Consider the following 144,179-nt stretch of genomic DNA (forward strand, 5'->3'; position numbering starts at 1 on the left):
GGCTCGGCATGATGCAGCTCTGTGGCTGCTCCTCCCACGTGGAGAGGAGCGATGTGTTTATCTAGCAAGTGTTAGGTGTTCCCCTGACACACTGCTACGTGTGCGCATACTGATGAAGAGCCCTGTTTTGGAAAAAACCACATACACAATCTTAAATATGATTTTTAGATACCATCTTGGTATCTATCAACCCACTATTCTATCAAGCAGTTAATAGAGCAAAGTTTAATATACCTTGAACTGTGTTGCATCTGAGAGTCCAAGGTTTTACTTCTCAGTTACCTCACAGACAAATTTTTTCCCTATCACCAGGTTGTACTTTACCACTGTGAGCCATAACGTAAGCATAACACATATCTACACAGTAATTGGGCCTGGAAATATGTGTGAGCACATGGTCCCTTCTCACCTCCTTGAAGCCTTGAGCCCCAGCAGCTGGTGACTGTGCTTTGCAAGGAGGCTTCCATGGAGAGCTCACAGCAGCTTTCTGCAGCTAAACGAGCCTTTCCTTGGCCGCTTCTTTTAGGAAACAGGAAAGAGAGATGAATTTTACTTCATGTCTGGACTCAGGGGAGAAGAACCACTTTCCCGCCTAGTGCAGGGGTGAGATACATTGAATAAAGGGGGGGTAGCAGCTGTGAAAAACCCAGTACTGTTGGACGGATACTGCAGCCCCTCCTGTCACAGGCTCTATAAAAACACAGAGCATGTGTGGCATATCACAACGCAGCAATACACACATGGCTCTGTTTCTTGCCTCTGTGCATGCCCTGTTCCCTGTGTACCAGCACCACAGTTGTATGCGTGCCTCACAAAAGGGGCAGCCTGAGAAGCAGAGACAGGCGGTTCATAGGTTCTCCCCCTAGTTTCACAGTAATTGCTGAATATGATGTTCTAGGAGCTCACACTGTCACTCTGAAGGCTTGGGGAGGCAGAAGGGAGCCCCACACGAACCTTATCTCTGTTCACATAGCCTGTAACACAACCATTAACGAACGCAAAGGCCAGGCACACTGATGCTCTGCCTTGTTGCAGTGCTGGGTATTTCCAAATTTTATTTCCAATAAAATTCTTAATGCCCACCTGGAGCTACAGCAAAGGAAGAGGAGAGCTTCAGACTGGAGGAAAAATGAGACAGTAATCAGCAGAGAGAAAGTTAAAGCTGTCCCTGGGGAAAGACTCATTGTAAACAGTATCAAACAGCGTCATCTCAGTGCTGACTTGAAACTGAGCAGTATACCAGACTTGCAGCAGCTTTTGAGGTTTTAATCCAGGTTTTAAACTATTCATTTGAGACCCTTCATAAGTCATAAGCACTTGGAACAGAATATGCAGTCGGGTCTATGTCATGTTAATACACGCTCACGGTTAATGGCCATGCTGGCAAGAGGGAAATCAGCGCTCAGTCCCGGGATGTGCTGGACACCTACATCTTGCACTGGAGTCGAAACTTGTACATCTCCAGCTTTACTCATTTACTCACCAGTTAAAAGGGGAAGTGTAGGAATACAGAAAAGAAAAAGAAGCAAAAGACCAGGAGCCCCTGTTAGATCTCAGTGATTGTACCTTATAGCCCAGAAAAACATTATCAGCCAAGTTTCCAAAATATCGATATTTTCACAGTATGCTGCTCAGTCTGGCAAGTCCAAGTACATCCCTGCTGGGGGCAGCAGGGAAGAAGGAGAAGTGGTCCTGTGCCAGCAGGATCAAGCCACTTTTGTCAGGGCTGTGCAAGCAGCAGGAGCGCAGGGGATTAAAATCCTTTCTGAAATTCTGACGACAAGAGGAAACACAGCTCTCCCATTATCCTCCTGCAGATAAATATTTGAAAGCAACTATAAAGAAAACTCAGCCATGCGTTCCCTGCTACCTACCCGACAGCCACGTCAGTACAATGGGAGCCACGTTCAGACAAACAGCAACACAAGGAGGTTTATTGTACCAAGTTCACAGGCATTGATCTCTATCAATTTCTACTCAGCACTAACATCTTAGAGAGATATCTGTTTATTCTGAACTCATCAGAGGATGTATTTTCAGTACACAGTAGGAATATCAGTATCACAGACCATGAGATTCGTTTTCAAAAGGGAGATGAGGGAACAGCAGAACCACCTCACACACTCAAAGGGGAACCCCAGGGTTACACCAGCAGAAACACAGTTGATGGTTAAAAACCTACAGATCAGGTTGCAGGTTTGAGTTATTCATCGGCCTTTTCCTTCCATTCAAGGAAGGAGAGGGCAGTGTAACCGCTTCTCACAGACACTCATTAAATCAGGCATAGCAGATCTGTTCACAGTGAAGGTAACCCGAGAGCAAAGGCCAGCCCTTAACCTGGCACAAGTCAAGAGCTGTCTTCAGCTGACAATAGCTGAAGTGTTGGTGGCAAGGCACAAGCACGTAAGCTACTGACTTCTCCACAGTGAGGCAAGCAGGGTGGTGGGAGGGCTTCAGAACTGGGATCTTAGGATCTTTCCTAGAAAACTAAGTCAAGCCCAAGGACAGTTAGCAGGAAGCACAGCAGCTCCCCGGGCCATTGGATGTCCCACCAAGCAGAAGCAGGGCTCTTGCTGGCGCTATAGTGGTAACACTCTGCTGACCACAGTAAAGCCACACCTAATTAACACTGCTGCAAACAGGGAAAGGATCAGGTTGGTTACAGCATCCTGACTTAATTTCTTTCCTGGACTAGCAATTCTAAATGATTCTTGAAAGCTCTTTCAGGTCCTTCATGTACAAGAAGAGCAAGAGATCCTCTGGGCAGATGTGTCCTAACAGCAGCTCGGTTGGCAGGTCTGGCATGGTGCAATAAAGCAAGTCAAGAAACCTCTGACTTCCTGACAATAAGGAGTGACATACAGTTTGTCTGCCCAGAAAGCCATGTAGGCATAATCAGACTCTTCTACATACACTTTGTCCCAGTTATTTACATGGAGCACAAAGTAATCTATTACTTACAAGGACTGACAAAAAGTGTGGTCGTGGGCAAACCTCCCTGTTAGGAGTGCTCACAACAGAGGATATGGCTGCCTAAGCTCTCCCTTTCCTCTGAGAGCAAGTTTCTCCCAACCTCCACAGGAGTAGTGACCTTTAGAATTATTCAAATTTCAAGAAAGTCCAAAGTCTGATTAAGGATTGGATTCACCCTGAGCTAGGTGCTGTAAAGCCGCAGGGGCCTCTCTCTCAGTGTATACAGCCTAAGCAAATAATGCCTGGGCTTGCTAAAAGGGAATGGGAATGCAATTTGTTCGTAAGATAAACACCAGGGCATGGAGGGCAGGCTGAAATACAAGTTCTGTTTCATTAATACCAACACGGAACTGCAGGCAAGCTGGGAAGCATGCAGAGCCAAGCAACAAGTCCTTTCCCTTGCCCCTTTAGGAACACCATGCTGCAGAAATGGCAGGCAGGGCACAGACAAAAATGGTTGATAAGTGCTAGACCACGCTATTGCCAGTATCTAAAATGTCTCCCATGTCCTTAAGTGGGGTAAGCCACTCTATGCTACCAGAAGGCTTTAGCTAGTTACTGATTACCAGAGCCAATAACACCACTACAAATACTTCACAGACTGTGAAGGCATCCTTCATCCCAGGCACAAGAACATTTACCAGGCCCATCTGATGCTGGGAGCAAGTCTGCTTAGGGTTGCTCCACTCTTCTGAAGGCTTCCTGTAGCAAGAAATACCGGAAGATATTAAAGCTTTCTGCTTTGATGTGTCACAATGAAAGCGATTTATGATACTTGATGAGGGTGGCTTTCCCACTCTCATGTTTCTCCATTTGTCCTTGCTCTCTTTCGAGGTAGTTACACCCATCTGCCCCACCCTCTTTCTGCCCTGTCTTTCCATATGAAAAAGAAATGACACACAACAGTATGTGTTTTCCCTCGGGTGTATCAGGTGAACCCACCTCCACTCCTGGCTAGGTGGAAAGCATCACACCAGCCAAGAGAAACTTCACGGGGAGGAAGATTTAGGAAAACTGTGAGAGACAAATGAAATGGGGAAAAGGCATTTCTGTGATGCTGTGGCTTTTTCACAGAGCTTCCCTGGACAGGGTGGCAACCCCTGGCCATGCTCACCTTTCTGCTCCTAAGGAAGCATGGTGGCCTGAGGACACCACAGCATCCAAATTTCTTTTCTTTCTATTTCACACAGAGTACCAGGGTGATACAGGCTGTTCTCACCACTGCGAAGAAAACTGTGCCACCAGAGAAGGATGTAAAGGATCAGCTGAGAGAAGAAGGAATTTTCCCTCTCTCAGCAGCCAGGCACCTTCCTGGCATAGTACATCAGGACGGCACAGGCGCTGCTAACGCCAGTCAGCAGATGAGGCAGTCACACACAGGACAGCAAAGCTACCTTACAGATTCCACCATCAAATTAAGAGCAGAATATTTTACTGTCTTTTAAAAGCAATTCAGTGTTTTCTGAGTGAGCCTCAGCCACAGCACTGTATGGAAAGCTTTTCCTGCCTAAGGATCACCAGTAGCCACATAAATAAAACACCTTCAGGAAGGCTCTTGATTGCTTTTGCCTGTCATTGGCAAAGACATACCCTGTCTCCCCAATCCCTCTCTGTTAATACAAAGTTTTCCAAGACTTTGCTCAGGCTCCCATAGAAAAGAATTACACTGATGTAACATTTTTTAATTTCAGCAAGAGCAATGGTGATGAATTTAATCCACTATGACTTTATATATTCCACTTCAAGAAGGTTATTCTACAGTTTCCCTTGGCCGTGTCCCACTTGGCTTGTGGTATTAAGGCCCAGTTGGTTATTTCACTCACCTAAGCAGAAATCTAAAACCGCACCCACACTGGGAACATGGCACACTGTATCATCTTATGAACAATGCATGATGAATTTTTAGGACTACTTCAAGAAAACTATTAAAAAAAAAAAAAGGTAAATCAAAAAAGGTAAATTTACATCCCTATGAAATGCTCAGTTTTATAAATCTTAGGAGAGAGGGTCCTTACACCTTGCAAGGCTAACCTCTAATTCGAAACTATATGGATTGGAAAGCATTTCTGAAATATTTAAAGCCAGTGCATGGAAATAAAGGCCATTCCTGCTTTTAAATGGCTGAACTGGTTTTCCTCTTGCCCACATGCATGAAACCAGTTTCAAAAGGAAACCATCTGGCAGAGTTCAACTCAGTACATAAAGTTTCAGAAAATTATAAGCAATTGTAAGAACTGGAGAAGAAGTAAAAATAGAATTAAAAACATTTTAGCAGCCTTAACCAGCACAGAGAGCACCACTCCCGCCAAAGCCCCTGGCTCCAACAGATACAGAAAACACATACAGGGCTCTCAGAACACAAGTATTCCCACTGAAGTCAATACTTTAAATTATACATAGACCTAAGTACATCAGGCCAGAAAACAAAACTTGCAGAGTTTGCACCTTCTTCTATTACCATCAATAACAATATTCCCTTAAGTTTAGAGCCTTCTTTTCTTATTAATATCTACCTAATCGCAGTTTCTTGTCATTTCCTGTCAGGCTTATTTCTACTTGTCCTGCCAGAGGGCTGTTCAAGTTTTTTAGAAAATTTTTTCGATTGCCTTTCCTCCCACACCCCTGAATATTTTTCCTTCCCCTGAGCCTCATGGCCTACGGCTCCCTCTTGATTTACAGTTCCTCTGAACCACCTCCTAGGTTCTCCCAGGTGAGAAGTTCTGTCTGCCGAGAGGCAGCATTGCCTTCCCCCTTGTATTCCTGATGCTGTTTTGCAAGCTGATGAAGATGATGTGCTCCTGACCCAAGCCTGCAATAGTTCATGGCTGCTTGGGAAACCACCCTGTGGGTGTATAGCTTCTGGGCCCTGGTGTTGCCCACACAAATGGCAAACAAATATCAGATTAAGGAGGGAAGAGCGAGCGGTGAACTCCCAGGGCTGTTAGAAAAGGGCTTCCTTTAGGAATACCATGTTGCAAATGGGTCTGAAAGACTGAAATAGCAGCCCAGCCTCTCTTGTGCCATGTCTTGCTCCACAACATCTAATGCCCTGGAATAGCCATTTTTGCATGGAGAGCTCCAAAGTAAAGGTGCCATTATCTCCACAGATGGGTAGGGAGGGCAAAATACCAAAGATTAAATGACTTGTCCATGGTCTTCACAGACCTTCAGTCTCTGCTGTGTGCACACTGAGCCACGCTGCCTCCAGTAAACAGAAAGCCCAGAAAACATGTCCAGGAAGTACAAACAAATTCTTATTTCATGTACTTATATTTTTAAACTTATTTTCTTTTATTCATTCCTCACTTCTGGCACACAGTGGGTCTGGGATTTAATTCTTTGGCATCACAGGGATTTCCAAACCAGATCCAGCATTTGCCAAGGCATCCATCACAGTACCAGGGCCGACATGTTAATGAGTCTGTGATAAAGACCAGGATTGATCAGCAGGCAGCAGTGATTTAAACAAATTCCAAAAGAAATTATATCTTCCAACAAAGAAATAAATTTTCTCCCCACAGGATTTGCAACCAGCGAACCACTGAAGAGCTGTGCTGGTGCAGAGGGAGCCTGCAGTGAAATTCAATGTGAAATAATCATAAACCATCTAATTGGTATTACCCAAGCTGAAAAGTAACGCAAGTAAGCAAGCACAAATAAATGACAATGGATTTCTTTTTAAACTGTTTGGCTTTAAATGTACAAAGTCTTACATATAACACTTCTATATCCATATGGGTATATAAGCATTTTTTATGTTATTTTGAATTTTACAGGATTGCAAAATGAATGTAATTGGAATAGGACACCGAAATAAGATAATGATCTCCTGCAGCTTCAGAAATTAAGAAGAAAACAGAGCTGTGTATATATTTCCTTCTCCGAGGAAGAAATAAATGTACTGTGATGACTTTTGTCTCCAGAGAAAGAATCATTGTGTTGAGTTTTGCAGTTTTCTAAGTAACATTCATCAGAGGAACGGCTATTCAGGAGTGCAGAGTACAGCACACGCTAATTGGCCCCAAGGCTACCTCAAGTATCCAGACACTGGTGAGAATTCAAGTCATAGCTGATAAGGAAGTCTTGGTTATGCTTATCCTTGGCTAAACTGAAAACAGTCTTGTCCTTGTTCATATTTCCTTCTCATGGTTGGCTAAGTAGACCTAAGCCCGTTGTCATAGAGGTTTATAATCTCTGGATGTATATTCTTATGGTTGTCACATTAATCAAGTTGCTTGTTCAGATACTTATCACAGAGGTTACATCAGACAAGTGATGAGGAGTAGAAAGTAGAGTAAATAGAGATCTTTTTTCTCCAAGTCTAGGCACATGTGAGTGACAGATTATAGGACTCACAAGTGCCAACCAGGTGACATACTACTCTGGAACTGAAATTCCACCATCCTACTGAAGGATTCTTCATCCACTAAACACACAATATTTTCCTAGCAGACAGAATTTTCAAGGTACCATGTCAAGATGTTGTGATATTTATAAATGTAAGTCAGTGACGATCTGCATACAAGGAACAGAGGTTGATGCCCTCTTGGACTTTCCAGCTTATGATCGGTGTCATTTGCCTTTTTGTCTCTCATATGTTTGAATTTTATCACTTCTCCAGCTCTCTAGTTGTGTGTCTTTCCCAATGTAGTGCTAGACCTGAGAGATGAGTGATTGTTTCTTCTGACTAATATGGTATCAGAATAAAAGCAAACCAGTGTTTTCAGATACATTTTAGAGAGCAATTATCCCCATTTTGGAGGAGACAGAACTGAAGCATGTAGATGTTAAGTAATATGTTCACCTTTATGCATTTTGCCAGGAGGAAGAACACAGCCCATTACTCACACTGATGAGCATATTTCCTGCCTTCTGTATTCTTGTGTCAACTGACCTTGGCAATATGCAACAACATTTTCTCACATGGGATTTTGCTTTTTTTTTTTCCCCTTTTTTTTTTTAATCTCTTACTACCATAATCATTTACTTGAAGTGTTAGGTCTTAATTACAGTAAATATTTCTCCATTTCTGTACAGATTGGAAATGCACTGGAATAGAACTGGATGGTTTAAATTCATCATCTGTTCATCTCTTGATAGAGATCAATATAGATTAGAGGTAAGTCTCTTTATCCATATTCATTTTCAAAACGCAAAATGATATGCAACAGATTTATAATTAAGCAGAAGTGGTGATGTTTTTGTACAGCTTACTTAAATGGATTTGCCATGATGCATTAGAGTAGAAGCTATAAAATCAGACCAGATGTTATATTTCTCTCCCTGCTCTGTGCTACAATTTGCATAAGAGTCCTACAGCCTAAATAAAACTTGAGGTCAAACTTTTCTAACCTGGGGCTCTATTATTAGTCTTTAAAAACCATGCTGACTACCCAAATAAGGTGGCTTTATTTACAGAGGGGGTGAACAACCCCTGCTAGGAGTAAAATCTGAATTAAATTTACTCAGAAATTTATGGGCCCAAACACAGTGGCAGCTTTGGGTTCCTAAGCCTGCTGAATGCAAAGCTTCTCGTGTAGCTCTTGCCTTGCAGCCCAGACATTTACATTTCTGCCACAAATAAAACCAGCTGAGTCACAACACTGTGAGGCCTATCTTACAAGTGAGCTGCATCAGGGATCCTGCTCCAGTTGTTGCTCTGCCACATCAATGTCAGCCCCCCTCACTGTACAGGGGACAGTCAGCCAGGCAAAATTTGGCACCACTTCTGCAAGTCTCAGTGCAGTGATTGCAAGATTTGCCTCCATAACCCCATCCTGACAGATTTGAAGCAGAGATTAGAGCTTGCAAAGACTTTTGGAAATACTTGGCTGAAGGCAGGATTCAGCCTGAAGTACCAAAAAGACAGATTGTATAAGTCAATAGAAAGTACCTGAGACTCAAAGAGGTAAAGAAGTCTCTGAGGTTGAGACTGATACCAGCACAGTTGGGAAGCATTTCACCCTGTTCACTTAGTGAGGACATGAGAGGACACTGGCCCTGTGATTCTCATCTCAGTTGCCAGAGCTGGGTGGGGTGAGACATTGCAGGTGAGATCTTGTCCTCACCGCAAGCAATGCAGGTTTTACCACTGTCTTTGGTGGAGTCAGGCTTTCACAACATTCTGTGTTTCATTTACAGTGAAGTCACCGGGGTTATTCATGAGGCAGAGACACTAGGAGATAGCCCTCACATCATAGAAAAGGGTAAGCTTGGGCAAGGGCCTATTAAAATCAACATTACACAACAGCTTCCATGGGGAGCTCCTTTTCTCTAATTATTAGCCACAGTGATTAAGCGCACCAGGTGACTCACAGACCTTATGTTACCCACCAACAGCAAAAGACATTTGGAGTTAGATAAATGCCCTCCAAATGTATTCTTTAACATATGTAGCTCACAATATCTTCAGCACCAGTAGCTGTGATGTGAATCATCTCAATGCACTTAAAAGTTTGTTTGTTGCTGCTTCATTTTTTTAAACAAACAGCACGCCTAATAGCTCTTGGAAACTACAAGATCACCCCAATCATGCAATAAAGAATGAGCGCTGATGCTGATGAAGAACTTTTGCTTCATGCATTTGCTTCCTAGCAGCCTGGCTTTACGCATCCTGCACGTCCTTAGTGCAGCTCAGAGAATGAGCATGTAACCGAGGAAAAACATTCTGCAGTGTATATGCTAAATTATCATGTCCAGGAGTAAAAGGAGATCGTTATTTCTCAGTTCAGGGGGCTCTCTAATTTCCAAATAGCTCTTTAAAAGACTGCCCTAATTTTTGAGTCTTCCATACTATTTATAGTAGTTTTATTTATGCAAGCACTTTCATGGAAACCAATGCATAAGGAAGAAACTTTTTATGAGTACTGGTTTCAGAATAAGTGAGTATTTTGAAGAAATGCCAGGATTTAAAAGAAATTACTAAGAACATCATTAGCATCTCTAGGCAGCTTTTTTTTTTTTTTAAACCTTGCCTTTAGTCTCTTGGATTGATTAATGGAACATTTCTTGTTGTGAATAACTCAATGCCATGGAACAATATTCCAATCACAGTTGATTATAAATTAACACTCATTTTAACTGATGCAGATAATCATGTCAATGTCACAGCAAATACATTATCGAACATTACATATGGATGGTGCAATGTAAACAAGAAGCTGAGAAGTCCATTATCTGCCAGTGCATCACTACCAACTAATTTCTAAATATTTCATCACTGTTCAGACCGCATGCAGGTTGCACAGAATACCTTGCTACTTATAAACAGTAGATGCAACTGTTTTCTTAGGTATAGCAACAAAAAGGAGGAAGATTTCCTTTGTTATGAAATGCTTGCTCTGGGTATTGGAAAAGAAAATATCTTACCTGGACTCTCCATGATAGGCCATACTTCCCTCCTAACAAGTAAAGAAGGGAGGGGAAAGGAGTAACAAAAGAGTGATAAATAAGCTCCTGGTTTTATATAGAATGAAAGGAAAATGTGGCTGCTCACAGCACCACAGGCAATAACCCTTTGCCTCAGTTTCCCCTCCTTGGTGGTGTGAATGCCTGGCAGGGATATAAACACTTTTCATATTACTTCCTTGCTTCTCTCTCCCCAAGGAGTCAAACTCACATTTTGTGAGTTAACGCAGTCTCAGAGTAAGGCAGCACATGCTGGTACATTCTTTTCCAGTCCTCAGAGCAAAACACTGCCTGTCATCTTTTTTTACCATAGTCCTCTTGCCTTTGTTTGCTGGACAGCCAGAGCTGCTGCTGCGCGGCTCCATGAGGCTCTGCTTGTTTCACTAGAGCTTTTTCACCGGTGGGCTTTAGATGTGCAAATGAGAGCTACACTTTGCAGGGCAGAGCTACAAACAGATATTTCATTCTTGAGATACTCTGATCCCTGCTTTTCATTCACAGAATAAATGCAAGGTTTAAAATAAATGTAGACTCATCCCATTAAGCTGCAGTTCTTTTGAATATATAACAGATTCTGGCCTCACATTTTTATTGCCAGTGACACGTTAAAGGCTTATTTCTCATTAGACTTCATAGACACTGGAATAAAACATTATTTCAGCATCTCCTGTTATTTTGGGGTTAGAGGAGAACTAACAGGGAACAGTATTTAGGGAAGTTCCTCCTAATACGAAACTGAAATCCTATCCATATCACTTGTTTCTAGACATTGACAGCAAACTACACCATTACTCAAGCTTTCCTCTACATGTTCTTGCCTCATTTTAAGCCCAAACTTGAGATTTCTGTAATCGAAGCAATTGAAAGCAATTCAGAAAAGGCATTCCTAGTTATATTTGGATCTCAGCTTTTAAGAAAATATATAGCAACTCTGTGAAGAGAAAAAACACGTGTTAAAATAGCCTTAGCATATTATGTAATGCATTTTTTTTGCATTTATATGTTTCTTTCTAATGGCTATGTTATTGTTTTACTGTGAAATGAGTTGAACTATGTTTTTGAATAGACAATTCTATCCTCAATCCTGTTTCAAACCAAACCCAAATAATAGTTTTATAGCCGTATCAGATGTAGGTAATGCTGATCAGTTATTACAGCCATGCCAGCTTCTCCAGAAGTTTCAGGTCCATCTTAAATGAAAACATACATTTTGTTGTATCTGAGGTGATTTTGAAATAGTCATCTGAAAAAAACCCCAACAACTTCCACCAGCCAATTTTGAGTTATAATCTTCCATAAAAGGCTTTCATATTCATGTCCAGAAAAAAATCTCACAACTTGGTCTTTAACAGCTGTGGTCCAGCCTGAGCCTGTTAATAACCATTAGGTAGGGGGATGTACATTTATTAATTCTCCCTGCTCCCCTCCCTTATTTTTTGATTGTCAGATTTAGTCAGGCATAAAAATGAAGCTTTTGTGCAGTCAGAGCATCTCATGATTTTTCATGTAGCACTTCATTTTGTTTGTCTACAGAAAATTATTTTGAAGTTAGGGTTTGTTCAGATAACGGGACGTTTCACTCAGCCATCACATTTTGACATTTGATAAGTAATTAAGTAAAGGAAAGAACAGCTGTTAAGAAAATGCTTAGTGACAGCATGTAGATGATTTAAGGGCAATTCATGAACCACATAAGTCCCATTTGAATCTAAAATGTTATGAGATGCATGGTAAAAAAATTGCATGATGTCTTTCCTTTGCAGTCTAACAAAGAATTAGCCTTTATCAGCTTGAATAAATGAATGTGCCATCAAATACTCCTGTCATCTTAGTTGGAAAGCTTAGACTCCGGTATCCTAAAGACCAACGTTATGATAAATACTAAACAGAAAATACATTAAATAATTACAAAAGAAAGGAGCTTACTGGATTTCTCTCTTAAACTTAGGCAGCATTTTCCCTAGATTTTGTGTCATAATTTTTCTCACGTTGATCATTTAGAATAAAAGATCAGATAGATTAAAGTTGGTATGTTTGAAATAAAAATTAGTAGGAAGCTAAGTATAATCCTATGGACAAGAGAGAGAAGAGGAAAAAAGAATAAGCAATATGGGAAAAGTGTGACAGGCAGGTTTATGAATGGAAAGCATTCCATCCAAAGCAGACCACAGTTTTGGCAGATTTCACATACACAGTTACTGATACTTGCACGGCAGATAAACCACGCTGATACTAATTCAGTGACCATTTAATGACTACCAATCAAAGTGGATTATTAGTTGTCATAATATAGATAGGAAATACAGAATTTTGCTTCTCTAAAGATACCTTCCTGAGGCTCTCCTTACCTGGACTTTAGCCACAGCACTTAGAACGATATTAATAGATTTCTCTTGGCTCTTGAAGCATTTTGACCTCAGATGTCTGTGGTAGTAGGTAGAGTATGTGCCAACCTACAAGCTAGCCAGCATTCGCTGCACCCTGCCATTACAAATACTGCTGTTCTCATTCCACAACTGTTTCATTGATGGGTTATTATTCTAGGACAAGGATTCAATTGCTGCTGGTTAATAATAGCTATTATATATGCTTCAAAAGAGAAATAACAAAGAAGGTACAAGCACCTTAATACCACACCCAATAGCCACCAATTGAAACAGGCATGCAGCAGTCTCCCAGTGAAGTGGTGAGGCTTGCCGTGTTTCTCCTATGCTTGCAGAGACATTTCTATATACATTTGTCAGATTCAGATATCATGGTCAGAGGGAGAAAGGAAGAAATTGTTTTGGCTGGATGTTGTTAAGCCACATGGGAATGGTTCATAAATTATGTACGTTTTCTCATTCATCAAAGAAAAGATAAATTGGTCAGGCAAGGCCAAGGGGGACAGAAGTTACCTTCTGCTTTTGGAATATGGAAGAGTAAGAAGGTTTCCTGCTAAGCAGAAGTTTCTGGTGTGCTGGGGAAAGCAAGCAGCAGAGAACTGAGGAAAGACAGCCATAGAAACAGTCCACAAGACAGGATGCCACTCAAGTGGTAAAACAAACACTGCAGTGACCAATCACCAGAAAAACAAGCTTCAAAACCTTGCAGAAAAGGACTAGAGAGCTTGAGGCACAAGCCTTACAAGTATGACAGTTGTAACTGAACTACAGAGAAGGGAAGAGCGTGCTGAATGGGGGAGATGAGCCTGTAGCCTGCTGGGTGGCAGCAGCCAGCACTGTGGGGGCAGTGCTGACCTGACCCTCAGCAGCAGCTGCAGGGCTGTCCTGAAACTACACAGCAGCTTCAGAGTCTTTTAGGCTTTCCATGATGGGCAGGAGGGAAGAGGAAAAGCATAACCAAACTGGGTTTTGGAGGCCCATGATCCTTCTCACTGAGCTAAACCAGAAAGTGCTGCAACTTCCTTGGACAACAGCTAACAAAAGATTGGGCCCTTAATGTATAAGCTTAGCAAATTTCACTTGGGGATGATTAATTAAGCAAAGGTGACTAGTGGAAAGGCAATTCCTGGCACAGACAGGCCCCCAGGAAAGAAAACCAGGAGCCATTAATCCTGACAGTTACAGATCCTTGGGATCATGACTGTTAAAAGACTGGGGTTTTTTTTAATTAAAAGAATGCCAGCAATGTTGAAGTGACAAAAAAAAATATGTGGAAAAGCTGACATTTAGCAATAGACCTGAGACTGTTAATATCATAGAGCTTTCTCCTGACAGTTAATACCAGGATAAAAAAAAATCTGGAAAGTTGGACTTGTGTATATTCTGCTATGTTTATAAATCAGAATTAATATAGAACATGGAGCTATTGCTTCCCAAAATCCTTTTCCTGATCGTGACTGTATTTTAAGCCACTCCCAGGATGTTGCTATGCATTTATGAAATTGAAAAGCTAGCCTCCACAGATAGTGGCACAGCACTAATGCATCAGTTTGTGTCATTATGATGAGGATGAAACTGAGAAGGGGAGCAGTTGCTTAGGAGATTACTTAGGGTATATGATCAAAAACAACATCAGGGATGCCATTTATAAGTAGTTGTTAGCTTGAGGTCACATGAGAAGTTTCTGGCACAAAACAATTACACAGCAAAATAAACAGAAAGTGTAAAGGTGTTCTCCAAACCAGCAGCCAAGCAGCTCTAGTCTATCCATAAAACACACCAGATTCAGGCTGAAATTCCAAGGCTGAAAGGTGTTACAGATAATTTGTTGCAAACTATTTTATAATAGCAGCATCTGTAACTCATTTAAGAAGTTGCTGTTTACTCAGAATGGCTCTCCTACCACAATAGGTTACCCGGCATGGAGTAGATAATGAGATCCTAAAGGATTTTCATATAAAAAGTTAGCATTTACTTAAATGAGAAAGTCTGTCCCATGATAACTGGTATTAATACAATTCTTTGCTGTACTTTCAAATAAACACTGAGGAACTGCAGTGATATTTATTTCCTTTCTTAAGGATACTATTCTTTCTAAAACTATAAATATGACAAGGCATAGAATTTGTTTTGCAGGATAAACAAACGAACCAACTCTTTTTCTCATTTCCATCAGATATCTAGAAACTAATGGTAACCTAAGATTGTTTTTCAGCAAATAAATTCAGTCACAAAAGGTAAAAGGGCCTCCCTGTGTACTGTGAGAAATACAGTCAAGACCATGGCTAAGTTAGGTATGACAGACACAGGGCAGAACATACACAAGCAATATTCTAATTTTAAAAAATGAATTAGTAGCTCTAATAAATTGCCCTTGCTTCTGTAGTTACAGCTGCGTATGTAAATTTTCGCCGAGTACACGTCAAAGGCTCTCAGGAGGCACGTGTTAATAAATATTCTGCTCATAAATTGTAAGAGGGGTGCTTGGCTACAGCTGGAGTTCCCTCTGTCTCATTCCTGTAAACTTTTCCTAGTCAGAGATTACAGATCCTCAGATCTTATAAAAAGCCTTGGAAGAAGCGTGTTGTCCTCGAGATGTACCTGGTTATGCCAAGCTCGAGGAGGTCCCAAAGATGCAGACTTGTTGAAGGAAGCAGCACCCACATTTTCATATTTCAGCTGACATCCAGCTGAGTGATCTAAGCAGTGTTGGTTTTGATTTTGGTTATGCTGGGAGAAGAGCAATCTGCCAGGGCTCAGCCTACTCACTGCCTTCTCTCTGCCAAGTCTGTTCCACAGGGAGTATGTAGGCAGCAGCCCCTCAGCTGCCCAGGGGAGCAGGGCTGCAGTTCAGCCTTCCCTTACATGCCCCTAACCTCAACAAATGGCTGCATACAGAGCTCTTATGCCACAGACAAACCATTAATAACTATCAGGGAGTGGTTCTCACTACACTGTATTGATTTTTGAAGCACAGTAGGTCTTTTCAGCTTCAGAGCAAAGACAGCCAGTTTGGATTGCCTAATCATGAAGTAATTAGGAGAAGATGCCCAGTAAGTTTTGACATTTCACCCGCTCTATGAATTATCACCTTCCTTTATTTCCAGCAGCCAGCCAGAATCACTTGCTGTTAGACTGATGGTTTTCCTTTTATGGTTTACAGATTTTGTGGCTAATTGTGAAGAAAGCCATTTTTGGAAAACCTGGGCAGTACAAGCGTGAATCACAGCAGCAAGCCATTGCTTCTGTCTCCCAATATGTATCATGGAACTATTTTCTTCCATCCCTTTTGTAGTACAGTACATTCTACATTATGAATCATTTTCAGGCAAAAATAGAAACAAGTGATGAGTTCATGTTCACTTCACAACAGAGAAGCAAGAACAGGCATCCCATAATTAAAGTGCCAGGTTTAGTGGCGTTGTAACAAATTGCTGCACAGACGGCCTTGAGTGTCAGCTGTAGAGAGATTAATAGACCCCTGAACACGTTTCCTAACAAAATATGAATTTTTAAAAAGTCAAATTCTGGTCCTCAGGGAAGCTCCAGAATAACACATTGATATTTAGTGCCATCTTGGATGTTGTAACACTAATAATGCCATACCTAAACGCAAAATGAAATGCTGCCATTCACAACATGGAGGTAAGTGCCTGTCATCCCTCTGAAGTGAATGAGGGGAATTAAGCACCTGGGAATTGGATTTACAGTCTACAGTGTGCTGGGGCATGGGAGGCAAGATGCTTCGGTCAGGCAATATTTCGGCTGTCTCTTGCACCGATCCCACCTATGTCACACACTGGTTCTGCGGAACCGTGTCTCCTGGACATGAGCCACTTAGAGCCAGGAGCGTAGTTCCCATTAGTGGAGTGCCAAACGTGATCTAGTAATCCTGTTGGGAAGCTGGGAGTATTTAACTCATGCTTATGACCCCTTATCATAGTTGCTCAGCTTTTCTTCAGTCTGAAACATGCACCTGCTTGGGGTGTGAGCAGAGAAAGCCCAAGTCTTCCTGCAGAAGATCATGTAGAGGTTCCCTTAGGTGCCTAATTCTGGCCATGACAGATGTCCATTTTGTGATATGTAGTAACGACTGGAGACTGCCATTTTCCATCTGCTCAGCATGGCCCATCCTCTAGTTCTGCTGGAAGAAGAGACTGCAGTAATACTTGCATTTTCCATTTAGCCAGTTGAGCCAGGTAAACTGAAAATGCCGGCTTTTAATCTGAGTCCTTCCATCTGAAGTGATTGCCCCTTCTGTAATACTCCAGTAGTAGGGTAACTTGAGCATTCTTCAGAGGGAATAGATCAAACTGGGGGGGGGGGGGGGGTCCCCTTTTTTTTATTTACTGGGAGTAGTGTGGCTAGAAGGCTATTCAGTGGGGTGCCGGACCCACAGATGGGTAGTTACACATGTTGGTCCTGCCTGTGCAGTGACAGCTGACAATTTAATGAACAACATACACAATATATTCAATGAAGTAGTAAAATGGAGTTGCAGTGGCCTTGAGTTTGATCTCTTGAAGCAAATTATGAATTGTATTACAGAGGCCAGAGAAGTCATGCTACTACTGAAGCAATTAGAATCGGCCTCAATACTAAAAGGGCTGAAGGCATTTTAAATTTTATGGAATTGTAATTTAAGCAAGAAACCATTTTTACAGATAATTTTTTTCTACCACAGAAACATAATATGCATCCAATGCGCTCACTCCTGTTTTCAACTGCAGAAATATTCACGCTTTGGCTCATCTACAGTCTGAATTTGTCTTAGCCACACCGCCAAAATACACCTCCTTGTAAGTCTGGCAGATACTCTTAGTTCTTTTAAACCCTTACATGGGAAGAAATAAAACACTGTTTATCCTGTCTTTTTTTTTTAGAGGATGGTTGGCATATATTGCTTTTCACTATGCCCCCCATAAAGAACCTTCACTATTGAATTATCACAAAAAGAAAGTTGAAGTATTTTATTAGCCACCTTAAGACATTTTGGCCAAAATCCTGTAAACATGAGTTGATGTGTTGCCTTTTTTCCAGTAGCCATCTCATTGCCATTAAAAAGACATTTTATTTTCCTGCAATACAGTTCTTTGCAAGCTTAAAAGACTGATGCCCTGGTGTGCCACAGAGTAGGAAAGGCCCAGGCCTAGGCTGTCAGGGTAACAGGACATCCCCCACCAGCTGAGATGAAATTGCTGTTGATTATTAGGGTATTAACAGATGAGCTTATTACACCTTTATGCAAAAATGTAAGGGGTTAATACTATAACATATTTGTGGTTGTCATGCTCACGGTGAAGTCAAGAGAACACAGTCAATGCCTTAACAGCTTCAATGTGAAGTCTGTTAGTTTAGCTAAAGTTTCACTTCTCCTGCAGTTTAAAGAAAGGAGGAGACTGCAATAAAGCAACTGAGGTGGGGCAGTTCTGCTAATTTTACTGTGGAAAGGGGCAACCTCTAAGACAGTACTACTGTCATAACTGGGGGAGGCAACTTCTTAGGCCACCACAGAGAGATTCACTGGATCTCATGCAGCAGTATCTCTAGTCTCTGGCAAGTGCAAGTTTATTTAAATGAGGCACTCATTGCCCTCTAGATTGCCAGCTCAGCTAGTGCTAAGCTGATTTGAATTGCTTCTCGTGTGCTCAGGTCACACATAGAGCTCTTATGCCTCAGCCAACATATGGCAATTTATGTACATGTTTTGCATTTCAGATGTTCGTGCATATTTTATTAGGAGAAAGATTTATTTGCATAGTACGTACTGGAATAAAGTAAATTTTTGAGGGCTTCTGGACTGCAGAACAAAACAAACCACCCAGACTTTGTAAAAGAAGCAATTATGGTGAGCTGAGGCACTGTTGTCACTGTTCCTATTTCTTTAATCGCTTCTACCAGTTTTTACTTCAAAATAACTGATTTTCATTATTAATGCCCTCATGTAGCTGTATTTACTGTAAAAGGAAGGGCCTGTGTACATGACAGGGCACAAACAAGCCAGAGTGTTTTTCTTGGAAATGGTTGGATTTTAGATAGCTCTGTTTTGAAAAGATCTGTATCCACAGCGATATCTGCCAGGGCTGTGTGTCTGCAGAAGCCCTATTTACCAGATGCTGGATGGGGATAGCCTCTAGTGTAAATTACTGTTTAAGTCTCAGTTCAGCAGAGATCATACTTGACTTTCAGCAGAGGCTTCAACCTCTTACTCAAGTTAATCACACACTTAATTGCTTTATTAAATGGGGATGGAATTAAACATGTCCTTAAGAATATGCTGAACCAGGACCTACCACACAGATTGTCAAGACTGAGGGCTTGATCCAGAGACCACTGAAATTACCAGGAAACTCCAGTGGCCTTCAGTTGAAGCATATAAATGGGAGTCACAGGTGTGCTTCAGTGTTGAAATACATAAATCAGGTTCCCTATACATAATTTTCATCTGATTTACTTACTTGCATGCGAACCCGAGAGCTGGAAGAGAGCTGAGGACTTAATGTTCTGGTGTACTGTTAATATCCTGGAATAAAATGTCAGCACAGACAGGAGGATGACAGAACCTTCAAGCTACCGATTCTTCCCAGACTTCCACACAACAGAGAAGAACAATATGGTGGAACTGAAGGTAGAAACTGGTTCACAAGTAGGTCCCATCATTTGCAGAGGTATCTTTCAAGGTTGTGATCTTGCTTAAGCACAGCTCCCCATAGAGCTGAAGTTCCAATGCTTTTCTAAAGCACTATTCATAATTAAACAATTGTACAAAACTGCTCTGTATAGTTGAGGATGCTTGGGGGGAAAATAAACACCTTAGGATAAAAATTAAATATGTAAGTCTTCAAGCAAAAATGAAAGAACTATAAAAGGCAAATATCCAAACCTCTTTGGTAAGTTAATTTCAATTGAGCTGAGACTGTCAGACTCATTGCTGCAGGGTAGCTTGATGGAATGGCTCAAAATTCATATGCCACTTTTGTTTTCATCCCCACATTACTGAGATTGCTATGCTGTGCCAAAGAGCAAGTAAGCTGGGAAAAGAATTTCCTGGCTAGGATCTGCTTGGAGGCTGCAAGTCAGCAGAGGAGATGGGCCCTCCCCCGATGAGTGAGTTAGAATATACATGTATCATGAGCAACATTAAGGATCTGAACTGGGGCCATTTTCTGCCTGGTAACAGGTTTACACAGGATGTAATCAATGGTCTTCTGTAGGTGCCCTGAACAGCCTTCTAAGCTTCACTGAAGAGGTAAAAATCTTTGTTCAAGAGGTAAAGAGCTTCATTGCTGCATACCTTTCACACCAGTCTCCTGCTCCCTATGCTATCTCAGGCACAGAGATTCACAGCAAAAAAAACCCCACTGCTCACAAGGATAGACAACTTTTGAGCAGTGGAGTTAACTTCATCTTGCCAACAGAGATACTTTTATCCCACAAGAATGGCTGTGAACCAGAAAAGGTCAGAATTGCTGGAGTTCCTCAAACAATTAAACACACCTGCTCAATATTTTGAACAGAAAATAAGACTAAGAGGATGATTGGCAAGATAGAGTCTGCCTCTCCCCTTTGAGGAAACAAGGTGCAACTCAAGCGGAGGATACCATTTATATGACTCCTTTCATCCTACCAACCCAACAGTGAATGGGTATAACTATCAGCATTTTTGGTGAAAACATCCTACTCTGGCTGGGTGCAGAAGAGGTGGCTGGATGGGGGTGAAGAAATAAACACACACATTTGAATACTGGATGCATTTTCCCCAGGCTTCTGATATAAAATGTAATTGCATCAGATGTTCTCTGAGAACTGCCAGTTTGCTTAAGACTGTTCAGCAAATTCCCTCAATAGCTGCTTGCCTACACTTCACAGACAGATTGCAAGGAGGTACTTTTCTCTCAGATGCAGATGAGCAATAAGGTCTCAGGATTGATGTAGATACTTCCAATCTGCTTCATGAGCAAATGAGTGCTTTTTACATTAACTGCTAGCATAGCCCACAGACTTATCTTTAGACAGAGGCAGCCAAGAAAGCAAGGGCCATGAATATGAAACCTCCCCCCTATTCCCTAATGTTCCCTAATTTCATTGCTTTTGTAGTGAAGATTACTTTCTAACAAGAGCAAAACAGCAAAAACATTTTATAAATCTCTTCAGTAGCCAAAGGGAATTTATCAGAACCTTGCCAATAAAACCCATGCTCAAGTGTAATTTATGCCAGGTAAATGGTGAATCTACACCACGGCAATTTGGACCATCCTGTGAGGGACCTCCGGCTTTTCTTTTTCAGGTCATATGAAGATTTTTTCAGGGTTTGTGGAAATGGGTCTCCTTAGCTAATGCTGCTTTAGGGAAGGGCAGAACGTGGGCAAATTCAAGGGAAAGAAAAAGCTGCCAGAAGGAAATTATTTGGTAGCATTCCTCCCAAAGCCCAATAAAGAACCTCAAAAGGATTTTAAAGGCTTTTAGGGAAGCCACTGCCAGCAGAAACCCCACAGCATCAATCCAGTTATGCTGCTATAGCATGAGGGTGGGAGAGAATGGAAAAGCTAGCAGACAGGCATAACTTCCCTGCATGATTAGCCTGGGCATCACAGCCCATTTCAAAAATGAAGAAAACTTGTCCTACTGGTAGAATAATGAATCATTAAAACAACAAAAATTGCTGAAAGTGTTCTTTCACTCTTGCTTTCAGATGATCCTGCAAAGTGGCTTGTTAACCTGTGTGGTGGGGATGGCTTCCACAGAGAGAGTCAACAGAAGACAATCCTCTAATAATTTTTATCTTGGCAGCCTTTTAAAGTGCAACATATGTATTATAAATAAATGCCAATATTAATTCCATGGAAAAATGCCTAGCGTTCTCAGGGTTGAAATTGCAAACCAATTGTGCAGTTCTGTCTTAATTCTACAATCTTTTAAAAAAGGAAAAATTCTAATCACATATTACACTGCTCTGTGAATCAATTCCAAATTATTGGAAACTGTCACATCCTGATCCATCAGCTGGCTTTATTTTTAAGCATATTCAAGACCTTTTGAATCACTGTAGACTGCACTGACCACAGAGCTTCAGAGTAGACCTTGACTTACAATTTTCCAGTCTGTGTGACTGATTTGGCTGCAACAAGACTCTGCATTTCCATTTCACACACAGGGAGCTTCAAATGTATTTTGAAGGCCTCAGGTTTAGTAAATAGTAGAAAAAGAGTGTATTTAATAGAAAAAAGAATTATAGTAGTCAGAGGCCAAAAGACCTTAGCAACAGAGGAAACTGTGAAACACCCTAGGTCTTCCTGGGGTCGCAAATCTGATTTTCACAGTTTGTGACAGACTGGGAGGAGGGGAGAGCACTGAATCTCTTTTCTTCCCTCTTTGTCTTTTAGTAGTGTGGAAAAAACCTCTTAGTTAAAAAAAAAAATTAGCTCTCATCCCAGAAACAGAACACTTTGCTATAATCCCGGAGACATAAAAAGGTAGCAGAAATTCTTTCTCTTAAGGGCATTTTTCTGGCTGCCAAAAAGCATGTGCCTTTTAAGAAGGTACAACAGGACCAGGGATGTGCTGCTTTGACAATACAATCAGTGACTAATCCAAATTTAGAGCTTGTCAGACCTGGAAGGAAGGGGAATACCTGTCTGACCTCTGTGAGCTGCCTTGTCACAGAAGGAACCAGCCAGCACCACAAGCTGGTGATACCTAAATGACTAAGGGAGAGGTCTGAATGGAGAACTGATACTGTTTGCTGATCAAGGTGTCAATTCCTACTGATAAAAGTACTGTTTTACTAATAGGGAAGTTTAACTCCTGAGCAAGCACATGCCTACCCAAAGGTCTGATCTGCAAGATGACAATTATGCAATTGGAACAACCTAAATACTCTGTTCCAGCTATGGGGGCTACTAGAAGTGTAACAACAAACCCAGCTACCACCCTTGCCGTTTGAGAACACCCTGCAGGGGTAAGGCAGGGGTTCTAGCCCTAGGGTGTTGCTATTGTTAAGAAAATAGCAGTGGACTTTGTCTTGCACCAAACCTATTTTCTCTTCCTCCCATGCTATCCTCCTAATTTTACTCGTTCTTTCACTCTTGTCCCCTTCTTTCACTCTTATTTCCAGTTCAGCTCCTCCTAAAAAAAGCCAATTATCAGTGTGCAGTCACTATATAACACTGCATGACATCCCATTTGTATGGAAGGATCTAAGAGCAGGAACTATCTGCTACTTTACATACACACAGCACGCAGAGAAAAGCAGACCCATTCTTCAATAGCCTGCTGAAACTTATTGATAATGTTATCAAGAGTTGTGTCACATCATCCAATCAGAATTTTGCAAGGAATACGCCTGATCTTTAGGCTACTGCCATTAAAGTCATCTTTACCCAATCTTCTACATCTGAAGGTATCCCAGTTGATCTTTGCACAATTTCTTGAACAGTATCTCGGGAATCTCAAGTTTAGGACAGCAAAATAAATGTCCTCTTCTCCACAGTTCATATTGAAAAAACCACAGGAATTATTTTTAATATGGAGTAGCTAAAGGGCGTCATCGACTTCAAATACAAACTGCCATCTACATCATCTGAAGATGACACTATGACATCAGACTCACCCTTATGGGATACAGGAAAATTAAGGCCCTCAGAGTAAACAGATAACCTGACAGGCTGTGACTATTCTTGTAGGAACATTTTTCAAAACCAGAAACTGGTGCAGATGGTTATTCTCATTCCAATCACAAATCTGTACTGATGATATAGGTGTAAGTAGAAAAGAGATAGCTAGGGAGATGCTATGATATGATATACACTTACTTTAACAAACCTAAAGGTGATTCAATCTCTTTAAGGTTCTGTTAAAGCTCAGGTTTAATATGCAGTACCCAAGTTTTTTTGGAACTGCCCCTTTTAGCTGAACATTTTTTCTTTGTACTCAGACTGCACACCCCAGCATATTCATCTTCACTGTCATCTCAAATACCTACTGTTCCCACTTGGTAAAAAAAAAAATTACTTTTCAAGAGTCATTTTTACAGTAGTTTTGCTGAGCTGACCATTTTTAACTAAGTCTGTCATTTGACAGACTGACAAACTTCCTTAACTGTCCATTAGAGCATAAAGACTTCAACAAATGCCATTTTTAAACACAGTATTTCAAGGAGAAATTTTAAAGTGTCTACTATTTCCCACCTACCCTCACTGGAAATGGTGAGCAATGAGGTTAATCCTGAATTATGGAACTCCCTTCACTTACTTAGTAAACCAGTTTAACACAGCTTTTCTTTTAGGTGGACTGAGTCACTGTCCAATAAACATGGTATAGTCATGGAGGTGATGAACATAAATACAAGCAAGCAGTAATTTTGCTTCTCATTGCGTCCAGGTTGTTAGCAAACAATTTCTGAGTGGGCCAGTGTGATACAACAAACACAGCTGCCTCACTCCTGAGAGCCAAGTCTTAGGACACCAATGGCCAAAAGACTAAATAAATACCCCCTGTGCACTGCCTGTAGCAGGTCCACCAGCTGCACTCCTGCATTACATGCTCATCTGCCTTCTGAGCTATAGTATCACTCAAATAATAAGACTGATCTTATTAGCAGGCCCTTAATCCTCACTTACCTTCTCCTTTAGCCATTAGCTATCATTAAGTTACTGGCAGTTATCTTAACAGGATGCAAACTTGTCAGCTACTATTCCTCATCCAGACACACATTTACCACTTCAAAACTCCACAGTCACAAGAGACTAGGGAAGTATTTTTTTTCAGGACAGTTTGCAACCTTGAGGTATCGTGCCTTAGTTCTGTCTGTGACTCCTAGCACTACTAGGATGAGTTAAGTGACATACTCTGAAGCTTATCAGGCTGTAGCAAGCAATTGTGCATCTTCCCCTGCTGGGGAAGACCACCATATGGAAGTAGGGTTAGATCATGGTAAGCCTAGGAAGCTAGCAGGGGCACTTTCACTTCTCAAAAGCTGTGTGTGCCAAGATAAATGATTCTCAGATTACCCAGTACAACCCTCTGCTCAATGCAGAATCTGCTGGAGCCATTTGCCCAGCACCTCATCAGCTAAGTTTTAAATCTACACAGACTCCACAACCTAAGTTTTATCACTCTCACTGTAAAAGTCTTTTCTCCTGTTCAGACAAAATTTGGTATTCAAATTTGTGCCCATTGCCCCTTGTCCTGCCAGTGGATGCTACCGAGATTATTCTGTCTTCATTCCCTCCCATCAGGGATCAACAGGATATCCCCCTAAGCTTACACATTAAGGGAACATTAGTCTTTAGGCCTAAGAACTCCCACCTCACTGCCCCGTTTAGAATAAAACACCAACAGCCATTTTACTGCAGTGTCATGCCGAAGATGGGGTTTTTTGCTAGTATACAGAACATAAGAACCTCCCACCATATTTATCAGACAGGATGAAGGATTGTCTTGTATAACTAATGGAAGCTGAACTTGGAACTTCAGTATTCCTACACATATATCCAGAAATCTGCCTAGAGTGAGCTAAGGATTACTGTTCCACAATCCCAAAAGGACACAGAAGTGCACCTCAGCCAAAAGGTTCATGGCCAATGCCACTGGCTTCCATCACACTTGGCCCACTGTACCTGAGAAGACATCCTTCCATTAGCAGCCAGTACTGAAATCTACCACTCCCATTCTGCAGCTTAAAAATTATGTCAACAGGGCTACAAGGCTTCAATACAGACCTAGAAATCAGGCATTTCATTTACATAACAGCAACACAGACAACAAACTGAACAGAACCAGCAGCTTTGATTCCTGTGACTAAAACACTCCAAGCAGGGAGCAGCTAAAGTGGCCATAAATAAAGGTGGCCTTTTCACTTACTCTTCACCCACTCCTTTTAGGAAAGGCAAATAACTTGGCCACGATAGTCTTTCATAATGGAGAGGGCCCTCTCCTTTTTACTGTAGATGCTTCCACAGGCATGTGGAGCTGTAGAAGCCTTGCACAGGTTGAACTGTGATCCTCAGTCTACTCTCAGAGTCAAGACACCAGACTGGCAATATCAAATTCTTGTCAGATCCCTGTTTGCATTACTCACCTTTAAAAATGAGACTTCCAATACTCCGGCAACTCAGAATCTCAAGTGGTTGTTCTGATGGTTCTGTCAAATTCTCCTTGACCTGTGCCAGCTTAAACACCTGTGTCTTGTCCCCAGACTCCTAGACCATAAGCTGAAGACTGGGTGGGGAGTGTTGGTTCAGTCACTTATTCTGTAGAAGGCAAACCCTAACTGCTAGAAAATTTAGACTGCATAAGCTTCCTGAATCAGATTGCCAGAGCACGAACAACAGTTCTAAGGAATTCTGATGCTGGCAACCTAAATACTTTTGACAAACCTCTTTGAAAAGCCAGTTCATAGCCCTTAGAGAGCAGAGCTTTAAGATCAGTGACCATAAACATTTGATTAAGTGTTCCTGAATTCAGATTGAACAGCTGTCCTAACTTTACATGTTCACTGCAATCATAAATACATCAAAGATGACTGAAACAGTTTTAAAACATTAGGTAACTGCTCTGCTGGGACCAGTGAGGGTAACCAGATGCAAGGGCCAAATGCTTTGTTTAAAGGTCACCAGAATCCCCAAACAAGATAACCATATAGCATATGTAAGGTCAAGTCAGTTCTTGCCAGGAGAGTAGAGAGGCAGTAGGCACGAGCAGCCTCTGGCATTGAGTTCTTGGATCTGTCCTTGGTCAAAACCAGGTTTGTTTTCTGCTTTAAAAAAAATTTAAACCTTTACAAGAAACTAGTGCAAGAAGCACAATTATGCTCATTAACAAATGAGTAAGAGAATGTTTTTCTTCTGTACTTTGAGCTGGCTGCATCCTGAATGGGAACTCAGATATGGCAGTTTCAGAAATGCCCAAGTGTGAGACTAAGTTACCCCGATGTAGCAGCTGACAGGGAATAAACTCCAAAATAATTAAAAGAAAGCAAACAGGTTTAGTTGTCTGAACAAGGAATTTTAATTTTAGGTCAACTATTGAACTAGGTCAACATCCAGTTCACAATGTCTACAGATAGTGGGCATAGCCAGTCACTACGGTAAGTTTATTGAAGCACCAAGCTCCACACAAGACTGTAAAATACATTTTAAACTACTAGTAAGAAAGCTTCTTCAAGTCAACAATACTATTAAGGGCCAGAGTTTAAGGACTAGATTTTCACCTTCCAAGCTATTTTAAGACAGCCAATCCATTGCATAAGCAAACCGAACTGCTACATACTGAAACACAGAGCAGCAACTGCATTGAACAATTCCTGTAAATAATTCAAGGATACATTGAAACAGTATGGGTAAATTGTAATTTTTTATTGGAAAACAAATATACAACTTGGAATGGATTTGAGGCAAATCGTGCCATAAGCAGATTTTTTTTAAAATAAGTGGCTAAACAAAGTTTAAAAAGCATAGTAACAAGAGGAGAAAATGTTTTCTGGTACAGGACCAGCAGTACAAAAAAAACTTGTGTACGAGTACCTGGATAAATCACCCGTTTTGCATTAGTGCAACTTAAGTTTCATATTGTTGACTGTCAATCGTCCACAACGTTAAGACTCCACATTTCAACAACATGTTACAGGTATGGCCACAAACAAGTTACTGTGAAGTAAGCTAGGAGAATGACTTTTACAGTGCATTAGCCACACGACAGACACTATTAACCTCATTTTACTGCAAGAGTCCTCCTCCATCACAGAAAGGGGAATAAACTCTTGTGTACTAGAGAAGGAGAGCCAACGTGTTGCTTTAACTAAGGAATTGCTAATGCATGGTAAAGCCTAGCTTACTTAATGTAACTTGTCACACTAGTCATACCTAAGTCTCCTAAAGAAAGCTACTTTAATAGACAATCCAGATGTTCCCTCAATTAACTCCATCTAACTTTAGATGTGCAGAAGGGCTTAAATATCCAGAGTAAGCCACATGCAACATTTGTTACTTAGATCAATTTTCCAAAAATCAGAACAATGACAGTAAGATAAAGGAGAAAAACATGGAGGAATGGCCTTCTAATTACTATACATGCATATTCTTTTGACAGTAAGGGAAAAACCTTTTACAGATAAGTTACAAACAGAGAAAAGGCAAATAAACAATTTTGTACAAGAAATTTAACACATTCTGTACAACGTCTTCACTTCGCTGTCATCATTTGTACAAACTCTGTAAAAGGAAAGAGTTGTATGAGTTATTCAGAGAAAAAAACTGAATTGCAAGATCTGAAAAGTGACCATACTGGTGCTGAACATTGTTTGAAAACTATGTTCTCACTTATAGTCAAATAAAAGCATCTTCAAGACAGTCCCCTTTTTCACCAATCACACCTAAACCCCTTCTATTTTTAATAGGCAAAAGGTCTCTAATTTTTTAGTAAAGCTGGTCCCTCAGTTAACTAGGGAACAACCTTACTTCCAAAACAAAGCATTACTCATGTCCACTGACTTACAGATAGGGACAAGATACCCAAGAATGACTAAGAGTAGAAATCACACTGAAGTGACAATCAGTTAAGTAGGTATATGCAGTGCTGAATTTCTTGTTTTCCAAAGCAGAACAGCCCAAGTCATGCTATTTTGCCTGTCTTTAAGCAACTGCTTTAATGCTTATTCATGGCACATAGTAAATCAGAACCCACAAAATAGGATTCATTTACTGTGCTGGAACACAGTTTCAGACACAATAATGAAAAGAGACTTGGAACCTAAAAGGAGTTAATTGGCTGCTCAAGTTTCAGAAGAGCAACTGGAAACAAGAGAGATGATGATCCTCTCTAGTGCCAGTCTCTGAACAGTCTACCCATAAGCACAGTGATGAAACAGCAGCCTTGTACATAAAAATAACTCTTCACTCACACGAGTGCTCGTCCTTAGGCCACAACCATAGAGGCCTTAAAGGAAAAGCACACCTACACCTCAGAAACAGTACAGGTATTATCTGAAAATACCCTCACTACTTCCTACAGCACATTTGGAAAGTTAAAATGAAAACAAGCTTAGCATGTCTGAGCTGCAAACACCTGTCTGAAAATGAACTCCTGCTTGCATTACTTCATTTAAGTTTCGATGCCAGAAAGAAAGGAGGAAAAAGAAATAAGTTACAGCTGATTTGCATGAAATATATTGAAGAGGTCTTCTAAAGGTCTTGAAATTTCTGCATATTTGAGAGGCTTTCCCCCTTTGATTAATAAGCAATTTTAAAAGCATTTATGACAAATGAGCGAATTCCTACAGTCAGATCAACATTCGTTAGTGAACAGAACAGTATGTGAACATCTACAACTTGCTTATTCTAATGGTCATTAGACATCATTAGATTTAGGAAGTTAATTCTTATACTGCACAGCTGAATAGTCTTTTTCTGCCTTTGGCACAAAGGCAGCAATAACACTCAAACTTGAACCCACTGAGAGGTACACAATGTACATATTAATTGAACATTAGTTAAAGGAACACTACGTGTTCAGATGAACTTGTCTGAACACTACCCTACTTAAACTTGGTGTGGCTGTAAGCAACCACACAAGCACCAGCATGAGAAGTGCTACACAAAAAGAATCAGTTAACGACTCCTTACCTTCATAGTTTACTTGACCATCACCATCAATGTCTGCTTCCCTAATCATTTCATCAACTTCTTCATCTGTTAGCTTCTCCCCAAGATTTGTCATCACGTGACGGAGTTCTGCAGCACTAATGTAACCATTGCCATCCTGGGAGGGATAAAAGGAACACTGGAATAGACTTGCCTAAGGCCTAGTGACTTAACTATAACTTAAGAACATTGCAAAGCAAACTGAACTTCAAGAACTTAACACAGCTTTAACCACTAGCATTTGCACAAGGCAAATGAGAGCTGCAAATGTATCTTCAACATTGTCCAATCTCTTAGTCTTAAAAAGTCATTTTAAGATCAACTTATCCAATATAGTCTACTTTGGCTGTCCTATTCAGAGACATTTTTATACCACTGACAATGCAATCAGCACCTTTTACAACCATCTTAGGTGATGGATGTCTATTAAATTATGTGACTGTGGTTCAAGTGGTTCTTAAAACAAGCTACTTATCTGATTTGCCTATTTAACAGGATTCCAGCACAAAGCCACAAGGCCTTCAGAGACTACTTTTACATATCCCATGCTAGCTGGGACACCAAATACTGAAGTACTAGTGCATACTAACTCAACTGACTTTCCTCTCCAACACCCAAGGTACTTCACATCGTATGTTTTCGGCTCAAAGGTGCATCTTAAGTAAATCAAGTAACTTTAGACTCTTTTAGCAATTCACTTAGCAAAGACTACATGAGAGATTTAAAACATTATTTCAGGTACTAACAACAATTTCCCTGCCAGTTATGTACAAGTATTTTAGTATCATAACAAGCAGTACCTTAAACGGTGTCACCTGCTACTATCCTGACACCTCATTTGACTTTCACCTACGGTACCACAGTAGGCTGAACTTTAGGGTGACTGGCCAATCTAGAGGTCCCAGATAACAGGACTGCAAATACCCCTCAGCTTCATGAGGAAGGACATTAGAAGTCAGACAGTTTTCTCAAAAGGAATATTTAAGGTAAACATTATAGTACCTTGTCAAAGACACGGAACGCTTCTCTAATTTCTTCTTCACTATCTGTATCTTTCATTTTTCTTGCCATCATTGTCAGAAACTCTGGAAAGTCAATTGTGCCATTGCCTGAAAGACAATCACTTTGTTAGAAAAATGTATTTCATGCACTTTATTAAATTACTTATTAGTAAAGTCTTACCATCAGCGTCTACTTCATTGATCATATCCTGTAGCTCTGCTTCTGTGGGGTTTTGACCAAGCGATCTCATCACTGTCCCCAACTCCTTTGTAGTTATAGTACCATCCCCATCCTTGTCAAATAGTGAAAAAGCTTCTTTGAATTCTGTACAACAACAAAAAAGTTAATCCCTTCAGCTTTGAAAGGTTAACTTAAATCAGTGCTGTCTATTGTTCTAAGTTACTTGATTTCATTCTTGTAAGAAAATTCTGGTATACTGCTCAGCCAGTATAACTGTAATGCCAATATCAAAGCACCAACATCTGAAAAACTACCCACCAGTCTACCTATCTATCAACCACATTTTACCTAAACTAAGATGGAAGGTCATCCATTTCAGAAGTACTCAGATGTTTGTTACTATCTATCTTGAAAAGGATTCCTAACACAGAATTGAAATAGCTATCTGGAACTAGAATGGTCCACATTCTTGGTAGGAACTGTATCTCAACAGAAAACAGCATGGAATTAAATGAGAAAACTGGAAATTGGTACTTAAAATGTAAATGCTATAGCTTAACACCACCTTTATTACTAATTGAGGAGCCAATGGAAAAAGATATGGTCAGACCAAACTAAAACCAAGTTTCTCATTATAACCCACTTCTGCTAGACACAGATGTCTGAACGATGCAATGCTACCACAGTTGTTCAAGGAGGAAAGTCACTGGAGTCTTCACTTCTGAAAAGCTGCTTAGAAAATTGCTTTGGCCCTGCTGCATCCTGAAACAGCACTCACAGAAGTGTTTCTGACTAGTTCTAAGACTGCTTTAGCTGTGCTTCAACATTACCTCTTAACCCCCTACAATGGCTGTATTGTAGCCAGGAATATTAATACAAGCATAACATGTTTAATTGTCCAGTCCAAAAATGGAGCTGGTTTTAATCCATGCCATCTGTTTGTCTTTGGCCACAGACCTTAAACGAGCTCACTGGGCTGTAGAAGCTCATACACACGACAGTTAAACATGAAAATCTTAACTTCTAGAGTTCAGATCCTTTTACAGCTTCCAAAGCACCTAAGATCACACCTTTGGACAACTCATCAGCTCAAGGGTACTCCATCAGAAATACTTCCAAGTATTATTTTTTTTTTCAACATTTCCAAGCAGCCAGCATTCCAGATGGTGGGTTTCCCAGACCAGAATTAGTCACAGTAAAAACTGTGTTTTCACATGACCTGCATGAAGTCTTACTTCATCCACTTCATACTCTGAAACCCCTGAGGTAAGTACAAGCTGCCAAGTGTTAAAAATGAAACTACAAAAATAGGGGTTTTATAGTTCATGAATGCAGCTACAATACCAGAGTCACAATCGAATCTCAGGAAAAAAGCCCTACTCTTCTACATCTAGCAGTTTGAAGTGTTCCAAAAGCCAACTCCCACTGTTTAGCCCATAAGAATTGGAGCAAGGCTACTACAGGACCAAACAAAACTGTCTGAAGTCAGTATTGTATAATCACCAAGCACCTGTACCTATAGTCAGCCCCAAACAGTCTTTGGGACTAGTTTCAGTTATCTCAGAGGCAACAAACAGGTTTATGTTTTACACCAGGGAAGGAAAGGCTTTCAGGTCGAGGCTAGTACAGAAGTTCATAGTCAAACATGGAAGGACTTCAAAAGGGGAAAGTTGAAGAGTCAAGTGCTCAAGTGTTATTCAAAATGTTTAGCTGTTAACCACTTTGTCCTTCACATGAAGGTCAACCATCACTAACCTAACATTCTGCTAATGTAGCAGAATTCTCAGCATTGCAGTAACCTAGCTTAGAAGAAGTAATACTTAATTTTTTTTTTTTTTTTTTTTTTTACACAAAATTTAAAAGTTTTCTTTCTACAAAAATAGGCTTTTCAGTGGTATGGTTCTGAACACTTGAAAGGAACCACTCAAAGGACAATTCTACCCTTCTTTTACTCAAAGATGCTGTAGGTTAAGAAGCAACCAGCTACAAATCGTAAGCATAACCATAAAGAAAATAAAGCAAGTCAAAGATTAGCAGCATATTCCCATTTGAAATGCTGAATCAAGTTAGGAATACAATTAAAATAACTCTTTAACCACTTCTGGGAACCACCTCCAGTAATAAGAACAAAGGATTAACAACCTACACAGATACAGTTCAGATGAGAACAAGAAGAATGTAGCACAGCTTTTTAAGATTTGCAGCCCTGGCTAGTGAAGGCAGTTATGACTAAAGTTTAGTGAGTAATTCAATTCTGCTTTCCTGCAACATAAGTTTACAAAACAGACCTCATACACTTTATGACTCCAAGTAGCATGTGAAGCAAATCCTCTCTATTCCACTTCTCCATACCAAATTGCAAATGAAAACTCTCTCGTAAGGCTACAAGGTCTCCTCCCTCTGAAAAGTGTCCTGCATCAAAAGAGATACTACTTCCAGGTCCCATGAAAGAAAGGCTAATCCAACAGAATGTTAACACCACCACCACCCTAGCTCAAAATGTTCTTTTTCACCATAGCTTTGGAGGCATCTCTGCACCACATCACCTTTCCAGATGAAGTAGCAGCCTTCAGTGACCTAATATGTTCAGTGAACCAGGACTACCATTCCCACTCTTGCACAGTTTAGCAAGCTATGTCTGGAACTTTTACAGGAGCATGTCAATTGTTCTCCTCACAGCTACCAGGAGCTCAACACTTAAACATGTCTATTTCTACCATGGCATCAATTTAAAATCACTGTTGTGGTCAGATCCCCAACAGAGAAGCACAGCACAGTAAAAGAACAAGATATAACAAACATCATACATAGGTCTCCTTGTTCAGAGCCCAGTTAGAACCCTGAGGTCTAATGGGAGGAGGGACAGCTCAGCACACCAGTTGGCTTTGGGACAAAGGTATCTTCAGGTTGCTCCCCCACCCAACCACCCACATGAAGTGGTCCTGACCTACGTACCTGTTTAGTACAACGCTTAACCAAAGGGATGGCCACTGGACTTAGCAACTTCAATTCTTACTGAATGTTAACTGCAGCCAGTATTCACCTTCTGTACCTACTCAGCTTTCAAAATTCAGTCTTTTGTATGAACAAACTCTGGGAAGCTTCACCTCTTCTTACACTGATGAGGAGTTTCAGTCCTACATGATTAATGAGTTCCCTGGAAAATAACATCTTGAATCTTTAACAACTCTATTCTGGTGCTTTGCAGCACAGGTGGAAGATTTTTAAGCCCAGGAGAAGTGGTTGCATTAAGTATTCTGGCCTTTTATTTAGGAAAGGTAAAGTTGTCACTACCTTGCAGTGTACCATTTACTAAGTTCACCTTTAAATTAAAAGCTAGGTATTTTCAGAGAAGCTCAGTTACAGTGGCAGTGGCTCATGTTTTCCAAGCCACAGTATGCAGAACACACAGATTTAACCTGGAAGTCTTCATGGGAAGACGCTGGCCTTCAGCAGCAAAACTAAGTGGACTGCTCAGTCAGCTGCAGCCCTTCCTAAGCAGTACTGGGGACGGTTCCCTAACAGACCACCAGTGGGCTCATGTCTTCACCTCTGAGGTTCATTGTTTATGGTTTACTTGCAAACACATTTGCTTAATGAAATACCAGTAACTGAACTGAAAGTGGTAGGACATTTCACCCTGAACACTAACACTAAAGATGTACTTTTATTCCTTCCATGCAGATGAAAACCTCTGTTCCAGCATGACAGGCTTATCAATACTCGCTTTTTGTTCCCAGAATTATATCATCATAAATGAATAGCTAAAATTTGCACTAATCCCAAGGTAACAAGCTTCCTGTTTATATTCCATAATTAGTTACATCAACTAATAAAGCTTCTACAGTTAAGAACTGGAACAATGATGCATTACTGAAAAGACAGCAGTGACAATTGATAAATCCTGCTCCAACTAAACTGATCACAAAACTTTTAAGATATGTAGGCCAGTTCCAGAAAAAAAAAAAAAAATCTTAAGTTGAACTAAATTTGGCTTGTGCTTACTCACAAGACAGTACCATGGCAACAAGTAAATACAAGGATTTTCCACAAAACCATAATTAGTCTCCTTTGAGTAAAAGCAAGCTTCTAAAGTGTAAAAGCTACAGAAGAATGTTCTTACACTTCAGATTTGGCAATTATGGCAAAAACAAACCAGCTCATAATGACACTTCTGTTTAATACAGTGTCTTTAAGAGATACACCACCATTAAACAGCAGTATCTCTTAGAGGATGTTATTTGTATGCTTGACCTGGCACTATTAGATTAGCAGAACCCTAACATCCTCAAGAATAAATTCACATGACAGTTATGCACACTAAGACTTTCTAGTATTAACACTATACACTTGTCAGATCAAAACCCTTCTTTAATGTCTTTGGCAAAGCTGAATTCTGCATGACCAGCTTTAAGTCACATCAATTACTGAAGTTCAAATAAGTCTACAGAGAACAATAAGAAACACCCAAGTTTGTGCAGCCTGCACGAGTAGCAGACACGATAACGCAAAGTTTTTGCCATTAATAAGCAGTTTTAAGTGCACATAACCCACAGTTAGGGGGCCAATACTAAGAGATGCATATTTAAGCATTTCAGAGCAAGTGCCAGACCATCAGAACAGCACACACACAACACTTGTGTCCAAGCACAAAATGCAGTTCCAAATATGGAATATTAAGAGTTGTCATCTTGAAGCCAATCTCTGCTGTCATCAACAAGAGCCACTCTGAAACATCTCTGCTGACAGGAGACAGCACAGTACATTATTTTTGCCTTCTGTTACAAAAGTACTGCAGATTCCAAGCCTTCACCAGAGACCTGTCATTCTCCCCCTGCCCACCCCCTTTCAGTTTGCACTTGGGACAATTCTGTAGTCATGAGACAAACATGAGAGTCACAGGTCTATCACCCAGTAAAGATGTGAGGATTGTTTTAACTACACTTCACATTCATTGTGTCCATGGTGCTTTCACAGTAGATGAACCTTTAAAACTTAGGTAACATATCAAAACATTCCACCATATTACTTTAGTATCTAAGAAAGCAAAGTATCTCGTGTAACACAAGACTGTCACTGGATTAAGAGATGTGCCAGGTCAAGTAGGAGTAGCAGCACAGCACAAAAGCCTCACCTGCAATCTGCTCTTCTGTCAGTTGATCAGCCTGTAATAAAAGAGAATATGATTATAGTTGTAGCAAAAGTTCAAGGCAAAATAAGACTTGTAGAAGCCTCTAAATATGGTAGCTGCTCTTCATGACTTATCTATAGCATTCTGAAATAGTTCTAACTAATACAGCTCAAAAGTCATCAGGATTGCTTGCTAAGTAAAACTGGTAGCCTATCCTCATTTCCTGACCCCGAAATATCTGATAGACCCAAGTAATATATTACCACTTTTATCAATCAATTGCCCAAGCAACATTACCAAGCTCAGGGCACACAGGCCCCTCTCTATAGACTGGTTTTAAAAACCTCATTCACACAGCACACTGCCATGCTCAGCTTCAAATGAAACACTTTAGGTCTAAGTAATGCAGCAGTAACTCCCAAATGCCAAATTTAAGGCAGACTAGTATCTTCTGCTAAGTCACAATGGTAAAATTAGAGAAATAGACTCTTTGCTAGAATTAAATCATCCCTTGATTAACATGTCCAAGCTTCATGTCCAAGACCTGGCTGTAAAACACAAGACACCAGCTTCAGCCCAAACCAGTCATTTCAGTGCCATGTGGCTGTCTAGACCTTTTCAGACCATTGTCTACACTGACTCAGTTACCAGGTAGTTAACAGGGCCAGCAGAGAGAGGTTTTGTGGTCTAGGGTGTAATTTCTGTATCAGTTGGGTAAACCCCAGTTCATACCTCTTCTGCATCCATCACCAGTTTTGAATCAACTGTATTTGACAGCAATAAAACCCCTCAGTCTTTTGAGGTCAAACCCAAAATGGACTTCACTCCTGAAGGAGCACAAAGGTGTCTGAGGACTGTAGAAACACCTTCCCAGGGTCTCAAGTCAGCTTATTCTTCAAACAAATTCTGGATAGCTTCAATTCAATTGCACTAACAAGGCCACACATCTCCTTCAGGGAAGATTCTTGAACTCTTTACTTCATAGTACCCCACTGAAGAGTAAAACCCACACTAAAATACAGAAAAGACACATTCACTGCCTAAGCTCAACAGTGCATTTTCAGTTTTGTTCCTGTTGTGACCATTTCAGCAACAACCCTTTTTGTAGTTAATGCAATACTGAGAGAAAAATTTTCAGTCACTAGGCGTGCCTACCACACTCTTCCTACACATTAACCATCTGTCAAGGGAAGACTTAGAAAAAGGTATATGCACCACCTGTCAATTTTTACTTAAGTAATTACAATTTGAATTACATTCCCATATTGCATATAAACTTAGAAATTACCAGCTGCTGGTTATTCCTCCTATAACAGAAGGAAAGACAGCTACTCAAGCAGCCATACAAGAGCTAAACTGCTTACCAAAAAAAAAAAATCTGCATACAATACAGCAACAGGCAAGACAAAGGCCTCGATCAGTTCCTTTCTCAGACTGCCTGGGGCTCATCTACTTTAAGAACCAAGACCTCCCTGCTGAGCAACTTTTAAACTAGCAGCCAATGGGTATTGGAAGCTACAGATTCCACTTGTCCAAATTTCAGCTGCTGTAGGAAGTATCCCCATGTAGGCTCTACTTTTTGTTAAAAACAAAACAAAACAAAACCAACAAACAACGAACAAAAATCAGACTAGGGTGGCAGCAACACTGCTGAGAACATCACCGATTCGACTCTAGGCTTTGGGATGGAAGTATTCTGCCGGTCACCTGGCAGAAGCCTAACAGATTTTCGCTTGTCTGGAGAGTATCATTAACACAGGCTCCTACCTTTGCATGCTATTTACATTTTTACCGTTCGAGTGAGGAGAACGATGTGCTACATTTCCATAAGACATTTATATCCACAGAAAGCTGTAGATCAGATTTAAGCAACAAGAACCTAGTTTATTTAGGTCAGTACTTATGGGTTACCAAGTTGAGTCACGTACTGTTTTATACAAACAATTTTATATGAAGACGTGACATAGCAATGTGTGAGCTGTTAAGCGTTCTCAAGCTCTTCCTCCTGTCTAACTCTTCCAGAAACTTAAAACACCCTAACTATGAATTTGGGTAAGCTCTGACAGTACCTGTAAGAGGTACATTGTTTGAGGAGAGCACAAACTTTATTAGAAGGCACAGGTATGGAGCAGTTGAAAGATAAGAGGGGAGGTGGGGCAAGGTTGAACAAACACCATCTGCACTCTGCAGTGCTGGGCTCTGCAGGGACTGCTGCGCAACAGCAGTAAAGGGCGGAGCCAGCAGCCTGCCAGATCCCTGCCTCCCGTGCCACCCAGGTGGAGGACTATCAGCCTGGAACCGGGCGCGCGGGTTACAGGCCACTGTGCCCTTCCGAGAGGGGCCTCCTGGAGTTCTATGCCCGGAATTTAAGCTAGATTATCGTGCACCATACCTGTGACAGGGTGCGCACTTTGAGCGAGGCAACGCAACTTCAGATCCAAACGTTTAAGTGGTGACTGTAACGTGCCTGTGCTGAAGGTCTGACATGCCCTTTATCATGGCCAAGACCTCCCTGAAAAACTCCTGATGCCATCACAGATTTGAGGCGGCATTCTGTGATTCACGTTGCAGTACTTTCATTTTCACTGCAGTAGCTCCCATCCCCCCACCCCCGGGTTGTGCGGAGGCCCTGACAAAGAATCCAAACCTCCTAGGAAAGCAGGGGAGCTGCTGTGTGTGCGGCGGTTTCTGTGGCACATACAGCCTCTAGAGGTAGTGTTTCATTACAGCCGTAGCTGCTCTGCAGTAACCAGTTTGGGAGATCCTCCACAGGGCTGACTAACACTGCCTGATAAAGAGCCACCAGCAAATCGCAAACACTGCTCCTCTCTGAAACTCGGCATTTGGGTGTATTTCACAGGCATCGGATCTGAAGGGACAGTTCTGTTCTGGCAGGACTAACCGCGGAACAAGAACCACACAGACTACATATACGGACTAAAACTAGGCTTATGGTAGGTTAGCTTATTCTAGGAGCAGATCATTGTGCCTTATCTAGCATGGGGAGCACTGGACAACATTCAGTCACAGGTTGAGCCAGTTTGGTCTGTCGGGATGAACTATAACCACATTCAGTGTCACTGTGCCTCCTGGACACACCCATTTTAACACAGACCTTGCTTGAAGATACTCCATTTTTGGTTCTCTACAGATGATGATTAAATGCAGCAAGTCTTTTGCTGCTAGATCCATTGCTTTTCCCCCCCTCCTTAATAGATGGTTTGCTGTATAGGTTCACAATTCAAGCAAAAGAACCAATTCAGGCTTCAATTCACCTAATTTCTTTGCTCAGAAACACCACTTCAAAAAACCTAAATTTTAAGTACCCATCGTTCACATTAGACGTGACGAGCTGACAGTGATCTGATTCCTCAGAAGCACGTAATGAATGAAAAGACAATTCCACAATACTTATCTTCATGCAGAGATAATATCTTAATGCAGAGATAGCCCTAAGTGATCACTGGTGCTGCTTTTGCAACGAAATTGGGTTTTGCACGTTTCTCATTATCCACTTGTTTAAAAAAAAAAAACCAAACAAAACCTAAATTCACATCGTCTAGACCGAATTTGAAACAATTCTCCGATCCCACAAAATGCGCTTTATTTCGACAGCGGATTAAAATCCTAAAGGCATCACTGAAAAAATTATAAAGCAGGACTGTCCTCTGCAGTGACCAAAACGGGAAGCCAAAATTGATTTAAAAAAAAAAAAAAAGAGAACACAAATAATCCCTTGTCCAACAGAGCCGCCAACAGCAAGGCGCTACCACGGAATCGGCAGGGGCTCCAACGCGAGCTGACAACAGGTCTAGCGAGGAGGGCGATGGTGCAGTGAGGCACAGCCTGCCCCTCATCATCATGCTGCTCAGAAGCTGCAGGGCTCCGCAGTGCATTATTATGGCCAGGCGCAGCACACCTCGCTAGCGAGCCGGACATCTTAGGCTGCCTCCCCAGGCACTCTCAGCCGCACACGCCAGGGACAGGGAGGGGGAAAGCGATAAGAACGCGGAGCTGATGCCATCGTGGCAAGCTCCTTCCCCTGGCTCCCAGCGCCCCAGGTCCCCTCCCAGGCGGGACCGCTATCCACCGCTCCCCCCCCCCGCCCCCCCCCCGCCCCCCCCCCCGGCCCCCCCCCCCACCCCCGGGCCCCCCCCCCCCCCCCATCCGTACCCAATCCAGCCGCCCCCATCCCCCGCCTCACACGCCGAGCACCACAGCGGCGCCCGCCGAACCCTGCGGCTGCTCCGTGCCCAGGGACTCACCATGGTGGCCCGGCCTGGCTGCGGGGTGCGGTGGGAGCTGAAAGCTGCACGGGGCGCACGCTGCGCGACCTGCCCGCTGCACGGCTCGCCTCACACTGAGCCCTGCCCGCCCGCCGCCGGCGCCTCATAAACCGCCTCACCGCCCGCCCGGATCGCTCCGCGCCGCTCCCTCCCCCCTCCCCTTCCCCCGGCAGCGAGCGGAGATGCGAAACGAGTCCCGGCCCTTCGCGCCCTTCTCGGCAGGGCCCCCCCGCGCCCGGAGCGCGGCCCCTCTGCCCCTAAGCCCCCGAGCCGGGGCGCACGAAAGGGTGAGGCGCAGGAAAAACTGGGGTCTGCGCTTGTGAAACGGTGTGGAGAGGAGCAGGGGTGCGGAGGGGGGCAGGGCGAGGGACTATTTCCCTGGGCGGAAGGGGATCTTAGGAAAAAATGCCGAGGAGTGCAGGGACTCCGTAAGGAGGGCGCTGATTGGTGGGTTCGTACCTGCAATGCGTCACTCGGACATGCACAGTCTGGGCCGGGAACGCGGTTCCCCCTCCCCCCGCCCGCAGTGCGTGAGGGCCCGGCAGGGCCGCGGCCGGCCAGCCGCCCGTTGGCACCCACGGTGGCCGGGACACGGGCGCTGTCCCGCTCCCTGGGCACCCAGCGGGAACGGTATCCCTGGGACCGCGTTTGCTACAATGTTTGGAGCCTTTATCTCGCTGTGCCCCGGAAAGCCTCACCCACACAGAGTTACTAAATGAGACTCGCTCCGCATCCAACACAGTGCAGATAAAAAATTCCCATCTCGCGCTGCAAGCCAGAGATGCTTCGTCGTTTGGTAGCGTTGTTTAAAAGGACAGATTTACCAGAATCGATTAGGTTGGAAATGACCCCTGAGATCATCGAGTCCAACCTTAGACCGAATACCATCAAGTGCCATCGTCCAGACTTTGCTGAAAGCAAACACCTCCAGGGACGGTGACTCCACCGCCTCCCTGGGCAGCCCATTCAAATGTCTGATCACCCTTTCTATGAAGAAATTCCCCTAAAGTCCAACCTAAACCTCCTCACTTAGACATTTTTTGCTGTTTCTCCCTGTTAGGAACGGTGTACGCCCAAATCCTGTGCCTGAGAACAGGTGGCCAGAAATTCTGAGCTGAAATCTGGAGTCTTAGCACCATTTTCTGTAAGATGCATTTGGGCAAATGGCTCCAGACACAACTTTCAAACTTGCATGTATATTTTAAAAGACAATTCAGCAATGTCGGCTGAATTCAGTGAAAGCAGACCAACCTGCCATCTCTGAAAACCACAACACTCATTTCTGGGACGATAAATCCATTATTAAACTTTGGGGGGCCTGAGTTAAAGTTTTCTGACCTAAGTTTGAATACAAATTACCAATCACATTTCAATACAAATTACCTACTTCCATATCTACTGAAGGAATTATTTAGTTGGTATTTTATATCATCTAATCACTATTATTACAAAAACTAGAGCAATGGCTCTCACTTCACACACTAAAGTGGTTTCAGTCCTCTCTGCTCTTTGCAGTCTCTTTGGTTTATAGGCAATAGAAATAGGATGTGCCTGGGAGGGGACTGGCATGAACCAACTCTTTAACAGAAACTTTGTGAGGTTTTTCCCCCGAATATTAATGGAAATCCTCAGGCCTGATTTCTTTTCAGGATAATCTTGTGTTCACCAAATTCAGTAAAAAAGGGGGGAATAAAAAAACCCCCAAACCCAGAACACGACCTGATTTCTTAAAATAATTAGGGACCCCTTGACTGAGTCCAGTGGCTCTCATCTCTCTTCCTCGCTTTGTGATCGTAGGGAACACAGAAAACAACACTTAAATTTGGCCTTCAGCCTTGAAATCAATCTGCAGTTACTCTTTTGTGATGCACTAGTTTGTTAGGCCTCCTTTCCTCTTACTGTATAGTCCACAAATCATGCACATTGAACTATTGTCTTTGTATACTCTGATAACATTTTTTATCTGATAACTCTGATAACCTAGGTAGTGCATACCTAGGTGAACAAAATACTCTCCTGAGAAAGGAATGACTGACAAGGTTATTGTTGCACATGCCCTCTCCAGCCTCTGCCATAGGAAGCAGGAGCAAATCTGCACCTGTGGTCAGGCTATGCTCCACACAGACAGATGAGCTTCAAGCGAGTTTTCCTCCTCCCCAATGCCCCCTTTGGTTCAGTTTTAAGGATTCCTTTGACATTCCCAACTTCTTTACATTTCTAGAGGTGTGAATCACTGCAGACAAGTTCTTGACCAAAAAAATTCATCAACCGCTCTAGATTTGGGATAAAAGTGGCATAGCAGCACTCAGGGTGAGTGCGTGTCACACCCTGAAATCTGGAGCAGAGCAGAGCAGAGCAGAGTGCTGGCGTGTCTGCGTGGAGCAAAACCATCTCCTGTGGAGATGTTAGCTTGGGTCCTGGCAACAAAACGCCCACGGGTGCATGGTGCTGGGCCTGATATGCCAGGCCCTTTCCTCAGCATCTGTCCTTTATCCTCACAGTACCACGGAGAGGCAAAACATTGTGACACCTGGGTTACTCAGGTGCCAAGTCTCAAGGGATCTATTAAGATGAGGTATATAAACATTTCTGAATGAAGCTGGTCCTGAGAGATTTGATGAAAAGTATGTGGCAGGGCTGTATTGAGACAGCAAGTTCTGCCTGAGTCCTGTTCCTGGAGTTCTCAGGAGCATGGAGGCTGTAGAAAACATGAGGCCCACAGCAAAAATAAAATGCAGGCTCTTTAATTATGGCCTAAGGGTTTGCTGAGGAGCAGGTACTTGAATGCAAGAATGTCTGGTCGCAGAGAATCTGACCACCATAGCATTTGGGTTTTTATAATGTCCATTAAAGTATTTAGTATCTGTAATTTATATTTAATTCTTCATATTCTTTTTGGTTGTGTTCAGTTTTCTCTAAAGTGGTCATTCAGAGCATCCTCCCTCTGCCATATGTTTCTTATGCCCCCTGGTTCCTTGATCTCTCTCTCTCCCCTTTCTCTGTTCTTATGTGTCTCCTTTTTTCCATCTGCGTTTTCCTCCAGCAGCACCCATTTCCTGTGGGTTTCATCACCACCCCCACCCTGCTTCCATCTGTTGAAGAGATCAGCCACGAAGTTAACTTGCAATTACACTACCCGTGAAATTACACCAACACTTCCAGCGGCATTACTAAGCATTAAAGTGAACAACCCAGTGAAATTAATGGGATGGGGGGTAGTTCTCCCGTCTCACAAACGGGTTGTTGGCACTCTGAGGTAGGTAAACCAGCAGATTCTCAGGTATATTGAGGTCCTCTCCCCATAGCCTAGAGAAGCAGAATCGCTTTCCAGCAGCCCAGCTGACGCTCTTCGCAGTCTGCACGTGCCACGAGAGGCAGGGAAATACATCAAATGACCGGCCGCGGGCGCGGGCTGCGACTGACACCTCTGACAGAGCAATAACGGGAATTGACGGTAATTTCTCTGTTGCAATGGTCAGGTATAGCTCTACCGACTTGGGCTTTTTAATGTGATAATTTCTCTGTCTGGTATGTAATTTAATAGATTTGTCAATGCTTGTCCGCTGTGCTTCTCCCCCTGTCCCCTCTCCCAACACAGAAATATAGTTTTACAGAAGTCTACTTTCAGGATCATGGCAGCAAATTAGAAAAGCAATTTGAGCTCCAAGGTTACATGAGCTGCGTATGCCAGCAATTTTCACAGTTACTCTTTGTGGTATATTTAATATTGTGAAAATGCAATTTATTCTATCGTTTTAGTAATACTTTAATGGATCATTCGGACTGATGTATACAGACCACAGTGCAATGGCATAAAATGCTATAGCTGCTTTCTCAAGATTATATTTTGAACAACCTAATTAGAAATTAACTGTAAATTTTATGAGTGATTTTCTGAGATAAGAAGCAAAAGTTCTCTACCTAGAGTGAGTACTAACACAGCATTTAATTAACTGCTACATACAGAAGGAAAATAGCTCATGGCTGATTTTTTGCATAATGGGTCTGATTTTTTCCTGCTTTGTCTGTAATAGAGAACTTGCGTCCCTGAGAAAGGCCTTTATCCTCAGTTCCAACTTCATGGGGATAAAACTAGGGTGTAAATCAATACTTAGCCGCTTAGCCAATGGTAGGCCCATTCAGCCCTTAGCAAGGAAAAACTTAGTTGTGTGCAAATTTTAAGGTGCTAAATGAGACATCCCTGTTTCTGGTATCCTGAGATCATCTGTTGATCAAACAACCTGGGGTGACTGCTCATCCAGGTACCCTCACCTCACGTGGATGACAGCAGCAGATATTAACAAACAGAGGTTTATGGATGGTGTTGGATGGAAGACACCTCCTCTAATATAAACATGCTTGTGGGAATAGCTGCATTTTTCCCTTGCATGTTGAAAACCCTACCCTGTCCTTTATGCCTGGTCCCTGAAGGACTCACACCTGGACTACACAGTACCCATCAATTACAGGGATGGCACTTCTTTCCCTACAAAATAGTACAGGAGATTCCTCCCACACTTCAGTTTCTGTAGGAAGTGCATAGATAAGAGCACTACATGGTCTGAGTCGCAGGCAAGAGGGACTGCATTACACGCTTTCAGAACATACCCATAGCTGTGTCAATGCTGAAGGCAACGCAGGCATATCCCAATCAGCATTTGGTAACTCAGATATGGATAGCAAGGTAGCTCTAGAAGTGTAGTGCTTACCACAGACTGCCAGACCCTCTCAAGAAGCCATTCAGGTTTGAAGCCAGCAGATACAGAGCTCTATTGTGAGGATTACATGGCTCCCCTACTTGAGGCTAGATGTTGTAAAGCTGATTCAGGTGAGCTAAAGCTGACTCTTTAACTATCTTGTGACCATTCACTGACATGAAACAAGACAAGAGAGTCCAAAAAAGTAGATGGGTGCACTCACATAAAACTGAGAGAGGCTGGAGGAAGATGCAAGATCTAATCACAGGCTCTGGACTAGGTTTAAGAGTAAAAAGCCAGTGGGACTCAGAATCTTTATTATTATTATTATTGTAAAGAGATAAACAACTGCTTGCATTTTATGAGGATTTCTGATGGAACACTGTCTATAAACCTGCAGTATTTTCTGTGCTCCTATGAGGAAAACCTAGCTGTAGGTCTTAGTTTCACAAGCATATCTTCTGGAAGATGAGAAGGCTGCCTGGGCAGAGGCAGTAGGAGATCCCCTTTCTAAACCATGTTCTTGAAGTACAAGAATAGATGGCCCTCAACACTATGAGAAGATCTTGCATTTTCTGTGTTTCATTTTCTAAAATGCCTTAATAGGAAGGAAAGCATAAAACCTATATTTGCTCCAAGATAACAGGAAATCCCACAGTAATCATCTATAGTACAGTTCTGTTTTCCAGGGACTGGAAATAATATCATAACACTTACAAGAGGTAGCATAAAGTCCAGGAAATTGCATAATGTATTCCAATGCCTTCAGATTCTTCAAAGACTTCTTTTTCTTTCATTTGATAAGCTGTAAGAGAAGGAGAAAGTTCTCAAGAGTTATCTGCTCTTCCACACATGGGGCAGAAGCCTTTGTCGATGAGAACCACCACCCAATGATTGTCATCAGTGCTTACACAGGAATGAACCTCAGTCTAGAATGGAGACTCTCTTGAGTTTGATGAATATGATGGAGAAAGCACTAGCAAATGCTCAGTGGCCAGGATTTTGCCATTTTCAGTGGGAAAACACAGACAAAATATGTTTATTTCCCAACCAGACTATGCCATTGTTATGGGTTGGTTTCAGTTCATCCGAAACCAAGCCCACAATATATGGAGTGAAGTAGTAGTATAATGGAATTCATAAACTTGACAAAATGTATCCAAGCAACTGTTTAAACTTCCCCTCATGTGGAGATCTAGGAAGACAGTGGTCGAGGAAGAATGTGGTAATTCTCCATTTTGACAGGAAAAGATGGCTGGAAGAAAAATACGCTTTTCTATATCTGAAGACTCTTAGTTTTAGTGGCTTTCTACATGGAAGGTTCTCATCCTAACATATTTTTTCTTTATTAACAAGCAAAAATGACAGAATAATAGGCAACTGCAGTTAAAAAATTACCGGGGGAGGCAAAACAGTGCTTATAATAGAGTTATTGCTGCAACTTAATTAAGGCATAGTGCCAAATACCTCTGTGATGAAAAGCAAATCGATGTAATGATGCTTTCCCATTACCTTTTTTTGGGGTAGCGAAATGTCACAAAATATTTTGCACACTTCCTACTGGAGATCAGAGCATATGGAACTGATATACAGCAGAAAGCAAAAGGATTTTGGTTAAAATCAGTGCAGCAGACAGCTGCTGGAACTGAATGTTAAAATATATTTTAATTTTCTAATGACAGTAAAAGATTAAGCATTTATTGACTATAAAACTTCAAATATAGTGTAGAATCTGACTAGATTAAACATAGTATATCTACTTCCCTTTTTCTCTCAAATAGACATTGTTTCACCTAAACGGAAACTGTTCTGTAAATTCAAGCCATGCCATTTAGTCTTGTGCTCTAAGGTCCTACATGTTTAAAGTGATTAAATCCACACACACTGGCAGCTGAAGAACCTATCTCTGTTGAATTCAGTAGGCTTTTCACTGGCTGTCTTTCAGCAGGTCACATCCTGAGCATCTTATTCATTTTTTCCTCTCTCTGTAACTCAGGCACACTTTCAGAGGGGTTTATGGACACAAGGGCTGATTAAATACTGAGCAAACAGTTCAGAATTTGGCTGCTTTTATAAATAATGATTCAAAGGTTTGATTTAGCTACAGATGAGCCTGAGCCACAAAAAATTGCATCTGGATCCTAACTGTGTCAACTCCCATGGCAGAGATTTTTTTTTCCCAGCCAAAGCTTGGCCTGAAAGTTCATGCAGAAAGACAAACTGTGAATCAGAAGCCTGTATCAGTGCCCCGGGTGAAGTGCGTACCAAGATAGCCTGCAGCCACATGCCAGCTTGCCATTGACCTTTTATCTGCATAAATAGTCGTGACCTTTGGGCTGCTCAAATTAGTGCTAGCTGCTCGAGCAGTCAAGTATCACAGCCCTCTTCTGCTCAGGCTGCATCCCTTTGCCTCTAACCTCTCGTGCCATCTCCTTCACTGGGCAATGAAGGCAGGTGGGGGCATGAGATAGCTTTCTTACCTCTGGGAACATCCTCTGCCTGGAGGAAATCCACCACTAGCTTCACTACATCAACTCAGTGACACCAGGAAGACTTTGGATTGATACTTTTCTATAGGACACAATAAATCTACTTCTTGCTGTGACTTATTATCCCCTCTCATTGTTTTTCATTATGTTTAAAGTAAGTCCTTAAAAGAGTTTTAAAATCAAAAGAGATAAGTTTTTACCAAAATAGTTATTCTTTTGCTAAGTCTCGAAGTGAGTTGTTTTGCTTAAAAAGCAAAAGTAGATCCCTAAACCACAGACCTTTTTTTAAAATATAATCTACTTTTTATTCAGTGGACTGTATGCTTTATAGCGTTTAATGCCCATTATTTTCTCAGTAGACCAGAGCTAACATGCTCTCTCATGTAAATAAACATTTAGTCCTATTTCAAAATGCATCATTTGTGTCCCTGAAACCACAGCAGTTTTAATTATTTTTGGAAATAGGTATTTGCGCAGTTTTACAAACACTTTTTTTTCCATTGTTTAGAAGAGGTCCTTTGGTTGTTTAAATGACAACATTGACTAGGCCTGAGAGTGAAGAAAAAATTAGTGGGATATTTTTAAAGATATAAAGCAAGAAAAAAATATATAAACATTTTCAAGGTTCTCCAAGACACTGACTGCACAGACTCATTTCAAAGGGAGGTCACTATGCTTGAAATTCTCTCCAAAGCTCTTTTTTTTCTGATTTCCTTTACCCAGAGCTTTTTTCTTTTTGTTTCAGTCATGGGCTACCACAGCCCAAGTGTATTTTTCCTCATGATGTACATTGTCTACATGATGCTTTAAAAATTCAATTGACTCTTATTATGCATTCTGGAGACATTTTTAATTGCACCAAAGGAAACAGGCAGGCAGGTAGTGAGATAGCTAATAGGTAGTCGCTAATCCTTATGTTTTTAAAACTAAATTTGAGAGAGCCATCCCACAAGTAAGAGTGGGAGCTGCATGCTGAAGCACATGCCTGCTGCCTTTGGCAGATGTGTTGGAAGGGAACTAATTGTTCTGCTGCATCATGTCCTTCAGCTCTGCACCAAAGCCTAATCCATGGTGGTCTGGATGAGCTGAACTTCACCCCAAATTTCGGGAATATCTTCTTGCTGGAAGGGCTGAAACCGTACCCATATGGTTCTCGGCCAGCCACCCAAAAATCAAGCATCCCGCCTCTCTCCCAGAAGGATGGTTTGGACAAGGGTTACAAGCTCTGAGAATGAGTCGTGAGGGTGCAAGACCTGCAGATGCATCTTTATGCTGTGCAGTTGCAGTGGGTGCAAGAGAGGACAAGGGTTTCTCTCTCCTATTTCCATAGCAGTTGCACAGAAACAAGACCCTGTGACTTTCAAAGTCTATTTGCCAAATTACAGCACCTCCCTTTTTAATTACACCTGAAAAAGGGCATTTATATTTCACCAGAGAAGCAAAGGAAGGGAGGGCCAAGAGGGCTGGTCTGTATCCTTCTCCTCTGGAGCCATGGAGCCCCTCACACACAGGCTGCACTACACACAGATGCAGAGAGGAAAAAAATTGGGCTACCCTTGCTGAAACATTGGCAGCACATCACTGTTTACAACTGGAATTCTTGCTGCTGGCTTTTACCAATGACAACTTAGGACAGGAATTGGAAACTTCATATGATGATGAGGTCAACTTTTTTTCACTTTTCCAGTGCCCCCAGATGAGCACAAAGCTGCTGAAGTTAAGATTTATGATTGCTTGCAAAAAATTGAGCTTGAGCCACGACTTTTAGCTGGCCCTTTTGTGTTATCTTTTATAGCACTTCCAACAGCATACTCATTTGAGACTTTTAAAAGCAATTTGGGCTGCTTTCATTTGGTCCTCATTTCAGCTCTCCCACTTGATTATCTGTGCCCCTACCAGAAGCAATTTTAAGTTGACCCATTCTCGAGTAAAAGAGAGGGCACTGCATGTGTTTGCAAAGATGTTTAACTTGTGTCTGTCATCTGTGATTAATATTAAATCTATTGAGCTACATAAATAAGTAATTCACTGACAAACCTGTCAAACTGATAGTAATTTCTTCCTCTCGGAGTTTACAGCTCATAGGTATCCCTTTTAATGGTTTCATTTCCTTTTGTGTACCTGGAGATAAAAACAGTGAGTTAGACAATCACGTGTGGAAGATGGAGGGCTGCTCAGCTGTTGTTTTCTGCCCCCCTCCCACTACACACAACGTACATAAATGTGCATAAAAAGGTAGAGTGGGAATAAAATAACCCTTTTGCATGTCACTTCTGCTGTGGTGGTTTGTGCATGAGAAGTAGACTCCTGCTCAGCCTTCTGGTTTGGATAACAGCCCTGTAAAATCATTTCTACCAAGAGACTAGGGGTCTGGTTTTGTTCTCCTGCAAATGAAATTAGTGGAATTATATAAGCGTAGAATCAGGGGCAAATGAAAGGAAACTCTTGTTTACTCTTTTGTATTTTTATGGAGTTGGGCTCCTTAAACACAAGTAAGGTGATACTCTCGTAAGAGATGGAAAGCGTGTCAACAGGCACCTGGCCTCAGGAGGACTAGCCGTGGCACTTCAGACTTGCAAGTCACACGATGCACACAGGTGTTAGATGCAGTGGGTGTTAGAGAGTGGTTTGAAGCAAAATAAACTCCCCAAACTGGGAAGCCCCTTGGAGCTAAGCAAAAGGAAACACTGAGTGCAGGGGATCTAGATGAAATCCCATCCCCTCTTCACCTTGTCCAGGTGCCTATATCAAAGCTGTAGAGAAGGATCTCCTTCTAACCAGAGATCCTTTCCTAAAACTAATTGTGTAGGACCTCTCTTTGGAAGCAGTGATGGGATTGCTTTCCCTCAGAATCCACCCCAGCACCAATTCAAGCTGTGTGCTGTGCTGGTACTGGGCTAAAGCTCTTTATCCGTGGGAATTCTCCTCCCTCCACCATTAGCTGCATATGTAAAACCCTGCATAAGCCATTGTAGTCTCTGGGATCTGGGGGTGGAGAGTGGAATGGAAGAAATCTTGTAGCAGAATATATTTAGCTTCCATCTCTTCCAGGATGCTCCTTCACACCTCCTAGTTAAGTGCATCTAGCCCTGTACTGAGCTGTGGAAATGCAGAAGAACCAGCAGATTAAGGGGCTCGATGAAGGGGCTTGGATTTATACTTCAATAAAGCAGCCTCAGTACTGAAAACATAAAAGGCACCTCCCAAGTTATTTGAAAAAAAAAAGATGTTTTAAACACAGTTCATGGGAGAGAACCAAAGTTGATTCCTAATGCTATTCAGCTACAATGAAAGGAAAGTAAAATTTTATGTCTGTGCAGAACTCAAAAATGGGATCGAGATTATTGTCTAAAAGGACAGAAATCACATTTGCTAAGCTGTCTTTTGCCTGTGATGTTTGGTCTTTGCTGTTTTTCACTTAACAAGGCTTCAGAACTTACTACTTGGCCTTAAGGAGTGCTACTGGAGGCAGGGAGTAACCAGCTCATGGTTATCCGCTGTGACTAAAACGCTGACAGTTTGAAATGAATGTTATTCATTGTAACTGCTTTGACTGAGGCCATTTCATAAGGAAACAATTAAGAGGCAGAAAACATATCATAACAAAGGAATGAGAAGAAAGATCAGGAAATACAAGCAGATTGGATCATTCTCTAAAAATGGATACAATATTTACTGTTGGTGATTATAACAAATCTAAGACTTGAATTACCAGCGTAGAGCTGACAGGACTCTGAATTGTAGATTCCTTTCATGCAGTCTAAGAGAAACAGTTCAGATTAATGGTGAATGTAAAATTTAGGTCTAGCATAGAACAAAATCTTACTTATTTCATATGGGTGCAGAATGGAGTCTGAAAATAATGCGTTAAAAAAGTGGTCACAACGGAAAATTACAAAGAAATAAAAAGCAAAGAGGAAATAGAAAAATATGTGTGCATTTCCTTAAAACCAAGAGGAAAATGTAAATGTACATTGAAGAGCACTCACAGTGATTTGCACATCTTCCTGAGACCAATCTAAATGCAACCTGAAACGAAAAAAGGCTAAAGAACAAAATCCATTTCTAAGAGTTGTGTAGTCTTACAGGCAGGAAATACCCAGGAGGAGGATTTTTTTCCCCACTGCGATCAGAGAATAAGTGAGGCAGTTAGTGGAAAGCATATATCTTAATAAAGAATTCTGAAACGCCATTTAATACTTCTATATGTCTGAGTAGTTAAATTAAGAGAATATCAGTGCTGAGTGATATGAGATAGAGAAGACACTGTCAGTCATGCACAGCTGGGAGCCAGGATGTCCATGTCCCTCAATTCCTAAAATAGTCATCTGTATCTGCAGGAAAGTCTGGAAATCACTTCCAGCAGCTACCAACACTAGGTCTCCTAGTACCACACTGCCATGCCTTGGTGCTGTATGCACATTCACACACTAAGTTTCAATATGTCCCAAACTTGAGTGAATTTAACTTGAACTTGCACTGTTTGGCAGTAGCAAACTGCCATGCAACTCCTCCCTCTTCACCTCCACTTAGGAGACTAATTTCTATTGCTGCTGAAATCAATTTTAGTTTTATGACTGGCCTCACTGGAGACAGAATTTGGCTTAATTTCTGGATCTACACAGCTAATGGTTTTTCTAACAACTGTTCGGAGCTGGTGTAAAGTCAGAGCAGAAATATTTAATGCCTTGAGACTGGCAGAACATCCCATTCATGCCCTTGGCTTACCGGTGAAAGGGATATCAGATACTGATGCCTTCATTCCTGTTCAAACACCCTGCTTTCCTTAAATAACAGTAGTGCATAAGTGGAAGTCATCTCACTTCTTCAGAAAGCTGAGAACTGTGCAAATGTCCACTGAAACTCACCAACATACATTGAGCAAAGGGTTGGTCAAGAGGGCACCTGAACCTCTGAAGACCATTACAGGCCTAGTATAGTGCCTCCACTTTCATCTTCCACCATCCTGCCTTCCCTCCACTCCCCTTGCACCTCCACAACTCCTCACAACGTGATAATCTGCAACCGCACTTGTCTGAAGCTATGAGAGCTCCAGAAAGCTGTGCTCCCAGGGTGGGTGGCATTTGTCCACAGCATTCTTTTTCCAGCTGCTTCTCCCTTTCTGGAGCATCCCTCTGAAGTAGTGATCACACTTCCTGCACCTCCTGCTGCTCATCCCCAGGCCACTGGCTTTGGTCACTCAGGGCAACCACTAAAGTTGCCAGCTGGAAACCCATGCAATTCCCAGTCCCTGGCAAATGGTTTTGCCTAAGCAATAATGAAGCAGAGCATGGCAGGAGGCAGGCAGTTGAGAGAAGGGGTAGCTCTACACCAGATGTGAGCTTCATCCATCTGCTGGACACAGAAAGCAAAGGTTGCAGAACGAGTAATCCTGGGCATCACTGGCATTTTAGAAAGAGCTACATATTTGACATAGTTTCTCCAGAAGAACCCTTTAAATAGTAAAATCTTTGCACATTTGTATTCACAGCTCTTACGATTTTATTTTTAAAGGGAATGTAGGTGTTCATGAACAGTGGGTGTGAGACTGACAGCACTAGACCAGAGCTCTCCATTTGCAGAATAACTGCTGCATTGACTACTATGCTGCAAACTCCTGTAATGGCAATATCAAGGATTGAGAGGGTCTTTCCATCCATATGCTAATTTTGCCTTTGTCCTTGCTGCTGAAGCTGTAGCAACTAAGATGGCCTGTGGATGAGTGTGCTTGGTTGTTTAAACACTTGCTAGAACAGACACAAGATTATCAGTCCTTCCAGACAATAATTACTTTTAAGCTTTAGCAGCATTTGGATTTTGCACTCCATTGCCATAGAAGTAGCTTTTCACATGACATCATGAGTTCTCTGACACATCCTTAAACAACATGTTCAGGTCTATTTTTTCTTTATTTGCTGACTTTTTGTTCTTAAATATAAACAGTTCAGGCTCAGGTACTTGCACCTAACTTTGGAAATATCAAAGGTTCTTACCAGTTTTCCAAGAACTGGGGAGGCACTCATGAGAATGTATGCTGATGTGTCTTAAAGAAAACACACTTTTGTCCATAGCTGGAGTAGCTTATGCCTCTAAGCATCATTTGGTAGGCAATTCTGCAAATGAGAATGATCACATTGGGCTTCCAACCCTTTCTTGCACTCCAGCCCACTTAGAAACACCTTCTGAAAGAAAACTCCTTGGTAAAATCCCTCTGACCATTAAAAAAGCTGCCTCTTATTCCTTATCTGTTCCTTGAGCCATCTATTCTGCACATGATAAGGTCAAGAGTGGTGCTAATACAATGTAGAAACTTTCCCTTTCTTGAGGCATGCCAGGTATATTACTGAATTGAGTTCCTACATTTTCCTCCATGGCTATAGGAGTGCAATTCCCTTCCAGCTATTTCTCTGAACCTTCCAGTCCTCATATGTTAATATGCTTTGGCTTTTAGTTACGGTTATTAGGAAGGATTCTTCTTTAGCCTATATTTTATTTCTTTGCTTCCTTTGAATAATTTAGGGTCAAGTTATAATTTTCTCTCACTGTCTCTAGGCTTGTGCAGAGAAGACCAAAATTCTTCTAATTTTTGTCATTCCCTGCCCCCACCTCCAGCTAATTGGAGTGGTTTTGTTAATGTGTTATGCTTATATGCTCAGTCCTCTGCTAACTGTCTTAAGAGTTGTTTTTTCCTTGCAAAATCACCACCACAGCCTCTTGCTGTGAGGTCATCTAAGGCTCCTTGTGCACTCTCCTGATTTTATGGTGGGATCTTTTGTGACGAGTTTTGGCCCTACCTTCCTTCATTTCATGTTTTTAAAGTACTTCTGTGGCAGTCAGTTCTCTGAAGCACCGTTTTCTTTCCTTTGAATCGACTGAGAATCTGGGTTAAAGTGACTGACTGATGTGACAACAAAGGAGCGAATGTCATCAGGTCCAAAGGATTTGATACGCTGTTAGTTATAAAATGTACTCGGACAGCCCAAGTTCTGTGCCAGATTAATATTTGATGTCATGGGACTTGACTGGCTGTAACTGAAATAGTTGGGGCCATTGTTGGGAAAAGTTAGTGCTCATAGGAGCTGACAGCCTGATCTTCCATTCACCCAAAGGCACCAGTTGGAGTGAGCAGTGACAATGCAAGTTTCCCTATATTTGTAATCACTGATAGGTCAAATTCTCTTTGCAACATTGAAGAATTGTGTGTACTTTCTATTATCAGCCAGAACTTTCCTTCTTCCAACAGTTTAGAGGGTATCAGTGCATGGCTCCTGTCGACAGTGGCTACTCCCTCTCTCTCCCTTCTCCCTCCTCCTTCCCCAGCCATCTCCACCTCTCCCAGTGCCGGTGGCAGCTGCAATAGCCTGCTTTCTCTGGGTGAGACAACACCTGTACCCTCCTGCCTGAGGCTTCTCTGCTCATTCAGTTGTGGCAGGCACTATTTAGTCATGGCCACAATCAATGACAGCAACCCATACACCAGCTAAAGGGAGGCTGGAAGGGTACATACCCAGTTGGTGTAAAGGCCCCAAACCAGGCTCTGAGGAGAGGATCCCAAACCAGGATCCACTCTTCAGCACCAGCCTTTCAACACCAGGAGGATTCTGGCTTGATGCTTTGCAGGACTGTGCTGGGCAGCACATAGTGCTAGGGGAGTGCAGGGAGAGTCACATGGGAGGACAGAATTCTCTCCGCATAAAAGTCATGCATTTGCTACCATTACTTGTTAAGAGTTATGAAAACAACACCTGGGATGCAGATGTGTAACTCTGGCCCTAAATGTGTATGTTTGAGGCCTCCTTACATAGTCCATGCATCTATATAGTAGTCCAATATGCTCAGAAATCCTGAACTCTCTCACATAAGGAGAAAACAATTATGGCCTGCATCATCAGTGCTGTCCAAAATGGCCCTGTTTTGTTTGCCTGCTGATCCTTTGTCTTAAATTATTGAAAATCTCTCTCAACTAATGAGGACCACATGCCAGTGACAATTCATTTAAAAAGGAAAAAAAAGTTGGTGTTGTGGCACATAGATATTAAAAAAATAAATCAAATAAAACTTGGCATTGTAAATGTAAATCAGTGGACTGCAAAATTGTATTTGTCCTAGCTGGATAGAGTACTTGATGAGTTCCAAGCTGTTTGCCCCTTTCTGAGGAGAGATGAGGTCTGCTCCACTTGTGCTGTAATTTCAAGGCTGTTGTGAAGGACAACAGGACTTGGACCTTTCCACCTTCAAAACAGTTTATGCATGCAAGAAAAAATTAATCTCACAACATCCCACAAGACACAAATCCTAGCCCTCATTTACAGAGAGAATGAAGGGAGAGTGGATATTTTCTCTGAAGCCATGAAGCAAGTCTCTGTTAGAGGTGAAATGTTTGGCTCCTGGTCTTATACTGAGAAATTCTGACTATGTCCCTCTTAAAATTCTTTCAGTATCTACAAACTGCAGGCAACATAGTGTCTGAATAGTAATAATTCGTGATAAAGCACTGTAGTGGCTAGCAGGTACACAGTTGCCCTGTAAACACCTGAGTGAGATCTGGCTAGCTGTAACTTTCAGCTCAGGATACCTGAAGGTGTCACAGGGGACAGTGTTGCTTCTCATCTGCATTACACCCAACTGCTGCTTTTCTGCAAATCTGATTCTTGTTCTTTTTATAGAAAGCTATATATGACCTAAAACTCTGCTCAATTGAAATATATTTACATATGACCACATGGAACACATAAATATATTCCTGCTATCAAACAGTCTATTATCATCAACATATCTACAATATCTGGTTTTTGTCTTCTTCCATATTTTGTAACATTGATAATGATGACTATTAGACATAGAAACAAATAGCATTTATTACACTTTATCATTGACTCTAAGTGTATGTAATTACCATGCAAAAGCGAAATAGTTTTAAGTAGTTTTATCATGCTCAATTGCATTGGCCAATAGCCCTCCAAAGACTCCTTTCCCAGGTTTTTCACATGTACAGTCCTGAGAAGTGAAGATTTAATTTCATTTCTAGAGACTGTACTGTTTCAAACTCATCACCTTGAGGTTGGGAAGCCCATCAAATGGACTTTGCAAGGTTGAAGGAGGCTGTTTTCAGATTTGAGAAGGTACAACTGGTCAGGAAGACTGGGAATCAAACTAAGACCTGTAGCCTCTGACAATAGGGTAAGGTGAAAACTAAAAAGAGCCAACAGGTATAATGAGCACATCTTTTTCTTAGAAGTCTGAACAGTTGATGCTCAAGATTAGAACAAGGCAGTAAAAGATCATTAGGACAAAATATAAAGAACCTGGAATTTGTGACTTTTAGCACTGTGGCTTTCCAGCACTCTGTGTGCAGGAGAAGCCTCTTCATACCACCCACCAGGACTGTTCTACCAAAGAGCCATGCCTTCTAAAATCGTTCTCAAAGAAATTTTAACTGTATGGAGTATGCTATGCAAAGCAGTTATCAAAAAATAGATACCAGTTCTGTCCTTGATATTAAATAGGATCATTTGGATTACTGCAATCAAATATTAAAAAAAAAGCATTCATTATGAATGTGAATTTACATCCCTTCAGTTGTAGAAATGATCAGAAGAATATCTCATTTAAAATTAGCATTCTTTAAGTAAGACTTAAAAATTGAATTGATTGGAGAATAATAGCCTATCCAACTCTTTGCTGTCTTCAACTCTCTTTAAAATAAGAACTTTTCTTAAGAAATATATAAATCATTATTATTTTCAGCCCATATCAGTTATGCAGCCCAAATCAGTTTGGGGCGAGAGTTATTTTGGGTTGGTTCCATTGGGATAAGAATCCTGATGGAGTTGGTAATTCCTTACAACACTGCTCTTGATTAACACTGAATGCACAAAGCCCTTTGTCCTTGAACTTTTAAAATCAAGGCCAAACAAGAAGGAAGGAGTTTTGTTTGCAATTCTGTGTGTCTTTTGCTTGAAAGTACTGTGCCCAAAATCCCTCCCTCAGGTTTTGTTTGGGGTCACAAACATGTAGCCTCCTCCAGCTACATGTGAGCTTGCTTGGCTCTCTGTGCTATTTCTGTCTCTCTTCTACCCCCCAAGGAAATTGCTGCCTTCAAGTTAATCTCTACCTGAATGGGTAGATTAGTCCCTAACCAAACAACCCTGCCTCTGGGTTCACATTCCTAAAGAGTCTTATGGGGAGCCTGCCCAGCTCCAGTTGTTTAAGTGATCTGTTAAGACAAAGAACAGTTAATTGCTCTGATCTCACTTGAATAGTTGACATCCATCAGCTCAAGCTGGCAGGATGTATCAAATCCTTTCTAAAACACTCTAACCTCAATCATCACTGTTGTAAATGCTGTCCCACCTCTACTTCCCGAGACTGTAGCCTGAGAGCTGAGGCTCCAGTATCACCTAGCTCAGCACCAGATCTTCCCCACACTTTATACACCTCTCTGGCATTTCCAGACACTGCTTTTCAGAACAAGAAGTATTAGGCCATGGAGAACTATTTGGGGCTTGCCTTTGCTGCTTCTGCTACGATCTTGACTTTGAACTAGTATTATCTGTGATGTCTTTCTGACTGTCTACATCTTCCTGACATGCATAGCTAGATACTGCATTGGAAATGCTGTTAAATAGGAACCTATCTAAGGCTCCTGAGTTCCATCGTATCCAGATGCCATCTGCTATGAACTCAAGCAATCCTTAACACTGCCACCCTTGCACCATGCTGTTCAGGCTGGAGGCAAAGCCTTCAACTGCTCTATAGACAAAAGGGAATTCCTTTTCTTCTTCAGAGGCTACAGAGAGGGAAATATGTGTTATTATGGCAGAGGAAAAGGCTATCTGCAATGAATGGACAAGATCTGTCTGTCAGTATAAAACGTTCATAGAGTATATGCTGAAGGAAAGGTAGATTATTTTTTGGGGATCATAGCCCTTCTTGGTACAGTGGTTTAGGAAATGTGCTAAGTGGCAGATCATGGGCCAGTCACTCGACTAATGCCAACTGACATCTATACGTTAAGCTAAACCAAGTGATCTTTGGCCCTAAGAGAAGCAAAAGTCAACCATAGGTACACGATACATATGCACACAGAAAGCAGCAAAACAACCCCAAACCACAACCAAACCCAGGCCACACCACTCCAAAGATTATAAGTAACTAAGCAGAACAAAGGTCTATCCCTAAATGCTAAAGTTCAGTGTAAGGGCTTTTTTTATGGCTGATAACATACCGTGCCCCACTGTTAAGGACTTTTTATAGCTGAACAAAAGCTAACAATCAGTTTTTATGTAGCACATCTCATAAAAAAAATGAGAAAGTGCTCTACCAAGGAGGTCAATATTGTTATCTCCGTTTCTCGGAAAGCTGAGCAGCAGAGTGGAGGTAAGGTGCCTAAGGAGCCTTACTTAGAAGGCTATAGGAGTGCAGAAGACTTCTCCAGTCCAAAAGTCAGAAGTATAAAGGGGCCAGCTGTGCTTTACTCAGGTACTTCACAGTACTCTGTAGTAGGAACGGAGCAGCTCCACCGACAGCTCTGGGAGTGCTTATGGCAGCCAGGTCCACCCCTACGCTAGGGTACAGGCAGACGAACAAGTTCCTGCACCGTCAGCTGGAGTATGAAATTACAGCACTTCAGCTGCTTTGCAGAAGCGGCCACGCGCGCACTGGGCCGCCACCACCGAGGCCAGGCCGCTCAGCCTTCAGTGAAGGCATGTAAACCACACCGGCACAGGACGGAGCTGGGGAAAGGTTAGGAAGATAGCCAGGATGGGGGATTTACTGAATCTATCGCTGTTCAGCTACCCCAGCGGGTGCATCCTTACCACACTTCTGAAACTCCTGCTCACCTGGGAGCTGGGACCCTGCAGCACCAGTGCCTAAGGCAGACCTGGCACGGTGTTTGCAGCTGGACAGGGTCACTCTATGCTCTGCAGAGCAGCCCAAAGGACAGAGCCAGTCTCCTGACCCCATGGTCCTGCTTCTGACTGCTCTGGGAAGCAAGTAAATGACACAGCAACGTTTATTTTTTGATTTAACATGAAACGTACCACTGGCCTGGCTCACTGACCCTGGTTTCCTGCACATTGCTGGTGAGTGGAAAGCAAACCTCTTGCCACAGAATTTAGAGTTCTTTACTAGGGAGAGAGGACTAAATCACTCTCTCTTTTCCTTCTACATGTGCAGGAATAAAGCCCTCTTTTTCTTTAGGATAACTTATTAACCCAAATTACCTTCCATTCTTATCTCATCCTGCTTGTGAGTCACACTGACGGGCTTTCAGCAAGACTTTCAGAGCCCTGCAAAAGTCCTCCACGTGAATTTTTAGACTTGGTGGAAACTTGCCAGTGCCCATTCCTTTACTCGACCAAGCAGCCTCAGCAAGGGAATCTGTAGTGCAAGGCTCACCTCTTCTGTAAGGGTTCTCCATTTGCCTCTGGTTTACCCTGCATGAAACATGATCTGTGGTTTCCACATTTAAACCCCAGCAACATCCTCTGCAGCCTGTTGGTCAGTCTGCCTTTCAGCTCCTCGTGGGAAAAAATCTAGGAGCAGTCAGTCTCCCGGTAAGGATGTATATAGCAGACTATGCATCTATATGTTGTCATGGAGATGGCATGGGATTTGTCTGAGGGTTTTGCCAGTTGGGTTTCTTCTGCATGACACATTTGTACAGAAATTAGGTTTCCACAAAAATACAGTATCCAAAGTTTTCCAGAGCATAAGTGGAACATAGATCTGTGTCAGAGCAGATCAGGTCACCTTATTCATGATGACTTGCATGGGCCTTAATTTTTTATTTTCCACCGAAATTGCTCCTGATTTCATATCCACATAACATCACCAAGTTCAGAGAATTAAACTAGTGAAAAATAATTGAGGGGGGGAAAAAGCAGGCCATATGTTTCAAAAGAAAAATTTAAAAATACAAGATGACAGAATATAGTAGTCTTCTGCAAATACAGTGGGACTCAAAGAACTAGTCAGGGAATTGGCCTTAACAGTTAACCTGAGACATCTGAAACCTTCATCATTTTCCACCTTTGCCTGATGTTTTTAAGGTAAGCAATTTTACTGTTTGTGTCCATCTAATTTTTTTTCTATTAATAGTCTCAAAAAATTAATAAAAGTTATTTTTACTTAAACAGCAACTTTTTAAAAATCTTTTAAAAGGGGAAAAATTAATCCCTTTCCAAATTGCACCTTGTCCATAAAAGACAAATCATGTGGCCCACAAAAATCATATTCCAAATAGCACAGTAAATGCCTGCAATCAAAGAGGCCAAGGACCTAACAGCTAATTATGTAATCAGAAGCAAACCTGAGAAGCCACCATCAGCTCACAACCTGCAGACCGTCTTCAGTCTAAGCATTTAAAAAAAAAATCACCCTGGTCTTTCTAGATGACATCCTTATGGTGTAGCCTTTTCTATCTAACCACACAGTTAAACCCCTCACCTTATCCAAGCTCTCATCTAACTGTGCTAGATTAATTTTCTAGTTGTACTTGGAAATGACAGTCTGCTGCTGGCCTCCTTCTAAAGTTATTCAGATTTGAGATTACTGTAGAGAACCTGCTGCATTTTCATACCACTGCTGGTACAGATCCACTGAGTGAGAAAAGCTGCCTTGTGTCTGTTGACATGAATAATCCCCAACATTTTTAATATAGGCTGCCTTTGCCAGTTGGCTGACACTTGTGCTATGCCATGAATAAAAGCTATTTGATGACAGTTGAGAAATGGACTCAAGACACTTGGTGCTGTATTTCCTCTGTCCTATGGGAGCTGGTCCCCATTGTTTGTCATGTGCAGGAATGTAAAGATGTTAAATGCAATTTGAACACAGCCAGTGGTGACGTGGTAGTGTAAGGCAGTGTAGTACAGTGAGACCCCAAACCTCTTCTAATAGCCTGCTTCTTATTTATGTTCCTCAAATGGCTTCGCTGCCTATAGGAAATTTAAGTCACTGTAAGTTTAAATGCATTTTTATGCATTTATCTAGCTAAAGATCCAAAGTGTGCCTTCACATCAACAGAGAAAAGATTCCTCTTATTACCCAGCTAGAGGGAGTTTAAAGTTTTCTGTGAATCATATAAGCAAGGGGATTAATAATACATAGTTACTTACTGGTGACTGCTGCTCTTCAAAAGACCCTTGCATTTGTATCTGTGGGGTGTGCACTGTAGGAGAACTACAAATTCCTGATGTGAAGAACATGCACTCCAGGAAAACCACGTGGGACAACAGCTCAGGTGACTCTGCATAAGTGTATGTGGTGTGTTAGTGCTAGTAAGGAAGAAAAGATAGGAATTTAAGGTAGAGTTGACATAACAAGAGGAAAAATGTTTGTTTAACAGCACATGGGAGATGGATTGAGGTGTCTGAGGAGTATGAAGAGAAAAAGCAAGATTGAACCATCTAAGAACAAGATAAAATGAGCAGAAAGGAGGGATGACTGGGAGAATACAGGCAGGAGGAGGAGTGGGAGGAACAAGATTAAAGGCAAAGTAACATTACAAAGGGCCTTGAAGGGAAAGATAGGGAGATTTACATAGAGGCTGAGAGAGGCATGAAATCAGTGGGATTTGAAAGATGGGCTGGTGTGTCACAGCTGTGTGTTTTTTAGCAGGAGAGCAAACAGGGAAAGTAAGTCAGAGGAGAGGAGCGGAAGGAGGGCAGACTGCTGCAGCACAGACATCTGTTGCATAGATAAGAGTCTTTTGAAGAGGGACAGTGAGGGAAAGGTAGATTTAAAGAACATTTAATACATCCCAATACTTAGGAGACAAAGCTTACAGATAACCCATTAAAACACTTTTATTAACAGAAAACCCCAACAGACATCATGAAGTTTAAAGGCCTGGCAGGAAGAGGCAACACATAATGTACTCAGCAGGCAAAAGTCCTTGAAAATATGGTCATTGGCCTGCAAAAAAAGCAACAAGGGCTGTTATCCTCAAACAGAGCATTCACTTGATTCCATTCCAAGCTGATGGGTTTTGCCCTCACCGATAAGTAATATTAAGCACATTTACAGGTTAGTCAAAGTTTTCTCTCCACATAAGTCCTTACCAGAGTTTTCTCTGCAAACTTGACCCAGCTGAGAGAGGCGCTACCCACTGCCCTCTTCCCTGTTGTCAGATCAGAGCTGGAGCTGACAAAATGCACCTGCCATAACGACTCACCACTAACGACCCTGCACCTTCAATATAAAGTTTCAAGCACCTGATATTAGTGTGACACTGGCGAGCTCTGCTGTCTCTGTCTGCAGGCCTGGAGCTTTGCAGAGCATTGAGCTTCTATGAGGCACCCAAGGAGAGATGAGGTGGCAATGCTTCATAGCTGCCTCTGGGAAAGGAAGCCCTGTGCTCTCCAGCAAATGGCTGAGACAAGAATCTGCACAAAACCAGCTGAAACAGCACGAGAAAAATCAGAAGCCGGAGAGAATTATTTCCCCCCCCAGAACAGGGAAGAAATGGTGTGCATAGATAGTGTCCTGGGGGTTATAAGGCGAGACACGGTGACACAATGATGGCATAATTTCCAGATGATCTGTCAAGCAGAAGATGCTTTGGAAAGCTCTGTTAGCCAGATCAGTTTTTGGGATGTGTGACTAACAGCAATAGGCCATAATAATTATTTTTTAAATGTCACTTCAAGCACCGTTTTCTCCTGATTATCACTAGAGCACATTTCTGGCACAAAGTGCCTCTGTACAGTGTATCTTGCTAGTATCTGAAGCTAGCACTCAGCTTTAGGCAAAGATGTTAAAAACAGTATAGCATTTTGCTCTTGCAAGGGAGAAATCTCACAATTAGGCCATCTGCTACCTTGCACACCAGTGACAGCTTGTCCTCCTATTTGCTGATAGAACCAGGGCTGGCAATTAAATAGCAGCCCTTCCTCCCTACCCTCCTCCCAACCTCAACAGCTACACCCCTGCGCCACAGCTCCTCTTGTGCAGCACCTACCAGAGATTTCCTTCTTCTCCTGAAAACAGACAAGCTGCTGCACTCCCCTGCCAGGTACCTCCCTGCAGCCAGTCCCTGCCCCTCTCCTTTTGCCCTGTTTTTGGCTCCCTTGAGCCACAGCACTAGGTGAGAACAGGCTGATGCTGATGTTGTAGAGGATGAAGTTACAGCTCCTAAATGGCATGATGCTTATTCCCACATCATATTAACCAGTCACAGTCAGGAGGGAGCTGCCTCTGCACCTGATGTGAGTGCTTTCATGTAGCTTGAGCCTCCTCGAGACAAATCTGTTTCAGAGTAGACTGAGAAAATGACTGATAGGCCGCACTAATTTCAGCCTTCCTGCAGGCAGGATGTTATACTCTGTCTCTACAAATAACTGCACCCCAGCATAGAGGTACCCACCCCACCTTGCAAGGCAGCGATCCGCTGTGGTGGTGTGGAGCTCAGCACTGCTGGGCACCTTCACACTTTCATCAAATCCAGCTTCTCTCAGAAGCCACATCCTTGCTGTACACCACAGTCCCCTGGGCAAAGAGTTCACTAGCTTCTTCTCCTGGGTGCTCCCTGCACAGCACTGGCACCATGTCATGGAGATCACAGCTCCTGTGTTCTCCCCTTCCATTTCCTGTGCCCTCGCCCTTGCTGCACTCATCAGGCATCCTCCCGTCCTCCACCTCCCTGCAGAAGACAGCTCTCTTCAGTGGGCTGCTGGTAGATAATGTGCCTGACTCATAATGGCTTGCTTTTTTTTAAAGAAGATGGATATCTCTGAAGTTGGTGGGTTTTGTGTCTCTCAAATTCATAATCCTGTGATTGTGATGATGTTCAGCACTAGAGTTACTACAGCACAGAGGCTGGATGCAGCAGCACGCTCGGGGCTGAGTGCCAAGCTGGGAGCAGAGAAACACAGTGCACATGCTTTATAAGCCACAGAGACCTGTAGCAACGCCGTGCTCCTGATCAGATACCACACTTTGCCTTCTTTTGGCACATCAAGAACATTAGCGTGTTTTCAGCAGGACCCAAAAACCCAGACACAAAAAGGCAGATGTGGGGCTTAGCTTCACAGTTACTTTTCCTCTGACAGCTCTGTAGAAAGCTAAGTATTCATGCACCTAATTAGCATGTACTTCTTTAAGGGGGCTTGTCCTCTTAGTGCTAATCTGTGCTGAATGGCCGAGCACACAGAATTTTACTTATGGTGCTGGATGAATTCACCTGTGGGGCAGCTGATCAGTGCAAGGGTCCCTGCATCGCTCCAGTGATGAAATGGGGCTTGCTTTACTCTGTTCGGTGAGATACGTTTCCCCTTGCTGGGCTCTCCGGCATGGACAGACATTTGAAACGGGAGGTGGTCTGGGTCGATGGAGATGATGTTTGTCATGGGGAAGCGGACGCGTTCCTGCTGCCAGGCAACCAGCGCTGCAGCGCCCGTGCCAATGGCTGCAAACACCTCTGCAGAGGCAGGTCTACAGAAGGAGTGGCCAACCCGGGGCTGCTGAGGGGGTCCCATCACCCCACGGAGCCGGGGGGTGCCACAACTGCTCCCCCAGGGGACTCCTACAGAGGTAAAGTGGGGAGATGGGGCTGTACCCCCTTCCCTGCCCACTTGAGGGTCCCTATTCAGGAGCCAGGGCACTCAGGGAGCCCAATGCCCACTGCATCAAAGGAGACTTTCTGCCCTGCTTCCAGCTGCAGTTTTGGTCAGTGCTGCTCAGTGGGACATGCCCCTGCAGCACAGACCCAGGTGAGAAGGTTTGCATGGTAGTGCTGCGGGGTCTGCAAGGCTGTCCACAGAGCCTCTCACCCTCCCTCAGCACTCATCCTTAGGTGCATGGGGGCATTTCACACCTTCTGCAGACAGCTTTCCACTCCTGCCCATTCGCCCCTCTCCATCCTGTGGTACAGCCTTACTGCAGGGCTGGCACAACCCAGGTTCTCCATCAATGTTCACCGTATACCTGTGCCCCAAAGAAACAAACCCCTTCTCATCATCCTCTCTGCTGCATCTTCAGCCACTCTGGCATGGGATAAAAGGAGCAGAGAGAAGAGGGACCCCAGACTGGTGTTGGTACCAGTGTGGGGAGGGGGTGCAATTGCTATCCTGGCTGGTGAGCTCCAGAGGGAACTCCTATGCTCTACTCTTAGCCTGGGTCATGAATTTCTTTCCCCAAACCCTGCTGCAATCGGCCACACACAGCTTGTCAACTGAGGATGCAATAGATTTCACTCATGACAGATATGCATACACACATATGCATGAAAAGCTCATTCAGCAGGATTAGGCCAAATTACCATAGTGTGTGCAAAACAGCAGTGCCATCCCTGAAAGCATGCCCTTTGCTAGCTCATTTTGATGAATGACTTTGGTTTCTTCCAGTCTCTCATCCCAGCAATATTATTGTGAATGCAACATGGAGACCTTTGTATTAAGCGTTTCAAGAAGTTTTCATATAGTGATAGTTAGGTCTCTATGATCTAATATTTCCAGGGGAAATTTTTGTTCAGATTTTCATTTAGTTTTTATTTTACATTTTAGGGGCAAGATACCTGGAATGCCAAAGAACACATCTTGTTCCATCCTACTTGGTCCTTCACAGACAGAGTTTGGCCATAAGTCCAGTGGGAAATGGAGATTACATGTACTCTTGCCACTTTGCACAGCTTAAACCCTAGAAATAGCAATGTGAGTTGAGAGCAGGTGAAGAGAAAGGCAAGATCAGATAATTTATTGCAGCTCCCCCCTATGGTAGTTACAGATAAATCTCCATGGATGAAATATTACTTGCAGAAGTTTGAAGCTGGGGGATAGGAATCGTGTCCCTTTTGGATCCCGGGAGCAATTTACTTCCAGCATGGGTGCTGCAGTGAACAACAGAGCAGCAGTGATAGCGAAGGGCAGTTCAGAAACAGCATTTTCTCCTGAAGATCCTTCCTGTTTTTCCCTGCATCTCATCACTTGTGCTTGTAGCAAGGCAGGTGGCATGGCTCCCCAGTGCAGATGGCTGTAGGAGATGGAGCACTGCCTCCTCCAGTGCCAGTGGGTGCAGGCAACCAAGTCTCTACCAGCCCAAGCAGCCTGGACTGGGAAGCAGACTCTGTTACAGTCGTGTGCAGTGCTGCCTGATGATTCACTCCAACTAGCTTTTCATTCCCTTGGGAACACAGAAGGGAGGCAGGGAGAAGATCAGCACCCTGCAGACCCAGTTTCCCCATACCTAAGCTTACCTTTCTAGAGAGCCCATGCCCTTACTTAAGAGGAGTATGGAAAATCTGTCAGAATAAACACCATTAAGGATTATTGTTAGAATGTATGAAGCAAGGACTTAACCTACTGCCTTGAACTCTCATCAGTCCTAATAAAAGGCGAGGGGTGAGCTTGAGGGCTATCCTGCAAACTGGGCAAGCCATGGTGATGCAGAGTTCTACCAGTAGGACACTGGGCTGTCCTGGCAATAGTTTTTAGCAGAGTAAAAATACCTGACTTTGACAGCTTGCATGCTGGTTTGTGTGTGCATAATTTGCTGTGATCATGCTATAAATCAAGATGAGACTGCTAAAATTATGTATGACCTCATTTGATAGATTATCTAATAAGGAATTTGCTAATGCAGTTTATCACTTAAAAAGCCATACGACTGCTAAGGATGAGTACTTTGCTGCAGCACATTTAAACCTAATTGTCAGAGGAGAAAAGCAAGCGGATTTCAGAGGTGAGTTAGAAGAGCATCCTTATGAGGATGATGTCTTCACTAAATCAGTGGTGCAATGCAGCAAGCAGGGTGGAAAGGAGTCTCCTCTGGATAAAGGTACAGAAAGCTGCTAGACAAGGCTGTGCTGTGTGAGAATACTGCATGGACTCACTGATCAGTAGTGCCTTTATAAGTGTAAATAGTTGTATCCTAACGGGCATGCTTGCTTTTATTGTTTGATCTGGTGTTATCTTTTAATTTTTATGACATTTCAATTCTATTTCACTGTCTTGCAAGCAGATCTAAAATCCCTGATATATGGAAAGAAACTACCAGCCTAGACCTCTAGCTCTAACTTGCTATTCTGGTTATCATGCCTGTCAGAATGAAAAGAGTAATTGTTTTGCTGCTATATGTTACCATCAAATATTTTTGTTCTTCCAGTCCTGTGACTCATTTAAAAAGACTGAACATCACTTTGACGTACACAAACAGAACTAGAAAGCAGCTCAAGCCAATGAAACAAAGCTTGTTTTGCAGGTTTGTTAATCACATATTCTGTTCCAATCCTAAATTTATTATTAATATGATTAAAATATAAATGCTGTTTTCTTTACTGATGTTTTTCTAAAGCTCATTCTGGGGTCTAAATGCCTATATACATTCCCTGGATGTATAATACTGTTCAAAGCCTCTGAGATAAACATTAAACCTTCTCACAACTCTATGTGTGTGTGTGGAGGGGGAGGTGTTAGAGAAGTGATGATTTTGAACTCCATTTTAGGATTGAGAAAAATGAGGTGGAAACATGAAAGAGCTTACAAAAGGCCACACAAAAAAATCATTGTCAGAGCCAAGGCTAAGCCTCTGACTTCCCATGATCCCCATCTCGTCTCTTGACTGCCCAGAGCAAAACTTGCACATATCCCCTTTCTAGCCCCCACACCTTGAACACATCTGGACTCATTTGTACCCTGCCCAAAAGGGGGAGTTTGTTCTTCTCCAGGGGAAATAATGCATTTTGTCAAGATGTTGCTGTACAGAAAGCAAGACATGACCATTGGCATAAGAAGGCAGGAGGTAATTTTACTGAGCACTGCTAAGTCAATACAGTAGTTGATACCTCCACATTGACTTAGTCGTGTAACTAATGATTTGGGATTGTACAGGAGCTACTGGTGTCCCAAGAAAAGCAAAGGTACCTGTAAACCATATATAAAGGGCCTAGGATCAAGGAACTGAAGAAGGATATTTTGGTAGAGTCATAAATTAGAGTCACACAGGGGAACTCCCCATGACATTTGCATAGGAGGCCCACCTAAATATGATGATGCCTGTGTTGATAATGTAATCCCAGCTGAGTAGCTGGAACTGTTCCTGGGAGTCTGCATTTCTGTATGAACACACAAAACAAAGCTGTGTGTATACATCTAACTGGAATGATTTATTTACAAAAGAGAAGAACGCAAAGTAATGGCAGTATCATCTACCTCATTAAATGGCCAGCTCTAAATGGGAGAAGCCACTTGAGGGGTAACAGCATAGTTCACCAGCATGCCACATCACCATTTGTGGTTTTCCCCACTGACATTAATTGATACAAACTGAGTTAGTGGATTTTACATTCAAGACACATCTCTACAACAAGGTGGACTCAGGGCATCTGCTCACTCACCCTAGACTGTCAAATAACTCCCTGGTGATAATTTTTGGTCACAGTTGACACGGCTTAGACAGAAGTTTCATCATAAAGTGTTCATTAGTCATTCCTTGAGTCATCCTGTTTCATGAGCTCTTACCCCTACCAAGATAAAATCTAGCTATCAGTAACAATTCTCAGAGACCTACCAGTCAGTGATTGTGTGATGCAACCTGTAGCAGCCAGGCAGAATTTACTCCTCCGTATTTTATCTCCTGCCAGTTATCAGCAAGGCAAAGTAAAAACAGCTGCTCTGAGCCCACATTATTGCAGTGAGATTTCAAGGGAGAAAAGCTGAACCTCATTTAAAACTAAGAGAGAACCAAGAAGAGAAAAAAGGGTCCTAAGCCTGTACCTTTGAAGCGGAATTTTTTTCCTCAATACATATCATTCAAAATAAATGCTTCTCATGCCTACTGGGCAGTAAACCTTGCAATGTAGCTGCATGTAGCGTGCTTGGCCATATGGTTAGTAATGCACCATGAAGTGATACATATTATAAAAATAGTACTGGTAGAATTATTCTTAAAACACCACTTATGGGCCAAAAATATCCTCTAGAAGAAACAGACTGTGAAAGTACATATTGAGGTGGTTATCTGGTACAACAGGCAAATTCTCCTGCTGTGCAAAATCAAAAGGTGGATTTTTTTTTCCTAGGAAAACATTAGGTAAACATTCCTAGAAAGACAGAAGTGAAATGCCTGGCAGGAACTACAGCAAGCATCTGCTGCTCAGTGGTTAAAGATTGCCCAGCAAAGTCAAGGGGACGTGAGAAGAGACCAAGGCTGAAGCTGAGGTCATACCTGAGGATCTTTCTACATTCCTCCAAAGGGTGGAAATACCACCCTACCACACATTCTCCTAAATCATATGGGAGATCTTCAGCTGAGTCACTGTAGAAGAGCAATGTAGAAATTTCCAAAGCTGGAAGGAGCAAAGTTTTACAGACATCCTATTATGTTCAACTTACATAATCTCAGTATTTAGCTGCTTAGATAATATAGTGATAGAGCTTTATGGAATTAAAAGAGAAAAAGCTTCTCACAGATAATATTGTAGCAAGAATGGAATTAGAGTGCTCAAAAAATCTGTAAAATAAGTCTCATTTTCTTTCTGGCTTTATTGGACATTTCCAAGAGGGACTTAATGCAACAAAGACGATACCTCAACACCTAAGAGTGATGACATAATTTATGCTGAACTGTGACTTCTCAAAGCATTGTTTTGCTTTTGGAAAGAGAAGTCTCTGGTGAATTAGACACAAAAAGGCAAAGATCAGGGTTCAGACAGTAGTATTAAGAGGATTGTTTTGGTCCTGTTGAACTGCAAAACTTGTACTAATTTCAGTGTGGATTCTTACTTTCATCTGTACATAACGCTAATGTTTTGCAAAATACAAGCAACTCTTATCTCCATGTACTGTAAAGATAAGCACAAAAGTCTTGCACAAGTGGCTGCAGCAAAGGACTGTAACTAATGTGGAAGGGTAATGATGCAAGCATGTTACACCTAGAAATATTTCCTCTCTGATCGCAATTTTTGGTGTTTATCTGTGTTACATAAAATACCGAGGAGTTAGATCCTCCACTGGTTTAAGTCATAGCTCTGTGAAAGCACATGGAATTATGTTGATTTGTATAAGATGATCACATATTTGAAAAACATATTTTGGCCTAGATGGCTGACAGACTTTCAGCAGGGCTCTCTAGAGTAAGGGACTAGGAGGAAATAAGCCCTTTTAGAAAATAACACATACTTCAGTAATGTAAGTATGTCTTACCCAGTGAGAAATGTACCCTCTTTTCGTATGTATAAGCCATGTTATCTCTAATAAAATAACAACACCTTGTGTTTCAAAAACAGGATAGAGACATATATTGAACAATACCAGGGGGTGCTTACTCCAGAAGCGTTTCCTTTGCCTTGCTTCTGATACCTTCCTCTGCTTGCTTTTCCAAAGTAGCACCTCTGGTGGTTCAGCTTTTGTGCAGGTTATTCAAGGACTCTTTTTCAAGTACCAGTACACTTACAGGGATAAGGTTTATCTGAAAGGTAGACTATGCAAACGAACATACAATAAACTTATGCAGTTCCACATTTTTTCCACTCCAGAGATTGTTCTTCCACCACCTGACATTTTGGTGCAAAATGCATCAACAGCCTAGAAGCTGGTATGTAAACTTCACATGCCAAAGAGAGGGGAATGCTAAGGACATCCATAGCTGAAGAGTTTCTATGATGGGAGAAGACTATATTCATGTGAGAGTGGAAAACTTGGTTTACCAACAGTCAAGCTATTTGCTTTGGAACAATTTGATCACTACTGGCATTAGACCAATTACTACTTTAAATGGTGCAACTGTCCTTGGGAAAGCATAGGCTTCCAGCTTCCATGACCAAACAGAGGACCGAAAAGGGCAAGGAATGATAACAAAGGAATTCAAGCTATCTATTACCAGAAAGCGGACCTGATTTCCAACAAACATCTGCCATTAAAAACTGGTTTACAATAAAACCTGCATTTCCTTTGTGCAGTCTTATACCTAAGGTTAGCCAGACATGAGAGATAAAATGCCAAACCATTCTGCTTATTGACAATAAAAGTCTGCCAGTTCTTTGCAGCAATAGTAAAAAAAAAATAAATGTAGCTACCCGTGATGCTGCTCTTCCATCATTTTGAAGCTGTTGTTCAAGATATTGTATTACTTTTTGTCTTTATTTATTTCCAAGTCTTATTGTTTGGCAGGCAAAACTCTTGGACTGTGTTATGTACCAATCCTTTCAGCATCTAGGTTTTCACAGTGATATTAATACTCAAGAATACTGGAACAGATCTAAAATAAATACACACTGTCTTCTTTGCTGGGTCCTATGCATCAACTACTGCTCTAGCATGAAGAAATGCTTGGTATTCCACAACTGGATGGAGAACAGAGAAGGGAGAGCTCACAGTGAAATGCTGGGAGCTCACTCACTGTATACAAACAGAATAGAAGATAAATCAAAGCTGTTCTTTGATCCCAACAGTCCAGCCCATGTTCTGTTTGACTCCGCACGGGCAGCCTCCAGCCCCTTTGCTCCTGCACTCACACGGGCACCAGGCATTGTTTAGCCTCCCTCTCCTACAAAGCATCTGGGTTGATGCAGCATTAATCAGCTTGGGATGAACTTGTGCAAGCCAAATAGGTGCAGGGCCCTTGCTCTATCCAGAAGATCAACACAGGAAACCTCTCATGAAGGAGCAGCCGGCTCTGCTGCTCAGTGCTTCCAGTGACCCAGGTGCCTCAAATCCAACACTCATCATGTTTCCCCCTCTGCTGCTCCCAGAGGACTTAAAGGTGTTCCCTCAGATGTAATAATTTAGCCCTTCCAGGCATCAGTCCTGTTCACCCATGCGAGGACAACAAAGTATTTAAAGCTGAAACATCCAAAGAATATATTCAAGAATCTATGATAAAAGCTACAATTTTATGCACCATGGAGCATCCATCAAGGAAATGCACAGAGTTAGTGCCACAAAATAATTACATGTGCAGAGTCCATTGTAAACACAGCTTTTATGTGCATCAGCACAGCTGGGGACAGTGTTTAAAAATATAATTATGTAATGCATTTTATGTAGTCTGTGAGCCATTCAAGTGATACCATCGGTTCAGCAAAATTGCATGCAGCAGGTCTGTATCTATTGGCCTGAGCAAAGAAACATTTTTCAAGAGCATTTTTTTTTTTTTTCTGACACAAAATAGATTTGTCTCCGATGCCTACAGGGGATTTGTGTCTCTGTCATTGGCCACTTTCTCTCTTACTTTCACCAATGAAGGAGAAAGAAATGGGGAGTTATTTTTGGCCTTGCAGCAGATTCCAGCATCTAAATCAGTTAGTTCTGAAACCACTTGGGGTGGTGCCGGTTCTGTTATAATGGCTTTAGAGGGAAGGAATTTGTGATGTCTGACTGTTAGTGAAAGGAAACAAAGCAGCTGTTGTGGGGTAGAAGGGCAAGGCAAGGTTAAGACACTGTGTAAGGAGGCAGGGTCCAGCCTTTAGTACTAGACATGCAGCAAATGATGAGTCGTGGCTAGAGCAGCACAGAGGAGGCTATTACTGAGCCACATACAGGCTTCAGTGTAGCAGGAGATCTCTATTAAAATGCACAAAGAAAACAGGCTTACAGCTATACTTATTGCTCACACCCTCATGCTCTCTCCCCACTCCCCCTCTCTATTTATTTTGTCCTTGTAATGATTATAGCATATGAGCTGCAAAACATATAGAGAAAGCTTTGCTTTCCTTCTTGTTTAATCTGCAATTGCAGCTGAGTTGAGGTGATGCAACAGTAAAATTTCTGAGACAGTGTTTAACAGTGCTGCTAAATGATAAGAGCAGCAGCATGTACAGATATTTAGGTGAGACAAATATTGAGCTTTATAGATATTACTTAATGGTCATTTTAAGGCCCCAAAGCTTTCAACTACTTTGCAGACAGTAGATTATGTGTCTTGGACAAATTCTACATGGAAAATGACACCCAAGCTGTCAAAATCTTTCTAGGAGACCAAGCAGATTGTTTTTTCATTTAAAGAGACCATTTAAAGAAATCTGTACCTAGTTTCATCCCACAAGATCCACAGGTGGGAGTAGCAAGATTGGTTCTTCAGCTAGCCAGGAGCTGCTTGGCACAGAAACAGGACTTGATGCTAATTTCTAAATATGGAATCTGCTATCTGAAAAGAGATTTCCTTTTCCCTGTTAGGTCCTGGGTTATGTGTAGCATATTGAAAAGGATAGTGGAGACCAAAATCCTGGTGTCTGCATTCCTTCTTGCAGGCTAGCATCGTTGAGAAACAGAGACATAGCTCCTTGCTTACTCCCTTCCTATGAATACTGTATTTCTTTTTGCTTAGTGGAATGGCATTGATCAGGAAACAGAAGATATCACAGCCAGGAGAGTCCATCACTGGCTGTGGCATGGCAGAGCCTGGCGAAGTGGGAGCTCTGCTTTTGGATCACAGCCAGCTGATCAGCAATGCTCAACAGAATAGCTGTTTGTCTGAATGATGGGCACAGGCTACATTTTCCAAAGGAAGCAAATACAGGACCATTTGAAAAATCTCAGAATTGCCATATATTTGATTGCAGAGCTCCTAAGGTATTTAGATCCTTCCTTCCCCATGGAAATCTCTGTAAAATACATTTAGTAGATGAAGCATTTTGTGCTCTGTGTGGCACAGCCTGCATAGGTTGTGCAGATGTAGATTAATATAGTGAATGCCACCTCAGATTTACAGGGAAAGCTAGGGCAGCTATCAGTGCATTGCCTCCACTGCACAGCCTACTGGCATGCGTGCTAGTGACCATATTTCATGTCACATTTTGAAGATAAGGTTTTGCACGAACACTTTATGTAAGTTGATATACACACACATATATGTAGTACATAGTACTGAGCAGAATCTTTAAACATTATTAGGAAAGACTGATTTTCTGGAGGTCTAAGCAGTTAAATGGTTTCTGTAACTAAACCTGAGGAAAAGCAAACTTGCATTTTTAAAATCATTCAACATGATTTTTAAAGTTGCAAACAGTGGAATTTTTTCTGAGAAACTTTATCAACTCAATTACTACTTTGCAGCACAAGGCGTATGGTGGTACTCAGTCAAAATCAAACTGTTACCTTCTATTACGCAGACAAACAAGGCATAAATAAACAGCACTTCAACTTTCTAAGCAGAATTGATCAGTGGCTGACTAAGAAATCTTCAGAGTGAGCTATCAGTATCAAATGTAGGAGTTTTGTGGTAGTTTTTGTTCTGTAAGATGTAACATGCTCATGAATTTTATATTCTCATGGCAATTAGTAATTGTCCACTTGAATGCGTTTGATACTTTTGAGTAAGACATATTTAACACAATGCCTGAAGACAGTGAGCTGCATTTTCAAAACCATACTGTTGAGCAAACACCCTCATGAGGTTATATGTCTGTGGCTTGTTTATGCAGGAGATAATTTCTTTGTAAGACTGGCTCAGGTTGTGTGATACCAACAGGTAAAGACCAAATTCTTCTTCATATGTCTTGTCTAATCCAAATGGTATAAAATGAGTTGAAAAATGTACAGGTTTGGACCACAAAATGCTATATTTACTACCTTCCAAAGGAAACATGTTAAGTAGAGTACTGTCAGCAGATGAGCCATGGGGAAGACACAGGAATGGACAAGCAATGTGACTTCCTTAGGATCACATAACAGCTTTGTAGAGGAATTCACAGCAGAGCCTTGACTTGTGTTTCACAGATTGCTAACCACTCTCAGGTCCAAACTGCTTGCAGTTTGCCTTTCTGTAGAAAGTGTTCTCACAACACTGCACTACCACGGGAGCAGCAGAGAACATGTTCATTGAACATTTGTTAAGCAGATCTGATTTAAGGTTCTTAACACAAAAGTTACTTGAAAGGGTATGCTCTATCCAAGTGCGTTCAGCACAACTGTATGGCTTAAATGCTAAAAGCAAATTTGATTATGAAAAACACTTTCAAATGGAATATATTTTATATGATCACAGAGAACCTTCAAAACACAATATAAATAATTTATGTCAGTACCTCCTAGGTGAAGCCTCGCTGGGAATTCAGAGGTAGAAATGTGCAGACAGAACGTTGTGTCCTAGAAAGAGAAACAATGCCACTTCTACCTTTACCGGAGAACAGTGGATCCCAATGCTGACATTAGCATGGAAAAAAAATGAGTTAAAAGTACAGAAAATCCTTCCGACTGTGTGTGCAGATATTTCTGAGTGTCCACAAAGAGGTTAGTGCTAAGTATATTTATTAGTTAGCAGAGTTACCTAGGTGTAACTAAAACTGATTCCTTGAAGCCAGTCAATCAATCTTAAAATATGGTACATATGTGCAACTGTTACCTCTTCCAAAAAAGACAACTGCCTTGGCACAGCAGAGTAAGTAATACTGCAGGATAAATGGTGGGATTTGGTCACAGGTCTGAAGGAGTGTTGTAAGGAGAACTCATCAACCCTATGCCCTTAAATTCCTTCAGGGCTCTTTCTTTAATCCCTCATACTAATGTTATTTATACAGTGTTTATTAAAAGTGGTTTCTAATTTCAGGTGCCTCACTTAAACCACCCAACTGCTAGAAGTTTGCACACCTCCATCTCACTCCAACTGAAACAATGGAAGCAATGGGCAATATGTACTAATCCCATCTCCTTCTCCTTCCCTATGATTGCAGTAACACGTTCCCACTTTTTCAAACACCACTGCTCAGCACACATGGCTACTCAAGCTGTATTTCCTTAGAACGGTGGGAGTTGGGGAAGCATTGGCTATTTGGGGACTTGCATGCAAAATACGTTTTTTAAGTAAGAAGATACCATAGCAGATGGATTTCATGAAGGAAAAACACTGAGCAAAATGCCATAGCCAGTCCAAATAGTTACAGCAAAGAAGAAATGTGAAATTGAAACCCAACTTGTAACCATATCTTGGCAGCATGCAGTTGCAGGTAATAATTGTCTTCACTGTCCAAATTCTCATGCTCTTTCCAGTCCATGAAATAGAAAGTTGAGAACATGATCATCTTGACTGGCAGACAGAGCAGGTGGATGGCAGCTTTGAACTACTTGGAAACTACAAAAGAGACTCAGCCTTTGGAACACATAGGCGCTAGTCAGCCTCTGCCATGGTGACCCTCCAAAGCACCTCATAATCATGATATTTCCTGTTACTCACTATGCACAACAATAGAAGTGGTGGTATGTGCTCATCAACAGGGATGACAACACAACAACAGCTTTAAGGACAAGGAGAAGGTGATAGCCAACTTCTCTACCTGTGGCATCATGTAAGAGCACTGTAAATATTTCTTTCCCCTACAGAAAACGTAGGTAGATGTGGGGAAAGGTTCACAGGAATTCTTACCCTCCATCCTATCCTGAATTTTCTAGAAGTCACAGCTGTTGGCTTAGATCTAAAGCCAGTTTTGGGGTTCCATTTATCTGGCACATGCAGGTCAGAAATTGGTCTGTTACAGATTCAGAGAGTTTACGGCAAGAACGGACCATTACAATCACTCTTTCTAATCTCCAATGTATTTATTTTCAACTTAGTAACCCCATAAAGAATGCCATAACCATCTATTTGAATAAATATCTGGCTAAAATGTGTCTCTAAAATGTTCCTGAGTCTTGTCTTAAAGAGGAGTATATGAACAATCACTCATTAGAAGGTTTTTATTAGTAATAAAAATAATTTCAAAGTTAAGCCAAATTTCTAATTTGAAATTAGAATTACCCCTCAGGTTCCAGATGTCTGAGAGGTACTCCACCAGTCTCCACACATTCTCTTGAGCCATTCAATCATTTTTTGGTGACCAATACCACCTTACCATGAGAGTACTTTATACTAAGCAAGATAACTTTTAATCTTCTTTCTGATAAAGCTAAACTGGCTCTGCATTGAAGCTCTCCACTAAAGATCTCAGGCCTCAAATCTGTTTGTGGCTTTCTGCACAAACAGACTTTAATCAATACCTAGGCAACTAATGTATCCATCATTGCATACCAAAAAATAAAGGATATTGAGACAGGAAAGGGACGTACAAGCAGAAAGAGTGTGCACTCCACACAGGAAGTCTACAACATTACAAAAGACAGTGTTCAGTTCTGGACTTCATCTGTTTTACTTTGTTTCCTTATATTCAAACCTTACCTTTAGATCTCCTAGACATACAGGAACAACAAATTAGGAAAATCATTGTATTTCCATGGCTGAAGACAAAATTTAAACCCCCTGCATTATAGACAGAACTGCTTAGGGCAGGGCAGTGTTCAGGCAAAGGCTGGGACTAAGGAGGTGTGCAGAGTATATTCAGGAGAGCACAGATCTGCCTGGGGAGCTGGCTGGAGGGGTGGGTGTGCAGTGCTCTGCCTCCTGCTGCCAAGTGCCAGCTGGGACTGCTTCCACTTAGCCCTGCTGTAGGTCATCTGTTTGAACCTGAACGGGGCACTGATATTTGGGCTCCAGGCCGTAGCTATTCAAGGACTGAATTCATGTTTGCTAAGCTGTTAATTACAGTGTAGGACTTAGTTTAATACCAGTGACACAGCAGGAAGTTCCAAAAGTCTGTACTTTGCCGTTCTCTACCAGTACCAAAAGGACTGCATACCACTTCTTACTCCACATTATTATGCCTTTAAAAATTATCAGATCACAGTTTCAAGAAGGAGCCATCCTAGGAATGGCATATACTTAAAAGAAAGACAATTTCCAGTTCCTACAGTCTGTAAAAGCCAGAGATCAGATTCAATTACACTGCACTTTGCAATTTACAATCTGTTGGTGTTCATTCCAGCAGACGCTTGTTAAATGCTCTCTTGCTGCAGACCTTCAAAATGTGCTTACCAACTGAAAAAGCAGAGGTTCTTAGTTCGGAGCCTCACCATATCTCAAGCCATCAAAAACCAGGCCAGACCACACCCTCTGCTCAGAAACTCCCCTTAAGCAAGGATGGCAAATGGCTGGATTTCAGCCCAATAAAGATGGGCCTTTCAGCCCTGGAGGGCTACTGAGCGATGTTAGTGTGAGCCAAAATTTAATATGTAAGTCACCAGAATACACAAATATGCTGTTCAGATTCTGACAGGCTCACTGACCTATTACTTACATGCTTCTAAATCCAGAATTTGAATGGCCTTCAATTTTCTTTTTTTGAGACGAAGGCCCTCCTGGCTTCAGTTTGGTTGCTATTGCTGTGGCGCATCAATCTCCAGAGTTAACAACAGGCATGTGGTGAAGGTACTTGCCCTAATGTTTCCTAATGCTCATTCAGCAGGTCATTAAGGGCAATACTCACAACCCAAGGGAGGTGGCAAAATCCAGGGGAGGGACCAAAAAGGCAGTAAGATTCACAGGCAGGTGGCCTTCACCGCCAGCCTCTTCTCATAAGTACGATGCAAAATATTGCTTAGGTATGCTACTATAAAAATTAAGCAGCACTGGTTGAGCCAATAGAGTTGTATCGGATCAAAATCATCACACCAGATCAAAATTTGGTGCTCTCTAGGAAACTATATAATGGTGGTGTATAATGGATTAATTGGAGACACTAACACAGGTTTCCAAAGAATCCATGGCTCGGGCAAAATGCAAAGTGTCTCATGAACTGTTACAACAAAGCAGATTCAAAATATACCATTAAAGGTGATAGCAAAAATGTTCGCAAAAATGGAAGATGGATGAATTTCTAAACTCATCCCAGAGCTGAGTTAACCTACTCAGAGATTTACTCCTTCCCCCCTTTTCTGCACATCTACTTGTATGGACCTTGTCAAACACCAGAAAACATGACACTAAAGCAGAGGAGGAGAACACCAACAGAAATAACAGCCCACATCTCTCTTAGTATTTAAAGATTAGACTAGATTTCAAACAAGAAAATTGCCAGAAACAATTAACTGATTCTCTTAACAAGGCAAATTAAAATTATTTAAGATTTGTTTAGAAGACTAGATACCACAGTACTAGTTACTTCCATTAAATCATGACACAGTGTGAAATTAGCATGCTCCTGAACGGGCCACTGACCTTAGGTCATGGTTATTTAACCTACAGTGTAATAGTGCAATGCAAAAAACCACAGTTCAAAGTGGGCAGCTGCCATTGCAGATTTAACTGTCATCCTGGGAAGAGATTGTTTTGTGAGTTCAATTTGCATTTATTTTAAATATTGTGACCTTTCTGATCCCCTTTCTGCATTTCATTTTTTAAGCTTGCCTTAAAAGTGGGTGTTAGTAAGTTTTCATTTTTGTATTGGTTTCGGGTATGGAAGCCAAACATACTTATCTGCTATTGTTCTACTAATACTGAACTACATTACCAGTGACATGGGCTAAAGGGGTTTTGTGTAATCAGGGTAAATTAGAATAATTTCAGAGAAACACATGGAGTCAAGCTCAGATTGCATAAATTACTCCAAAGTCACAGGAGGAACCAGGTCATATAGCAGACGGCAATCTAAAACCTAGATTTGAACAGGTGTCAGTTGACCCTCCTGCCATCAAGAACGATCAGAAAAAGCACAAGGGGAGAATGAACGGGAACAAATCCTGCAGGAGCAGCGGGCATGAGAGCCCTGGTTCTCCCAGAAGTCTGAGGACTGCAAAAGCATGCAGCAGCCTGAAGGGCCGCTGGCTCTTACCGTGCCAGCCCTCTGGGGAGCACAGCCAGAGCTGCACTTGGGCAGCATCCAAGAAGAGGTTTTTGTCCCTAAACAGTGGGGCTAAGGAGGTTCCAAGGAAGAGGTAAAATTGATTTTGGCAGCCTTGAGGAAAATCTCAAGGCGGTTTTTGAGGTAAAATTAGGGGAAAGCTAGGAGACGGGCAAACTTGGAAATGCAGCAGCTGCAATATCCATCGAAATTTAAGTCACATATGGACTAAAAACGAAGACATAATTTCTGAGCTACGAGTACCACTGGGAAAAGGAGCCAAGCAATTCAGTACAAAGGGAGCTTCAAAGCTGCATGTTTTTAGCTAAACAAACTAAATGTTAACAGGAGACACTGACATGAAGTTGGCTTTTATAAGGAAGAACTTTCCCTTCCTCCTTCCAGCACGGCAGCAAGCCAAGCTGAAAGCCGATGATCAAAGGTCAGTCACCGCTCCTGAATCTCACTAGTTATCAGGATCTCCGCTGGAAACAAATGCTTTCACACTACAGTTGAGCACGTTTATAAGGGCTGCTGAAAGCTACATTTCAATTAATGCAGAGGTAATACACTTTGGGTTCTGGGCAACATCAGCATGCAAGATATTTCGAGTGGCAGTGAGTCAATACTCTATTACTTGCAGCTCAGCAGGCAAAGCGCCTGCTGGGAATAGGGAGGTAGCTATGCTCTCCCCTCCCAGGAGGGGTCTAGGGTAGGGAAGCATCCACTTTTGCTGTTTGTCCTGTGCTGGCTTTCTTGGGTAAGCTGAAATCTTGGTTTCCAGGATTATCAGCTCAGCACCACTGTTAGAGCCCTACATTTACTGTAATAATATGTTTCAAAACCTGCCTCAGAAGAAAACCAAGCTTCTGCAGATGAAAAAGCTGATAACATGAATTTTGAAAGCCAGCTTTTGTCTGCACTACTCAAATAGGTCTTAGAGGCCTGCCTACCTACATTCCCCCAAAAGCTAGCATCTCATCACTTCTGTTGGAAAGTACTATATATATATATATCACTTACAAGGGATCATGCAACTGGGGTTACAGAGATAATTATTTATACTTAGGGAAGGAAACGCAGCATTTCACATTTCCTGCACAAAAGACTCATTGGTTTCTCTCAGTTTGGGTCTTGGCCAAAAACTGGATTCCCCTTCCTGACCTTGAGCTGTTGGGAATTATTTTCTCCACTAGACAATTAAGAAGAAACTGGACCAGTATTTGAGTATTGGTGTGGGGTTGTGTACTTTTGAGCAGGGTGGCCTTGGCCCAGTGACAGCAGATAGGCCCTTCCACACCTACCTGGAATTTTCTGTCTCTCTCAGAATTGATCCTGGTATGAAAAAGTTACTGAAGGAGAAATTTAGAAAAAAATACTTCAGGATCTGTTGAATCCTGGTTAACAGGAAGGCAGGGAATTGGAGTTTTTTGCCCATGAGACTGTGCCTGGCAACTCCATCCTGCTCTGTCACATGCATACAACACAGTGCCTGGTGGAAGGAAAAATAAGGCCTTAACAAGTGGAATGGCAAAATCATACATCTAATACGGGTGGGTCAAAATGGAGCTAAAGAGAAAATAAAAGATGATATATCCACAAACACTGATTAAGTTGTGGGTGCTAACGAAGAACAAAACTTTTCTTCATGGAGCTAAACAGTATTTGGGTCTGAATATTATCCAAACTTAATTTGCATAAAACAGAGAAATAAAGCTGTATTTTTTTAATTAATGAAATTCATTTGGGAGACAGTTGGTACAAAGTCTAAGCAGAAATGAAGACCCACTTCAAACTATAGCCTAGGATTTAAAGCCACTGACTTCTCTTTTCACCAGGGCTCATTTCATCCTTCTCCAGGCAGAGAAAGGAATGAGAGAGGAAACCAATGCAACAGCTTCAGGAAAAAAAAAATCTAACTCGTAAGTTGGAAAATAGCAGCTCAGCATGCTTCGTGGGTTTTCTTCCCCCTTTGAAATTATTGCAGCATTTATTCCTCCGCACTGTATTCAAATTTCTTGTGCATTTATCACTTCAAAAAAGAATTTGAGTGGATTGGGAATGCATAGTCAAGTATAGAAATTGGATTTACTTATGGCTTTCTCAAAAAATGCAGATTTATCTCTGTATCAGCTGATTTTAGAGATGTGCCAACTAAGAAAGTAACACACAAGAAAAGCAGTAGTTCCATTCTTTTCTTCTTAGCAATTACCTTTTCAGTTAAAGTTGGGAGCAATTTTTTTCAAGTCTGTCATATTGTTGAAACACACCAAAACACAGAACTGCTTGTTGTGAAGCAAATAATCTGTATGTCATGCAGTGTTTAAAACCTTACAGTGTCAGAGATCTCTGCATAGGACACTTCCACACTTGTATAGACATTTCTGTTTTCACTGTGGCTCACTGCACACAGAGTCCATATCAGCAAGACCATCAGTAAAACTTAGTGTGTTACAAAAAGAACCCCAAACAAATTTCTATGTACCTTCTTTGCCAAAGCAGTGCAACTGTGGAAAAACTGAAGTGAAGAGGGCAAAGTTTCCTTTCTTGTTGTGTATCAGGGCAAATTAAAACTGGCTTTCACTTGCTGCTTTTCTCCTAGGTCTGCCTGTTCCAGCAGGGCACAGATCATGGTGCAGAAAGCAGCATTGCAGTTCAGCTCCTTTGAATCACCTGGTTTCCATGTGGAGTTTAACTGCATTATCAACAACACTCACTGCCAAACTCAAAAATGGGCCCTTGACACCCATAGACTACAACTTAATCTGTGCTGCACCTCTCACAGAGCACTTAGTACTGAAACATGGATGACTGCCTTTCTTTGGAAGTTTGTCACATTTTATTCTGCAGATCAAAAAATTAAGATATCATACAAACCAAATTCACCCACTTCAGCTATTTTGCATGTAAGTCTTGGTTTCATTATTTGTTCTGTATGTTGTATTCACTTTGAGCACAAAGACGAAAATCCCAGCCAGAGTCAGGTCTTGCTGAAAGCTCTGACTCATTCTCATACTTTCTCTTCCTAACCTTTATATTCTTTCACTGTAAGAAAGGCTAAGAAAAAAAATCTTTTCCTCTATTTACGGATGCTAGTGAGAGTAATGGGTTTTGTTCACAGTCTTAATATAGCATCATCACCATTCTCCTCCAGGTTTTCCAAGAAGCAGCCTACTTCATCTCGTCAGTAGTCACCAAAATCAGTTGAAACGTTCTATGGATTCCAATGGGCACTGAAATAAGCCCTTACAAAACCCAACTTGTGCAGTTTTACTAAGATCTACTTTATACTAGATGACTTTTTTTTTAAGAAAAGATTTTAATACTTGGGTCTATTGCATAAGTTACAGAACATCCCATAGGCCTACAGCTGCCAAAGTGAAAATAAATGGAAACACTCTGAATCACTGAATCATGCTTGCAACACACAGAAGAGGTCTATATCTTCCAGTCTTCAACAGCCATGGTGAGAAAGGACTTGTTGGGTTCAACAAATCAGTGACCAGCACCAAAAGCCTTCAGGTATTTCAGTTAATTTGCTGGGCAATCAGTCAGAAGGCAAAGGAGAAGACAGTCCTCTTACCAGTCTACTCTCTGTGGCGTTTGCGGTCATAGAGTGTAATTCTTGCTAACCTCTGACAGACGCACCAACAGTCCTCTCCCAAGTTATGTGGTTCCTCACCTTTGTTCTTGTTCACCCATTAACCTGTTCAAAGGACAATTGCAGCATTTCAGCTACAAGGTGCAAGAAGTACTAGTACATTATGAAGTTTGTAGCAGCTTGTAGCAAAAAGGGGGTTTAATTATCTCTGCTCTTTTAATACCTATTGCTTTTCATCCTGCAATCTCATGCAACACTTCTCACTCATGGTGTGCCTGTGAAGGAGAACACATTCAGCGTCTGGCACAGCCCTTCTTGCAAGTGTTCTTCTGAGGCTGCTCTTTCTTCTCCCACTTCTGAAAATATAATTACGATTTGCAACATGCAAAATACCTCAGCAGAAGATCAGCATTTCAAGGTGGCTTACATTTTTTTTTAGTGCTGTTTCCTCATCACATTTTGAAAATATTTTTGTTCCCACTTAGTTTGTCATAACTTTGGATATGTTAGATGGTAGGATAATTCACATAGCAATGAGTGCAGAGCAAGGTGACTACTTCCACCGGACTTAGTAAAACATAGTCTACTACTACTACACTGAACAGGAACAAGTTTTACTCAAGCAGGGGATTATTCAGTTTAGCCATAGGCTCATTTATATCAGATTCTGTCATCATAGCGTCATGAGATGAGTTAATATTGTTCCATAGCTTCCAGAACTAAAGTCCAAGAAAGAGAAAAAAACCCCCAACAAACCAACTCCTGAGTCTTCAACCCAGTTGAAGACTTTTCCCCCTTCCTGGCAAGAAAACCAGCATCAGCAGCATTATGTAACTCCCACACATTGCAGACCCTAGGAGCCATTGTTTCTAAAGCATTAGGCTCTGCAATTCCCATTTTCGCACCGTTCCCTAATGTCTCTCTCCAAAACTTCTACCTACAAGCAGTCTAAGGCTTGTAACAAGGACCTCTCTTCCTTAACAGAGTCCTCACTATCAGATCTTCAGTCTTAATTCCTATGGATGTCCTGTATCTCCCAGCAAGACTATTTCCCTCCTCATGTGAGTTTGTGTCCACTCCCTTCATGTAGGATGAATAAAACAGAATTAAGGTTGAACTCCTGTTCCTCTGAGGGGTCCAGCTCACCACATGACAGGATGTGCGGCACATTCGCTGGTTTGGTCCATCGGCATAGAAATGCTCATTCCATTCAAGCTTCCAGGACATTGGCTGCAGCTCAGCAAAGCAGATAGACACGCTTAACTTGAAACATGAGAACAGCCTCTAGGAATCAAAGTAGTGACATTGCCTACTCACCTACCTAAATGCTTAACTGCATCAGAGCTGATGTGACCTAACTTTGGCTCTGGATTTAAATGCTGGAAGCTGAGTTTTTTGGTTGCTGCTTTAAAGGACCATGGCAAGCCGCCTTTTTCAGATACTGAACTCCAGCAGGTTTAGCTAATGTCAGGGGAAATCATGAGTCCTTTGGAAATGTCTGAAAATTTAGGCACATAATGTGTAAAGGAAGATTGTACAAAAAATGCAGCCAAATAACTAAATCTTGGCAATAAAACAGCCATTTACTGAGGAAACAGCATACAGAGAAGAGGAATTAACTGGGAAGTACTATTTTGTAAAATTATTTGTCCAATTTCCATGTTAGCTATCAGCAAATCTTGGAAATTGCCTTGGAGATTTCCAGTCACTGAAACATTGTTGCCAGTTCTCTATTTCCATTCCACAGAGATAACAAAGCTCCACTGAACAGTCCTCCCCTGCCTCCATGCTGCTTTTACACAACTTTTCTGATATTTTCTACATGGTGACATTTTTAAACAATAAAAAACTTTCACCTGGCATGGGACACTGTCACTCTCCCTCTGTGCATTTCTAAAGCACAGTAGGATCTGTGATTCACCACTGCTATGTGTACAGAATGAAGGGGCTGCAGAATGGCTGCAGTAAAAAAAAAAGATGTACAAGACCACTACTATGAGACATAAAGCCAACTCCACCAGCCCTGCACTGCCACTGCAGCACACACTTCTTGGTACAGAGAGAGTCATGAGGGCTTGAAAAGAGACCCTAGGAAGCTGCATTTCTGCCAGTCCTCCTGAGATTCACTGGAGCAGGATCATAAAGTTAGGTCGCTATTTATTACCACATTAAATCCCTCCACTGAATAAGAGTAGGCCAGGTACAAGCACTAAAACAAGAACAAGCCTGGCCTTTAATCCAAACCCTGAGACTTGACACAAGCATAAAAATGTAACAGTAAACATATTTTTTTAAAAGGTTCCATTTCCTTTAAATGCACTTATCTCTAGGGTTGCAGCTGCCAGCCAAAATCTCTCCATCTCCAGAGATAAATAGTGAGATCATGAGATCATATCCTCTGAAATTAATTCCCTGGTATTCAGTTTCTCCAGCTTCCATCCATGAATTCTGCAGGAGATGTTTCAGGAAACACACTCCATCTCAGCTAAAGATTACTTGTTAATAAACAAGATTATTTTATGAACATAGAAATTAGAGAAGGTCAATAAACAAACCCTATTTTAATAACTTCTTTTGCATTGTTCCCCCCAGAGAACCAGAGCAGCAAGTCAATTTGTGTTTGTATGAATACTCCAGCTCCACATACTCTGCTGCTGTTAATCAGTGCTCTTAATTGCTCTGGGACAAGCCTCTTTGCATCAGCTGAGGATGAGGCCTCCCCTGGATTGGTGTCAAAGACAACTATGCTAAAATGAGCAATAGTAATACTGATACAAAACAGAAATAAGGTGCAGGAGAACATGGCGCTATCCAAGAAGGGCAGAGTGCATTTTAGGCAGAAAGGTTACATGTTTTTAGAAATAGGTTGCAATTAAATCATCCACCAGTAAGTGGGTAAATGGTCATTGTTTTGGCTGAGCAATAAAAGTAGGAAAGCTTAACAGTCTGTTAAAGCATTTTATCCCCTGCATGGCCATTTTCACCCTATCTATCTATGGCCTGCCTTTTGAGATATCACTGTATTAAAAACGTTCTTCACTGAAGGTACTTCCACACTGCAGCAGATGTCACTGACTTGGCAGTATATGAAGGGTCTATTAAAAGTAATGCAATTAATTACTTGGGTTGTCATCACAGCACTGCTTTTGAGATATTTAAAATGGTTTATTATTGATAGCCTTATGCTGGAATGTGCTGAGCACCTTCCCACTCACCCATGGACATGGAGACAAGGGCCAGTGCAGGCCTCCCAGCCATGGAGCATCCTCATGTCTCCTCCTGACGCTGTTGCTTTGTGTGGCACTCAGCAGTGTCACCACTTCTAGGAGACCTGACGCAGCAGCAGGCAAAGTGGTGAGCCCTGGGCGTTTGGAATACCGAATCCTGTATCAGTTGATGATTTGGGGAAGCGATATTCATGGCAGCCTTGGTAGGACCTGCAGCAGAGCGGAGGACCATGACAAGAAGGGAGCAGCAGAGAGGCACTGCGATGTACTGACCCTAAGTCCACTCCCCTTTGCCTTGCTGAAGGGACTGATCACACACAACCTGTGGTGATAACAAGGGTGAAGAGAGGACTCAGGGTGAAGGAGCAAAACTGAGCCTGGGAAAGGGGGAAGAAAAGATGTTTTCTTGAAGTGTTTTAGTGTTTGTCTTTTTGCTTTCCAATACCCAAATCATTAAATACATAAATAATTGGCAATATATTAAGTCAATTTTCCTCAAGTCCAGCCTGTTTTGCCTGTGATGGTCACTGAAAGTGATCTCTCTGTCTTCATTTCAACACATAATCTTTCTCATTCTTGACCTTCCTATTCTCTACCCCTGTTGAGGGGGAGAGCGAGCCAGCAGCTGCTGGGAATTTGGCTGCAAGCTATGGCCATTCCACCACACTTAGATACCAAATATCTCACATGGACAAATACTGAACCATGTGCAAGGAACTGGGAACTACAGCAACTATGGAAACCTCAATGAAAGGAAATGGCTCTTAGTGCTCTTTGAGCACTGAACTCAGCCAGAGCTAGACCACCACCTTTGCTAAGCTGTCTGACTGCATCTTATTTCTTCATGAGGAAATGTCTCTTGGGTTCTCCTAAATTTCTGCCAGCACATTTGACTTCCATCTTGGGAGAGAAAATGCAATATAGCAAAGCATCCTTGAAAAATCGCCGAGCTCTGCTCTGTGGCAGTAATGACGGCATCTATTGCCAATAAAATAAAAAGGAACAAATTCTGAGAGGCAAAAAAAGTACCTATAGGCACACAGAGAGAAGTAAGACTAATCTACTATTTGGGTCTCTAAAGCACAAATCTTTGGTTAATTTCAGTTGCTGATATTGCTACTGTTTGTTTCATTTTAGACATACTCCCAGCAAACAAAAAAGAAGCATCAGGGTTAGATTACAGGAGATAATTTACACACAGCTTCCTCTCAAAATTGATTCAAAATGTCTCAGATATGAGGCAGGTCATGTGAACTAACATCTCCCTAAACAGAGTATGAATAAATATGAAAAGAGGAGGACGTCTCCAGGCATCCTTCTCAGCATCCTCCCTTGGTGATATGTAAGACAGTCATCGACACAATAATGATAGTCATGTACAGTATTAAAGGGGAAGTTTTCTCAAGTGCTGCCAAGGGCCAAGAAATATTACAAGGGAAGTAAAACAAGTGTGGTTAAAGTAGAAAGAAAATGGAACACAAGCAGATTTAGGACCTCACCTGAAGTCTCTTGAATTCAGCGTAGAAAGCCCTTGACTCAGTGATGCTTTAGATATTTCTTAAGTGAGAAGTATTCAAACTAGCATTTTCTCTGCAGGAAACAAAGCTGCAGACACTCCTCTAAGCCCAGAAACAAATCAGAAAAACAACAATAATGAAAATTAAGTAGAAGTGAAAGGAGGGAACTAGCTAGGTATGACTATGTCATGCAGTTTGGAAGCTATGCCAGCTAATATATTTTGGGCTGCAAACACATATGCATACATGACATGGTGCTGTGCCAAGTGATCCAGGCTAGCTCTAAAAGAGGTAGTTGTGTAACCAAAACCTCTATGGCCATGTTTGCTTGGCACTCCATTTGATCTCAGAGGAGTAGAATGTTTTACCTCAGTAGCAGGCAGCATCAGAGCAGCTTGCGAGCGTGGCCAGCAGAACTGCGTGCTGGCAAAACCCAGACTGACTGATTTTCAGCTACCATGCAGGTCTCCATAAGCTTTCCCAGCTGCTGAACGAAAGGTTGTGGGAAAAAAACCCCAACACCCAGGAATCATCTGTCATGGGTGGTTGCACTCACTTGAAGAGCTGAAGTGTTCTTGGTAGCTGTTAGAAGATCTGCTAGATGCTGTCTGCTGGCCACAGTGGTGTTCTCAATGAGGTGAACTCTCTTCTTTGGAATATAAAAAGGCTGTGCTTGATCCCAAAGCAGAGACTGTGGATGAACAGGCTAAATTTACCTCTGTTTGAACTCTGAATTCACATGAGAAGTTCACCATTTGAGTGTCATTCTACTCTGCACAGATTTCTTTTTTTCTCCCCCTCTTTCTGCCAGTTGAAAGAAATAGATTAACTGGAATTCTGTTGACCTTCTGTTGTTTAAGACTGAGTCTTACTTGTTATGTTCATACAAGGTGGCACAGAACTAAGCAGACATCTAACCTAGACAGGCAGGCTTTTATGTTATGTAAAGCATAAGCAGATTTCAAAGTAAAGCCACTATTAACCTCTGCCTAATTTTTTCTAAAAGGATTTTTTAAAGAATTTGGAAGTGGTGCAAAGCAAAAACTGTATTTCACAGTAAGGCCTGTTAATCAAATGCCAGTGAGATAACACATGACTCAAGCATACTGATATGCTTTCCTTCATCTGTCTTTCCGTTTACAGAATCACAAAATCACAAAATGGGTAAGGTTGGAAGGCACCACAGTGGTTCAAACCTCCCTGTTCAAGCAGGGTCATCCTAAAGCACACTGCACAGAATTCTTGAGTATCTCCAGTGAGGGAGACTCCATAATCTCTTTGGGCAATCTGTTCCAGTGCATGGTCACCCACACAGTAAAGAAGTTCTTCCTTATGTTGAGGTGAAACTTCCTGTGTTCCTGTTTCTGCTCATTGCCTCTTGTCCTATTGCTTGGCACCTCTGAGAAGAGCCTGTATCCATCCTCTTGACACCCTCCCTTCAGACAGTTATACATATTGATGAGGTCCCCTCTCAGTTGCCTCTTCTCAAGGCTGAACAGGCCCAGCTTCCTCAGCCTTTCCTCGTAACAGAGATGCTCCAGATCCCTAATCATCTTTGTTGCCTTCCACTGGACCCACTCCAGGAGCTCCATGTCTCTCTTGTACTGAGGAGCCCAGCTGCTGGACACAGCACTCCAGTTGTGGTGTCACCAAGGCTGAGTAGAGGGGCAGGATCACCTCCTTCGACCTGCTGGCAATGCTCTGCCTAATGCACCCCAGGACCCCACGGGCTTTATTGGCCACAAAGCACACTGCTGGCTCATGGACAGCTTGCTGTCCACCAGGACTCCCAGGTCCTTCTCCAAAGAGCTACCTTCCAGCAGGTTGGCCCCCAGCCTGTACTGGTGCCTGGGGTTATTCCTCCCAAGGTGCAGGACCCTGCATTTCCCTTTATTGAATTTCAGATAGTTCTTCTCTGCTCACCTATCCAACCTGTCAAGGTCCTTCTGAAGAGCTGAACAGCACTCTGGGATATTGGCCACTGTTTAGGCTGAATGTCTTATCATCAGGTGGCCCCTCTTGCTCTGTGTGCTGCACACCTTGATCCTCAGCATATCTATATATTCATGCAATAGTAATAATCATAACTATTCTGAGATAGCAGAGGGTGCTACTCCAGGGAAGATTAGCTCAAGGTGTAAGTCCGAAGAATTTACTACTTAGTTTGGGAAACAGCAGTTGAATATAAAGAAGCAATTGTACTGCTGCTTTCTTCTCTCTTAATCATGTGCTAGAAGCTTCTTATTAAGGATATTCAAGAGACCTGTGTGACAAATTACTGCCTCAATGCTTTTCCTTATGGGCACTGCCACAACTGTGCTGTCACAAATCCAGTCAGCAACATTTCAGCATTCTGCCAGGAGCAGACCAGAGAATGAACTAGGACACACAGTTTACTTTTTAGCAGTTTAGTCCCCAAAGAGTGACAGTGCCCAAATTCCTCTCAATTCATGCTCAGTAGGAGAAATCAGGTAGTAGAAGAACCATTCCAGCTTTTCTCTTCCTTTTTCATCACCTGCCACTTTGAGGAGGGCTGACTGTGGATCTCAGACACTGAAAACCAGAAGACCTATAAGATAATAGAGCACTTCTCTCCTTTTGTAGAAACAGGATTATTTCCTGTAGGTTACTGTATTTTAAGGATATATAATGAAGCCAATACCATCATACTATCTGATGCTCAACAGTTGGGTGCTCTACTTCATCAAGTGCTTTTCCCTGTGTAGTGAATCAGTCTTGTCTTTTTTGAAACCACTTTGAATCTTTCCTCAAATTTCTGTATTAGTAAAAGCTGATCAAAACTTCCATAATGTGGAGAAGTCCAATGATGATGGAGTCCTAAGACTAGGAATTTCCTAGTCCCTAGACTAGGAATTTTAACATTTCTAACACCCCTCTGGTTCAGATGCAGCTAGAGGTAGTCACGTTCAAACAGCCACCTGTTAAAATCTAACCAAGCTTAAAATAGACAGGCTATGCAGCTTCGATGTGAATATTTGTTTCTCTATTTTCTCTTAAGTCCTGCAATCTAATTCCTGCACCCAACTATGTAGGGTGCTTATCTCACATCTGCGTAAGATACTGACCAACCTCAGGCAGTATCAACTTCAAAAACAGACTTTCCATGCTCTCTGGAAGATGTCAAAACATTCAAGTTTGCTTTAAAATTAAAAATACAAAAAATGGCAAAATAAAATACTGAAGTTGTTTTTCAAAGTGCTTTGTACCAACTTAGATTGTATGCAACATCTAATATTATAATTGGAATGAGATGCTTTTGGCCTGTCAAATTTAAAAAAGGTTCAAAATGGGCTGCCAAGAGAGGTGGTGGATTCACCATCCCTGGAGATTTTTAAACGCAGATTGGACGTGGCACTGAGTGCCATGATCTAGTAAATGGATGGGATTTGGACCAAGGGTTGGACTCGATGATCTCGGAGGTCTTTTCCAACCCAATCGATTCTATGATTCTATGATTCTAAAAGCTTTCCTTGAAATTTTAAACAGAATATGTCTGTGTATGTGAAATACTTCTATTTTACTTAACCAGCAATTTCTAACACCAAACCTATTTGCTTGAAAATTTTCAGCTGTTTTGCTTTAGTACTTTTTCTCCTGTCCTCTGAATAGCTGATTGTTTTCACAATTTTCAGTTAATAAGCAGTTAATTATTATTTAATAATAATTAAACATAAACAAGTTAACCACTGCAGCATGACTTGATGGGAGAGGAGTTACCTCACTGGTACCACACAGCATATTGAGGGCTCTGAATTAGATAAGAATAGTGTGGTTTAGCTTCTCCACCCAGAGTTTCAGTGATTCTGGTTTCTCTCAAAAAGACATGAACTGGTGCAAGAGTTCACACTAAAAATCACTTTGACAAAAGAGCACGTTCAAATTTAAAGGGAAGTTTTATATTTAACCAGCTATGCTTTTTGTCTTTGTAGTCCTGGTACATTTTACATGACAAATTATTCAGCCTTCTGATGCCCACAGAAGAAAACAGCCTTTTGACACCCATCTGCCCAAGAGGCTGGGCTGAGAACAGAGGTTCAAGCTGCATTCTTCACATTTCATGGTGAAACTGTGATACTATATCACACAAGGCCTATTTAAGGACTTAATAAACTGTACAGGTCTATTTTATGCCCTTTGATGTTCCTTCAGGTTTAAGTACTGAAATCTAAAATTACATATATTTTCAATACATGTTTATCTGTCCACCTGATTAAATTTTAGGAGAACAATCATTAAATGAGTATCTATGTTACAATAATTTCAATGATTGTGTGTAGGTCAATTTTGAGTGCTTTTTTTAAATATAGTTTTGTAAAAGCAATCTCTATAGCTATGCATATTGAAACAAGCTTCTAAAAGGAATTTTGCAGGAATATTAAGCTTTGAAAGCATATATAGCCTAGAGAGAAGAGTGTTCCCCACCCAGTACCTAGCGGACATTTCCTGTATCAGAGCAGGGCATAACTCTCTGAACATGGAGCTGCAATAATGCAATGCTAGAGTTAATGTGACAAGCTGCAGACATCACTAAAGCAAAATACTTTAATAACTCATTTCCCTGTCTCTCCTTCTGCTGCTTATCCTACAAGACAGGTGTCTGCCCAAAATGCATCTTCACCTGGTATGGGCTTAATCTGAGTAATAGGGAAAGAAAAGCACCAGAACAAGATATAAGAGATCTTTGGAAGTTGCAGCTCACCTCTATGATTCCTTGTGTTTTCCATCCTTGAATGGCTCTGAACAACCATGCTGTGAGCAGCCTTTGTCCTTTACAGATGGGACTGGTCTGGCCTCAGAAGCAACCCACTTTGTGAATAGCTCTGCTACGTGAGTCCTGATTTCAACCTGTCCTTTACAGCATATAGGCAAACAAAGGAAGAGAAAAAAGGCAAAAAAGAAACCCAACTATCTAATAGTCTCAGTTGAAAAAATGTGAGTGACTGCAAGAGCTAGGTACTTTTACAGCCAGCCACATTCCTAGTATCCCTATGCACAGTCTGTGTAATTTGTAGTATGTTTTATCCATCCTTCAGTAAATCCATCTGTACGCATGCTATAGTTACCACAGGAAAGTTAAAAATACGTCTAGGTGTAGCAATACATAAGGCAGATCCTCACCAGTAAAACTAGGAAATGAGTAATCCCCCACTCTCCTGAACAATTCTTCACAATGACAACTCCCTCCTTCCCACACACCTACACTCTCACACGCCTGGAGAAGCCGGGGGTGGGGGAAAGCTGAGCTTTGCAATGTTGTCTGGAAGCTCATCGGATCCAGGCTACTTCCAAATAAAGGAGGGAGCAAGTTCAAAGCCTCTGCTGATCTCTGCTATGAACTGGCATTATGCTCAGAGATGACTGTGCTTGCTTCCGAGACACGAGTCTGCTGAGCCAGAGAAGAAGGTGTACGAGCATGCCCCCCTTCAGGAAATAAAAACAAGATGGGAGGGAACCCCCAAACCTACTCAAGTGGCTTGCAGCACTGGAACACTAACTTGAACTGACAGGAGACAATGGCAACCAAGCCCAAGCGAACTGCAGTGGCTTCCAAGCACTGGCAGAAGATGCTGAGGGGGAGCAAAGACTAAAGGAGGAGATGTACAGAGGGAGGTAATCCTGGCACTGCTGTTGACATCATCATGCTTTGTGGATCTGAAAGGTGCCAAGCAGAAGCTGCTTTGTAGCATTGGCTTTTTCCCCCCTCCCTAAATGCATGCACTCTTTAAGTCTCTAGTACTCAGATCCTAGATATTGTACTGGGAAATTAAGGAAGAGCCTTCCAGGAGAAGATTAAGATATTTCAGCAACTATCAGGAAAACAGAGTTGAGGATAAGCTGTATAGTTTGCCACATCATTTCTCTTCTACAAACTGTTAGAGGATTCTGAATTGAGACAGAAACTGCTCAGTTTCTGCCACCAGCTTGGGCCTGGATTCTTTGCAGCATCCATCGAATGTAGAGAATCAGTTCACTGACTAGAAATGGATCTACAAACACAGACCTTGCATTTGCTGTAACAACTACAGTGACAACAGTTGAGGCAGGTCCCCTCTGTAAGCTTTATCTGGTCCCTGAATATTATTGCAGCAGGGGGAAGAGGAATGAGGAGAAAACAGGTACTTGCATGCTTGAGATCCAAAACAACTTTAAGCAGAGATAGGTTCCTACTGCCCTCTGCTGTAACATGCTTATAGAACTCCTGAGAAGGAAGCACCAAGCACGACAGCTTGACGTGCACACTGGGCGTTACATTCAGACTGTATTAAAACTGTGGTGAGTGGAACAAGACAGTTAGAAACCATAGGCTTTGGTTTCTTTTTGCTGCTTTTAATTCTTTAAGTGGATACACACTGCCCATACACACACAGAAAATGGACCACAGGCTGATCAGTTCTTCGTATATTTTTATGAGGCTCTGTATTCTGGATTATTATATAGTATATTATTATTATATATATTTGCAGTTCCAGTGGATAGCCTTCCCTGTACAATTTTTGGGATTTTTTTTTTCTACTTTAGAACTTCCCAGATGTTGACCTGGACTGTACTAAATTACTGGTAAGTCTCCCTAACAAAATGCTCCAGTGAAGCTGCCTGGAGGCTCTTTTGCACTGTACAATCACTACAGCACCAGAAACACACCAAATTTTTCTAGTAGCAAAAGGGTTTGCTTTGACTGTACAACCCAAGTGGTTTATATACATTTAAAAAGGAAAAAACAAAAATAGTCTTAATTCATTATCTCAGTGTAAGACAGCAATATCACTTAGATAACAAAGAATGCTGGTCACAATGCAATACTGATGTCTCTTTGCAAGTTGATCCATATACACAGAATTGCTTTCAGCTCTTTTTCCAGTAGTTCTTGATGTTCCTTTAAAGCTTTGTAACTTACAGATACTTTTACAGAGCTACAGGCTTATACAGCAAAACTTGAACATTTTCCTCCATTCATTTTCTTCTGTGTTCTTTCCCTTTACTACTCAAACATCAACAAGACTAAATTTACTGAAGCTGGCTAAGATATACTGTTTCTTCTCTTGACTCTACTGTTGATGCAAACAAAATCACTTACTATAGAAAACAAGATATTTTCAGGGGCAATAAACAAGATGCATCTATTTAGTTTGATACCACAGCCCTCCCCCCTCCCAAAATAAAACAAACATCACAATGATGGGAGTGAACAGTACTACAATGTGACAATTTTAGCTTGGCAACATGCACGTGTGAAAGACTGCATATGTAACACATATTGTCACACATACAGAGGCTACACATAAATATAAACAGAGGCTGAGATTCTCAATGCCTCTTGGGTATACATGTACTTCCCATTAGAAAGGAGAAGAACTGGACATTTAAATCACTCCAAAGGACTTGAAAGCCTCCTCTGTGAACAGTTTGTGACACCAGCATTTACTATTGCTTCTAATTTCATTCTTAAAGTTTCTTCAAGAATTCTGCATGCAGCTATATTTAAGGGAGAGTAAAATTCTATGTTAAGGCTGCAACACATGGACACTGCATGGGCAAGGTACTGACCCAGAGATAAATCCGCACCTGCATATATCTCATACAATGCTAACAAGATTCCTCGCCTTTCTACCACCCTCTCTAAACTCTGGATCAAGTTTCCTGCATGAGTTGCTACCCTTTCAAAGAAAGGAGAACATAATTACAGCTCTCAAATGGCCTGAGGGATTCAATTTCTTTTCTTTTTTTTTTTTTTTTTAAGGTCTGCATTCAACTTACGAAACTCATGAAAATGACAAACAGCAATTTAATGAGGCATTTGAGTTATGGGAAATCCTGGGAAAAAAACTGCAGAACAGAGCCTGCAGGCAACTGCACAAATGCTAGTGAGAACTGTGATTCTGTGAGATTTTCAGTATAATACCAAATTACTAGAGTAAATATGTTCAAGAAATGGTATAGGTCTTTTTTAAGACCTGTTTCTGATCTTAAACTGCATCTATAGTATACAGACATGCAGGTGGATGCCTGCTACTTACCCCAGTGTCAACTCTTTAGATATCAGTTGGGTTTAAGTTTTTGCAGGGTGACGTTTTTCGCCTTCTTAGCAAACAATCCCACTTCAACAATTTTTCTGGATGATGTTAAAAATGTATTTTGCCCACATAAAAAAAATCCTGCGAATAAGAACAGGCTTTGAAAATTGAAGAAAGTTTCTCTGGAATCTGGGATGTGGCTCTGGGGAAAGAGTGCCCTAGCATGGGTGATTCTCCATCTCTTTGTGAAGGATTTGTCACCTTGGCCCCAGGAGCTGGAGTTGGTGCCTGGATGGGCTGGCCACAGCTGCTTGGGCTCTGACATACTGTGGGACCATCTCTGCCATCTTCTTCTTTCCAATCATAACTTGTTAAAATGTGGGAAATTATGTCAAAAGTTAGCATTAGGAAGGATTAAAAGATTGATCAGTCAGACAGATAATGGTCAGAAACGCGCAGGGGTTACCCTCATTCATGTAAACTGATTTGGGGCACAGCAAAACATCCTGTCTTCAAATGCAGCATGAGATACACGATGCCAGACCACATCTGTTTAAAGGCTGGTCATCTTTGATGCAATGGTGTTAGGTCTGTTTGGACTCCAGAGACCCACAACCACCTTGGGAACAGTAGCTAAAGTTAACAGTATGTGATTCCAGGGGCTCCCTGGTAACCATGACCTATGCTTCACTGGCAGCCAGGGCTCTCTCTACGTGTGCCAGCACTTCAAGATGCTCATGTAAGAGATGCAGTATCCTACTCCTTTCTGAACGTGTTCAAGGCCAGGCTGAATGGGGCTTTGAGCAACCTGGACTAGTAGAAGGTGTCTCTGCCCATGGCAAGAGGGTTGAACTAGATCACCTTTAAGGTCCCTTCCAACCCAAACCATTCTGTGATTCTGAGAATATATGGGAAAGGACTGGGGAGACTTGTCTATAGAACACAGACGTCATAAGCTTTGGTGAACATCTGGTTCCTATTTATTGTTGATTCATAACTAAGGGTACACCAGATGGAAGAGCCTTCTATTCCTCTAGCACAGTATATACATGAAATTAAAACTAATGGCATAACTTGGGGGATGAAATAGTAGGTCAAAAGCCACATTCTGCTTTGAAATGCAACCATGTAATTTTGCTGAAGTTAAAGAACACTGGAAAAAAGATGGTTATTTACTTTTAATAAGTGTGGAATGCGTGACAAAACACCGCTTTGCTAACCCTAAGGGACCAGGAAATTTCTCAAGATCAGACATGTAGAAGCTCTAGTTACTGACTGGAGAAAGCATGTGAAACAGTTAAGGCAAGATTAGAGCTGGCATTACTGTACTTTGCTCCTGTTTATGATCCTGATCTGGATAAGTGATTGAACACTTCCATAAAGTTCAGTACACAAATAGCCCTAATGACTGAAAGGGAACTAGCTCTGCGCTTAGTTAAATATACACTTAGGTTCTCCACAGAATCAGTGTTTAAAAGGATTAAGGAATGCTAATCCATACAAAAGCTTCCTTCTAGGTTACATACTTGAAGAATGTGCTTAAATAAATTAATGTGAAAGGCTAATTTCTATACTGTTCTACACTACTTTTCAATAGTGCAAAACTACCAAAAGATAAAGCAAAACCAACTGAACCCTAACATGAGCAAGGCCTATTGGCTTTAAAAGCAGTACTCACATCACAAGATGGTAGTACCATGTGAAATGACAGATGTTTCTGGTTTCACTTTCATCTCCAGTTAATTCTCACATTTGCACAAAGCCTTCTTTTTTGTAATATCTTACACACTAGAGAAGAATACATATACAGCAACTCCTTAATTATATACTACTTCAAATCTTAAATTATATACTATTCCTCTTGGCATACAAATTATTTCATAGAGGTTGATTACCCAAGTGGAAGGAAAGGCCTGTCCTCTTGCTCGCACAAGCTAATCTGATTAAACAAATTTATCTGAACAAGTGATAGGTACTACTGTCTGCAGACTCTGCAAAGCCAAAGTCCGTATGTGGAAAAGGCTACAATAGTTTTTCACCAACAGTTACAAAGTTCTAAAACCGGTGATTAGGGAAAGGCAGATGAAGATCTGCCCTCTAATGGAAACATCATAAGGAGAGAGGAAGCAATATCACCTTATTTCGTCTTCAGCATAATAAAGCATCTTCCTGGGACAGGTCAGCAACTTGAAGGCAGTCAGGTTTATCATGAGGTTTTTTTCTCTTCCTTAGAGAACAATCTTACAAAGGAGTAGCCAGTTGACTGCTTCAGTGAGAATTCAGTTTCTTAAGGCTGTGTTGATGTGGAGCTCCCATGGCATAATATTCCTCTTCCTCATACACCTTACACAGGTTCCAGCATCTAACACAGTCCCTGGGAATGCGAGCAGCTTATCTCAAACACTTCCAAGCCACTTTCCTGAGAGGTAAAGAGGCAGAGACTCCTCTTCCCATACCAGCAGAGGGTTACAGAACATCATATACACAATCTCCAAGTGCAGTTCCTACTTCCACTAGCTCAGCTCTATTGCATGGCACCTGTCCAAAGCCATTTTCCCTTCAATGAAGACCTTTTCCTCTCAGGAGGCAGCTGTCTCTGCCTTACTAACAGTCTTGAGATAAACTTAAATGAACCTTCAGGTTTCTGAGGTTTCCAGGTCACCTTTTTTCCATAAATATAGGATTAGGCTTTGGAGCAACTTTCCTGGAATTCAAGTTGTACAGTCATTAGATACTAAACAGGATGACTACAATGAGAGGAGCAATTGGAAAGGGCTTCATTGAGGTTGCAACTTATTGACAATTTATGACTAAAGAGGTTGCATAGGTCACATTATGCAGCTCCCTTCTGGATGCATTCATTAGTCTTGCAGGACTCACAGATATGTCTGTAGGAGTAAACAAGAGAGGACCTGAGATTGGGTCCAAGCACTGTCATACAGCTGCTGTATTATTCAATTTTTAGCACAAATTTTGACACATCCATGTCAAAATGCCATTTACACACAACATCCAAATGTACCATTTCCACATTGCAGAAGAAAGATCTGGCAATGCACAAGAACTTTTATTATAAGAATGAGAGGGCAGAAGATATCTGGACTTGCTACATCTCACTACAGACATTCTTCTGTAAATATTTAACAAAACACCTAAGACAACAGAAACAGATTGAGGCGAGTGCTTGATCTGAGGAGACTTATTATGTACACATACACATTACAGGAACCAGCTAGTAAATTTAGTTTCTTATTTCATGGTTATGTGGAATCATAGAATCGTTTAGATTGGAAAAGACCTCCAAGATCACCAAATCCAATCCTTAAGTAGTGTTAGCTCTTCTCTTGGATATGCTGTCTCACCAGAATGAGTGGGAGGTGAATATATGCAAGAGGACACTGACCTTTTCACCAGCAAGGTTATGTCTTGCATAACCTGATTTGCATCACTGGAAACACAGACAGAAAGAACATAGCAAAAGGTAGCTGCAGCCTTGGGGTATGCAACAGTAGCTGTGGCAGAGAGGCAGCTCAGAAAGGAAGATGCTATTACCAGGGCAACAACAGAGTGCAAAGGTTCTGGGCATCATCTCCTGGACTCCCACAGAGCTGGGATTTGCTCTGGCTGAGCCAGGAGGAGGACAGGAGGCGCTACCACCGTGTGCCCTCCCACAGGGTGGAACTCTTCCTCTGGGATGTGGGGCTCAGCTGGCATAGGCAGTACAACACACATCTCATCAGCTGAAGCCAGCCAGACCTTGTTTCTGTTTAACAGAAGTTCCAGCTGCTTTCAGAAATCCCAATGCTAAAGTACAAGCCAAAAAAAAGAAATCCAGATCCTATCTTTTAGTTTAGTTTAGTTTCAAATTAGCAACTTTACATTGTTGCTTTTTTGCCATTATCCATGAGAAAAAACAGTTGTTTGTCATGCTTCAATTAATACATGACCTGACAAGGTTTTTTGTTGGGATCCAAGAAAAGACAATTTGCAGATATTAATCATCAGAGAAGCTTCAAATGAGACTTTTATGCTCAATAAAAGGCTGATTCCATGCAGTAGTAGATAAAACTTGAGCCAAATAAACAGCTTTTGTACAATGTGAGATGAAACCTTTGCCCTCCTGGTTTTTTTGGATATTACTTGCTAATGATCCATGCAGCATTCTGGCCAGAAAAGCTGACTCACCAGGGCTGGCCTGCCTCAAAAATATAACTATCACAGCAATGAAAGCTTCACACTAGGAATGGCTGACATTGAAAACAAGCATTTTTCAGTGCCCAGGGCACCCTGTGCAGCATTCTTTTCTCTTTAGCTATTTTCCAAGGTTTTCCATGTCCTTTCAATAATACACTTGGCTGTATGGTAAGGATCAAGAAGAGTTAAGAAGTTATATTTACTGCCATTCCTTTTCATGGAAGTGAGACTGATTTCTCATAACTGCAAGACTGCTGTGCCTGGGGCTTCTGAAATGAGCTGGACATGTATGTTCCATCTGCTTAAAAAGTAATTACAGGGATCAACATAAGCTCCTTGCTTTTTATGGAACAACATTTGCTCTTATTAGTGAAATACCATTTCAAAAAAGTCATAAACTACAGAAATACATTGGTTGTGGATACAGCTATATTCTGTAACTATGTGAGTTTTATGAATATGAAATCAATGAACATTTAACATGCCTGGCAAAACACAAGTTTTTTGTCCAAAATATCTACTGTAACAATGGTTTGAGATAAAGCAGTATGTGATACAGGGAAATCTCCTTTTAATGCAAGACAATCACTTGCTTTAAAAAGATATTAATACACTAATGCTTTGTTGACAAACAGTTATATCTCTCTACCTATCATACATGGGATACTGACACTGGGGACATTAGGAACATGTTCATATGCGCGACTGGCCGTGAGACAACAACAGATGGTACATGACTGCAGTTAATGTTCCAATCTGTGACAGTTTGGAGTTCTTAAAAAAAGACAGTCTTGTATTACCTTGTGTCATAAACAGAGTGTGAACTGTTCCAACAGAAGCATGAGGGGTTAACATCCTAAAGAATTCAACTCTTTGGAAGTCAAGGATGTTTAAAAATACACTAGGTTCAGGACACACAGACCGAAGTCTAGGTGTTTACGTTTGTGGTTCAATCCTCCAATCTCCCTGCAGCATCTCCACAGTCCTTAAGAACATCATTTCAGGAGGAAAAGTGTTTGTTATATGGATGCCCTGCCACTGAAAACGCCATTTTTCCTTTTTTTTTTTCTGTTTCTAGACATTCTTATACAAGTGACTATTGCTGAAGGACACTGAATTCTTGGGAAGTACTAATTGGTAGTATAAGAGGCCATCATTTTGCCAGATAAAGTCTTTCCCTGTGGTAAATGATCAATGAGGCATGATATAAATTCTATCACTATCTTTGCTGACGATTACAGAACTCAACTGGAGAATTCTTTTAGGTAGCAATAGAAACATCTAGATGTTTTTTTCCTAAATATCTGCAGATCAAATTCAAGAGAGTAAATGCATATTTCTAACTTTGTATGAAAGGCCACTTTGTCTACTCTTTTGGCCAGCAGCATCACACATTTCAAAGATGTATTTGTTCTTAGAGTTGTTCACACTGAGCTGTATTGTTTATAAAACAGTATCACCAATCATAATCACCTGCAGCTGAAGAGTCATAAAATAGGTAGCCTGGATACCAGGAAAACAGCACAGAACATGTGTCCTTCTGGACTGTTCGAGCACAGAGGGTTACAGTGTAAGGGGTGATACTAGACTGGCAACCTGTAACTACTGGGGTTCCACAGAGGTCCATCTTAGGCCCTGTGCTCTTCAACACCTTCATAAATGACTTGGATGCATGACTGGAAGGGACACTAAGCAAGTTTAGAGATGACACAAAACTGGGAGGAGCTTTTGACTACCTCAAGAGGCCTCAACAAATCTGAGGACTGGGCAATCACCAACCACATGAAGTTCAACAAGGGAAAGTGCCGGATTCTGCACCTGTGAGGGGGCAACCCTGGATGTACGGACAGGGGAATGAGATGCTGGAAAGCAGTGCCACAGAAAGGAACCTGGGGGTCCCAGTCCCTGCTAAGTTGAATATGAGTCAGCAGTGCCCTGGCAGCCAGGAGGGCCAACCGTGTCCTGGGGGACATCAGGCAAAGCATCACCAGCCAGTCAATGGGGGAGGATTGTACTGCTCTGCTCTGCACTGGGGTGGCCTCACCTTGAATATTGTGTGCAGTTTTGGGCACCACAATGTAAGAAAGATATTAAGCTATCAGAGAGCGTCTAAAGGAGGGCTACAAAAATGGTGAAGGGCCTTGAGGGGTAGACGTATGAGGAGTGGCTGAGGTCACTTGGTCTGTTCAGCCTGGAGGAGATTGAGGGGAGACCTCATCACAGGCTACAACTTCCTCATGAGGGGAAGAGGAGAGGCAGGCACTGATCTCTTCTGTGGTGACCAGTGACAGAATCCAAGGGAAGGGTCTGAAGTTGTGTCAGAGGAGGTTTAGGTTGGATATAAGAAAAAGGTTCTTCACCCAGTGGGTGGTTGGACACTGGAACAGGCTCCCCAGGACAGTGGTCACAGCACCAAGCCTGACAGAGTTCAAGAAGTGTTTCGATGATACTCTCAGGCACGTGGTAGGAATCTTGGGGATGGTTCTGTGCAGGGCCTGGAGTTAGACTCGATGATCCTTGTGGGTCCCTTCAAATGCAGCATAATCTGTGATATAAACACCTCAGCAGAGTATATTACCTTTACTTTTTGCAACTACAATTAAACTGCTTATTTTAACTATTTTTAATGAGCTTGGGTGTCTCGGGGGATTCAGGGGTAACAAACTCTCAAGGTGGCCATTTCAATTTTCTACTCCAGCCAAAGAAGGCAGAAGATGACCCTGAGATTAGCTCAGTTGGTTAGAGTCTGGTGTTAATAACACCTAGGTTTGTGGGTTCAATCCCCACATGGGCCATTCACTTAAGAGTTGGACTCAATGATCCTTGTGGGTCCCTTCCAACTCAGAACATTCTGTGATCATGTGATCTTACAATCTTCTGTGATAATTGGAAATGTATATGTACACACACACAAACACGTACCTATAAGAAAGGATATCAGCAGAAGCTACAAACTAATAAACATGGAGCAGAGGTAACAGAAATACAGGCAGATTTTCAGATAGGAGAAAGTGGATACATAAAAATAAAGACCACCGTAAGTGGGTAAGAAACTATACAAGTACCTTATTTCCCACCAGGCCTGCAATGCTTAGTACTCCCACAAAGGAAATACTAAAGCTGGTTGCAGTCATATGTGGACAATTTTCTTGGAAAATAAAAAAGGCAGTTTTACTGAAAGAAAAGGTAAACACAATTGCAGCACACCACTTTTGTTTTTCCTATAGGAAAATGTATAAAACCAGTTGACTTCCAAATATTATTTCAGAGAAGAATTTTGAGTGGTTTCCAGTAAAAGCTAGCAATAGGCTCAGATGCCTATTTCAAATCAGCATATGTATCATTCCAATGGTCTCCCTTTGTTTCACTTGCTCTTGTTTCTCTTGTAAATTGCACCCAACAATGTGTACTATCTCCTACATGGACAGATGTACAATAACTTGATATCACAGGCTAATACCATGTAAATGTAAGTATACATGCTGGTTTTCTAAGAAATGGGGACATACGCAAAACAAATGCAAAACTGGGTTTTAGAGAATTACAGACACTTGAAGTTTGTGGACAGAAACACCGAGAAGCGCCTCATGAAGTTGCGGAAGTCCAACTCCTACATCACTGACAGCATGATGACATGGAATCTTCCACAGGAACCAACATATGGTTCCAATGGGAAGAATGCAGACAGATGGTTTCTTCCCCAGTCTTTGTAGTAATTATCTATCAAAGCCACATGCAAGATCACTGAAGTGCCAAACGATCAGCCTGGCATCCTCTAAGATGTGCTAGTAATAAAGCTGAGCAAGGACCACAATTTTTTTTCCTTTTGTCTCGCAATGCTTCTTCCTCTGTTGAACCGATTCTAAGAATTGCAGGCATCACTTCCAAGGACAAACTAGCACCAATCAGCATAGGAAGATGAGCAGACAACAATCTAAGGCAATTAGAACATTGCACATTAACACGGCAGCAGGTCAGTGCTACTGTCAATATGACACTTGTGAAGGAGGAACTGCAGTGTTTGCTTCAGCTACTGCTTAGAAGTGCTATTTGTGGGACAGCAAAAAGACAAGAACACAGCAGTGTCTGATATGGGTGGAGAAGATCTTCCTTACTGCTTTCTTTGAACAGGTAAAAATGAATAAAGAAATAAAAAGATAAAACAAAGACTGAGGGAGAACCAAAGTGTTGGTTTTGTACCAAGCAAAAAACCACAACCCTTTATCAGGAAATGCTGGCTAGCATTACCAGTACTGTACACAGGACACTATTGCTGCCCTTAAGCAGAAATCTAACCCTGACTGCAGGCCAGAGTCAAGAACTCTCACATCTTCACTCTAATCCTCACTATCACTTACTGTCAAAAAAATCCTTTGATATTTCTAGTTTCTACCATCATACTTATCTACCTTAAAGGTTGTGAAGCAGATCTATTGCTCAGATGCTTGTGGACTATAGACTACTTTAACATGAAAGAGGGATAGGAATGAGTTATGTTTGCAGCAGAGAGCAAACATTCCATGTTCATAAAGCATTAACATTATAAACTTTAGCCACCCACATCTTCTTCAGTTTGAAGACTAGGACACCAAAACCAGTGACTGAAGAAATCACTATAACAAACCTACATGCACGAATTGGTAACCACACAAGTACAGTTTGAGTAACTGTGTAAAAAAATTACATCCGAACACCCTGAAAAATAGCTGACCATAAACTCCTGCAAATAATTAGTTAAGCTACATAAAAACGCTGCACCTCACCTATCTAACAAAGCCTACTTGTACAGACGTGGGTGACTAAGCAAGCTCTGGTCTCTCTTTAAGTGAGGTTCAAATGCTTATTTGCAGTGCACTAATGCCACCGCCTGGCCATTTTAATAACTCCAACTCCTGCATCTACTACTGAATTTTGTTTAGTGGTTTGGGGTTTTTTTTAAGCAGTTCATCTGAGCGCAAAAATACTTAAAATTTCTCTATTTTCACCTAAAAAAAGAATACACAGCACTGTATGGGAACAAACTGATGCCTGACAAGTATGTCACAGACAAGCTCTTGCACGATTACCAGAAGTGCCCAGTGTTCAATCCCATCTCCACATGCAGACCACAAGCTTCAGAGCTTCTTCATTTCGTCGGTTCAACACTGCAGAGCCCTGAGAGCATAAGTTATTTGTTGTTCTGAACTACCACATACTACTAGAAGAGTTGAACGTATTTTATAGCCAAAACAAGTACATGCTGTACTCATCCCATGCAGAAGGCTGAAGGCATCCAGTTATTCTGAGCCTAGTCTTTGCTGAAGCATCCTTTCTGGAGTTATCATGTCCTTCCAGCTTTATACATGGCTCAGCCCACACTCTAGAAAACCACAAGTCAGCAAGTCAGGTAATTTGAGGTGGAAACACAAAAATAGGAGTGGTCAGAAGGGATAGGGAAAGTACAAATAGGAATGAGTGGGTCAATACAAACTTCTCTTAGGGGTTCAGTATGGGAACTAACAGCCCAAACTTGATGGTGCAGCTTAATGTAACGGGCAAGTATCACATTCCCAGTTTTGAGGAAGATTGAAGGACCAGTAAGCATTCTGTATAGAGTGCACTTCCACACCACACTACCTCATGCTAACCTACATGAGCAGAGAGGGTACCTGATGATCAGAAGTGTATGAAAGCTTCTTGAATGATCAGGCTGACCTTCACTTTCCTTTCTTTCTGTAGTTGGCCTGTGACTCCTATCAAAGAGCTGGATATCCAAACTCTGGATGGAAATCAAATGCTTCCTGAAGACACTGGTCTTCCTACCACCTTTCCAGAGTCTCCTGGTCCCGAACTTTAGCATCCGGCACACAGGCTGCCCAAGAACTGCTGTCAGGCCTGCTACAAGTTCTAGGTAGATAGGACCATGGCTGTCTACAAGTTCTTCCTTCTCTATTCCCTTCTCACTTTTGCCTTAGACTGCAGCTGTGAACAGCACACCTTCCAGCATGGCCTCCCCTTCATAACCAACCACCTGAAATTCTTGTGACACCAGCTTGTCTACCTCCCACTGGACTGCTACATATCTGGAGCAAAATCGTGTCAGCAAGCAGGACAACACATCCTTTTTCTCCTGCCACCAGGGGCAGTTGGACAAAACCAATCCATGACTGCAGGCTGCCTACTGAAATAACAGCTCTGTACCTGATATCCAAGTCTCTGATCCTGAAGCGACCACACAGCAGTACAAGGCATCTCCTCTAGAACAAACTTCATGCTGTTGCTCCCAGGGCCTGACTAAGGAAGGGCAGCCATGAAACTTCAGGAATGTGGAAGAGAAAAAACATTACTACAGGGTCAGCCTTTCACTCTAAGTAAACTGACACCTCAACCAGTATTTGTCACTGCTACTGCTCGTAAGGTTGTGTGCAGTGTCATCAGCTCATACCCTTCAGCATTTATTATAGAGGGGAAAATGCTGTATTGTCTCTTGAAGTTGAGGAAGGTTACACAAACACCTTATCCTTGTGTGCAGTTGGTACAGTTCATTGGACAGACCTCACATGGCAGGAAACCAGCACTTTGAGACAAAATTGTTTCATGGCAGATTTCTCCTGCAGCTCTCAGCCATATCAAATTGCTTTTAGAGGGCTAAACAGCCCTCCTGTTCAGATTAGCAACTCATTGCCTGTCCACACACTCAGGTCCGCGTACCAGTTCCACCTGAAGCCTCACGTGCCTGTCCCCCTCGTCCATTTTAACAAGGTGTATAGGAAAACAGTAAGTTTGCCTGAGTTGAATATTAGTAGCAACAAGCACGAAAGGCTGAATATTTCCAAAGAGATTTCTTCAGTATTGTTGTAGTAGACACATGCTATGACACCTTAAAATGTTTGTTGCCCTGGTCTTAAAGAAGACTTTTTCAACCTTTCTGAACTGTACACATCCCCCAATTGCTGCTCTTCTGGTAGTTGGTGACTATTGAGGGGCATAGCCTCTGCCTACTGATGAGAGGTTATCCAGGCACCAAAAATTTCAGTCCTCACAACAGACTGAAAAATGAGTACTTCCTTGCAGCCTAAGGTGCCACCATATTGGAGCACCTGGGAAGCCAAAGAGACTTTGCCACCATTGGGTAGAAAAAGCCAGAAGAAAGACAATAAAGAAAAAAATCAGAGCAACAGAAAGCACGACAGAAGGAATGGAAAGGCTTCTGAGGAAAATGCTGGGTATATTGTAGAACAGCAGTGTGACTCTTGACAGTGTCAGAAGTGCAGATGTCAATTTGACGTTACACAGCGCTGTGACACTTCTGTGTCACGTAAGCTCTTCACACTTTGATTCCATTCTATCTGTTGATGGACCTAAGTGACATCCATCCTTGCTGAGGGATTTCACAGCCATATGGCCTATTCAGTAGTTTGGATCCCTGACACCACGGTCATACACTAGGAACAAACTTCTGCTTAACGAAACTGAACTGAAAAATCTAATTTGCATACAACAGCACGAGCTCTGCAATCAACATCAGTACATGGAGACAATCAGAAAGAATCACTTCAACACCACATCACTGCTCTGAACTAACACACTAGTGTAGATGCAGCTTTTCAAGAGCAACTCATTGTAGACAACTAGTGAAATGTGGCTAAACAATGATTCCCTCAAATTGGGTCTAAACTGTACAAATCTCTTTTCAATAGTACATGTCTGTAATACCAAGCCCATAAGTAGAGCAGAGAAGAACTGTCTAATCAAAACCAACAAAAATCATGCAATATTTGGTTAGATATTAAAATTTAATACCAGGTCTATACTGATAGCATCTCCCCATCTCAGCCAAAACCATTTTTTTTTCTTTTATGTAGTGTTGATTTATACCACACCTAAACACACTTCATGTTTTTTCTTACATATTTTCCACCAGTCCTCATCCAGTCACTGGAAATTAATACAAATAATCCCACCTTACTTGGTTAAACTTGGAAACAGAAGATTCCAGCCTAGGGAAGAAACCCAGAAACCGTCGTCTAAGACAAAGCTTAACTTTTTTACACTTGTCATGACAGCTCCGATTTCTGCTCCCCCCCCCCCACCCCCCCGGTCCTTCAGAATCCTCAGATAAGTCAAGAGACTTCACAAAGTCTGCAAAACTTAAGGAAAATAAATTTGTACATCTAACTGGGGTAAGCCTAGTTTCAAAGGAGCAAGATCTGAGTCATTACGAAGTCATGCACTATGGATATATTTCAGTACTCACCAAGGAATAAGGTTTCCATGTGAGACAAGTGCAGGATAAACATACAATAAAATGTCAATTCTGCAGCTGCAACAGCTTTCCATTCACTGCACTTCGACCACTAGATGGCATCTGCATGCCAGACTAATTCTAACACGAAAAAATTATGTCAACTGGATTGCATTTTTTTCATTAACTGTGTTAAATCCTCGTATCGTATTGTTTTAAACAAGTCAGACCAAGGAAAAGAATATCTGTCTTCTTACTCTACGTGGTAAAGGCAAAGAGAGAGCCTCTAAGCCTAGTAAGTCAATTGTTCGTTGTACCTTTAGGTAAAGAGCCTTAAGTACGAAAGAAATAAATAAGATGTTTGTTCTCCATTATTGATTCAACAGAAAGGGGCCTTACATCTTTTAGCTCATTTTCTTAACTTAGCCTCGTGGAAACTAGATGCAATTAAGGTGCAGTTAAGGTATTTATAAAAATGTAGTTTTCCTAACATGTTCCCTCTCCCAGCATTCCACAGTAATGATATACATTCTGTCTTTGGGGAAGTTGCAAGAAGCCACTGAGGAACAGAATATGAAATATAAATATTCCAGCTTGTGGAAAATTACTAATTTATACATGCCCAGAAATTTGACAAGACAATGAGGAACTGCAGAAATGCTGCTTGGAAGCAGCCAGAGGGAATAATGTGAAATACTTGGGGTTATTTTCACATTACATTATGTTTGTTGGGACTTCAAAACAATGGAGAAAAAACTTACACTGGAATATATTCACTAGCTACACTTATCCTCTGCATTCATTGATGTTGTGTGCTCCTCTGCTTTATGTCATGAGCTGCACCAGTTTTGTTCTCAAGATACCAGGGTTTTTTTCTGGCTAAGCCTTTTCAGTAAAATTAATTGGATCCATCCACAGCATTCTCTCTTGCACCCTGAAAAATCAAACCTTTAAAACAACAGGACCAGGCAGAACTCTCTACCAAGGAGAAAAATCAGTAGCTTAATATTTTGCTCTCTGCAAATACAATTTTGAATTTTTGAAAACCAGCTCTCTGTAAGAGTAGACAAACTATTATCCTGCCTACTTCCTCCATTTAACAGTAACCTGGGTGAAGTTAAAGCACTGAAACTTAATATCTGGGCATGTCTATCCTATTTAAAGAGGATTTGGTGGTGCTCATTTATAGAGCTCTGCCTAGGAGCTTTTCTCATCTTTAACATAAAGCTTACCTGAAGATACAAAATAGCTTTTGCTGTTCTTTATTAGCAGCTGGATATAGTTATTTACCTGTTTTCTGATATGGTTGCTTCTAAGACTGTCTGCAGCAGACTAAAAGGAAGCTTGGGCAGCAGATTCTGTTTAACTAAGGCAGCAGAATCCAGGAAAGGAGCTGTGCTAGGCCACATGCAATACGTATTCCCTGTTGAAAGCTCCACCTGTTTTGACTGTTTCAGGCAGCAGTAAGTTTTTTCTTGGAAAAGATTAGAGCCATGTATTGGCAAGAGTTTGTGGCAAACAGTTATTTTGAATTGTTCTTAAATTCTCACTTCTTGGGACATACAGATGATTAATATGAGTAGATATGGGATACTGGGGAAGAGAACGAGATGTCCTTATTACCAATTAACATTATTATTTATTTTAACAAGGCACACTAAGATACATAACAAGTAACCAGACAATTTTGCTGATTTCCCAACAGCTCAAGGGATCTGCAGGGAAGATACTCAGGTAGTACCAGTTCCAGAAATCCATGGAAGATGAGAATCTGGCAAGCCCAAAACGAGTACCCAAATCCTGTGTCTTACCTGCACAAAACTTACTTGCTGTCCCAACACTGACTTACTGCCACATGGTTTTCCAATATTCAGTCCAGTGTGGCCTGAGGTTCCTTCAGCTTTCATCATCTGGTACACGCAACATGAGTTGCATGCAGCCACCTGGTTAGATGTTGCCCCCAAAACCTTGATAAGCCTTTGGAACAAGGCAAGCAAATCAGTGTATGATCCAAGAGCAAAAAGTATACAGCTGCACTGAGAGCGAGCTTGAGAGCTTCTATTCCTAATTAGCAAAAACAGATGACAGTAGAGAAAACACCCAGGGCTTAGCCTAAATATCCCAACCCTGGTATTGATTTGAGGTCCTTTTTATTGACAAGAATAGCTATGTGCATGAACTTCACTGCAACTCTGGTTTGTATTAAAACCCCCTCGCTGTTCTTTAAAGAATATTAGCCCTCGGGGACTCAGACATTTGACTGTGCTGTAGTCATCTCTGCTCCAGAATAAGGAGATATTCTTTTATCCTTGCTTTTTTCACAGTTCATTTGAAGTCAAATGTTCATTTTTATCCTAATGTACATTACAAAGCAGATGGATGCCAATCATGGAATCAAGTTACAACTCTAAGTTCAAAAGCAATAACGCATTGACAGTATTGCTGTCTCTGCTCTTTACCAAGCTGTCATGTTACCTGTCAGGTTTGTTTAAGGCATCTTCATCTCCAACAAACCTGACATCAAGGACAGTCCCAGAAACACCAGCCATGGATACAACACTAACAGTCTGCCAGGAAGAAGTTCAGCACCTGGTTAAAGACTAGGTTTTTACAACTGTTATGTCCATAAGCCTCTACAAAGCAGATTCCCTTTTCTGTTAACCTGTGAGCTTTACACTAAAGGCCAAGCATGGAATATTTGTATTTGTCATCTCCATATTCTGGTAATTCCAGCTATCCATAACAGTTACTCTCAGGTCACCTTCAGTTTAACCATACTCAACAGCAATATTGTCTTTTATACTTCTACTACAACAAAGCAAAAATGGGTCTTCCAACCCCAAACTAACCACATAGAGCTCCAGCAATTAAATCTAACAGTTTCCACAGTATGATGGCAAGATCCTCTTGCACTTATCAAAAGATAAGCCACAGAAACACTTCTACATATAAGAGATACCTTTTAGCTCTATGTTCAAATGACTTTACCACAGAGATGTAGGTTATTGACAACAAAAGCAATTTCCTTCCATTGATCTGAAGAATTTCTATCTCTTTCCTAGGCAAGTAAGTACACAGTACCGACAGCACTCGGGTGTTACAAGCTGTGTCACACCTACATAGGTGTGACACATCTGTTGAGATGCTCCTCTCTCAGAGAGCACAGTACAAATGCAGATTACCTTCACAACAGGATCATGAAGCTTGTTGATGCCTGGCAGCAGCACACTTGCACTCTAAACTCAGAAGCAAAAAGATCAACTCAGACTTCAGTGGCCACAAGTATTTCTAGGTGCCTAGATGTAGCAAACTAAATACAGTCCACTAGTGTAAACCCTTACAGTGCTTTCAGTGAGACTATTTCTACAGCATCTTTTGGAAATACATCAGCTCAGTACAAACAATGCTACCTAAACAGAAATAGTGTTAAAGGTATTAGAGCAGCACAACCACAACTGCATGAAACACTTTTTCCTCCTATAAAGCATCAATCATAAATATTCCATGCATAAAAAGCTATGAAGCACACAAAAAAAAAAGTGCTGTAAAACAAGAATCTCAGATCAATCAACAGAGAATAGACCAAGGAACCACTGCTTGCAGCACACTTTAAATTAGTGTTTGGGAATCACAAAATGCTCAGCAATCAGAAGGAAACAAGTGCCATGGTGTACTCTACGATGAAATCAGGAACGAGTATTACTGTCAGATAAAGGGGGGGGTGTGGGGAGAATATGCAAAACTGTATCTCAAATGGTGTAATGTTTTATATGCCTCTCAACAGCTCAGTTGAGAATCCTCCTGTTAATTCCTAGCACACCACATTGTGCTATTTAACAGCATTTAAGGTTTGTATAGACAAGACGTTTACGTGGAAAAAAATTCTTAGAAATTAGACCACTAGCAATTTCCATGGAAGAAAGTTCATTATATCTGAGTAGAATTAGATTCAGGTTCTCTTTTCTACCTCTTTCAGAATGGACAATAATAAAAATAGAGATCTATATCAACACTGTAAACCTAAGCTGAAGTGGCGAGTTCTATTCTGTATCTGACTTGCTTTTAGTATGGAATATCTATCATATCTGTAGGGGTAAGATTATTAAATCATCTATATTTTCCACAGTATAGGGTGATGAAGGATGTTAGCAGGCATCTCAGATCTCCAGAAATCAAAACATCATTCAAATACTTTTCAAGTGATTGCTGCTACATAAAAATACCAATTCTTCAGAATACCACCACCAGATCTGGCTTTCTAGTGCCATAAAACAAACTGAAAATTTCCTATTTCTTCAGGACACAGAAGAAGGCCCAAAGACTTTATTTTTCTTTTGACATAGCATCTGTAACACAAGCGAGCATGTTAGGTACTCACACAACATACAGTTTTACACCTGGACATTTCATGATACAGAAGACATTGTTCCAGAAACTAAAGAAAAAACGTGAAAGTGTTAATCCAGATGTTTGGTAACATAAAGGCTGGTGCTTGGTAAAACCCAGCATTTTCAAAACTTGTAGAATTAAACCTCAAGTAAGCAATGACTTAGAGCAGGAAGTTACCATGTCAAGGCTTACAGATTAGATTTCATTAATTGCCTTGTCACAAACTGAAGTTACTCTCACACAGCTCTCATCACTGACTTTCAAGAACAAGTGTCTTCAAACAGTATCAAAAGAAATCTACTTCTACATTTTATTCTAAGCATTGAAACTGGTGTTTGCTCCAAGGTGGGGTAAAATAAAGCATTGTTCAAAACCACAGACCAATCCAATATAAATCAGTAACAGATATATATTTTGTAAGTTTTCCTTTTTTTTAAAAAACAACCATCTCCACACTTTTTGAGTAACAGTAAGGTATGTTAAAATAACCAGTCAGACTTTATTCAAATGAATTAGACAACTTTTACTAAATGAAAAAACCTACATTTAAAATATGCATTTAAAACAAAATGGAATTAGAAAAGAGACTGAAATCCATTTTAAAGAACTTGCTCGGTGTCAGAAATCAATATATCTCTTGCACTATATAATGTGCCAGTTCATAAAACAGAAGTTACCAGAATCCTCAATTTAACATTTTCAAAGACAATACTGAAGTCAAGAGTTTTACATCTACTGATGCACATTTAGAATGGTATAAATCTGCAGCCTTCCCCCAAAGAATCTTACAAATTTGACAATATTCAGTAAAAGCTTTTGTAGTTATGTCCAATAAGTATTGCATCCTAAAGCATCACAAATCTGTGCCTTTCATTTATCCCACTATAGTCTGTATCTTCTCTGTATCTTGCCATTTGCCAATGTTAACTCTTTTAAGAAAGGAGAGAAGTGAAAAGAAATACTGCGTAACTCTTGATCACGTACAGAAATTATTGCTACTATAGTACACTACAAAGCAGAAGTCTATACAATAGTACATGAAATTTGATCATGAAAATCCAAATGATATAATCTTTAGTGACGTAAGCCTTACTATGAAGTTGGACATTCCTGTAGCATTTTCAGCTCACTACTCATCATCTAGCCTATTTTACAGTGATGAACATCCATTTAAACACACCCTCTTTATGAAAAAGAATGTCAGCTTTTAAAGGCTTAGCAAATAAGGATCTTCATGTTCTGTGGAACTATGTAAAATGAATTTCGATGCAGGTAGGGAATTACCTGGAAGCTAAGCATGCCAAAGGTGTTTCATGCTAATAAAACTAAAGCCAAGGTACCACTTAATCAAGTTACCAACTAGTAGGCAATACCATTTTTGTCCTATCTAAGTTAAATGAAGTGCCATCGCACAGTGTAACGTCAATAATTTAAAATAGTGTAGTGCACAAATCCATTGTGTGGCAGTTTAAGCTAAAATGTCAGGACAGGTTTTTCTGTCTCAATGTATGTTGGCTGTCAAGTTGTCCAGTCTGGGCATTTGGGATTTAGTTTGTCTTTTAATCACTACTGTACTATAAACTTTGCCTTATAATAGGGCACACATTTGGGCGGCATTATTATGAAAAATGAGGGATTAGGGGGAGGATAAGAGATCAATGGCTGTTCTAAAACGCCCCTTCCTCATTTCAATTTCACAGAGCCAGGAAATAAGACTAGATACTGTATTCGCATCATTCTAGCTACAAAATAACCAAAGTAAAAGCAATCAAGCAACAATAAGACCACATTACACAAATGGAACATCATGCTCTCATCTGGTTTAACTATTACATCAAGTTTTAACTGGGATGTTGGTCAACTTTAAAAACCGTGGTAAATGTGAATATGTAAGTTGCAATAGTTTTCCTCCTAATTTTTCTTTTCACTCTATGCTGGATATTAGAACTTGGAGCTATGCTTGTTACAATACAGTGTCGCACATCTTTCTACTAGAAAAAATTAATAAAGATCCTTTACCCGTCTCTTTAAGTTAAACGTGTGACATCATAAAGGGTGTCAAATGGCTGGATGGTTTTACAGTGCACACTTATTATATACTGTAATATGGAGTTTTGTCCTTGACAGATCTGATGGTGTTTTCTACATTATTTCCTTTCTTCACCTCTTCTTCGGTGGATTAGCTGTGCGAGGTGGAGTGACTGGACGCCCAGAATTCAGTCCACCATACTGGTACTTGGCTTTCTTTTCAGATGGTTTCAATATCTTAGAGAAAATAAAGAAGTTCCTTTGAGTCAGCAACAACTAAGAACATTTCAAATACTGTTAAGCCAACATGAAACCTTGTTCTGCAGGAACAAGAGGGTTGAGGATGGTGGGGGGGAAATCACATCACAATCCTACAGATTTCTTAATTCTGCATACAACAATAATACTACTTCTACATCCTTCCAGTGCTACCACTACAATCGGGTGGGAACAGGAAAGAAAAGGGGCTGAAAACATGTCCAAGAGGAATAGGGACTAAAATCTGATCAGAGTAACCATACTAAAAGGGTCTCTTATAGTCTATTAGTTCGCGTAATCAGGTCGCATACCAATAGCATACCAGTCACTAGGTATGACTAAAAATAATCACCCAGTTAAACTTTGAAATGAGCATCTGAATAGAGTGAATAACTTATTATGCAGTAGTTTGGAAAACATCAAATCCCAGTTGTCTGGAGAACAGTTGGTTTGCAGTTCAGTTGTTCACTAACACCAGCCTCCTGCACAGTCCTTTCTGTAGGTCAAGTATATTGCTCTACACTAACCATGAGCGCAGCAACAAGAAGACTAACGTGGTCCATACAGCCCAACACCTACAGTAATACTTAATGCACAAATATATCATACCTGAAAGGAACACATCAGAGTTTCATCCACACTCATCATGCCCCCTGCATTGTCAAACTCTCCACAATAATTTGGAGCTGAAAATAGGGTGACCAACTGCCGTTTTGCAAAGAATTCATATCCATCTTCAACCACCTGTCAACATCAGAGAAATCAATATAGCTTACATAAGATAAATTTTGAAGAAAAAAAGCTAATCTTGAGGCCAACAGGACTTAATATTAGAAAGATGACAAGAACTCATCAAAACAGTATTTTATATCTTGACTTTCAGACAGGCAGGACAGGTTCATTCATTTTGTCTTACCTGACAGTGAATACCAAGCCAAGTAGCATACCCTGTGTCTGACACTTCCAATGTTAAACATTCATCAGCTTGACTGTTCAGTATTTTCATAGCTGAAGTCCAATTATGCATTGCTAGTTTAAGTATTCCCAGCATTTTATGGTTTACACACAGCATGTGGATGTTTGACCTAATTAGTGTGGAGCCCACAAAACCTGGATACCATTTCATTGCAACTTGTCACAATCAAGTTTCACTTACACTGGTGCTGATCCTACAAATCTCAAGTGTAGGCTTTTTTATAATTTTGATGCTCCAAAAGCGAAGTGGGGCTGACATATTTTGCCTAAGAGCATAACACACCTTTAAAGTCATGCAAGCAGTACGATGCATCAGCTAAGGATGTTCCCTCTTCCCCAAAATAGAAGCCTCATGTTACAACACAGTGAAACCAGTGCATCAATTGCTCACATGGTGCAGTCACCACGATCTTTTAAAAGACATACTTCTTTTACAAAGAACTGAAGTGACTATATGAATACAGGAAATTGGAAGCAATTTTGATCAGCAATTAAGAAATCTAGCCAGTGTGTGGTATGAATATTAAATTTTCTGTAATGTTTTAGCGGTAAAATTACAAAGATAAATATTTAAGTGTTCTGATAGTGTACCCAAGCCTAAGAGTGACACAGAATAAAGAGCCTATTTTTGTTTCACAGCAGGAAAGAGCTTTTAAAATTGACTAAATAATGAAATTGAAATATTATACAGGAAATTGAAACCTGATGTCCACCTAGGTAGGACTCTTGCTTAAAATAACTTAATTAAAAAAGTGCACTAAAAATGGACAATGCCAAAACCAACCTGATTTACTGAAATGTGCAGAAAGCAAAACAGTCTATGCCGAAGTATCCTAAACAGTTGAAACAAAGGCAAGACTGAAAGATTTTATGTACAGACTTGTTTCAGAAATATTCAAAATGCATTTAATACTTCGACAAAGTGAAGCAGAAGTAGTGTAAGCCACAACTACCAGGGAACTGTCTACTACTGAAATGGAAGAACTCTGAAACTTCAGTGTAAATCTCAAATTCAAGTCACTTTGCCATTTTAAGCTGGACACTGTACCTCTGATGTTTACATACATCAATCCAACATTTAGCAGACAGTACAAAAGGAAAAGATCAATGGAGATATCTAGTGTTAGTATTCTACTTCACTGACATTAGACACGCAGTTCAACATGAGTCAATAGACACAGCCTTACAGTCCCTTTATTAGGAAGATCTTTTTTTCCTCTAGAAGTAACACAATGCAAATTAAGTTTCAAATTTATCCTACTTATAAGGAGCACCAAAGAGGCAGAAAGACTAGGAGAGGTTTTAAGAAGCAACAGTAGCAAAGTTCATACCTGATGAGCTCGACAGATCAAATCCAGATCATGACGATTCAGAAATTTACTGACCACATCAGCACCAAAAGTGAAAGAGACCCCACGATCATTTTCACCCCAACCTTGCACATCTTTGTCTGGGTCAGACCACAGCAAGTCACAGAGCAAACCTTTGAAAGATAACACAAGTGAAGATGCTAGTCTTCAGAGGTATCACTTTATAATGTAAAACAGTTCTATCGTAATTAACAGAGCAATTCTCCTAAAGAAAATAAGTTTTAACAACAAATGCGGCAACATTTTACACTGCAACTCAAAGGGTATGTTGTGTGTAAGTCTGGAGATTGTTCCTCCTCACCAATGACAACACCTTGAGATTATAAAAGTCAGAGTCAAACAGTTTTCTGAAATAATATTTAATTGTAACACTCACGGTGTTTGAGGAGTTTAAAAATACTGAAATGCATGGGTATTAAAAGGCAACCATCAATTTTGCAGCACACCAAGAAAGTTTAGTTTGAAGCTGCAGTAAATTAAAACATGCTATGCAAGGCCTGTCATAAATACAGCAAGTAGACTTGTACCATAAGCTTCTGAACATGGAACAGCTTTGATTCTTACCTTTCTCACGGTACATGAAGAACCTTAGGTGACTAAATCAAAACGTAACAGCAAAATGCTGATATATTGTTTCAGGCAGCACTGTCAGTTTGTTCCGACCGCTGTTGACTTTTCAAAAAGCCTCATGACAACCACTCTGGAATCTAAGCTGGAACAATAAGCCTCTCTGGTGTTTTAGCAAGATCTTTTTTTCTCCTGCCAACAAAAGGTCAGCTAACTTTGGAGTTAAAACTGGGTACTAAAAAAAGATTTCTCTAGATCAACTGCAATGCCTTTATACATAGAATTTTCAATGAGTTTTCACATGGGAAAGAACCAGGCCAATTTAACTACAACACAGACAAACACAAAAACATTCAAAAGGCATTTCATAGCTTGCCATGAAACTGCACTTTCTTTACCTGTGATGACTAACCCATAGACATTTAAATACTTAAGACCATTGTCATAATCTGAAAGATGTGTCAACAGGTTCCTTTATACTTCATTCAAGCAGAAGTTTGATTTACACCTGGTTATTTGCTGAACAAAATACTGAAGACATTATTTCTTAAACAGGAGATCCTTCAAGCCGTAGTCAAGCAAACCAAGGTCTGAAGCCTATTGCACAACCAGACCATTTTATATTTAATACAGTTATCAAATGGTCTTTGGCGCCAGACACAGCTGCTCTCTAAGAGAAGCTAAAATTTTATTTGCTTTTAGAAGACAAAGAACAGAACAAGCACAACTGCATCTTAGATACAATTTCTACCTAGAAATACACTACTGAATACAGACAGCATATGAAAAAAGCTTAGTTTTATTGAAATTTAGTTCTATATTGAGTAACTTGTTTTGAAAAACAACAATTGCACTGCAATCCCTAATGGTTTCTTACCATGAATTTCCAGTAAGTGACAGAAGCTGCTTGTCTCAGCTGGTTAGGAAGTGCTTCCTCTTCTATTCTCTCTCCAAAATCAAACTATCTTTAGGCTTATACAGAGCAATAGGCTAGAATCCTTAGCAGTGGTATAAAAGAACCCTGCAACAAGTTTGTCTAAACTGTGCTGCCCAGGTGGTTTATATTTTAATATGCAACATCTACCACTGCAATAGCTTAGGCTGACCAAGAGCACACCATAATTTGGCTGATACAAGGCATTCAAGATTACACAAAACAGAGAGTTACAATCTCCTAATAAGCAAATGGTTGCCAATGCTGACCAAAACACATAACTTATGTCCTGGCCTTCACAAAATGCAAATAGTCCAGCATTTATCAAAGGCAAGTGATTTAAATTGGAATACAAGTTAGATTTGAGAAAACAGCTTCCAAACCACACAAAAATGCCACCTAAGTAAGAGGTCTTTAAATTGCAGTTCAAATTAAAAAGGTTTTTTTTCCATCAGGCTAAAAGAAACCCTCATGATGATCCAATCTTTGCACAGCCTCACAAACATCTACCAAAAACTTCTATATCTACACATTCACCAAGTGACACCTCTCCACAAAGGGATAGCTTTTAAGGGCTTGTGACTTTCATGGAAGTGAGACTACTTCAGTTTATTTTTCATTTTCCACAAGATTTACTTCCATTACATAATACTGGTTTCCTTAAGTACATCCAAAAGGCCAAGACCTTCTATGTCACTGTATCATATGCACACATGGGATGTTTCATTTTCCCTCTGACACTACACATAATTTTGCTTTCACAAGCAACAGCATTAAGACTACAAAACGCTACACAAAACAAAAGCCTTTTAAAAAAAACCCTCTACACTTATTTTTAGGGGGTATTAAGAAGACATATGACTACAGTGGAGTGTCCATGGAAACCAGAATTACATTCTGAAAGGGCATTCCTGAAGTGGGGGTGGCTAAAGCAGCACTAATCGTCTGTTGAACAGAACTATCTTTCCCGAGAGCTCTGATAAACGTAAAGATTGACTCATTTGTACTGACATTTATTTGATTATGCACTGAGTGAATAAGTAGCATAAAAGGAAGAACAATGTAGCAATTTATACTACAGAAACACTCATTCACCAGTCTATAACACTTCTCAGTGTCAAGTGTGTATATACTAGCTTGCATACAAGTGTGGTTGGTTAAGGGACAGTAGATATATTAATATTAGTCCCTTAATTATTGCCATGCATCAGCACTGAGGAAAATTACATGAAGCAGAATTCTTCTATTCCAAGGTTTAACTGTAATTGTAGTTTATATTTTAAAAAAGGTTTAGATCTCATATTTCCTCTGAAAGTTAATTCAGACCACTGTTGAAATCAACACTAAAAACTATCCCATTGTATTGCTAGAGTTTTTTCAATTCACTAGTAAAAAAAATTTTAATAAATGGGACACTGAGTATTACTGGTTGAACCATTCAAAAGAACATTGTACAGAAAGCACTGGCAACTTGTATCCAAAATTTCTAAACATTAGAAGAAAATTTCACAACTATCACATTGATTGATGCAATTGAATTCCCAACTGCAGTGAAGTAGGAGCTGTATTTTCAAATTTAAAGGAGACAAGGTCTCAAGTAGAGAGAAGTCCAAATACTTTAACACTCGGGAATCTTTGAACACTTATGTTCTTTGATAGACTAAAAGATTTGTTTGTGTGTGCCTAACTAAGGCAAGAAAAAGAACTAGCTGTTCAGTTTCCTTTATCTTTCATTAGATTTCCCAGTTGTTTAAAGGGCAACTTGTGAATAATGTATCCAAACTTGAATAATGTATCCTACTCTGTTATAACAGGCAATAACAATCTTGGCCAAAGTGCAATAACCTCTAAGGTATCAGATAAAGTAGCCATCGGGAGGAACAAGACTCACACCCTACACAGGTATCAAGAATATTGTACTGTGAACAAAGGTTGTGTTAAGTTACCATATTGCCTGCACACAAATTGATTAAACCTGTTCCATCATTAAGATCTATTTACAGTAAATTCCATGCCACTCACCTGTGTCAGGAACATCTGTAGGTCTCATAATTCTCCGGATCTGCTCCATTGACTGGAGATCTGGAGACAGTCCTGTAAAATTACAAGAAAACAAGTGACTTATATATGTATTTTACCTGCAAAAAAGTTCCAGAGAACACAAAATTTCAGGTTCAAAATCATACAGCATCCATTGTTTCCGCTGCAATATAAACAAAAGGCAGTTTGCTGTAAGACAAGTTGTTGAAAAGAGGGACAGATACTAACGCAAGTGAAATTAGCAACGGGTTTTAATTATCATCCTTTTAGCCACACGGCACAGACCTCTACAGTTAAGGACATTATCTTAAACAGCTTACAACCATAAAAATCAGTTAGGTTAGGAAAGACCTCCGAGATCACTGAGTTCAACCATTAACCTAACACTGCCAAGGACACTACAGAGAACCGGCGAAGGATAGCATTCCCATTACTGAACACAAACTGGGTGCAGACAGCTTTCCTTACAACCACCTTCCCTTATAAAAGCTAAAGGAAAATCCCCTGCCAAGGTCTGAAAGACTACAAGACAAAGCAGCCTGGAAGTGTAACTAGAATCATAAGTCAGATCTGAATGGCACAGTTTTATCACACAACAGCCAAGCAACACTCACTGGATTCCGTAAACAAACACTAGATTGTGCAACTGCAATAGTTAAGAGAGGTGGTCATCTACTATAGCCCAGTTGCTCAGTCATTTGTAAAACCACAGTACTTCAATTATTCAAAAAAATCACTTACAATAATGCCACAGTTATTTTTCTGAAGTTTTGCCATTCACATGCAATTACAACCTAAGCATGGGATTCCAAAGCCACCCTTTGAGCAGTTTACACAGTTTAAAGCTTCACTACTGGAGGAACACAGGCATGAAAGATATGCTCTAGAATCTTAACAAGTTACTTAGGACCCTTATTTAAGGACATAAATGACTTAGGCCAAATTAGCTAATTAAGAGAACTGCAAGCTTTAGAACATCAAGACCCAATTTGTGATGAAACATTTTATATTACCAAACCATATCCATTTGAGTCGGTCCAGAACTCTGAGCAGGACAGAAGAAACCTTGTCATTGGAAAGGAGTTACCATGTACAATAATTTCAGGTAACAGAGTTCGCACAGTGGCAATGTGTGTGTTACAGGAGCAACACGTCAATGCTCTTTAACTGGATACAAAGACTTGAGGAACTTTTCCTCCAAGTGGTAGATTATTTTTGTTGAAGCACTCTTGCAATAAAAGCCTTTTATCATCATCACCAGCTTGTTAAAGCTGTCTTCATGATATTACCTTGAGGTTGTAAGGGAGGGCAGAAGTCTTACGTTAAACAGCTTATGAAAGGAGTTTTAGGCAAATCTACTTAAAAAACAATACAGGAATACTAATATAAATTCAAGTAGATAATCAGCCTTTAAACTGACCAACCTACTACTTCCCCTTCCCCAGATCTGCTCTATTTGTGTACACGTTACATTAGCACTCAGCAACACACTCAGAGAGCAATGGGCAAGCTCGGTGAAATAAGCACAACCAGTTTGTGACCTTCTATGAAGTTACTGCTCTCAGTATTTCAGGTTACACCCAAAACATCTTTCGCCCCTGGAAGTGTTCAAGGCCAGGCTGGATGGGACTCTGAGCATCCTGGTCTAGTGGAAGGTTCCCAGCTCACAGACAGGGAGTTGAAACTAGGTGATCTTTAAGATCCCTTCCAACTCAAACCATTCTATGATTCTTTAAAAAGGAAATCTTATTAAAACCCACATCTAAACCCCATGGCTGTTAATTTTTGTGCTATTTTATACTAGTGTAAAATAGTAAAATCCCACAAAACTGCCTACACATTTGTAGACCTCTTTGTAACCACCCAAGAGGTCTTCTTTTCCCAAGTATTTTCCTAACTCCCCCTGCACAAAAATAAATAGCTCATGTCTCAAATTCCTATCTATAGATAAAAGTTGTACATGATTAGTATTAAATGAAGGAAATAAGAATGCAAACACAGGCTAAAGCTCACTGTCAAGCTGCTGCCACCTACAATGTACTAAAAGTACACCATTAAGCTTTCCTGTCACATACAGCTAAGCACAGAAAAAGTATCTGCCAGTACACTATCTTTCTGAAGTGTAAGACCTCCTCTCCCATAAGAGAAGACAAAGAATTGTCATTACTGCTGGCAGACCTAAACTTCAACATACATTTCACTGTCATTAATGTCACAAGAAAAACAGAATTCCAGAGCCTGAAAATACTATATAAATGCAGTATTTTACTAAACTAAAACAACTCCCATCTCAGAGCTTAAATCCAACATCAGACGAATATATTTCATCAACATGACACTACAACATGAACTTAATTTATAAAAACTTGAAAGTAATCATGTAAGTTCTCCAAAGATTAGAACTAGACACTGGTGTCACAGATAAAAGGGGAAAACTGTAGAGAATACAAAATAGAGAAAAATGAAAAAGTTGGAAAGTTACAGAATAAGCTTTAATGAAGTGAGATAAAGAGCAAAGTGAGAAGTCAATTGAGAGGACAGCCAGAAAAAGGACAAATTATGACAGGTATGAGCAATGTATAAAGAGTGGGAATGGAGAGGGAGGTGATAGGAAGGATACAATGTAAGATCCTTTCAGCAGCACAAACATTTAAAAACAGGGATAGTAAGAGTGGTTTGACTTATACCGTGAGATAAAAAACTCAAAACACATGCCCAGAAACCCTAGATAAAAAACATAACTCAGGATCTTAAGTTATTGTAGATAGCCTACTGGGGTTAAGTTAGGTGCCTTTTGTTTTACTATGTTATGCGGTTTTGCAAAGTTTTATTATATATCCCAGAGGACAATATTTTTAAAATAAACTATGCAAAAATGCGCAATATAGTAAAAAAGGCACCTACCTGATATCTACATGCTAGCTTCAACCTCCAGCAGAGTTGAATGGTTTGTGTTGCTGCCTCAGTGTTTATTATAGTAATATCATCATGAAAAGGCGTTGACAGTCCATTACTTCATTGGATCTGGAATGCAGTTTGGATAGGACTGGAGAAGAGTGGAAAAAGGGCAAACTTATTCACGTGCTGAACGTCCACTTCCATTTATTAGGAGCACACAGCACATTAGTAATCTTTTTGCTTTATTTCACAGCTGCAGATCAGTTGTGAGCGATAGTAATTTTGGTTACAGATGAAGCCCATACAAGTTTAAGGGGCAATTAGCAATCAGCAAAGAAGTAAATACTGCTTTTCCTAAGAGGATCCTTAAAGCACACTACATACAAAATAACTTCTTGCTTAATCAAGTAGGAAAATCTTAATTCTCTCCCTCCCCATTTACAATAAAACTTCAAATCTTTTTTCTTGAAAAACAGCGTTCTAAGCTTCTTTCTCATAATTGGGGTCTCAATTGCACACACAGAACTACCAGTTTTGTCACAGCATTCCACTCCACCTCCTAAACTGCTTCGATTACCCTCCACCTAAACTTAATTGTTTGCCTGAAATACTCCAGTATTTTTGTCACCATTCATTCCCAAAACCCACAAAATTCAAAAAAGTAGGATGATAGTAAGAGAGTAATTCTTTCACATCCTTTCTTTGGAGACAAATTTATTACAAGTGTTTTAGACACTGATAATTGGCTACCTCAGTGCAGAAGTGATTTTTGTATCTCACATTTTTAAAACTTGATCCAGCTCGTAAGATAGTTCTTGAAAAAAAAAAAGCACCATACTGCTTGAGAACAAGATTAAAAGATGACCTGTAAGAAAACAAGATGCAAGAACACCCTGCATCATCTTAATAGCACATCCTATATAGGCAGAGCTCTTGCAACTAATAAAGGCAGGATGGAAGCCAACAATACAACCTCAAAGATTCTCCTCAGGACTTGTGGATCACACAGTTTTTAACTCCAAATGGATCTGTTCCAACTAGAGGTTTCTGCAGCGCTTTCACTTTCACTAATTTCCATCTCACTGACAACACAGGTGTGACGCCTACCAAAACATTTCTAGATCACTCAGTGCAAGGCATCAAGTTGCTTATTAATGGAGGCAGTTGCAAAGACAGCTGCAAAAGGTGGGATGGCTCTTATCACAAGTAATTTTAAATTCTTGTCAATTGTTTTGACACTGCAAGCTCCTGGAAAGCATCACTGCCTGTAAAGTCATGGGGAGGCCCGTTCTACAAAGAGAGCCCAGGTAAGTTCCCAGATTCAGACAAGTCACAACCCTCAGATCAACACCAAGCATTTTTTTCAGTACAAGAACAGAGCAACACTGGGACAGGTGTGCACAGAATGTAGACTTTCTAACAACAAAGGCTTTTTGGAGTCCATGCAAGTCATGGCTGACCTGCTCCAATGTTAACAAATGCCTTGCTTGAAGCCCCAGGCTTGACCATGTAACCTTAGAAGTCCCTTCCACCAACATGTTATGAAAACAGCTAAAGACATCAAGACTATAGAGCTCTCTTTGCTTGTGAAAGTTATTCTTCACTGCTAAGGATGCTAACATTAGCTAAGGCTAATAGTAACAGTAAAAAGTCATGTGGCAAATTAGGCAATAATTCTAGCATTCAGTATTTTTCAGAGAGGGATACACTGAGGGAATATTTACTGAGGCACTTCCCCCTCAGGCATGAGAGGGCCATGACTATCAGGTAAGAATGACATCTGTCTACTACCAAGTGCATAGGAAAGCTCAAGGCATAAAAGTGACCTTTACAAACAATACAAGGTTAAACATCTCCAGATGAATATCATGTATGCTCATCCACACCCCATTTGGTATAGCATTAACCCAAAGATCAGTGTAGACACAGTTTTAAAAGCAGCCATCAGCTTACCTCCATGACAACAGAAGATCTTCTCATCCACAATGGCTGCAATAGGCAGACAGTTAAAACAGTCTGTGAAGGTCTTCCACAGCTTGATGTTAAATCTCCGCTTGCCTGCGAGAACAGTGTGTGGCATTAGGAAGAGAAGGCTGGTTTTTTAAAGCCAACCAGTAATACATATCACAACCTGACCAAAAATGTTAGCAAACTGTCTTCATAGGGCTTTATTTCTGTTAGCATAGTTAAGTCTCAATCTCTTACAACAGCATTTCAAGGACAGCAGAAGAGAAAACACTAACGCTCTTGAGTGACTTTAACCTTGGTTCGAAATGTATTTTTAGAAAGTTTCAAAGCAGATTCAGAGAATGTTGAAACCCTTGCAGCATGAGAGTCAGTACTAGAAGCATCTTCAAAACACAATATTAGTCTGTTACAATCTTTCAAAAGTAATGGGTTTTGCTTACATTCATCATAAAATCCATAGATCCGATTGATGCTAGCACACTCGTGATTTCCTCTGAGGAGAAAGAAGTTTTCTGGATACTTGATTTTATATGCCAGTAATAGGCAAATTGTTTCCAGAGACTGTTTGCCTCTGTCTACGTAATCTCCAAGGAAAAGATAATTAGCTTCTGGTGGGAATCCTCCATATTCAAATAATCGAAGTAAGTCTGTATACTGACCATGAATATCACCTGAATAAAAAAATGTTTACCAAGGATTAGTGCAACAACAAAGACTACACAAGTCAAGAACTTAAGCCAATTATTTTCTATTCATTGATTTCAAAAAAGGTATTAATACTGCCTTTTAAAACTAGCAATATTTATCAGAAAAGTAAGAACTATGCTAATATTAAAAACCGAAGTACTCACTAAATATAAATAGCTCATACTATTTGCAGAACTGCTATGTCAGGTATGAATCCAATATGAAAACTAAAAGCTACAGAAGTCCTCACAATTAAGCATAAGCTTTCCAACCAACCTTTAATTTGTTCAAATTACAACAAGGTCAGAAAGACAACCTCTAATTAAACAGGTATATAACCAGGAAGCAAACGTATTAAGAAAAAGTCACATTATTCACTGCAAAAACAGATCAGTCAAGAATTCAAACAGACTGGAGAGAAACTGAACATTGTGTTGGCAAAGAGACCTTACTTTAAAGGTCAGCTCCCTGTACTAAGATTCCCACCCCCCAGCATTTAGACTAACTCCTCCTTTGATGCAATTATTCATGTAAAAACAATACAAAGACTCAAAGACTGATATTTCTTAAAAGATATTCAACCCTGCAGGTTGTTCTTAGGAAAAATAACTGTCATGTTACTCATCAGACTGCCAGCTTTAAAATTAAGTAGGTTTTCCATGGAACAGCTCTGTGCAGCAATTACATCACCACATACTAGTCAAAGCCAACTATCCCTGAGTTGTCCCTACAGTTGAAGATATCAAAGCTGCTCTATGGTAACTTGCAGAACACATGCACTGTACTCCAGCTGACTGCAGAACTCATCACCAGAGTGACTGAAAGCAAAAAAGATATGCCAAAAGCCTTCAGTGCAAGCTGTATGCTATTTAAACTTAGTACCTCCTGGTCCCATACACAAAGCATTATACAAATGCATTTTCACTTCTGCTGCTTGTTCAGTGGCAAAATACTGACTTTGCTCAGCACAGTTATTCTCTAGCAGAGCACTAGCTACTATGGCCTCAAAAGAGGAAAAAAAACCCCAAGCAACTTTCTCCATCTTAAAAAAGGTTCCCAAACCTGTATGTTCTCCAGTTCAATTCTTAAAGTATACAGCGGTAAGAATACATGTTATATTACATTCCACTTGACACTTTCCATGAGAAAATGCAGTATTTCCTTCTTCAGGCAGCATTCTTCCATAACTATTTCTCACTCAGGGAGAAGAATAACCTTCCAATTTTCATCTAATAAACGTGACTATTATCCACTACCCAATTCCAGACACAGCCTGAAGTTTCACTGGCTAAAATCTTTTTTGTGTTTGTTGCAACAAGAACGATTCCTATTTTAAGTAATATTTAGAAGTCTCCAGGTCACAATCCAAAGAAAACAGACTCCTCAAAAAGTCATTTCTATGCTGAGCGTAGTACTCCAGAATCACATTATCAATACGTTCCCCAGACTTCAACACTAACAGAATTACCTACCAAGTAAGCATACTGAGAAAATATTATTATTGTGCTCACAGTCTTGAACGACTTTCAGTTACGTACGAGCCCACACATGAGGAAGCAATGCACTTAGTGGGTAAAAGAACATTTTATAGAAGCGATTTTGTAAAGGGACCAAAGCATTTACTATTCCATTCAAGGTACTCAGCATTTTAAAATACAGCTTAATATGAGCACAAGTTGAATTGAAGTCTACCAGATACAAAGCCTTAAGAGTAAAAGCCACATCTATTTTAAAATGGACATTTACATAAGAGTTTCTTTCATCTTACATTATAAAACAGCCATTCAAGATGTAAGAGCTGATTTTGAACTGACTTGATTGTAAGACAAGACAATCCTATAATGGTTCCTCAGGCATTGCCTTAGCACACTAAAATAATAGTTCAAAGCTGTACCAGCTGCATATTTTGCTTTTGGTGAAAATGATCATCTTCCTTTCGCTTTTATCTAAATGCATCTTTGACAATTGCTCTAATATTAAATTCAGATGCTCCTGACACTTCCTGGTGCTTTCACTGTGTTGGGAATCAGATTTAAAAAGAACAAATGCCTTAGTTAACTGTGCATTAGCCACCCTATTGCTGTTCATCTAACCGTGCTTTCAACTGTCTCAATTTAAGCAAAGGAGAAAAAACTAACTTTGAAGTAGGCTAACTATTCTTTGCAGACCTTGACTTATGCTCAATCTACCTGAGCTTCTGTGTTTTCTTTATCTCAGAATACGATGAGACTGTACTATGCTGAAAAGTCTAAAGTGAACACAATGTGATAAAGCTGGATTTACCTTCACCTTTATGTCAGCAGGAAAGCTAGTCTGGTTTTTCCTCCCCACCCTACCAAGCAATTAGTCATTTAAAAATGACTTTGCCCTTAGTGGTTTGTCTGTGGGTTTGGCTGTTTTGTTGGGTGTTTTTTTAAATTGGTAATATCCTCTCAATGTAAGAAACACTGCTACATGAGGTCTGCCAGGAAGCCTAATGTATCTTTTGAGCATGCAAATAATAACAGAGACTGCTTCCACTTTAATACTATGACACTTTAGGAAGCCTAACTCAAGTAATTTTATGCATTTCAAGACCATGTGTATTGTTAATAAATAAGCTGAAGGGTGATTACAACCCAGTATTTACAATACTTCAGTTAATTTTTTTTTACAAGCTCGCATACCTATTAACAACAGTGAACTTTGGAAGAAGTCTAGCATCTTATACAGCCTTACAGAGGTAAAGAACACACACATTTCAGTTTTATTCGTGTTTCACAGTAATAATGATGTTTGTCAAAACTTGTTGTAAAGCTCAAGGAATTTGTTACATGGCAACTAAGCCTAATTTAACAGTCTGCATTTTACTTTCTCAGTTGAAAGATTACCAATGCTTTCTGTTTTTCAAGTGTTCCATTTCACAAGGTCTTTCTTTTGCTTATGCTTTGAAGTGAGCAACTACAACATGCATGTGGTTTTTTTAAAAGCAGCTAACTTCTTTCTGAAATAGTGATCTAAAGAGTAGCAGCTCTGTACAAGCAAGGGACGGGTTGCAAAATTTACACTAGATGAGGGTACAAGCAGCCCTTTTCACCAAGGGAACTTGCTCTCAAATAGTACCAGGAACATCAGCAATCTACCAACAGCTAGCTGGTTTTTCTTCACTTAATCCAATCTAAATTGAAAATTACATTTAAGATTTTGAAGACCTCACTCTAATGCCAACTCATGCTCACTTGCCCATCTCAGTATTCTTCCAACCCACCTAGCACACAACTAGATTAAAACACCTACATAAAACACGGATCAATTTTACATACCACAGATTTTCAGAGGTGCCTCTAGTTCCAAGAGAATAGGCTGGCTAAGAAATATTTCTCGTGATTTTATGCACAAGCCCCGAACTTCTGCTTCGGTCATCTGAACGATCTTCCCAGGACGACATCCTCGTACTGAAATGAGATATTTAACATTTGAAGGTCACTACCACACAGATATACAGCAAAGTCCAAATGATCTGTATTTGAAACCTATATTTGACAAAAAGCGAGCAGCACATTCCACATATTTACCAAATGCCCTGGAAGTATGTAGTCCAATGAATTCTAAAATTAATCTCTGACAGTGTGGTATTCTGTGATTTAAAGTCTGTATGCCTTCCTGTTAAATCAGGTTCTCAGAAGAAAACAATTCTTGGTTTTGCCCATATTTGAATAAATAGCAACTTCAAAAAGTTTTTAATTTAACAATCCCATTATGCTAGAGTAGTCACCATAGGAAAAAAAAAAATCCTGGGAATCCCAAACCTGGAAACACTTCCATATTAGCACAAAATAAATTTCTTCAGGATTGTTACGTTCAACAGGGTTAGTAAATACCACAGAAAAACCACAGGTACGTTTTCTTACATTTTTGGCAGCTGAAACTGCCATGTTAGAAACATCCCACAAAAAACTATGACAGTTTGATGAAATTTTCAATCATATATAATGGCTCAAGTTACTGAAACCTTTACAGCCAAGGATATTCTAATTAGAATGAAATTGAATTCACGAAACCTGTAAGTCAGGTACTCAGACCTATATTTAGCACTAAGTTTTCAAAAGCATTTGCATGTCATTGCACTCCAACCAACATCCTCTGGCAAGTTTATCTGCAGCTGCTTCTTTCTACAAATATCTGCATGATTCCTCTGTCAGAGGCTTTAATGTGTCTTTAATGAGGCAGCAAAATAGAACAAATGTGTCTGCACTTTGGCTGATCCAGTTCAGTCTTGCATCTCAGCATAAACCAAACTTCAGAGTTCAAACTAATAAGCCAGAATGTATCAGTGTGTACAACAGGCGAACATCCTGTCCTGCCATCTGTTTCACATGAAAGCAATGTTCAGCACTGAACCACAGCAGCACCTACAAGGGAAGGTGGTCTGAAGCTTTTGCAGCTCAAATCCAAATGCTTTCAAATTCAAACATTGTAACAGACTAGTTTGTAAACTTTCAGCTGCAACTTCACTAAGTTTAATAAGATTTGCGAACAGAAGAGCAGAAACTAGTTCTTCATACTTCCTAGGTCACCTGCTTCTCCCCCTCCAAAACAGAAGAGAAAGCTTGCAACTTTTTAAAAATTAATTAATATAAGTTCCCTTTCCTTTTTTTTCTGCTTATTTCCTAGAAAACCTACTTTATAAAGGAGATCAGTATCATTACATCTAGTATTAACTACACTGTGTAATGGGGAAAAAAGGATGTGAGGGATAACAGTTTGTCCTATGTCACCTAGTACTACAGTCCAAAGTGTTAAACTCAAAAAGCTCTGCTCTGGTTATCACTGCATATTTGTCCCAGTGTAACTGCATATCTGACCATTCCAACACTGTGCTATGAATATCTATTTTTAATAAACACCAGACACTTGTCAAACTGAGGTTAGGAAGCAATCACAGGAATACATGAGAAGGCAGAACTTAAAAGTAGTTTTCAAAAACAGGGAAGAGATAGGAAACTAGATCCTGGGACAGCCAGTTTGAGAGCCAAAATAGCAAGAGGGATAAGCCTATCTGCAGTTGAGGATACATTGGAATTACTTAGCATACAGGACTTTTTTCAGTGAAGCTCTGAATCAGTACCAGGTGATACCTACCATATGGTAAGTCACATTCCTTTTGCTAATTAGGATTTCAGCTATACTTGAGAAAGCAAACAGCTTTTTAGGAACACTTTTTGTGTTGTTATTATTCAGCCATTAAGACGTTGGCTTACATACTAGAAGAATACAAAGGCAGACATTAGACACAATCAAGGTGACTAGCAAACAATATAAGCCTGCAGGCTTCCATTTCATCCCATCACAAACATCTAAGTGATGTTCTTACAGATATATCTTCAGCCCTGTTATTAAAAAAAACATAAATCTCAAGCTTCATAGCTTTGCACAGGACTATCCAACTTGTGAGGTACCAAGATGCTCTAATAATCTCAGTTTCAAATGCTTGCATTCCAATAGATTATATAATGATGCCTTTCAGAGACCAAGAACTCCTTCTGACGGGCACAATAAACTGTGATTATACAAAAGGAAGCTCCTACCCACACAAGCAGTCTTCATATTACAATGGCTATAATTATATATAAACAATTTATGTATTTTAAACCCATAGCTTGCAATAAAGTCACACCAAAGCTCCATGCAGCACAACTATATCTCCAGTGCCATCTTCCCACTAAAAACTGTGCATTCTTTTAACCTATTTTGCTTAGCAATGAAATTCCCCTCTGTATTTACCTACTTTCATAGTGTTTTGCAACACCAGAGTTAAGCCATTTCATAGAGACCAAACCCAAGAAGTGGCTTAACTGCACACTTATTACATACACTCTAGTTTTGGAACTCAAACCCAGGAAAGTCCACCATATGCAACATTCATTTTATGAGAAGCAGCCCCAGACCAAGCAGAGGCCAAAACTGAGATACCAGTTCAAGGAGGGCACCCATAACACTCAAAATAACTTGGATCCAAACAATATTTCTTAAAACACTAGCCTTTAACTCCTTTTGAAACTCATGTGGAGGTTTAAACTTGGAACATTTGCTTTATAGGATTGATGCTTTAAGTGTTGCTGGATTCTTGCATGAGAAGACGCGGTGAACATACAGCTTCTGACTTCATAGTTAGTTAGCCAGCCAGAGCCAGTGCCTTGATATTAGTTCTTTACTTTTTCAAGTAAAGCCCTAAATGCTGCAAGTTCTTAACAGGGAAACCAGGCAGTAACTTTTTACCACACTGCAGATTTTCCAGGTAGGACATTCCTACAACTATGGGAAGTATATCACTCTCAGATGAGGAGAACACACACCCCTCATGACTGCAGTCCCTTCCAGCCCCCGGGAAGGGAAGGGTACGTATCTGAGCCACTGCACCTTTGCCAATGTACCCTCCACCCTCCATCCAAACAGTCCACAGCTCCACGTAGTAAACACGTAAGTTCAGTTACATTTGAAGTAGTACAAAGCCTAGGGTTTCATGAGGAATAATCATCAGTAATAGAGTTAAGAGAAAAGCAGTTTCCTCCCACAGTTCCCTGATCATCAATAAGGGTAGTACATATTGAAAATGAGAAGCTATTGTGACCCATCCTGAAAGCCTCAGCACTTCACTGGATTCACAAAGGCACTGAAAGGTTTGCCAAGTAGTCATCCGGAACAGATGTGCCACAGCTGTAGTACAAGTACACAAGCAAGACTAAGCACTTATTTCACCAGCTTACAACTAGAATTTTGTTCAAGTTCTCTTGACTCAGCTGAGCCCTATACGGATTGTAAACAACACCGCATTTAGTTTTTCAAAAGCCAAATCCTCAAGAACAGATTGAAGAGGAGGTTATAAGAATGAGATCAAGAGAGTGATTTTTCCAGACTCATTTATGAATTACTATAGCTAACCACTGTTAAAACATGCAAGTCATAGCAAAATCTTTAGCTCACAAAAAGCCTTTAACAGTATTGGGAAAACCATCATTTTTAATGGCTGTCATTTACCCAGAGCAGAAACAGCGTCTTGACATTAGAGGTAAATTAATTCTCTTTAATCTAAAATGCAGATGCTGTAAACAATCTTTGATTTACATAAATTAGCCTTTCGGTAGGGACAGCAATTCCTGTTGTATACACAACCATACATGCATAGCGCTTGAACAGAACAAGCCTTTGCTGCAAGGAGTTTCAAGCAGAGTGATGTAGCAGGGAATAAGGAGAAATAAAAGCAAATATATATGTGGCACACTGAGAACCACAACAGAGCTGATAGCAATCCATAAGCTGCTCTAATAGACATTAAAATGGTCTCTGCATCTACACAAACTTGGGTAAGCAACTTTAACAAGTTTACTAATGGTAACTAGTAATCTAAGACATGAGTTGCACAGTGGTAGGTAAGAATAATAATTTTTTTAATTCCCTCCAAGCTCATGCCAGAGAGTAGCAGATAGCACAGGGCAATAGTGGAAAGGAAGAAAATAAGTAACACTAAGGAAAGTGCGTCAAGAATTGGTTGTTGGAAGTTCTGTGTGCATCTCCTTTTGCCACAGTCTTTCATGAAATGGAGAAAATACATTTAACCTCTTCTGTCACACTGCTTCTGCTGTGCCTCTCTAAGCAACTAAGCTGCTCATTTTGTGGCATCACTAATACAAGTTTCTTCAATTACTAAGTCAGCTGTGGTAGGCACAGCTGTCCTAAGCATTTACATAGTGTTGTTCTCCAACATCACAAGTCTTGTTTACCGGACTTAACACTCATGGTTTTATCATAACATTAAAACCCAGACAGACTTCACCCAAGTCTCATAAAAAATTAGGTCAGCATTACTGCTAAGAAGCACTCTTTTCCCTACACTCTTTTTTTGCAGACATATGCATTTATGTGGCCACACAGTAAACTGTGTCAGCAAACTGGTATTTTCTTTCTAGTACGAAGATAAAACAAATCAAAAACATATTCTAAATAGTTCCCCAAGCCAAAGAATGCATCCTCTGTGAGCTTGGGCTAGGACTAGTGAAAGAATAAGCAGCTGTTTCTGCTTCTTTTCACAGTAGCTCCAGCCAAGCTTATTTCTGAAATTATGGCTTTACAGATCTATTTTGCCAGAGTATATCTAAAAAAATTCCAAAACTACAACACAAGACTGCAAGCATGCAATTTTACAAATTGCACATAAGCAATTCCTACAAGCTTACACTCCCCCTACACTCTGTGGGATGTTTAATCACTGGTGATTAAACACTACCACATTTAACTATTTATTTTTTGTACTTCAGAGTATTTTGGAGTATTTGGTGAATCCTGAACAGCCTGTCACAAGCAGGAGCAGAATGGATTTGAAAGCCAAAGGTGGTGTCACCTACGACTTGGAAAAAAAACCAACAATCCTTACACTGATTTTGGAAATATGTTCTGAAGTTATCTGCTCTCAGTATTTTTTAAATCCAAGATACATATTTTCATGAGCTTAAGTCAGGAATCCTACAATGGATTTTAAATGCATCTTTCATTTTGGAAAGCAGAATTTCTACTCCCTCAAAGTATCTTCTGTTATTCAACTTGTTCAGCTGCCATCCAGAAGCAACCACTCCCTATCTTGCAGCAAAACAGAGTCAAGCCAGCAACATAAGTTTTCAAAGTTTCAGAACTGCTGTAACAGAACTAAGCTTAGAATGGCTCTCATCCATGTGTTACACTGGTGGACAACAATAATATAAATGAACCTCTGCTAGAGCTTTGCTCAATTCAGCAAGAACATATTGCTGAGTATACAGCTCTTCCGCACAGTGTACACAGCAGAGACCTGTACCTTCCCAAGGGTACCTCACCCAAACTTCCCACTAAAAATAGAAAAATCAGTCTCCCAAGGAGTTTTTTCCTGAAGAACTGTGCTTTTATATCCAAGTAACCTTAAAATCTTTATAAAATTTCTTCACTGGATGCCCTTGATATTAAGTATTTTGTTAAAGAACAGTGATTGCTTGCGGACTCACTTTAGCAGGACTCACTACCATCAAACGCAAACCCACGGCAGAGTAACAGACTGCCCAAACCTTTAATTTTCAACCAGGAAAAAAAACCCAAACAAGGAAGTGGTGTTCTTTTACCCAAACTTGAATTTATGGTCTTAATAAATACGCTATCCAGCAGAATCAATGCTTGTGGAGGAGGAGTTTTTTTAGAAACTAGTACATAAAGCTGCTTCAGGGGATATTCAAATAAGCCCAGGAAAACATGCACGTCTACCTACACCAACTTTTAGGGACCACCTGCTTCTTTACACAGAGTTCTATAAAGTAACTGATGTCTCAGTCATTCTGTATCATACCTGGTTCCAAGAATTGCTGAATTCAAGGTTCAAGGACAAGATGACACGAATTACTCCATTCCGTAAACAAAATGTGTAACTCTCATGTCTGTTATTGTTCTATATTTACTGGTTGCTTAATTACACCTGAAGCTAAAACTCAAACAACCAGCGGAGTAAAGGTAGAAGCTTCTCATCATGCTGTATATACAGACCAGTAACAATTCCTGTTCTAGTCTACTTGGAAGATTAACCTAAAAATTCCACGAAATAAAGAATTTCAGCTTATTTCTCAAAAGCTGACTTTCTTTTCCTCTACAGCAGTGCTAACAAAATTCCTAAAACTCAAGGAAGGTAAAAGCAAATTACAAAGTTATGAAGTAACTTCTAAGAGGTACCAAGGAGAGAAGTTACTGAAGTTATAATACAAAAAGCTGGGTTTAACATGACTTCTGCACATCAGTGTCTCAGGTACTTAACTAATGTGGGATATACACACAAAAGTTTTGTATCGAGCTTGGTATTAAAAAAACCCAGCAGGACACAGAAAGGACGGTACTGTGACACCAAGACAACCTAGCTGATGCACTAAGACAAATCACAACAGGAAGAGAAGGCAGTAAACAGCTTAATTTCAATGTTCAAGTTAGGAAGTAGATACAGGTCGCATTAGACGTGCCTCAGGCTGCGGTTAAGAGTGGATTCCCCTGCACACTCCCCTTCACCAAGTACAGCATCTGACCTTACTGAGCAATAGCCAAATATAGTATGCTTGCCTTCACAGTGCTAGACCACAGACCGTGGAGGGGTTTTACTTCTCAAAAAGTTACATACCTACATTTAGTGGTAACTAACGAGTATTTAACAGCAACTATAAAGTATTAAAAATCCTCTTCTCTACATTAAATAAGAACAGCATTTTTCTCCTTTTATACCATGATTTAGCTGTATTATGAGCAAGACATTGAATGACTCAAGCAAAGCCTGTGCCACAGAGTATCTAAATGAAACAGTTACTGAATCATGTAACCTTCAAGTGGCCAAATAAGACACCCAGAACAAAGGAACACCAGCACACGCTACCTGATGCCGAGCTCTTGGCCTTCAGCGCAATTTTTTCAACCATTTCATTTGTCACACACTTATAAAGATGAACTGGATGATATCTGCCCTGCCATACAAGCCCAGAAACAAACTTCTTCTATCCCTTCTCCCTCGTTAATACAACACCTACCCTCCTAGAAACGTATTAAAACTGCCTATTTTTTTCTCTTTTTAAAGACTATTTAAAGGAAAAAAAAAAAATCATTTGGTCTTCGGCAAAAAACTCATCTTAGAGTTCTCCTTGTTTATTTTTCTAATAGCAGATTATCCAGTGATTTCACACCAAAACAGGTAACAACTCTTGTTTATTCAAGATTCACCTCCATGGTTTGTTTGTACTGTTTTGCAACAGATCATTAAGGTCTACTTTTCTTCTCTACAACAGCCTCTCTTTTTCAGCCTCAGTTACAGAGCCTGGAACTGCAGGCACTACTACCATATCCTAATAACACCCGGCTGGCTGGATATGTCAATTAGTTAAGACACTAACCAAACAAGAAATATGTTATTGACCATAATACATTAGACCAGTAGCTCTATACCATTTAAAACCAATAAAGAAAATTTAAATTATTTCATAAGCATTTAAAATCCAACTTTCATTTCAAAAATCAAGTAATATTGAAATTTCTATCTTTAACTCAACCTGTAGGACCTTTGAAATCAGAAGAAAATGAAGTTTGTAGCTTTCTTAGAAGACATCACACAACACAGCAAGAAAAATACGCAACCAGTTTTAAGGCAGCAATCAGAAAAAAAAAAATCACACTTTGAGCTGAACATGGAAGCAGTAACCATTCTCCACAACTACTGGTAGCCTGACACTTATCTTCTTGGATAACTACTTCCCAGCTTTCTTGGTGGATTGGCACCATCAGAACCAGTAGCCCTCAGCCTCACCAAATACAATTTTGTTTTAGAGAAGATCCACATTAAGCTCCATCAAATTAATTCACATTGTTAATTTTAAATAGGTTAGCCAATTTAGGCAAGCAAGGAGTCTTCCCTAGAGAAGGCAAATTTTTTTGTACAGCAATATACACGAACCCAAACCCCAAAAAGCCATCTTGTATTTAAGGTTACTATATGTCTGTGTTTCCCTAAGTACATGCTCTCTGCCATACAGTAAACCTCTTAGTATTCACCAAGACACCTCTACATTTAAAAGAGCAGAAATCCAGTCCAGCTGGGCTACCTTATATCCAGAAATTTTAAGAGACTGCACAGAAACAGGAAGCCCAACACCTGGACAGTAATATGGCAGTCTTACTTAACACCTCTCACAGCACTTTCTACTAGTAAGGTTACCCTATTCCAGTCTCCTTGCTCTGATGTTGAGGGAACTTTTTCCACACATCGCCAAAGCTTAAATTGGCTTAGAATCTGGTTTAAATGTAAGACTGACGTACCCACTCAGCTCAGCATTGCTGCAAATATCAGGGCATTTCCTACATAGGGATACATGGTGTTCCAAGATGAGGCAAAACACAAGAAGTAGCTGCAGGGACTAGGAAATAAAACTGTGTTGAAAGCAGAAAAACTCTATTCACACTGGAAAAAAGAAGGTTTCGGGGAGACACTACTGCTGCCTTCCGGTGCTTAACAGGGGCTTATAAAGACAGATGGGGACAGACTTTTTAGTAAGGCCTGCTGCAATAGGACAAGGAATAACTGCTTTAAACTAAAAAAAGGTAGATTCAGACTAGATATGAGGATGCAATTTTTTAAAATGACAGTAGTGATACACCAGAACAGGTTCCCCAGAGAGGTGGTGGATGCCTCATCCCTGGAAACATTCAAGGTCAAGTGAAGAGGGCTCTGAGCAACCTGATCTAGTTGAAGACGACCCTGCTCACTGGAGAGGGGTTGGACCATGTGACCTTTAATGGTTCCTTCCAACCCAAACCATTCCATGATTCTGTATTCCACATCTGCTGTACTCATGGCAACCTCATGTGTGCGCATACTCCTGTGTTGTCCACAGCTAGAATGGGCTGGGAAAAATCTATCCACCAGATGGCATAGCTGGGAAGGTAGGAACTAAAAAAAATAAAAACATGCAAAAAGCACACACACTGAAGCAAAAATAAGGTTATCATCTTTGTGTCCCATAACATAGCTAAGCCTGACCCAAGATTCTGACTGCCAGGGCAAGAAGGATTTAGATTACTCACTTTCATGGTCACATATCAGTACAAAAGGATTTTAGCAGAGCCATGGAATTTTGTATTTATATGACCTGCAAATCTTTGCAGAGTCACTCCTGTGAGAAATCCCGCAATAAAACTCAAAATAGCTCCAAGACAGTGAGGTACATGTGTAAGAGCACCAGCATCTCCCTCACTCTTCTAGTAAAGAAACAGGAATGACAGAAGGTACCTGGTAGAGGTCAAACAAGTAAGAGAAAGCCTTGCTATGCTCAGACTTTATGCCTACAGCATACACTTTAGTTTTACTTTCCCTTCAAACAGAAGTTATTTATAAGGTATCACTAATTAGTGACAAAGTACTAGACACATTTCAAGAGAGAGTTAATTGAAAATGAACTCTTATTCCTAAATTCACCCCTTGACCAATGAGTAGAGGATAAGAACTTAGTATATGCAGAAGAACACGGAAATTAAAAGCTAATGTCCTGGAAGACTATCAACACGCATTACACCATGGTTCAGTTGAGTCTTTATGAAAACTATCTCCAATTTAACTCAAGAGTTAATCAATCTGGCTTTCAGCACTCAGAATAAGTATACATTCAAGACAAGCAGGTGTGCACACTCGCTGAGGATTGGGAAGACGTTTTGATGAATCCTCCCAAGAGCCCGGCTATAGGCCACGGCATATTGGTATATCAGAAAAACCAGAAAAAATCCACAATGGAACACGTGGAAAGTGAGACAATCTAAGTAGGTAAACCCAGTTAAAAGGTAAGTTAACATGTCATATAACCCAAACCCAATAACAATAAAACCAGGTAGAGTAGCCTAATTAAAGTAAGAGCAAGAACTCCTGACAGTTAATATCACAGCCTGGAAACAGATGTCACCACCCAGCAACCCAACGAGAGCAGGGAAGCTTCCTTTTGCTGTGGATTTTGATACGTATTTGCTACCCTTGAAAAATTTGTGTAGCACCTACTGAGAGATAATTGTAGACTATTATTCCAACTTAAAGCCATCCATTTCACTTAAAGGAATCAAAAAGGCTAAATATATACTGCACGACAACATTTCATGAAAGTGTCTTTTTATTATTTCACTGTGCTTACACTGAAAGCTCAAAAGCCACATTTCCTTATCCTTTAAATCAAAGTTGAAGAGGGAGCAATGGAGCCAGAAAACTTGCTTTAAACAATTTAACTGCAGATAAGAGTCAACAGAATTTTTTCTGCGCAACCAGCGTGGGGAGGATTCATACTCACTTTACCAGAACAGGTCAGCTAAGCAACAGCATGAGCTCCAGAATGTGAGCTGCCAATTGTACACAAAAAAAAAGCTTCATTGTGAAACACTATTATTGGAACCACAGCTTAGAATACTATAGCTAGCAGTGCTATAAATAAAGGATGTTAAATGGAAGGAAAGATAATGCATATACAGTGCAATCTTTTAATCTTGTGTTTTTTCAAATAAACCCCTTAAGATTCTATTACGTTTCAGGTACAAGATGTTGTACAAGGCACTTCTGTTAGTAGATGACAAGCAGAGAGAAAACACATTTCCCTTTATCTTCCTAACCTCTGCTCAGAGGGAAAAACAGACTGAGAAACAGAGATGAAAAATTATACACAAGGCTTGGTTCAGAAGTTGCACATCATATCCCCAAAGATTAAAGTACTACAGAAGACAAAAACCACAGGTTAGGTTGCTCCAAAACAAGGTACCCAATCATAACTCAAAAAGCTATAAAGTTCCAACACAAGTATTTATGGTTTATGTAAAAGGCATGGAACATGTATTTTAAAAGACTTTGTGAAAAAAAAGAAGGATAAGCAGAGTAATATTTAAGAGGGAACAGAACAATCTATGTTGAATACCAAAACACTGCAGAATCCCCTCCTCTCGAGGCAATCTATATTTAAATAGCTACACTGATGAGCAACAAGTATCCTTCACATATATTATTTAAATCATTTCTCAAAAAAATCCACCACCACAATTATATTTGCATTTTGATGTCCAAAAAGAAAATTTGCCGTACAGAGTAAACGTTTACTAGGTTACTATGTGGTCTGTCTTAACATCCTACTTAATAATCTGTGTTTCAACATCCAGAAAAGAGGAGTTTTATCTGAAATAGTGATCTACTGATAACACTTGTTTCTTCATACTATACTAAACTGCATGCCTTAAATCACAAACATAAATACAACTGCCCAAAGCCTTTTTGTATTTTAAAATACTGATTTTTCTGTTCATAATTTTCACATTGAAAAAAGAACAGATAGCAGGTATTAAAATAGCCTCAAAGACCTAAAAATTCTGCTTTGGAGTTGCAAAAAACTTTCAGCCTTACAAAACTCTTTTCACTTCTAAAACTCTACATACTCCATGAATTCCTTTCTATAAGCCTTCTGCAATGTGATCCAACTATCTGAGGAGTACAGCAACCAAATAAATGAACAGAACATACCCATGCAAGTACTCTCATTTCCAGCATACCAGGTATTTGTTGAATATGGAATACAAGATTAATGCGAGAAGAGACCGAAGAAGACTTAACATTCGGAACGTTAACTTCAATAAAAAGAAAATGCTCGGAATAGTTCCTCGGCTTCTCCAAAAGGAGCTTCCAGCCTTTATCAGCCACCCATGAGAGCCACTTCTGGAGACTGCCCCGTAGGCAGGCTGAGCAATGTCAGCGCACTAAATCCCCCTGCTCCCGCCGACACTCACGTACACACAACTCCACACCTAGCGCTGCTCGCAGACGTAATTTTACACACGGAGCACTGCGACTACCAACGCGACCAGAGCGAGGGGGGGAAAGGCCGCCCTCAGCTCAGCTAGAGGTGGGTCCCCAGCTCGCCCCTTAGCCAGGCAGCTGCAGCCAGGTGAAAAAAGTGAAGACGGAAAATTAGGCTTTTTTATATTTTTTTTTTCTTTTAAATAGGAAGGCAGTGCCTTCACCCCGACAAGGCGGTTGCACCCCCCGCGCACACCAGCACCTCCTCCATCCGTGGGGCTGCGGGGCCGGGCCGGGGCTCGGGGCACCGGCGGGACGCGCCGAGCCCGCTCCCGGCCGCCACCCCGGGCCCGGCGGGGCGGGCAGGGCGCTGCCCTCGCTCCCCCCACACCCCGCCAGCAGCCCCGGCTTGTCCCAGGGGGCGGCGGCCGTGCCCTCTGCGGCGGGCGGGAGGGGCTGCCCGGCGGCCCGCTCACCTTCCAGCAGCCGGGTGATGAGGCTGTCCACGTTCAGCTCCCCGTCCGCCATTTTGTGGCCACCAGACTCGGTCCCGGGCGGGGAGAGGGCGGGGTGGAGGGCGCTCCGCGGAGGAGGAGGAGCAGCAGGGAGCGGCGGCCGCAGCGACAGTGGCACTCCCCCCACCCCCCTCCGGCGGTCCCCGGCGGCCGCCCGGCTTCTCCTGCGCCCGCTGTCTCGCAGCTAAAACAGGGGAAGTGCCGCCGCTCCTCCCCGCGCCTCCTCCCCGCCCCAGGAGCCGCCAGGGCGCATGTGCCGCCTCGCCCGCCGCCGCCGCTCCGCGCTCCGCCACCGCGCAGGCGCCGCGGAGCCCGCCCGAGAGGGCGGCGCGTGCGCGGAGCCGGCGCTCCCTCCCTCCTTCCCACAGTGCCCCGTCCCCGCCGGTGTCCCGGGAACCCCCGGGGTCGGGGACGTTGGCAGTCTCAGTTATGGGCAAAAGGCAGGGAAACCAGTCCGAGGAGGTTGCATGGCACCCCCGTGGTGTCACCCCTTCCTGTGCTAAGACTACACCTGTGAAATCTCGCAGTTGATTAAAAAAATTCTGTCATGACCGGAGTGACGCGTTGTGCTCTTTTCTCGCGCAGTTGTCAGAAAAAACTCGTAACTGCTGTGTTTCATCGCGGCTAGATCTGCTAAGAGTACTTTTTTGGTGATTTCTGAACCTCTTTTTTTTTTTTTTCTTAAGATGAGCTCTCTAAAGACGTGTTTACATACTTCTGTCAACAGATGCTTGCCTTGGATAGACAGAGAAGTGCTTTAAAATGGAGGTGGTGAAAACTTACTGTGAGCTGGGACAGCACACAAATACATGTACGTTGACAAAGTAACAAAGTGCAGATGTTCTAGAAAAAAACAGACCACTTCTTTATATGCCTAAATATAGATGTCAATGGAGAAACTTATCTCTGTGAGCTTGAACTTGAATTTTTTCCATCAGTTCATACAAGCCAGCAAAATCCTGTCACCTTACATAATTTCGAAACCTAGTTTTTTATCTCTTGATTAGAATAAAGGGAGTATGAGCAAAACAAAGGCAATTAGGACAAGGTGGGGCTATGATTAGACATCAGATGATGCCAGGTGTCCAGACAGTCGAATAAAAGAACACCCTTTTGAAATACTTACACAGGTAGACAGGATATATGGAAATATAATTTCATCTGCTGAAAGCACATACAGCTATTCTTTCTTATTTTTCAAATTCTGTGATCTAAATAATAAAAAAAGATATCTTAAATCTTTTTCTTTCATTTTTTATTAAGTAAGAAAAATAATTATTTGTCTTTTAAAAGATTCTTTCTTATCCCAGCTACTTTACTGCTGCCAAAACTAATAGATCTGCAGTTCCTCTTGAGCATTTAGGAGTTGTCCCAATTTTGTTTCACACAACCGAACTGCCCTGAGGGTTATTTTAAGCTATCACAACATCAGGTTCAGACATAATTGTATCATATTATCACAGAACATTCTGCATTGACAATTAAATGGGGATATGAAATTATCTTTTACTGTGGCATAACAATACAATTAATATGTCTTCCAAAACTCCAGAAGATGCTAAAGTTTCAGATACACTGAGCAAAACATAATTCTCTAAGAACTGTTTTTACTGGGCATGTCAGCATGCTCCAGAAACAATTCAGCAGCATATC

General features: G+C 41.0%; 2 protein-coding genes and 2 long non-coding RNA genes across 6 annotated transcripts; 2 read left to right on the forward strand and 2 right to left on the reverse strand.

Moving 5' to 3' along the window:
- Window positions 1–16,765: 16,765 nt before the first annotated feature.
- LOC113946364 lies at window positions 16,766–21,592 on the forward strand. Its single transcript, XR_003527405.1, has 3 exons — window positions 16,766–16,963; window positions 18,483–18,612; window positions 21,457–21,592. It is a non-coding gene; the product is annotated as an uncharacterized LOC113946364 (long non-coding RNA).
- A 5,155-nt stretch (window positions 21,593–26,747) lies between these two features.
- On the reverse strand, window positions 26,748–67,160 carry CALM2 (calmodulin 2). Of its 3 annotated transcripts, XM_027641553.1 has the most exons (7): window positions 65,707–67,160; window positions 62,408–62,592; window positions 61,310–61,440; window positions 51,176–51,215; window positions 49,224–49,307; window positions 45,415–45,502; window positions 45,098–45,295 (listed from the first exon to the last, which is right to left on the reverse strand). In XM_027641553.1, exons 2-7 carry the CDS (start codon window positions 62,520–62,522, stop codon window positions 45,280–45,282), a joined length of 474 nt encoding a protein of 157 aa, XP_027497354.1. In that variant the 5' UTR covers window positions 62,523–62,592; window positions 65,707–67,160; the 3' UTR covers window positions 45,098–45,279. The 3 variants fall into 3 exon arrangements, with proteins under 3 accessions (XP_027497355.1, XP_027497356.1, XP_027497354.1); XM_027641554.1 differs by lacking the exons at window positions 45,098–45,295; window positions 49,224–49,307; window positions 51,176–51,215; ... (1 more) ...; window positions 62,408–62,592; window positions 65,707–67,160 and adding exons at window positions 26,748–27,973; window positions 29,384–29,519; window positions 30,404–30,510; window positions 30,584–30,727; window positions 35,718–35,748 and having other exon boundaries at window positions 45,415–45,441; XM_027641555.1 differs by lacking the exons at window positions 45,098–45,295; window positions 45,415–45,502; window positions 49,224–49,307; ... (2 more) ...; window positions 62,408–62,592; window positions 65,707–67,160 and adding exons at window positions 26,748–27,973; window positions 29,384–29,519; window positions 30,404–30,510; ... (1 more) ...; window positions 35,718–35,748; window positions 39,980–40,130.
- LOC113946365 lies at window positions 66,916–69,756 on the forward strand. Its single transcript, XR_003527406.1, has 3 exons — window positions 66,916–66,965; window positions 67,293–67,388; window positions 69,208–69,756. It is a non-coding gene; the product is annotated as an uncharacterized LOC113946365 (long non-coding RNA).
- A 43,118-nt stretch (window positions 69,757–112,874) lies between these two features.
- PPP1CB (protein phosphatase 1 catalytic subunit beta) lies at window positions 112,875–142,791 on the reverse strand. The gene is made up of 8 exons (XM_027641459.1): window positions 142,488–142,791; window positions 129,983–130,114; window positions 126,434–126,664; window positions 125,979–126,083; window positions 121,110–121,181; window positions 117,548–117,699; window positions 115,851–115,985; window positions 112,875–115,220 (listed from the first exon to the last, which is right to left on the reverse strand). Exons 1-8 carry the CDS (start codon window positions 142,537–142,539, stop codon window positions 115,116–115,118), a joined length of 984 nt encoding a protein of 327 aa, XP_027497260.1. The 5' UTR covers window positions 142,540–142,791; the 3' UTR covers window positions 112,875–115,115.
- Between the last annotated feature and the right edge of the window lie 1,388 nt (window positions 142,792–144,179).

The sequence above is a fragment of the Corapipo altera genome, unplaced genomic scaffold, assembly GCF_003945725.1.
Source record: "Corapipo altera isolate COAL_440 unplaced genomic scaffold, ASM394572v1 48b, whole genome shotgun sequence".
Lineage (NCBI taxonomy): Eukaryota > Metazoa > Chordata > Aves > Passeriformes > Pipridae > Corapipo > Corapipo altera.

Bases quoted from the DNA above. Each gene is read 5' to 3' on its own strand.
- CALM2 (XM_027641553.1), bottom strand. From the start codon at position 62,522: ATGAAGCATTGCCACCTCATCTCTCCTTGGGTGCCTCATAGAAGCTCA. The intron at 61,441-62,407 runs GTGCTTGAAACT...ACACTTATGCAG, and splicing joins CAGTGTCACACTAATATCAG to AGTCACCTGAGCTGTTGTCC. The intron at 49,308-51,175 runs GTGAGTGCTCTT...TTTTATCTCCAG, and splicing joins AGGAAGATGTGCAAATCACT to GTACACAAAAGGAAATGAAA.
- PPP1CB (XM_027641459.1), bottom strand. From the start codon at position 142,539: ATGGCGGACGGGGAGCTGAACGTGGACAGCCTCATCACCCGGCTGCTG. The intron at 126,084-126,433 runs GTAAGCAAAACC...CTGTTCTCGCAG, and splicing joins CTATGGATTTTATGATGAAT to GCAAGCGGAGATTTAACATC. The intron at 117,700-121,109 runs GTGAGTGGCATG...TATCTTTCAAAG, and splicing joins TACAGATGTTCCTGACACAG to GTTTGCTCTGTGACTTGCTG.